This window comes from Thermobia domestica, chromosome 4, assembly GCF_964235325.1.
Source record: "Thermobia domestica chromosome 4, izTheDome1.hap1.1, whole genome shotgun sequence".
In the NCBI taxonomy this organism is placed as follows: Eukaryota; Metazoa; Arthropoda; class Insecta; order Zygentoma; family Lepismatidae; genus Thermobia; species Thermobia domestica.
This window is the reverse complement of record NC_137457.1, coordinates 325,184,268-325,310,258: the sequence shown is the minus strand read 5'-3', so window position 1 is coordinate 325,310,258 and position 125,991 is coordinate 325,184,268. Positions and strand designations below refer to the sequence as shown.

Sequence of the window (125,991 nt, the reverse complement as noted above, 5' to 3'; positions counted from 1 at the left end):
CAGAATAACGTTAATGATTGTGATGAATCAGATCAGTTACATTCGAACGAAAATTCAAATAACAGAGGTAATCGAAAAAGAAAAAAATTCCTTTCGTAGAAACAAAAAGAAAAAATGGAATAATAATAGTAGTTCTGATAGGCATGAAGAAAGTGTGTGTTTTTGCAATCATGGTTCAAATGTAAGTAATAGCAATGTTAATGTAAATCAAAATGAAGCCACTAGTGATGTGACTAATAGGCCAGCGAATGGTAATTCCCAAACAAGAAATTCACCTCAGACTGGTTACAGTAATGGAAATTTTGTAAATCCTTCGAATTTTGGTAATCCTACTGGCTTTAGGCCACCAAGACCGAATTTTACAAATGTCACTGCAGGCAATTTTGGGTTTCAAAATAGATTTCCTCCCCCAAACTAGAAGCACCCTGCCTGAAGAGTGCTCATAGCAGGGAATTAATTCAAACGTGTAGTAATGAGTTAAAAAATGCACTCCTTCCAAATGGTCAGACTGTTCTTGTAAAGCTTGATAAAAATCTAATAAACTTAGTACAGTGGGATGATGTTTTCTCGTCTGATGAAGAGGAAACTAAAGATTTTTGTAAAATTAATGTAAATTCATGTGCCACTGCTGAAATTCTTGTCAAAATCATGAATGAAAATCTGTATGCTCTGTGCGATTCAGGTGCTTCGGCTTGTTTGTTAAGCTACAATGCGTGGAAGAGAATATCTAAGATTGTGTCAAACGCTATATTACAACCCGCTCCTCAAATTGTTCTAGTAGATTATAGTGGAAAAAGAACAAAATCTGTTAAGGGCGAGGTTACCCTCTGTGTAGAAATTGGACCTGTAACTTGTGATGTTAGATTTATTGTTGTCAGTGACCTTAATTGTAATTGTCTGCTAGGCAGAGATTTCTTATCGCTAGCTAATGCGAAATTAGACTTTGGCGAGAACTCTGTTACTGTACGTTACGACCCTAACACTTGTAAGGTACCAATGAAAGAGTATGAGCACGGATTTGGTAGTGACCCTCTTCTGAGTAATGAAAGTAAAGGTAAAGTAAAAATACTTACTAGAGAGAGTGTTAATAAGGTTGGTTTTCATTTAAATAATGCGAATTGTGTTGACACTAATTCTGCTATTGAAAGCGAAAACGAAGATGTAGTCGAACCTGTGCTAGAGTGTCCGATAATTCAGAATTTAGAAATTCATAAGAAACAGCTGACGCAGGAATGGATGGATAGTTTGTTAGAAAACAGTAAAGCATTTGAACATGTAGAAAGGTGTAATATCAATAATGATTTAAATATAGAGCAAATAAAACAAGCACGTTTGAACGAAGCTGCTGAAGTAAATTTTTTGTATCATTTTTATGGGGAACAAATTCATAAATTGGATGAGGAAATTCAAGTCTCATAATAATGTAAAACTAATCAGGATGTTTGTAATACAAGTAAAATTACTCGTAATACCCAAAGTCACTTTCCTTCTGTTACTGAAATTAGAACAAAAGTCCTTGAAATTGAAAATTTATCTAATGTTCAAAAACAGCAACTATATGATTTATTGTTGAAACATAGATTGGTTTTTAGCGACTTGCCAGGTAAATGTAATAAATTTGAATACACCATCGAAGTTGAAACCGACCAACCGATTGTAAAACGTCAGTACCCATTACCCTTTAAGTACAAAGAAAATATTGAACAGCAAATAGCTGAATGGCTAGAATGTGGCGTAGTGGAAGAGTGTATTTCTGTGCATTGTCATCCTTTGTTGTGCGTAGCTAAGAAAAATACTAGTAAACTTCGTACTGTTGTAGATTTAACTCAATTGAATAAATTTGTGAAATTAAAGCAGTTAAAAGTCAATAAGATCGATGATCTTCTCATTAAATTTCAAGGAATTTAATTCGTTTCTTGTTTAGATTTTGTTGGAAGTTATTTACAAGTATGTTTGAGTGAAGAAAGTAAACAATACACAGCCTTTTGTTGGAACGGTAAAATGTATCAGTATACTCGAGTTCCGTTTGGTTACATAAATGGAGGAGCTGCTTTTATGTTGTGTTTGCAAACTGTCCTTGGGGCAGGTTTGTATGAAAAGGTAGTCTCATATATTGATGACGTCTCTGTAATTTCTATGACTTTTGAAGAACAGTTACAATTTTTGGATCAAATATTTCAGAAAGTCTACGAGGCGGGCATGACTTTAAATCTACAAAAGTGTACCTTTTGCAACACGAAATTTAGTTTTTTAGGGTTTGACATTAGTCCACAAGGCATTTCAAAAAATCCCTCTTATGTACAATGTATCAAAGACCTTCCAAGGCCTAGAAATTTGAAAGAATTACAAAGAGTTTTAGGTTTATTCCAGTGGTGTGCCAAATTTGTTGAAAATTTCGCTAAAAAATCTGAACCTTTATTTGGTTTGTTAAAGAAAAATAAAAAATGGATCTGGGATCAGTCTTGTGAAGATAGTTTCAATCAATTGAAAAGTGATTTAGTTCAAGAGGTAATGCTTGCACATCCTTTGTTAGATCATGATTTTTGTTTAATTACAGACTGTAGTTCAGTTGCTTTGGGAAACATTCTTTTTCAAGAAGTAGATGGTAAAAAACATATCTTAGGGTTTTATAGTAAAACGTTAAAACCTGCTGAGAAGAATTACACTGTGACTGAACGTGAGTGTCTTTCAATTGTAGTCGCGCTCAAACGTTGGTCTCAATTGTTGTATGGAAGACATGTAAAAATTTACACGGATCATAATTCATTGGTATATTTGCACAAAATGAGACAGTGGAATTCTAGATTAGCTCGTTGGAGTTTACAAATTCAGGGATTTGATGTACAAATTGTATATATTAAAGGTCAAGATAATCAAGCTAGCGATGCATTGTCACGTATCATTCTGTTTCCTGAGGTTGAAAAGCATGAAGTTAATAAGTACGAAGTGTTGCCATCTTGTTTTAAACATTTGTCTGTACAAGATTTGATCAGTAAACAAAGAGAACACCCAGAGTATGAAAATATCATGAAGTACTTAGAGAATCCCAATGATCCTTATGTTAAGGTTAAGAATCGAAATATTGGTGAATTTTACAAAATCGAAAATGGAATTTTGTTGAATCGTAGTTACCATTTTCCTAATCAATGGAAAATTTGTATTCCTCCTTCACTTGTGAATGATGTAATTCAAAATTATCATGAACAAGGTCATTTTGGTTTTGTAAAGGTTTTAGGCTTTGTAAGTGATTGTTGCTATTGGAAGTCCATGCGTAGAGATATCAGCAATTATTTGCGTGACTGTGTTGTCTGTAAACGTACGAAAGTTGAAACTTCGCCACCAGCTAGACCTTTACAAACTGTAGCTGTAAAGAACGTAAGAGACATGGTCTCGATCGATTTGTTAGGACCTTATCCACCTTCTCATAATGGAAATAAATTTGCATTGTCGATTTTGGATGTATTTAGTAGATATTACACGATGTTCCCAATTAGAAACGCAACAACCAAATGTGTTTTAAGATGTTTAGAATATTACTATTTTGTAACCATGGGAATTCCAAAATCCATATTGGTGGACAATGGTGGATGTTTTGTATTGGCAAAATTTAAATCTAAAATGGAAGAATATGGTATTAAAATTCAGTATGTAACTCCCTACCATCCGAAGAGCTCAATTGTAGAGAGAATCCATAGGGAGACGAATAGGTTGTTCAAATTGTTGTGTAGCGAAGAACATACTTCTTGGGAAAGATACATACCTCAAATTGTCATTTTGTTAAATTATTCTGTGTGTAGTAGTTTAGGTGTCAGCCCTGCTAGTCTTCATTTAAATGTGAAAGCAAATTATTCTGTGTTGAAGCATTTTGGCATTGTAACTAACGAAAGCTATGATGAAAGTGAACCTGTAAATTGGGAAAATAAACTCATAATGGCTGACTACCGCAGAAGTGAAAAAGTTAGAAAAAAAACGAGAAATATAATGCATCTCAAGAAAGAAAATACAAAATAAAAGAAAATGATTTGGTATTTTTGTTGCAATCTCATTTGAGTTCAGCAGTAGACAAAAAGATTCGCAAGTTTTTCATGCTTTACAAAGGTCCACTATTTTGTAAAAATAAAATTTCAGATACAGTCTTTGAACTTGTAGATTCTTTAACTGGAGAATCTTGTGGCATACATTCTATCGATCGTATGAGAGTGTGGAGACCCACTCAGAAAACTGGGAACATCTGGTTAGAATTAGCTAAGAAACATATACATGAGAAAGAATTTGATTCTGTAAAAGAAAATAGTGAAAAAACTGATTCTTGTGAACCGGAAACTTTGGTAAATGTGAATTCTTTGAACATAACGAAAGTTTGTCTGTATTCAACAAAAGCGAAAGTAATAAGTTCAATGTTCAGTTGTTGTTGAAGGAGCTATTGAAATGTGATACATATTTGCAATATTTAAACGATAAGCTAGATTGCCGGTATCATACTCTTATGTTAGCTTTAAATCATTTGCTGAATTCTAAGCTAAACAGACGTGACATGTAAAAAAAAAAAGTCACGGACATGATTATTTCTTAAATGCTAATATGTATGAAAATGTTGTTCATTAGTATTCATATGTAAAGGAAATATGAGTTAAAAGCACTCGTTTACATGAATTATTGTATTGTCTTGTTGATGCTTTACGATAAGTTATCAAGACTAACTGTAAGATTTTAAACCACCAATTGTACGAGTTGAGTTGTCTAGTATTCATGTATTACTACTAATGTAAACGATAATAAGCTCTGATTTTGTCAGAGTGAGAGTAAGTTTTTATGTGTCAGTGGAACAGTGTGACACAAGCATTGAATTATGAATGGCAACTCCCCCCCCTCATTTATTTTTAACCTTTGGGTTCATTTTTCTATGTTGTTTTATATTCCTACCTCACTAGAAGGTCTTGTTGTCATTCCAAAGGGGTGGGATGATAATATAAATGTAAAATGGGGAAGGGAGACTTAAAAGTTTAAGTGGATAGGCGCTTATTAGCGTAAAAGTGTGGCAGACTTATTTCTATCCGGCCTCACTCTTATTGTAACAGTACAAACGAGTGGTAATATATTTATTTCATGTAATTATTATGTTTTAGTGATGTGTAATCTTTGTGTTTGTGAATAACAATTTTCTTTTCGTAACTTCTTTGTCAGAATAGAGTGAGAAGTGCGAGTATGTTTTGTCATTTATGCAGTTTAAGTATAATGTGTGTAGAATAAGTTTGTTCATTTCCTTTTGTGGAATATTGAGATATATTATTCAAATAATGTTTATTTTATCTATTTGTTGAAAAGTTGAGTTACTCATAATAATTAATTGTTTATGTTTTGTAGTTTTTCGTATAATATCGTAAAGTAAGTAATGTGAACATTTTACCTATAAATAATGCCATGATTTCGTATAATGTTTGTGTTATTTTAACAATAAGAGCGCATATAGCAATATTGTAATTCAAACATCAAAAGTATATCATGAGAATTTTTTGTATATTAATTGTGAGTCATGCACTTATAAATGTTTAACTTAGTGACAGTGCCGAATGTAAAAAAAAAACTCTAAAGACTTTACATATAAAAGCCCCATGAAACTTTTATGTAAGCGTATAAATGCCCCACGCGTTTGTTGTTTTACTACGTTAAATGAAACTTTTCATCTGATGAAGTGTAACTCGGCGAAAGTTCTTATAAACTTCCTTGTGAACTAGTGTCAATCTTGACTTTGGAACACTGGTGATTATCGAAGTGAAACTATAGTCAGGGTTCTTGAACGTTTACCATTATTCAATGGTGCACGTACATTCCTTTCGACCGCCAATGTAACTGTACCAAAATTTTGTTTGAAATATTTTTCGTATAAACGCAAATTCTGCGTTAGTGCATTATGTGACGTTCATCTGAATTCGTACACTTTGTGTGGTATATGTTTCTCACTGATCATGCTGCCGCCTAGTGGTGCTAAAAGATAGGATAGAAGAAGAGGAAGAGGAAAGTAATGAGAGGCAACAGTTAGTTTCTTGGTGTAAATGTGTGTGTGAGCTGTTAATGACTCAGCTATTTTTGCTGATCATGCCTTGATCTTGTTACCAGACGTTATTTAAAAAGGAATATTAGTTACCATGTGATTTGGAAATCCATCGTTATCTTCGAATATGCATAAACTATTAGTGAAAATAGTATTGCTAATCTGAACATTCTGGTGATTTTTACGTAATTCATTATTAAAGTAAATCAGCCCCAAGTAATATTTTACAACGACAAGGGGGCGTGATCGAGATTACGAGTGAAACAAAGGACTTCGCAGGTTGCTCTTGAAGGTGACGGACACATAATTACAGACTAAACCAAAAATGTCTGAATAACTTGTTTCATCCAACGGTATTACATAATGCTGTTATTAAGTCGGCCAGGAGCGACTGTTACATAAACACTTGAAATCGGAAGAAAAGACAATTTTTATGTAAAGATTACTTCAGATTCAGTGAGTGAACAACAAAATGTGACTAAAGTGACTGGCGCCACGACGAACTAAACTATCATTGTGGACGATTTTAACGCGTTTTTACGAATTTACTACGTAAGCGGGGCTATATATCCAAAATAATCAGTGTATCACAGGTATGTTTATCTATTAAATAAATGGCACTGTAATGTTTAGATTTGTTCGTTTTCTCTTTTTCTAGATCGCATGACGAAGTAAGACTATGGTCATTGTGTCGCTTGTAAGTAATCTATGAGAGTAGGTGATGTTATCATCTGTTTTTCATAACCCGCCTTAGATCTTCGCCCAGGTGGTTCCGTCCGGATCTGGACCGTAACGGTGAGGTGTGTCGCGCCTTCCTTAAACGATAGTCGAGGGGACGAAGTTTCTGAACCCTCGAATAAAATAGTGCAAAACTATATTATTCGAGGGCGAAGAGTAGAGAGAGTTCTCTGCGGAGGCCGGTTGAGGATGGTGTGCACCGCGCAGCACTATGCTGCTCGAACCCAGAACCGTAATAACTTTTTGCAGGTTTGTAAAAAATTTTATTATTTTCTTCATTAATATTTAATATTGAATGAGAATAATGAATTTCAACATTAGCAACTTCCCACTTTTCACGGAATTCCATTCTTTGATGAAGTTTCGTAGTTATGATGTTAAGGTGTTGTCAAGAAAATATTCCATAGAACTATTACTGGGAAGCGTAACGTAAAAATCTCCATCAGGTTCCATTGTAATTCTCGATCTTCTTTACGGCTGATGCAGGTATCCAGGAATCGAAAGAAGAAGGATATCCTTTCCAATGAACAAGATATTTTTTTCTGGTGCCTTTTCTTCTTGTACGTATGATTTTATCTATGAAAAACGTCTTTGATAACTTCTCAGGTTGTAATTCCTCTCTATAAAATAATCCATCCAGTGGTTCCTTGCTTAAATCTTCAATTTCATAAACAAGTGGATCTCTGGGTATTATCTTCTTCACTTTAAATATTTCCCAAGTCCAGTTTTGCATGTATCCTTTATCAAATGTACGTTAATTTTACTAATTCGTACTATATCAGCAATCTTAAGATGTTTTGAGAAATTTGGATTTTTCTTCTTCTTCTTCTTTATTTTATTATTATACTGATTATGCCATACTTGTAATAGGTTATTTTGAGAAACATTTGCAGGTGACATCTTTATGGTTGAATGATAACCTTCATTGTATGATTTCACAAGATGTAATACATTTAAATAATTATACGTTTGATACCTTGTAAAATACTTCCACATTTTCTCTTTTAGAGTTCTGTTAAAACGTTCTACAATACTAGCTTTTATATCAGGATTTTTAGTTGTAATATGTTTTATTTTGTTGTGCTCTAAGTACTTCTGTATTGTTTTATTAGTAAACTCACTTCTTTTATCTGTTCGGAATGTAATTGGTTTTCTGTCTTTGAACACAACTTTCAATGCTTGTAAGACATCATTTGTACTTTTAGATTTTAATGGCACAGTCCAGGCATATCGACTGAACACATCTATCACTGTCAGAATATAACGATATCCATCATTAAATTTATGGAGAGATTGAAGATCATTAATATCACTTTCCCACTCATCATCAATGTTATTCACTACATAGAAATCTCTTTTAAAACGACGACGTACAGGTTTGTGCAACGTATATGTTTTTTGTTGCAGTAACCATTTTCTTATACAATGTATAGGAATTTTCTTCTTTGTATGTATCCACAATTTTTTAACAGTTGAAAACGGTGCAGGATGTAAAGGGTTGTAGTAAATTTTGCTTAACTGTTTGTTTATTGTTTCCATCTTGACCATACTGGACGTATACAGGCACGTTTCCTTTTCCTTATGGGAGATACTACTTTTTCCTTTTCTTCTTCTGCTTCTTCGTCGTCTTCTGGAAACGATTTCAGATATATTTTTTTTCCTTGACGATGATGCTGCCGGTGATGTTTAAGTTCGTCGTAAAATATATGACGAACGTTTTGGATTTCCAATAAGTTATTGACGTGTGTTATTAGAAGATAAATAATTACAAAATTTCTCCCATCCGGTGGATTTGTGTGTTTCCGGGGTCGCGACACATCAGAAATTAAATCTACAATGTGAGATCCTTCTAGTTTATCACCTCTGATGTAAACAGTTCCTTTATTATCTCACGTGATATTATCATCATGTTTCATTCTATGTAGTAGTAATTCAGCTCTTTTACGAAACATTTTGGGTATAGATAATAATATTTCTTCTTCTGCTTCAGGCTTCTCTGATTTAGTTGACCTGATCGAAAGTGTCACAGGTTCTTCTTGTTTTCGTGTTAAATGTAAATATTTTTGAAGAGTATTATTACATTGATTCCACTTTTCTTCATCACTAAGCGATGATAACTGTAAAATCTCTTGCATTTCTTGATCCAAATTAGAACCACGTTTCTCCAGGGCTGATGATGATGATGATGCTGGTGTTTGTATACGACTAAGAACTTCAAGTGGAACTAAAATCATCTTCTTTGCGTGTTCCATTACACTAACGGAATAGTAAACTTCATAATGCACCAGTTAAAATAGGAGCTAATAATGCCGGTAGGAATCCACCCTGCTGCTGCACTAATAAATGCTTCTTCTTTTGGATGGAGTTTCCTTTCTTCACAATATATCGAAGCGTTTTCTTGTATCGTTTTAATCTTGCTTTCTGTGTCTTTGTAAGTGGCACATTCCCTTTTAATACATAATAACAACATTCGCAAATACTTCGAATCACTGAAGAGTCTGCATTGGTCACTATAGCTTTACGTAATTTAGAATTTGCTTTGCTCAGCGTACGAAGATCTCCGTGTTTTTCTCTTGGAGACATATAGTCAGAATGCACAAACACACTTTAAAACTAACATTATAAACACATCTTCTTCCATTTTGTTGGGACATAAACGTAATGATAAATATCATCAGGAAAGATATTTGTTTGAAAACGAAGTTCACCTGGCGTATCCTGTTTTAAATCAATAAACAAATATCCATATGGTAACTTAGTTGTGTCGTTGAAACTTTCTTGAAGAAATTTTGGATTCTCAGGAACTAGTTGATAACTCAAATGTTTAATTTGCGATTTAACTCTTGGATTATTAAATAATACGAGATAAGAACAATTCAAGCTCATATCTCTGCTTCCTTTTCCCTGATGAAATATGTTTTGTGTAATAAATAGTACACTAAGATTTCTATGATGAGAACCCTTTGTAAAGAAATCAACTATATTGCGGTTCACTTCACACATTTGATCATCAATAATAATAAGATATGGTCCAGTTTCAGGTAAAAGATCTTTCGTTTGAGGTAATCCTTCAATAAATTGTACTTCTGTCGAAATTTCTGTGAATGCATTTTGTCATTCTGCATAGTACCAATAAATATGACGAAACGATGTATTAACCATATGTGATAAATTGGACAGGAATCGTATTACAAAGGAAGTTTTTCCGCATCCACTTGATCCGGCAACAATACATGAAAAGGGATGTTTCCACGTCGTGTCCATGTTAAAGAGTATGACCATTCTTTCTTCATACGTATATTTATAAAGGGCCTTATTACATTTTTCTTCTTTTGTTGGAAGTATTGTAGCCTTATGGAAGAGTATCATATGAATTTGGTATTCTACGTCGTTTTATATAATTTATCTTATAAATTTTTGCTTCGGGCATGCTGACGATAGTATGGTCTTTCCTGCGGCAATTTTTTTCTCATTGATAATTTTGACTTCAGTGGTACGAGATTCTTCTTCTTCTTCTTCCGCCTCCTCTTCATTATCTACTATCATTTTCTTCATTACATCAAAATTTAGGTTCAAAACAAAATTTGAAAGAATTTCGCCATTCCAAGGTTAATCGGGATGGAATTACACATGATTAATCCTGATTTCATTGGAATACTGAAGTATATCTCACTCGTCCCCATTCTACCCCATTTTACTATACCGCACCAAAATGCTTTTAGAAGCCACATTTGTACACATACTACATTGTACTAAGTTGCTATTGATCTGTTTAATAATTTTTCTACACAAACAAATAAAATAAATTGGTCGTAGTTACTGACATAAATAAAAAATGGTAACTTATACAATTACCTACATATAGTTGGAAACCCTGTACTTAGAATCCTAGTAGTAATAGAAAATAATAATATATGATGTCTTATGCTGCTTGTAGATGATCCAAGAAAGGTTGAACAAGGCCATTCAATACCTCAAATTTACACGTTCAAAGGAGTATTGTTCGAGGCACTTGAAAAAGTCTCTTGAACGGACTTGAAACCCCTTTTACACGATGATAGAGGTATTGATGTATTTTATATTCTTGTTAATAGATGGCAGTCCAAAACAAGAGACTGTAACATATGAAAACAAATGTAAGCGAAACTGCGTACTGATTTAGTTCAGACTTGCGTATGAATAGCTATAAATATTAGCATGTTTTTCGTAACTTTCTGCAGGCATTTGTAATTTAATAGATTATATTAAATAATTTAGCAAACAGGTCAATTGATTTTGCATCAATCCCATCGAATTTTCATGAAGTATTTTGTCCCTTTTACATTAAATGAGAGTAGGTTAGGTGACGTTAAAAAAGTAAAGTGCTGCTTAGGTATAAAATCGCTCCGTATACTAAGCTTTTTTTTTTTAAAAAAAAATGATTCTTCAAATGGCGTGCTGATGACAGAACCACACTCAAAAAGAAAAAAATAACTGTTTCCTAAAATTGTGTGTATCACGAAGCACTGACTGCCATTTGATGTTATTTATGCTTTAGAATCGAAGGCTGTTTAAAGAAAAGTTTGAAATCACAGAAAACCAAACGAAGCAATGATAATAATTTTCAGCTACAGGACTTACCGCTCATATCTGCATCAGACTTTCTTCACAAATCTATCCCTGTTTTGGTATTGGTTAAGAATAACCCGTCAAACGAATAGTAATTTTACTGTTAAAATGTGAGTGTGTATGAAGTAGAATTATCTGAGATATCGTAATAATTCCCACTGTCGAAACATGCCTGTATAATGTAGACTAGCTCAGGAGAGTAATACTCCCGGAAGTATGAACGATAAACACAGTTCTGATTGGTTGGCGTTATCCATCTCTTGCCACGTTGCATTCAAATAGCAGAAATCAAACGATTGTTGTTGTCTGTCTTCGTGGCCGAGTGGACTAGATCTATATACCAGTAACGAAAATCTCTTTTGGCGTGAGTTCAAACCCGGCCCGAGGAAAGTTTTTTTTACATTTTTAAAATTAAAATATAAAAATAATGCTCAAAAAAGTGATTTACTTACTTTTGTGTAGATAAGTAGTAATAGGAAAGGGTTAGAAGCCCCGCAGGGCTCGTTTTCTTCCCCTTGTACTCCATGATATAAATTTTGTGACCAACTTAAAACAACTGGCTAGGATAGCGCGCGAAAAAACGTACTTCCTCGAGCGGATCGTGTATAATGTAGGAAACCAATATTTTATGTTTAGAAGTTTAATGTTACCAGTATCAAATCATTACAAGAGCTATAGTTCAGTTCAAATGAGTGAATACGATGTCAAGAGTTTGTTACACTATTCTAATATATACATGATTCTTATTCTTGTATTATAACCTCCGTCTATGACGCGCCTGCTCCGTACGAACTATTCTTCCGTGGACCCCCTCAATGCTCCTGCCCCGAAACTGTTAAATAGCATCTCGATTTTATTTATTAGTATTATTATTTTTGCACAGTATTGTATGTAGCATATGTTAGGATGCACATTTGTACCTTACGGAAAAGCGCTAGTAAAATTAATCTGCAGGCGTGAAAGCAACCTCTACCTTAAGAAATAATTTCTCAAATACTACGTGTGGAATTTCTGATAAAATAATTAGATTACGATAGGATAACATGTAATCATTTCCAGGATACTTCAGCTTGCGAGCATATTATCAATCTGTACACAATTATTTGATATTATCAGAGATTAATAATAGTACAAAACGTTTTATTAAATCAAGAAGTCAGTTATATATATATATATATATATATATATATATATATATATATATATATATATATATATATATATATATTTAATGGACTCTTCTCTCTTAATCAACATCCGGTATTCTTGTATATTAAATTCTCAAATTAATACTTATACTTCTCATTGCCTCAAAATTTAACAAAAGTTATGGGCATGCAAGCATTATAACTATATAAATCGTGAATATTATCAACAAAAAATACTAACAATATCTTCCGGCGCAAATATTAGCTTTGTTTATTATAATACACACTTCGAATATCAGATAATTATGGAAAAGAGTAACGAAAAGATATTTATTCAACTGCAGCTAAGTCTCACGACGCCATCATACTTGTTTTGTATTTTCCTGCACTCAAACTCGAGCGCTGATTGGCTATTGAATGCTCTTGAATTTGATTGTTTAGATCGGGACCGAAACGAAATTTCTTGAACGAAACTATTGAATTCAAGAGAAAAATGACGTCAGTGCTGACGTGTTTTTCATCAAATAGTCTTGAATGGTCTTGAACAAGTGTCTTTAGACACCCCAAGTTCATATGAGACAACATAATTTATTTTCCGTGAGAAATGTGGCCCATTAATCTGTGGGCCTCAGAGGACCCCCGTTGGTGTTCCATGTAAACCAAAAATACCCTGGTGTTCCTAGGGTTAATGCTTGTATGACCAAGATACTCAAATTTGGCATCTTATCCAGGTGTTCCCTCCAAAAGGAAAAGGGGGTAATGGAAGTAATTTCGTCTTGAAGAATTAGACGATTGACGCACAATTCTTCCGAAAGTATATCCATATGAGAGAAACGTTTCAATTCTGTCGGTAGATCTTCTGCAAACATGTTTGGATTTGCGTGGGTACGATCAAGACACTGGATATATTTCCAAAATTTGGTAGCAACGTGATGTCCATTCGTATAACCTGCAAGATTTCTGCATTGCACGCCATAAGTTTCAAGAATTTCTTGAACTGATGAAAAAATAAGCCACACTTGACTTGCATCCACACTAAGAGCTTATAAAACTTATATCTGCTTACAGACGACATCTGTAATCTTATCTATGGTATTAAGCTGGAAGACATTGTTTTTCATCTCCAGTTAGTTCTTTGAGATTTGTCATAGAACTTCCTTCTTCATGTTCCTCTTCTGCAATTTGGTGTAATAAGCATTATAAAACTGTCCTGCTTGGAGCAAGTCCCCTAGCAGATAATCACTGGAACTGATAACCATTTCCGTTTCCCACAAGAGGTTCAACAGCTTTTCCTGTCTGGCTGGTGTTCTAGTCAAAGCTGATTTAAATGATGCGATAAAAGTATCAATTACTTTCAGACTATTTCTAATCTCTTCCGCACATAAGTGGAGGACATGTGCCCAGCAAGTAGAATGCATTAATCTAGGAGCAACTGCATAGCAGCGTAGTATATGGGGCATTATCATATATTAGAACTACAAATTGCCTTCTATTAACATCAATATCACCAAATGCATCAAGTACAGTGTCTACTATCACATCTGCGTTGTATCATTTCATTATTTTTGTTCTAACCAGAGGAAAACATTCAGAAGGTTCACCAAGTGGACCGACAAGAACATTTACAACTGTATGGTTTTTAAAGTCAGTAGTTTCCTCAACTACCACAGAAACTTCCTTTCCTTAACACTTCGATTTTTTTATTCAGATTATCATCAGCACAACTATGTATATATTTTCTTAATGTACTTTCACTAGGAACTATTATAATGTTAGTAGATGATTGAATGCAATTTTTGAACTCTTCATTCCTAAAATCATGAAGAGGGATACCAGTCGCTACAAATACTGTAAAAATATTCCTTATGTTCTCTTAATTGGTATTCATGCGCTGCAACAGTTAATGAAGAGTGGTGGCCCAACTATTGCCGCTGCTTCTTGCTCATTTTGTGCAGTTTTCCTAAGTGGTATTTCGAAGAAGAAATATGTAGTTGCACAGTAGACTTCTTCTCACATTTAATGAAATCAGAATGAAGAATACAGAATAGATTACCACCTTCTACTTTGAAATGGTCATTTGGGAATTCTCTTACTCTCGGAAATGCATATACTTTTGATTTTGGCATTTTGGAATAAGCACAACCAGCCTTGCTTGCCTTTTAACACAAACTGAGGAAACAAAAAATCCTTCTGAGCGGAAGTTGCGGAAAGAGAAGGAATTCGAACTATCGATTGTTACACGTAAATATAATTGACAATTGATTTCCATTGTTTGTAGTATTGATAACAGCCTTTGTTAAACATCCTTTTCTTTGGCACAAAATATATTAACATATTTTTCTTTTTTGTAACATACACAGGGTTCTGAAATAAAAAGCATTAAGCATTATGCTTTATTTCTGTAAATTATGCTTTATTATCCTTATAAGATTAGGAAATTTGGAATGTAAAGTGGTCAAAATCGCAGATCTGGTACCAACAATAGGTGGAAAATTCCATTATCCTTTTACTGATGTTTTATGGTTGCCTAATAATGACTTTTAAAATACCATATTTCAAATGTTTTAAAATTGAGGAGTCTATGGTTCAGAAAGCACAAGGGGACGCATGACCCCCTTCTGGCGTCATCACTGCTTAGTTGTATTAAAGTCAAGACAATTTTAGTTGAAATTTCCATTATTTTCTTTGCAATATATCATACAACAGAGTTATTGCAGGATTGCGTAGATTATTTAAACGCTATAAGCTGTCAAGCCGCCATGCTCTCGTAATTGCGAGTTCTAGCACTGCCAAATATCGTAGGTGATACCTAAAAACTTGGTCTGATCTAGTATTATTGCATTGTGACTGCTGTAATGTTATGGTGTTAGCGACGAGATTCAACGTATATGTAAGGGGCGCCTGCGTGTTCTCAGGTAGGAAAGTAGATGTTAATTATGGCAAGGATATTGTGTGCTATTGATTAATATTATTTGTTATTGAAATGTAGTTGACTTTGGTAGTAATAGATGTGTAGGTAAAAATGGAAATAATGTTGATAAAATTTTCTTCAGATTTTAATATAAAATTATGGGTAAATTACGTTAACATATCTAAAACGTTTTCATACACCTTCGGGCTGACTTTTTAATAGGTTTGAAACTATAAGTTTATTTCAGTTGAAAGTTAACGGTCTCTCTTTTGACTATACACTATATCGTCTGCATTTTAAGAACGAAAACAGTGTAAATTTAACGTTTAAAATTTCGGTAGAGCGACAATATATTTTGATTTTATATTAAAGCTAAGGCTCAAAAGCCCAATATTTATTTATACTCCAATTCAAAAAGTTATATGCAGTGCACATATGGTGCTAAAAGAATAGAGCACCTAAAGCACGAAGTTTACGAGACAAATGGTTGAAATTCTAAATTCGAATGCCAGAAGCTCTTTACAGAGAGCGATTTGTACGTACAACTCTAATTTCACATTATCCATGTCCCCAAGATGGACTATTTAATGGAATGGAAAATGGATGTAATATGTCATTTATAGTCAAGGTTTTGAATTTTCTAAAATAATAATTGTAAATGGTAATTATCCTCGATTTTTCTGTTATTAAAACGAAGTTAGCAAGTTTTCCACCGATTTGTAATAATAATAGTATCCTAACAGATTTAAATCATTTCAAGAAAAGCTATGGTTCTCAATGACCTCTGGTGGTACTTTTTGGAATGATAAATTTGTTCATGTGCAGCGCTACCTGGGATCGTCAGATCACAGGCTGCTATCAAATAGGAAGGAAAACGATTATCTTTGGTGTCAAAATTCAATATGTTTCAACCTAATTGGCTTCCAAATTAAATTAAGTGTTAGTAGTGTATTTGATAAATTGTGAATAAGTGAGTTTATTGCTGTGAAAGCTTTGGTTTATAATTGGAATACCTACTGTAAGTAAATTATTTTCTAGAATTTCTCTTGACAAGTTAGTACGCCATTTAACATTGTGGTTGTTTCTATGCTGTTATCGCTGGTCGATATTTGAATGATAATGAGTTTTATAGTTGAGTTCTCAATTCTGTGATCTAAATTAAATTCATTTTGTGTTATTTTTTTTGTATTCTCAAAATTTGGCAACTAATTGTATTGTTCGATTTTACAGATATAAAGTTGATAATATCCGATTTAACTATATTATTTGACTAATGTAGAGCTTAGTTTACCTGGCGTACTATGAGAGTATTTTTACTAGTGGCTATTGGATTTAATAAGTTCCCACTTTTGTTCAGTTACTTGAACTATACCAACATAGCCATAATTTATTTTTTAGTGGGGAAATTAAATTCTCCTTCCTTCCAGCGTGCACGTTTAAGTTGTCTTTGCGGAGGCAGGTGCGCGTGTAACGTGTTAATATCCTTTCAAAATAATTGTAGTGCTAATATAAATATATATTTAGAAACAGGATATACGTTACATGGACCAAACACTAGCAAGAACTTTAAAGTCACTCGGAAAAAAATTTTCTCACCTCTATGGAAACTTTAAAATGTTTTTGGAAAATCTTAACAGAGAATGGGGTGAAAACGTACATCATCTCAGAGTAAATGGTGATTTTGTAACGAAAAGGATTCGGTTTAAACAACGCTTTTTAATGAAAACTGCTGTGAAGAAAATTTGTCTTTGTAACAAGTCAAGTGGAAGAAGTTCCAAGTAGAAACCTTCTACAGAATTTGTAATACTGCTTTTACAAGTGTTGAGGAGAGGTTTATTCCAAGCAAACGTTTAATGAAGATTGTGCCTGTTTGGATCCAAAGAGATTATTTGAAGAATTAAAAAAAAAAAAATGAATTACCAGATGGAGCCCTAAAGGCATTAGCAGAAAATACAGGCGTGTGTAAAAAAAAGAAAAAAACTGTCATGCGAACTCAAGTTATTTGTTGCTCTTCCTTTAAGAATCTGAAGGGTACTTCTATTAGTGACTTTGATGTGGTTCAGTTCTCAGCTGATTCTGGAAATGAAGACGAATGAAGTGAAAACAGAACAGAAGATCATAATCAGCTGAATCCAGAGTTGTATACACCGCACCGAACTCGGTAATGAGAGTTTTTATTTTCTAAATTAAAGGTCATTAAATCAAAACTAAGATCTCCTTTGGGCAAAGTCTACTAGAAAATTTAATGCTCTTTAATGCTGAATATGTCAGAATTTTCACGTAGATTACGATGTTATTGGAAGCGAAGTAGGAATAAACTCAAAACATCTTAAACGATTATTCATGCTGTGAAATTTAATATAGTCATACAATTGTAACTAATGGTATTTTTTCCTTCTGTTTTTATTGGAGTAGGTAGATTATGCTAATTTGTCCATCCTGCACTTAAATCTCTGTTTGCTGTAATTATATTATTATTCAGTTCTATTGGAACATTTACAGTATTTCGTCCTAGACGTTTTGTGTGTAACTGTGTTTGCTTAATATTGTGAACAAATTAAAAAGTCATTTTAAAAGCCAAACAGTTTACATTAGTTTCTCCAAGATGCGCCCCTCTAAGTTTCATCACCGCCCAGATCTGACAGCTCCAGTCATACAGTGAAAACGACTCTGCATGAGGCCCTTAAGATTTATCTTAAGATTTGTTTATATATGTTTTAATGACTTGAGGTAGTTTACAGGTATTTAGCAAAACAAATCTGGTTCTATCGGTGGTAGAGAGGTAGATCGCTGTGGCCCAGTGCTAGAGCGATCACCTCTGGTGCTTGGAACCTTGGTTCCATCCCAGCTTGCACTAAGTTAGTTTTGTGGTGTACAAACACCGTGTGCGTGGGATTTCATAGGGTTCTCCCGTTTAGTCCCACTTCCCACACTCTCTCATTCCAACATTTCATTTATTTCTCATCATCACTGTCTCCTTTAGCTAACCGTCATAATGGTGGACGGAACACTTAAATATTTCATTTCAATCCTGGTTCGAATATTACATACCCAGCTGAACTTTCAAAGAGGACTGGAAGTACAAAATCTCCTCTGACAGAAACATTTGTTTTTGTTTAATTAATTTACCGTGTTATCTATACATATAGTTTAACAGAAAAACTCTCAGGGCCTTTTGCGGAGTCGTTCTGAAACAAAATTAGTGCCATACTAAAGAGTTCGAGTAACTTACGTTTCTTGTAGTGAGGCCTTTGGTATGACGCTAATCATACGTCAAAACGATTCTGTATAACACCCTCAAAATGCAGTTGAGAACTGAATTTTGTTCAAGGGATGAACAGACATAATTTCCATATAATTTTGACACTATACATACTAGCCATGAACCACTTATTGTTGTAATTGAAAAGTCTATAAATATATTTGCACTATGACTTCAAAATTCATTTGCTTGCACATAAGCAGTTTCATAGAAGAGATGCCCACCGCGAGCTGGATTATATTTTCTGTGGACAGAAATTAATCAAAAGAATGCTGTAACTTACTTAGCATTATTTGAAATTTTTCACTGAATTGTACATATACATGTTCTGCGAAATTTGATTTTCCTTATTCAAGATGACATGGGATATTTCTCGTAGGTAATTTGTAGCCCCTTCTTCCATAGAAAGGTTTTGTTACCTGAATACATAGCACAACATTTTGCTTAAGATATTACACTGAACATTTGAATATAATACTATCTTCTTTGTATGAGATCTTGGTAAGAAATAATTTGTCTGCCCAAATTAACTATCAATGGATATATAACTTGTTTTTTTTATTTTGAATCAGTGCGCTTATTGTTGAGCCTACGTATTGAAATATTTAAATAGTAATGGGAAATTTATATCTGATGGAAAGTAATTGAAAATAACATTCAAAACTTGTCATTGCTTTGATATTTACGATTTCACTTAAATAGAACTCTGAATAATATTTTGAGTTATGACTACCTCTTTTAAAGATGTGTGCTTAGTTGCCTGGTTAAAAGTTGATTAGGTTTGCGTAGTAAAAATTCTGTGATATGAAAATAAATGAGTAATTTATTACTTTGAAGAATGAGATATAAGTGGTTATTATTATTCATCAGAACTTTCATATTTAATACAATGATGATCGTACGAGAAAAAGATAGAATCTGATAAGTATTTGTGGGTGTAGTACAGGATTGCATTGATAATCTATTTTATTTTTATTTGAGGTTGAGTTCCCACGCAAATGCACTTATGATAAGGAGATGGTGATGACGAATTAGTGATAATTATGAAATAAAAAAGAAGGGAGGAAACAGGAAATCCCGGAGAAAATTCAAGAATACGGTATTTATAAACTACAAATATTACTTGTCGAGAGCTGGTAAAGTATTGGGAACTAACCTGCCAGGGTTGAGCGCTCTATCAGTGAACCATTGAGATTACCAATGTATTTATATTGACCAGTAAAATCCTAGTCTATACCATGACACCCATTACTCTTTTTAAAATAGCTGTTCATGTATTAAAATATTTTAAAAAAATGTAAATAACTTAATCGCTAGTTATGTATATATAAAGAAATGAATGAACTTCTAATATCTGAAATAATGGAACACTTTATAGGAGAAAATGTAGCAAAAAAGTGAATTAATCAGATGATAGAACAATAATTAATAAATTTATTTATTTTTTTATAAATTGTCGAAACAAATTGTCAACAAATTTCAAAAAATATTTTTTTCCAATAGTTATTTGGAAGATTGAATCGCAATATCCAAATCAATTACTTATCTTACGCTAAAATCCTGATAGTAATATTTTCCGTAAGTAGAAGCTTTGCTTTGTATATACTTAAACAAAAACAAAATATTTGCTGAGCAAAACAATATATTCAATTAAAAAACTACATACGTGTTACAGTTTCGCCAACTAACATTTTGGCTTCATCAAACACTATCACTGATAGTAAGAATATTTAATTAAAATATTTGTAATTAAAGACAAGCGAATATAAAAATATTTATCTTGGAAATTTATTAATGTGATATGCGATCAATCAGCGAACAGTTGCGTGAAATTAATTTAAAGAAAACGTGATGCTATTTATTTGTATGCAAGTATTACTGGTTTACATAGATAACGCTACATTGAAGTGGGGAGAGATTGAAATATATAATATTAATTCAACTCTTTTAACATTAAAAACAGTGTTACAATAGCTACTGATTTGTTCTTTAAAGAAGAACTACAATCGAAGCAGACACAATATTTGTTTGGGTTGAGTAATGTCTTTATTACTGCCTATCTGTTTGCCCATTATTCAATTTCCTGCAAATCAAAAAAATAATAACAAGAATATTTGAAATGTACTTTAACACCTTTGATGATTAACAACTGACTAATTACAAGTAATATTTAGAGCCATATTCGTATAAAAGTAAGTAATGTTTCAAAATGGTTACATCTTTCTCTGAGGGAAGTATATTGTGTACATGCTTCTTTTATTTTCTATATAGTAAATATATAGTAATGGTATATAGGAAAATAAATATCACTCAATACTCTTTCTAGACAATATGAAAGATATATTTTGAATTATGTTACATTGTTGGAAATTCATAAGTTTTCTTGATACACAATTCCGTGGCGTTCACGATATAATTTTAATAAAACCCATTATGGAACAGTGTGGTTCAAATCTTGCAACAACCGTAAGAAAATTCCCCCTTTTTTGTTTTGACTATATTTTCGTTTAAGTAACATTTTTGATGAAACGATGTTTTGTTTATTCTAGAAGCATGAAATTTAGAAGTTAAAAATTTAAATCTGCAGAGTATTCAGAGGATTTTCCATAGGAATGTTTTACAAGAACATTTACTGGTATCCAAACGAATATTTATTTTTACAAACTATCATTGGATTTTAATGTTTCAACATATGTTCACTCAGTCTGTATTTTCGACGAAAACGACGAGAACACTTAGTACAAGGGTATGGCTTTACATCGTAATGAATTAACATGTGCTCTTTTATAGTGTTTCTGTGCCGAAATGATCGGGTACATTTTGTGCAAGAATAAGGTTTCTCATCTCTGTGAGTTATCATGTGTCTTTTTAGTGTATCCTTATCCCGAAACATCTTACAACAATGCTCGCATGTAACGGTTTTCTCCTGGCGGTGCCAAAGTCTATGTATATTTAAACGTATTTTCTGGCGAAAACGTTTATTGCAAATATCACATTGGTATGGCTTTTCCTTTGAATGACATAAAAGGTGAAACTTCAAGTTACATTTTGCACGGAAAGTTTTATTGCATGTATCGCACGAAAAAGGCCTTTCATTTCTGTGTGTTACCATATGTTTTCTTAATCCACTCCTCAGATTAAAACGCATACCACATTGCTCACAAGAATATTTTCTTTCATATGAGTGGATTACCATGTGGATTTTTAAGTTATATTTTGTACGAAAATTCTTGCCACATTTTTCGCAAGAAAATGGCTTTATATCTGTATGAATTAAAATATGGCTCTTTAAGTCACATTTGTTGTTAAACATTTTTGAACAGTGCCCACATGATAAATGTCTTTGATAGCTGTGAGTTAGAACATGCTGATTGAAATGGCCCTTTTGCCTAAAGGATTTCTTACACTCCTGACATGTGTATGGTTTCTCACCTGTATGTAGTCGCATGTGTATCTTCAAATAACTTGAATTACGAAACGATGAGCCACACTCTATACAGTAATGTGTTTTTTCAACTGTATGTATTTTCATATGTCGATTTAAATAACTGACTTTACAGAAGCATTTACCACATTGTAAACATGTGTGAGGTTTTTCATCTGAATGAATTAATATGTGAGACTTAAGTTTATACTTTTGGTGAAAAGACTTCGCACATTCTGAACAAGAATATACCATTTTACCTGTGGTTATTGACGTGCAAGTTTGGAAATTAGGATTATGAGTCACTCCGCCTGTTTCGGTACCTCGGCTATAGGGGAGAGAAAATGGAAATCTATTATACAGAATGCTAAATTATAAGTAATGTCATATTTTAATATACTTTCAAACTGCTTTTTATTTTGATAGTTTCAACCTTGAACAATAATAATGACCCAGTGATCATTCCCAGAAGCAGTTACAAGAACAGTATATGTTAGATATTCATTAATGTAAGTCATTATGTATACTAAATATTAGTAAACTAAAAGAGTCCTCAATATAAAGAAAAGTCTGTACAGATTAGTATATAATGTAAGAACTGTGGAAATGTATTTGTAACAACCCGTTTACCGGTTGTTTACATTTCACTTTGAAGTTGGCCCCCGTATGGTACTACTGTACCCATTATATTGTTTTGTTATTAGTGTTATGTGTAGGTTTATATTCGTTCTAATGTTAATTTGTTTTCGTTGTTAGTAAAAGAAATGGCACAGAAGAAATAAATGTATTCAATTTTGATATGAGATACACACGCAAACACACACCAAGAATCTTAACATGAAAATTCGAACATTTCGTTAAAACCAGTTATTATAGATTTATTTCGAGTCACGCCCATAACTGAATTCCTATCATATACGTTGTTCTTAAAACCGAGCTTAATATAAATAATACTAAATTTGTTATTACCTGATATACCACAGTTGCTAATAATCATGATACTGTTGATGACTGTTGATGTTGCTCTTCTGTCAACAATATGGCGATCATTCTGACTATTCACGTAAGGGGGCATTTTAATCGCTATGCATAAAGCTGGTTTTGGAACATGGTGCCTAGCTAAATGTTGGACGAGCTAGGTTGCCAGGGGGATAGTTAAATAACGACATGGCAGGTGTAGGTGAGTTTAAAATTTCCATTATATATAAATTTTCCGTGATTAGAAATTTATAATTTATATATGAAATTACGATTCATGAGGTTAGGTTCTTATATTGCTATATAATTGTGATAAAACTGTGTTAATTATAGTCGAGAATAAAATATTTAAAAACGCGTTTATTAAAGTCTGGTTTCAAGAGGGGGAATGACGCAGTTAATCGCCATGTCTTAGTGTATATAGACGGTGGCCTGGGTCAGTGCTCTTAAAAATTTGGAAATTTCATAAACAAAACGTCAATTCGGATGTAAACCTTTTCAAAAGTGTTGGTTAGGTCAACCTAATTTATTGTTTGGAAAAGAGAACCGAGGAGCCTGACTAAAAATTCATTAATAACATTTTTCGGCCGAAGGCCACCGAATATCACCTCCGCCATTACCAGTAATATAATGTGATGGGGTGGGAGGTATAGTCGTCGAAGTTAATTTCGTCGGATTACGGGACCAGCGTCCTATAACCGTAGGACGTGGAGCTGGTACCCCGAGGACATCGATTTCGGCGTTTAAACAAACAGGTTTGACAACCTAGTCTACCCTGTGGATCCGAAGATTGAGCCTGCATAAGCTAGGGTTGAAGGGGCTATTCTGTGGAAACTTCTGGTGAACTGGCAATATCAACTCTTTCTTTTTTTCCGATTATAAACAGTATAATAATTTACCGAATGGAAGTCTTCAGGATTAATATGTGTAGCTAAGCCAGAAGGCGTTACGCGTCCCCATAGCTCATCACTTTTATCCACTCATAAAATACTGTATGTCATAAGCATATGTGATTAAATTACTAAATTTGATGTGTTTGATACGTGCACTTGAAAATTGTCTGTAAATGTTATGATGAACTTTTACTTTGAGCGTACCTCTCAATATTAATGTGCCTTTAATGTTATCCTGTAAGATATTTTGATTGTTTAGGTTAGGTAGGATTTTACTTTAAGCATACTTCTAAATTATGTCCCATAATATTGCCTTGTGATATATTTGTTGTAGGTTAGGTAAGATTTAACTTTGAACGTATGTCCCATAATATACCGTGTTTTGATTGTTTAGGTTAGGAAATTTACTTTGACCGTGCCTCTAGAGTCCAATGTGCATTTTCGTATTGCCTTGTGATATATTTTGTTTGTGTAGATTAGGGAAAACTTTACTTTGAACGTACCTCTAAATACTTTATCTGTGAATGTTATGGTTAAATTCTACTTTGAGCGGACCTCTAGATATCAATGTGCATTTAATATATTACTTAGAAATATATTTTGATTGTTTAGGTTAGGGTTTTAATATTGCTCCGTAATACATTTTTGTCTGTGAATGTTACGATGAAATTTTACTTTGAGTGTGCCTTTACGTATCAATGTGCCCTTTTAATATTGCTTCGTAATATATTTTATCTGTGTCGGTGACTTGTGTAGGTTAGGGAAAATTGTACTTTGAACGTGCTTTTCAATATTTTTTTAACGTGTGTCTTTTCATGTTGCCTCGTAATACATTTGTGTAGGTTAGGGAAATTCTCATTTTAAAACGTGTCGCTAAATCTCAACGTGCCCTTTTCATATTGCCTTGTACCATATATATTTCGTCTTGTAGGTTAGGGAAATTTTAAATTAATGTGTCTTTTGCTATTGATACTCCATCGTGATATAGGCGCATATACTCGGTCTGTGCAGATTCGGTAAAACTTTACTTTGGACGTACCTCTGGATTTCAATATTATTGTTTCTAAAAATACTACTTTGTGATATGTTTTATCTTTGTAGGTTAGGTAGAGGTTTAATTTAAACGTGCCATTAGTACGGTATGAGATTAGCTGTTCGTGCCTACGTAGTGAATGCATATTTGCCTCGTCGGAAGCAAATACAGTTGAAATGTCACTCAACTTGCCGTTCTTGAATAAAATATAATTTGTTATGTGTATCCATCACTCTCAAAAATTAACGAATTGTGAATTTAAAATGATAGTAAGCTAAAAATGATAGTACTTTCGATAATGACGTTCTAGTTTAAGATATGTAAACCCTGTCGTAGAGAGGTAGACATATAGTTTTTTTTTCCTTTTTCATAAACCATTTGTAAATATTTCATTTCACATTAACAGTAGTTTTTTTTTCGTTACTCTCATAGTAGATGTATTGTGTGCTGATGCATAAGCTAAAATAGTGTAATATATGCTACTTACTTACCTTTGAATTGGAATGAAAATGTAGTACCAATAATACAAGCTTATGTTGTTACTTTATTGAATGACAGGGGTTATAAGTAACGAACGTCCGAAATAATCATAATCTATAAATGAATGAGTAGAGAGGATGGACCACTACATCTTGAATGATCGTGAATTAAATATGTATTAACTAAGATATTGAAATTTGGGAATCTAGACAATGTTTTATGCTAGATGAATGTAACAACAGAATTCCATAAAATGTCTTTGACATACTGCGATGTAGGCAAATATTTAATGACAATATTATTTCTTTTCTGATATCTTATGTAATTGTTTGATGATTGGCACGAATAAAATAGTCACGAAAATTTGACTTTATGATTTCAAATAATGTTCATAAACTTAAGCTTACACAATTCTAACTGTATTTTTTTTTCAATGTACAATTTAAGTCTAAAGACGTTGAGTCTTCTTTCATTCTTGGTTGGCCGCTAAACAAGAATTTGAAATCTTCCGTTGCGCGAATGAATTAAAATCCTGTTGGGTTAGATTAGTCCTAATAAATAATAACATTTTTTTCTCTGAATATAAATGTATCATATTTTTTAGGTTAGAAAAAGTTAAGAAATCTAAAACTAATATAACCTGATTTTTTTTCTTTTACAATACCCTGAAATGGTGTTTATATATTGTAGATTTGGACATATTGTAAGCTTTACTCACAGTCATTCTACTTGTACTAACAACAGAATGATATTATTCGCAGAAAAACAAACCAGTACCAAATTGGGTGGACATCGAAGAAGGACGAAGGTTCGAATCCACTTTGACTTTAATTTTTCTCTGTAGTATATTTTGAATTAAGAAATAAGATACTCATGGTTGGTTTTAGAGACTCATACACGTCAGAAATGTTCGAGATGTCTGTCGATTTAGACGTTCGTGGCATCATATCGAGATATGTGTCTTATATTTTGGCGACGCTGCGTTATGTTGACTTAAATAATTAGTATGTTGAGTTCAATTGAGTCAGTTTTTTTTACTTGTGTAATTTTATTTTACCACGTATGCGTAATGGACGAAGATATTGACCAATTAATATGGGCAGAAAAACATATTTTTGACGGAAACATACCATCTCCGTTGATTCTATGCGTTTGTGTTTACAAGGAAAAACCAGGTTCATTTGCTGAAGTTAGCTTTTCTCAAATTTCAGATTGGTGAACGTCTTCTTGAATGTTCAAGCTATTACGCTGGTTAACCAGTTTTGTAAGCTATCTGACCTTATATGTAACAAATAAGATATTTTTTAGATTGCACATTGTTACCTCTTTCGCAGTTGAAAATTCTGATTTTCTGGGCGATTTCACCATTTTACACATTGCTTGTTCTAACAGGTATGTGATCTTGCCGAGTGCCATTCACGCTACACATTTAATGGTGATTTGATTTTAGATTTATTTTTTTTTAATAATCTGAGGCTGTAATAACAATTAAGTTTGTAGTAGGTTGTGGTATCTTTTCAATCGCTAATCTGGAAGTCAACTTTGAATCATGTCGGCAATTGTTCTTCTATAAATATTGTTTACGTCTAAAAACTACAACGAAAATGATTTTAAGATTTGGAAATTACGAGTTTCAAATGACAAATTTTAAGAAAATATACACGATACAAAATTTGAATTTGACATTTTTGAACATTAGAGCTTGCAACCAATAAACATAAACGTTTATTATGACAGAGTCGTTACACCCTATGACGTACTTATTAAAATGTAACTCAGACCTACAACTTTAAGCGGCCAATGTAAATGAAAATTTAATATATATATATATATATATTTCGGATTTATACATAGGATTACATGAAACTCCACTTTTCTTGCTAGTTTTTTATTTTTTTTATTTTTAGGACCATATATATTTTGGAATCTGTAAAAGAATTAGAAGTAGTATTACTGTGCAGAAATTAGTGTTGATGTGATACAAACTAAATAGATGATATTTCTAAACCTCCCGTAACTGACGTCCAAAATGTGAAAATATTCAAATTTAGGAACATATATTTAAAAGGGGAAAGAGAAAGAACAGTAGAGCCATTCTGATACAAAAGATATAAAACTTCATTGAAAACATTGTAAAATGACGATTTTACTGCTGTAACCTTACTTGTTACTCTAAGATTCAAAAATTAAATTTATTACAATCATAAATTTCGTAAATGATATATAGACAAAACATCATAACTGTAACTTTTAGCATAGATGAATTTAAAATATGGGAATAGTTACAAAGTTATGTACCTGCTTTTGCAATCCATTGGTATGAATTATTAATAACCATAGCTGTCAATTAACGTAAAATATTACTAATAACAGTACTGTTTTATTCACAACTTGTAATTATTAATTTATCACTTGACAAAAGCATAATCGAAACATACACTATGATTATTAAGTGCTACTATTAAATGACGATGGAGCAATTATTTTCACTTGTAAATTTACTGGGGGACAGATCAAGAGCAAATTCAAACATTGACATTGAAAGTAATCATAGAAATTTGATAATTGAAAATACAGGGTGAGTCAAAAGTCCTTGGACATCTGCATAAGTGAAAATCGACGGAAAAAGTAAAAAGTGATGATGGGAACAGAGGTTTGATGAGGAGCCGCAAGTTTTGGAGTGTCATATTCATGGGCGCCCTCTTGAAGTCCGCCATTTTGGATCCAAGCCAATTTTTTTAAAGGGGAAGGGGGTGTATGATACATCATGTAACATTAGCTTGAGCTCAGAAATTTAGTGGTGTAATTTGATTTTTTCTATTTTGTACACCTTAGAAGTTATTAATGTTCAAAACTGGGAAATTACCTTGATACTGAATGCTACAACACATGTTTTACGTGTTGTCCATCCCGTGCAATGCACAATTGTAGTCGCCGCAATCTGCACACGGAGGAGAATGTCTCCTGAAATTTGGTCACACGCATGTCGGATGCTTTCCTGCAGGTCTCTCAAATCACGGATTGTCTCAGCATACACTATCTGCTTAAGATGTCCCCATAGATAAAAATCAAGAGGCGTTAAGTCATGGGATGTGGGCGGCCACTTCACGGGACCACGGTGATCAATCCACTTCCCGGGCAGTTGTTCATCCAACCATTTACTGACACCAAGTCCATAATTTGGAGGGACTCCATCATGCTGAAAATAACTAACTAACTAACTCTATGGCCTATGGAACCCGGAGGTTCAGTGCCGCGTTCACAAAAGCTCTCCACTGACTTCTATCCTTAGCTAACTGGATCCAGTTTTTACTTTGTATTCCTATCTCTGCGAGATCCATCTTAATGTTATCCTCCCATCTGCGCCTAGGTCTTCCTAATGGTCGTTTTCCTATGGGTCTACCACTCAAGACTTTGAAAGCGTTTCTACTTTCTTCCATTCTAGCTACATGACCTGCCCACCTAAGCCTCCTAGACTTGACGACCCTAACAATGTTGGGTAAACCGTATAAACTATGTAGTTCCTCGTTATGAAGCTTCCGCCATTCCCCATTCTCGTTCCTTTTGGGTCCGAATATTCTTCCCAGGATCCTGTTTTCAAATACTTTCAGTCTATGTTCTTCCCTCAGAGTAAGCGACCATGTTTCGCACCCATACAGAACAACAGGAATGATTATCGTTTTATATATTTTAAGCTTCAAATTCCTCGACAGAATTCGCGACGACAAGAGATTTTGAACCGAATAGTAACACGAATTCCCTGCTTTTAGTCGACATTTAATTTCTTCGTGAATATGATTTTCGTCTGTTAATATTGATCCTAAATATTTGAAAGTATCCACTTTATCAAAAGTATTATTTAATATTTTAACGCCTCCACAATTTGCCGTATTACGGTCCCGACGCACTTCCATGTATTTAGTTTTCTCTGCATTTACTTCTAAACCCATGTACCTGCAAGCGTTTAATAATATATCTGCATTTATTTCTACTGTTCTCCTATCATCCCCTATTAAATTTACATCATCAGCATATGCCATAACCTGGTGAATGCCGTTCAACTCTAGGCCCTGGTTGCTATCTTTGATTTTCCTTATGGCGTATTCCAGCACAAAGTTAAATAATAATGGCGACAACGCATCTCCTTGTTTCAGGCCATTTTCGACGTGGAAGCTCGTGGACAAAAATTTTCCTACCCGGACTTTACTTTGGGATTCACTTAAACATATCTTAATTAATCTAATTAGCTTTCTCGGTATTCCAAGCTCTGTAAGAACGTTGTATAATGTTTCTCTCCTAACCGAGTCGTAAGCCTTTCTAAAATCAATAAATAGTTGATGTACCGGGGTATTGTATTCCCACTTCTTTTCGAGTATTTGGCAAATGGTAAATATTTGGTCGATAGTTGATCGATTTCGTCTAAATCCGCACTGATAATCTCCAATAATTTCATCTGCGTATGGGGTCAATCTTGCTAACAGAATATTTGAAAGGATTTTATAGGATGTTGACAGAAGAGAAATGCCTCGATAATTATTACAGTCAGTTTTGTCGCCTTTCTTGTGAATTGGAACAATGATTGACTCTTTCCACTCTTGTGGCAATTCTTCCTTGTTCCAGATAAGGAGAATGAGTTTGTGTATCTTGTTCCACAATTTTTCGCCTCCAGCTAAAATTAACTCAGCCGGACTTTCATCTACACCCGGAGATTTGTGTTTCTTTAATTTCTTTATAGCGGCTTCCACTTCTATTCGATTGGGTTCTGGAATATACGGTTCTGCGGTGTGTATCTCCTTTTCTCCACGCACATTAGTTTTTGGCTGCGTGTTCAGCAAATCGTCAAAGAAATCTTTCCATCTATTTAAGAGGCTATCCGTATCAGTGAGAACTGTTCCGTCAGATTTCTTTAATATATAAGCACGAGGTTGATAGCCTTTCTTAAATTCGCTGATCCCCTTATACATGTCTCGAATATTTTTATTTTTACTATTATCTTCAAGTTCCTTAATTTTAGCTTTCAAAAAATCCCGTTTCTTTGTTCTAAAAGTTTTGGAAGTTTCCCGCCTGATATCTGCGAAATTTTGTGTAGTTATTTCATTCGGATTTTGTAGCCAGCGTAATTTTGCCTGTTTTCTCTTCTCTACTAGTTTAATGCATTCTTGGTCGAACCATGGTTTGTTCCTACGTATTTCCGCGTGTCCCAGTTTTTCTATTGCTGAACTTTTAATGCTATCTCTAATTTCAATCCAAGTATCCTCAACACTAGTGCACTCCGAGTCTTCTAAAACCGAGAATCTATTCGAAACTTCAATCTGGTATTCCTCTCTTACCTGGCTCTCTTCTAATTTCTTTAAATTAAATCTCTCCGTTTTCGGACATTGAGTATTACCTTTATTCAACGATAATCTCTCCCGTATTATCGCTGCTACCAGGTAGTGATCAGTGTCACAATCAGCCCCTCTAAACGACCGGACGTCAATTATGCTAGATTGTCTTCTTCTATCTACTAAAACGTGATCAATTTGATTATGTGTTTTTCCGTCTGGTGATGTCCAAGTGTATTTATGAACGTCGCGATGTGGGAATTTTGTACTCTTCACGATTAGGTTTTTGGATGTTGCAAAGTTTACGAGTCTAACACCGTTGTCATTACTTTCCTTATGCAAACTTTCGTTCCCTATAATCGGTTTGAAAATATCCTCTCGTCCTACCTTCGCATTGAAATCTCCTAATAGAATCTTCATATGGTATCGCGGGAGTTGGTCAAATATCCGTTCCACTTCTTCGTAAAAACTATCTTTTATATCGTCACCCTTATCTTCAGTTGGAGCATGTACATTTAAAACAATAATATCACACCACCGTCCCTTAAGAGTAATAAAAGAAAGTCTGTCAGTAACAAATTCAACCCGTTTAATTGCTGGTAATATTCGTTTGTGAACAAAAAACCCTGTTCCTAACTGGTGATTTTTATTTCCTTCCCCGTAAAAGAACGTAAAATTTCCGGAATTCTCAGATCCATTTCCTTCCCACCTAACTTCCTGAACTCCTACTAAGTCCATCCTGTATTTCTCTAACTCACTCGTTACAGATTTTAACGCGCCTGCCCTATAAAGACTTCTAATATTCCATGTTCCAAATCTCATGTCCATTTTCTTTTGCTGATGTCGTGCCATGTTATCAGTCCTTGTCCGAGGCTTTTGTGAATGTTTCTGAACAAGTGCCTTTTTTTACAGGATGAGGGTGTTAGCCTTACCCAAACCCCCAAGCTGGAGGACCACTCCTAGTCGTCTGTCCGCGACTGCTTATTCAGTATATTCGCAGCTAACCTCTATATCTAGAGGCCTTCTCCTCGATCCGCAACCTGAGGACGCGCCATGCCGTGGTGACAGGAACCCTGTGGCAGGGAGCACAAGGTCCTGCAGCAGCATCAGATACTGTGGTGAGTTAAGGTATTGTAAATGAAAAATCGCCCAATGATGCGGGTGTCCCATATGCCACACCACACCATCACCTTCGCTGGACTATGTTCTCGACTCGGGTCAAACCATTTCGGATTTGCGTCACACCAGTATCGACAATTATGTCGATTAACCTCCCCATTCAAAGTGAAATACGCCTCGTCGCTGAACAGTATGCCCTTGGCAAAAGCAGGATCCAGTTCATGTTGTTCAGTAGCCCACATGCAGAACTCCAACCGGCGATCATGTCCATCCTCGTTCAGTTTATGTTAAATGTGCAGCTTGTAAGGATGCCACTGATTGGCGTGCAATATCCGGGCAACAGAGGATTGCCTTATTGCACATGCTAGGGACACACGACGGGTACTTCGTTCAGGACTTTTCACAAACGACGCAACAAACGCTGTTGCAGTTTCCTCATTGGTGGCAGTCTTTGGTCGCCCAACACGTTCCCTACCTTGAACAGAGCCTGTCTCCTGAAATTTGGTGATCACGTGAGCCACCGTGCTGTGCGATACCGGTTCTCTGTCTGGGTGCCGTCTGTTGTAGTCAGCTGCTATTGTTCGGTAGCTGCGTTCCCCTGATATAAGGATGATTTCGATCTTCTGTTCACGTGTCAGACCCATTTTAGATCACGTGCAACAAAGGGATAACTGAGTCAGTATCAAGGTAGTTTCCCATTTTTGAACATTAATAGCTTCTAAACTGTACAAGATAGAAAAGAAAATTACACCACTAAATTCCTGAGCTCAAACTAGTGTTATTTGACGTGTCATATGCCTCCTTCCCATTTAAAAAAAATTGACTTGAATCCAAAATGGCTCCTCATCTAACCTCTGTTCCCATCATCACTTTTTACTTTTCCCGTCGATTTTCAAAGTTATGCAGCTGTCCAAGGACTTTTGACTCACCCTACATTTCTAGTGCACATAAATAAAGGATTATTACTGAAATGGCTGTTTAGCGTAAATATACCCTACGTAGTTTCCTGATATATGGTTTTGATATTTCCAACATAACCTTCGCTCATTATTTCTGCGTTGTACATATCGTTAATGATAACTTACCCATGATTTTTTGACTCTTCTCCAGTACATGTGCCGTTTCTTGTTGTCTTCAAGGAATTGATATTTATGTGAAATGACTTTGCACTGAAGGACAGTTTAGGATTAGATAATGGTACGATTATACACACGGCTTTTGCATTTAGTTTCCAATCTTTTACTCCACTTTGTTCTTCGATTTTTATATTGGTTTTCAATTTGGGCATCACGTAACTTTGCATACATGTTTTGTCCTTATATTCTTCTGTTGCATTTTCCGGAGGTTTTTTGTATTTTAAATCCTCCATAGAACACATTGAAAGAGAATCGTTCTGTAGCAGTCCATCAGTGTTACTACTAGAATCTTCAGTAAAGTTAATGTCTGTTTTTATTTCATGCTTAATCATAGCATTTAAGAAATCGAATGCCATTCTCAATTTCAAATGAGAATGATTAGTATGACATTAAAATTTCAGCGATAAATATTGGAATGGAACCAAAAATTCTGGAATTAAAAAGAGAAAAGAACGCATTACATTTATTTATAAATATTCCTAAGAAGACACATAAAGAATGTACCAGAATTGCTTATTGAAAAAAAATGAACAGAAAATCTCCAGAAAATATCTCTCGGAATACAATGAGAAAGCGAAAGTTCTTATGACGATCTCAAACAGATTGATCGTAAAAGATATAATCACTTCTATATCTGTCTTAAGAATAGTGGCAATTTGTTTGGAACTAACGTTTTCTTATTACTTATAGTTGGATATATTACCTAAATAATTTTTCAATTTGGTTTCATCATTTAAAATGTTAATATTTCTAGCTATCTTTTTTTAATATTTTATACGAACTTTCAGGTCAAGATTTCGATTACAAAATTGCTGCGTTATTTCTTACATTCTGTGTTTTCTCCATAATAATATTAATTGTTTTTAATTGAGTTCCCTTATTCAAACTTTAACCTATTATCATGAGCTATGACTGTACACGAGAAGAATATAGAAAAACAGGAAAAAATAGTACGTGTGTTAGTTTTTAATGCTCATTGTCACTTGGTATGTACTACTTAACAATATTTTTTCTCCACAATTTAAGGTACATGAACATTATCTTTGTTGTCGAAACCACAGTTGTTGTTCATTTTTTGACCTGCTGCTGGTAGTACATCTTTCAATTATTATAAAAAAATTCTGCTGATTCGTGATGTTCAATGGTATATCTCAATATTAAAAAAATGTGTCGTGTCGTTTTTAGTGATGGGCGGTGGGAAGGAAAATAAAAAATGGGTACATTCGCGGATTTTTTCCATGGCATTTAAATTCCCGGGATGGAATTTATTTCCATTTTTTTAGATTATCTTCCAAATTATAAGAACCATGTGACTAAGTACTTTATTTTCATTTATTATTATTTACTTATATGTTTTAAATAATTTGGAGATTAAAAAATAAAATTCGTTGACTACTTTAATAATATGATATTTTAAGTTCTATTTCCATTTCCACTAAAAAGTAGCAAGGACTAATTTACAAATGATGAAAAGGAACCAGTTTGTAAAGTAACGTAGAAATTTTTAGAAATAAAGATGAAGTACTATTCAGACAGCCTGAACCAGCATTAGTAATAGATGTTGGTTGTCTCCGGTCTCCGACTCGAATTTCAAAAAAGGTCCTCGGACTTCTCTTATATGTGAATTAACGCATGAACTTTCGAGAAATAGGTAGGAAGAAATATCATGCGTGGCAATGTAACGAATAAATTATAAAACTAAGTCATCTCGCAAATATTGTAACATAAATATGTATGCAAAAATGTGTCTTCTGGCAGTTACCCAACCTAATTTGTTTATAACATTTAAAAAATTAATATGTTTATAATATGAGTTATAGAGTCAAGTTTAGGAAGTCCACTTATATATAATTGTAAACTGTTTAGCGGTGTAAAAGTCTGTGGACTTACTACACCGTTTTTACCACATATTTACTTGCATATAACATATTGTAAGTAAATATTTATTTATGTATACTCTCTAAATATACTAAAATATTAATAAAATCACATAATACGGTTCAGAATATACATTTTATAGAATCCTCTGGTCATAACAGTAATAATATACGGTGAAAAGAAACGAATTTACATTTGAAAAGATAATACAGAATTCAATTTTCTTTGTATTTATACATAAATTTCCGGAATATTCCCATTTTTGGGAATCTTCTCGGGAACTTTCCCAGGGAATATTCTCAAGAATTTACCCGTAAGTAATTAGTGATGGGCAGTGGGAATTTAAGGATGGGAATATTCCCGGGTTTTTTCCCGGGCATATAAATTCCGGGAATTCTTTACTTCATCTTCCAAATTATAAGAACCATATGACTAATTACTTTATTTTAATATATTGTGATTTAAATCTAGGTTTTAAAGAATTTGGAGGTTAAAAAATTTAAAATTCTTTGACTGTACTTTATATAACTCACAATATGATCTTTTAAGTTCCATTTCCATTTGCACAAAAAAGTAGGGTAATTGTATAGTATTGGGGGGGGGGGATTGCAAAAAGTAGGTTGGTTTACAGAAGAAATGAGTTGATAGTGGTTTTTAAGTAGTCAAGAAGGTATCGAACACAATTTTTTAGGGGAGTAAGGAATTTGTACAAACCGTAAAGGTAAGTGGAAGTGATTTATGTGAGAAAAGAAAGTGAACCCTTGGTAACGAAGATAGAAAACAACGTGCCCTGTGGGCTCTAACCCGCCTTCACTCGATTACGCTTGCTGGGTAATGCTGTTTGAATTTAATGATGGTAACGTAATTTAACGTATGAAACCATAAAACAACCGCATCGGAATAGAATATCGTAAAAAAGTAGGTGCAAAATCTGGCCCCTCGAAGCTAAACAATAGCCAAAATTAGCAAAGTACTAATTTACAAATGATGAAAAGAATCCATTTTGTGAAGTAATGCAGAGTTATGTAGAAATAGAGATGAACAACTATTATTAAACCCTGAACCACCGTTAGTAATAGACGTCAGTCTGTCTCCTCGTTCTGACTCGAATTTCTAAAGAGGTACTCGGACTACTTTTACATGTGAATTAACGCATGGCATTTCGGGAAATGGGCAGGAAGAAAGGTCATGTGTGGCAATGTTACATGCAAAATTTTAAAGATAGGAAAGTATCTTGCAAATATTGTGAACATACATATTTATGCGCAAATGTTGACAAAATGGTGGGACATGTGTCTTCTGGCAGTTACCAACCTAATTTGTTTGTAACATTTAAAAATTTAATATGTTTATAATAACAGTAGTGGAGTCAAGTTTAGAAAATCCACTTACATGTAAATTTAAACTGTTTAGCGGTTTAAAAGTATGTGGACTTACTGTACAATTTTTGAAACATTTACTTTCATGGAACATATTGTAAATAAATATCCATTTACGCGTACTCTCTAAGCGTAATAAAATATTAATAAAATAACATCGTTCAGAATATACATTTTAAAGACTCCTCTTGGGACAACAGCAATAATATACTGTGATTTAAAGATGAATTTAACTTTGAAATTATAGTAATAAAATGCAATTTTCTTTGAAATTGTACATAAATTCCCGGAAGATTCCCATTTTTGGGAATTTTCCCAGGGAATATTCTCGAAAACTATCCTCCCTGGAATTTACTCATCACTACCAATGCTGCTTTTACATATGTGGGGTCAAATCGACCCCAGTTGCTTTTACGGTTTTGTCTGCTTCATAGTTGGCTAAAATGCGTTGCTATCAACTGGCAACAGTGCGCACGTAGCTGTTCATTGCAGGCAGGGATGAATTCAGTGGTGGCCCGAAGGAACTTCCCCCCGGAGCTACGAAATTTTTCCCCTGGTGCTTGAGAACTCAGCGAAAATATCTGTAAAATACGTATTTCCAAGCAGTTTCACCTCTGTGTTCTGAAATGCCCCCGGAGAAAATACTCTGAATTCACCACTGGTTGCAGGCTGATTTCATATTTTTTTTTCTTTTGTGTGTTTTAATGTTTCATTTATTTCAGTGTTGGCTACAATGTCTGGCTATGATCTGGCAGCAGTGCGCATGTAGTTGTTAGTTGCAGGTGCGTTTTCATTGCGTAGATGGAAGATAACTCAGCAGGGCCGTGCCGTGGAAAATCAGCGCCCGGGGCGAGAGTATACGGCGACTCCCCCATACGTATATTCCAAGCAATTTTTCCTATCTTCTTTCATTTTTTCTCTCGAATTTCCGCCACCTTACTTCGGCGCACGGGGCCGTTGCCCCGCTCGCATCCTATGGCACGGCCCTCTACCTCAGTATTTTGTATAATTCATCATTATTACAATGATTCTGAAGGAGCACGCAATAATTGAAGCTCTAGATGAAGACGACGATTACATTTCTTTTGATAGTGAATTGTCAGATGAGGCAGATGAAGAACAAATGCAAATCCAACAGGAATCATCATGTAAGTTGTCTAATGATGAAGAAAATATAAGCGACAGTGTGTCAAGTGATGAAGATGATGGTACGAGTGCAGTAAATGTCATACAGCCAACACTGAAAGCAAAAAATGAAACCCAGTGGTACAAGGATCCCCCTCCAGTTGCCCGAACCCTTGTACATAATCTAGTAACAAAGCAGCCCGGTTCAAAGCAAGGTATTACAACACCGTCACAAAAGTGTGCGTTTGATTTATTCATTACTCGGGACATACTGGATGAAATAGTATTGTGCACAAATATTCAAGGTAGAAGAGTTATGCAAGAAAAGAGGAAAACGTGGAGGGAAGCTTCGAAAGAAGAACTTGAAGTTTTTATTGGATTACTATTGGTGGCGGGAGTGAATCTTGACTGGGATATTCCTACACATGAACTTTTTTTGAACAAGTTTGCTGATCCTAGGTATCGTGGAATATTTTCAGTGAATCGATTTGAAAATATACGAAGAATGCTTCGTTTTGATGATAAACGAACACGGCAAGTATGGCTCACTACTGACAAATTAGCTCCATTTTGTTATGGTTGGTCTTTATTTATAACAAACTGCACAGACGTATACTTTCCTGGACCTAACCTAACAACAGATGAGCAACTTGCAGGTTTTCGTGGAAGGTGTAACTTTAGCCAGTGCATGCCTAGCAAACCGGCCAAATACAGCATCAAAATATTTTTGTTATGCGGTAGTGACAGGTTATGCCAGGATGCTAATATATATTGGGCGACAGACAGGTGAACCTCCTCAAAGCAATTTATCTTTAAATATCATGAAAAAGTTATCTCGTACAGTTTTGAACTTTGGATTGAACATTACTACTGACCAGTTTTTCATTAATTATGATACTGCGAAATTTCTACTGACTAAACATACTACAACTGTTGGGACAACAAGAAAAAATAAACGTGAGATTTCACCTGAAAAGTTGAACGTAACAAAATGGACTGTTTATTCAAGTGTATTTTGCTTTGATAGGAATGTAACCTTCGTCAGCTACGTGCAAAAAGAAAAGAAAAATGTTATTGTTGTGAGCACCATGCATCACGATAAGAGCGTTGATAGTGTAAGAGCAAAGAAGAAGCCTGAAAACTGTTGAATTTTATAATGCTACTAAAGTGGCGTGGACAAGATGGACAAAATGGTGGTTACGTACACCTGCAAGCGGCAAACTAGGATATGGCAAATGGTTTTATTTTACAACATTCTAAATGTTGGTGCACTAAATGCGTATATTTTGTACATAAAAAACATCCTAATTATTATTCCAATTCAGTTCTTCAAAGAGGACGAACAGGCTATAGTGCACTCTTCAGTGCGACGTTGCAACATGCGGCAAGACATTATACAGTATAGAGCGGCCATCGGACTTTTCAACATATCGAAAACAAGATCAAAAACTACGTAAGAAAGGGAAGTGCTGTGTCATGTGCGGACAAAGATAACAAAAATGGGAAGTGTGCATTTATCAGTGCTACGCTTATATTGATACTTCTATTAGCCCAAGCAGTTGAACCGAACCCCGGACCTGCTACTGCAAACATCGAAGACCTCTTGAAAGAATTAAAAATTGGTCAAGACAACCTTATATCGGAAACAAGAGCACTGTGAACAGAAACGAAAAGTATGATAACTATAGTGAATTTGCTCGAACAACAGTTGCAAGAGGAACAGAAAACAGTACAAAGACTAATAAAGGAAAACCGAGATATCAAATACCAACTTCATTATCTCGAAGGACAATCCAAGCGAAACTATATTGTGCTATATGGCGTAAAAGAAAATGAAAACTACGAGGACTGGAATACAATAGAACAAAAGGTAATAGAACTTATTAAGAAGAACACGGACATAACTATAACAAGTGACATGATCGAAAGAGCACATCGGATGGGAAGCACAAGTGGGCAATGACCAATTGTTGTGAAAATAATTTCGTTCAAGAAAAAACAAGAAATTCTTACAAATGGGAGAAAACTACACATAGCGGGCGTAAGTATCAATTAGCAATATTCTCGTGGAGAGAAAGAAATTTGTAAACAATTAAAAGTGCATTACCAGAAACGATGGCTACAACGCGCATCTTAGATATAATAAAATAACTATCAACGGCACAAAATACAGCTTACAACAGTGTATAGACTACGAGAAAAGCATGTATTCTGAAGAACAAGCTCGCCAAACAAAAACCTCTGCCGATAGGAACACGTCATTGCAGCAAGCAGCAGGCGACGGCGACTATCAAAGAAGCATCAACGCGAGGGATTCTAGAGGAAAAGCCACCTACAACCAAAGAAGAGGAGCGGGGGGGGGGAAGTGAAATGTTAGTGAACAACAGTGACAAGTGAGGGGGGAGTGGAAGAACAGATGGAACAAATACAGAACAGACAGTGCAGGACATCGACCCACATATCCAGGTAAGGAGAAACACACAGAAACACATTGTGACATTAATGCACCAGAATATCCAAGGGCTGACATCAAAAACAACTGACCTTGAAGCACTCCTGCATACTATAGACAAAAAACCGCAAATCGTATGCATGACCGAATATTGGTTAACAAAAGACAATATTGAACAAGTAAAAATACAAAACTAGTTAGTCACTTCTGTAGGGAAATAAACAGCAGGGGAGGATCAGTAACCCTAGTCGTAGAAAACTTGATTCAAGATGTTAAAAAAATTGACATGCCAAGTACAGAGTTGGGTTACGAATGTGCAGTCATTACTATAGGAAAGTTAAATTTAATAATTGGTGTAGTATATCGTAGCCAACGGGATCTCTTGACACCTTTAATTCACTCAAATTGTTTTTAGAGGGCATACGGAATATACATAAGAAAAAAAAAATAGTATGCGGAGATTTCAACATAGATTTACTAAAAAACTGCCCAGAAAAAGAACGCGCAATTACACTTCTAAACACGTATAACATAACATATATCATAAACAAACCCACAAGAATAACCACGCACTCAAAAGCTGCTATTGACAATGTATTTACTAATATAAAAATGACATCAAATACGATATAATTGATGTTCCAATATGATATAATATAATTGATGATATAATATATATACATAGAAACACAACAAAAAATTGAAAATACACACGAAACACGCACAATCAGAAACTACAGCCTAAGATATAAAGAGAAGTTTATGAGATTAGTAACAAACGAAACATGGGTGGACGTGTATAACAAATCCACAATTGACCAAAAATATAACGCCATTTTTTGATCGTATTCACTATATTTTTTGACGCATCCTTCCCGAAAATAATAAAAAACACTAAAAAATGTTGGGTGACACCAGAAGTTAGGAAACTCAGTAAAATAGAAAGACGCAAACTGAAATCTCTCAACAAACAGAAAATAAAACACTAAATAAAGCATTTATAAATGAATACAAAAGAAAATTTCGTAATATTAGACAAGGTTACTACACAAACAAAATAATGACAACACATAACAAAACGGAAACATTGTGGAAGGTGGTAAATCAAAATACACGAAGGAAAAATAAGCGTACACAAAACAATATTAGGCTTTGTGTCAATCAGACACATATCACATCTGACCAAATATCAGAAATATTTAATGACTACTTTATTGATATTGCAGATAAATTAACGAATAAGACGCAAGATAGCGAAAAGGCTATTGAACTAGTAAGAAATTTTAAATCTAAAACATGCAGAACTATGTTCCTCACGCCGATAATAGAACACGAGGTATTTTATGAAATAAATAGACTAAACCCAAATAAAGCTAGAAGCGACGAAATTCCAATTGAAATAATCAAGCAGAACAGCCGGAATTTAGTATCAGTACTCTAATACATATTCAATGAAAGTCTCAATACAGGAAAATATCCAACAAAATTAAAAGAAGCTAAAATAAAACCAATCTTTAAACAGAAAGACAGAACATTGATACAAAATTACAGACCGATAATAAGAGCACTAGCTTTTTCAGCACTTATGGTTTCATATTCTACTAAAGCTTCTGCAAAGGCTTACACCCAATAAATAAAATATCTGAGAAACTAATTAAAAAGAGACTAATAAATTTCTTGAACAAACAACAGATACTATGCCATGAACAACACAGTTTTGTAACTGGAAAAAACATGACTACGGCAACATATTCGCTTATAAAAACATATTAAAATAGCTAAATGAAAAAAAAAAAAACTATTTTAGGCATTTTCTATAATTTAAGCAGAGCTTTCGATCCCGTAAATGACAAAATACTATTACGAAAACTTGAGCATTATGGCATAAGAGGGAAAATTTTACAGCTGAAGGGAACCTATTTACGGGGTAGGGCTCAAGCAGTTAAAGTTAGCAATATAAAAAATGGGAACATAAAACATCTTTATCTAATGTAAAAACATCTTTATCAAACCCAAGACAAGTTTGCAACGGCGTGCCTCAGGGCTTAAAATTAGGTCCAATTCTATTCCTATTGTGCAAAGTAAAACCATAAGTGAGCTAAGGAACAACAAATATAGAGTATTAGATCAAGCCAAAAAATGGTTCGAAAGTAACTGCTTATGCATAAACAACACAAAAACAAAATACCTACTTTTGCACACAAAACAAAATATAACAATAAAAGAAACAAAAAATAAATTGACTAATCTAAAATTAGATTTCAGCCATGACATTTAATTTTTAGGACTAAATATAATTGAAAATCTAAATTGGGAAACCCACTTAAAAGAAATAATAGTAAAATTAAATTCCAGACTATGCACTCAGGATTCTGAAAGAAACGTTAAACACTAAAGCTTTGATCCAACTATACTACGGGCTTATACATATTATACTAAATTACGGCATCATTTTTTGGGGCAAATCCTCACGCAGCAAAGCAGTTTTCATGAAACAGAAGCAAGCAATACGGATTATATTTGGTCTACACATGAGAACATTTTGCAAAGATAAATTTAAACAGCACCACATCCTTACCCTACCATCTACGTATGTGTACGAAAGTGCAATCTATACAGCAAAATTGAAAGACGGAACTCAAGCGAGTCACGTTTATAATACCAGACAGCAAAATGAAAGAAGACAATATTTTACAAAACTAATATTAGTACAGGAAGGCCCAAGCCATATGGGAGTACATATTTACAATAAGCTGCCCAGTGAAATAAAAAATGAAGAAAATTTAAATGGTTTTAAAAGAAACTCAAGAGATTTCTGGATAAGGTATATTGCAGCGCTGCAGATTATCTTTGCAATAATGTAACATGTTTCCTTTTTTAAAAAGTGTATTAGAAACAAGAAAGAGGACTGTCTGAACCCTCCAAATACCAAATGTATCTTGGTTTCAAATGGAGTAAATAAATACAATATATATAACCGCCGTGTTTTCTTGAAGGAACTAGTTCAGGAACAAATTACTTCATATATGGTGAAGCACATTCAGAATTCTGGATTGAAAAGACCAACAGTGGGAGCAATTAAATTGTGTGGAGTGATCCGTGAAGAAAAACATGTAAAACCAGCAACCTTCTCAGCAAAAGGAAAAAGATGTTCGTGTGACAGAAGCCAAGACAAGGAAACCTGTGTATTGTGAGAAATGCTCAGTTTCAGTCTGTGGTGTTCATAGTGCCGTTTATTGGGATAAATGCAAGGAATTTGTTTGCTCTTTAAATTTCATTTTTTTTTTTTTTTAAGGAACATGTAACAACCATCAAAATGTTCTTTTTCAGTCAATTACAAGTTTACACGCATCATATTAGACAGCACAGCATCCACTGGTATACTAATACATAATAAAAATCTTAAAATTCTTTTTTACATTGCTTGCAAAACATCTATGTAGTCAACGTTCACATTTCATTATTTGTATTAGTGCCTGTATCTTTATTAGTATAATACTGAATTACACAATACTAGTCTAAATAATACTTTATATAAATAAATCTTCGGTATAAAGGTAAAGAATTTGTAGATACTTGTGTTAGGAAATTCTATTTTGTCAAATGGACCCCACATATGTAAAACACGATTTAAAAAATGCACTTGCATCCAGGGGTTAACTATTAACACTACGTTCGCATAAGTGTAACTCTTTAGAGTGACATTCTTTTTCGTCTGTCTTTTTCAATTTAATCCCAGAAAATCTTCTCTATACCCCATAATTATTTCTCTAACAGCTCTATGATATGGCTAAAAGGAAGCTATAATACTGCAGGTATATTTAAGGTAGTGCAGGTATAACGAAGAGGAAGTTGCGAGTGCAGCCTAAGTTGTTATTATTAAGTTAGTGTGCTATCTACATTATCGCCACTTGTTTACACGCCACATTCAAATACACTTATATCAACGCAAACCGGATACGAAAATTAATTTTCCCAATACTGAGAAATTTAGATGCACTATTAAGTTCTACGTATGACTTGTACATTCGGATACAATTTAAAATTGGAATCTTTCATTTCACATACATAACAATGTTCCAAAAAGTAAACAGAGCACATGCTTGTACCCACACAACGCCGTATAAATAGTTTATCAATTTATGGGCTATGTGAAACAAATGTCGCAGTGCAAGACAACTTATAATTTTGATTTTTATGTGAGAGCCTTTAAAATGTACAGAATAATTGCGTAGAATGTTTTCTATATAACATTTTCGTTTACGCGCATAGTCACACTGCGCTAACGCTCCTGTGGCCACCACGTTGGTTCTCGCGGACCCAGCAGTTATTTTTTAGTAGCAACCTAGCACACATTGCTTTATATTTTTTGTGTTGAACTTTCCATATTATATGTTTTTATGCACACATTTTGAAAGAACTCGCAAAGCGAATCTGTACAGAGATATCCCACTTCTCTATTAAGAAACAGTTACTAAGGTGGTAGAAATGAAGGTACGGATTTACTATACGAAAGTCTAAATTTGTAAAATTTATGGAAGAAATTTGTAATATTTTAATACAGTAGAGTTCGGATAATGGCAATATAGTGTGCTTAGCTCTGAGATGCGCATTTACGTGGAAATATACAAATGAAAGCCTAAGGTGCTAACCACGTATTCTCGTATATGGTAATTGCAGACGAATGTGTAGTTTGTAAAATCTTTAAAATAAATTACACCTACTATTGTATTAGTTTTTAAGCAATTGAAGTGGTTTGTGCTTTTACGTACGACACGGATTAGTACGTAAAAAAATGAACACTAAGTGTAATATTTTAGGTGCAGTGTTACTATAGGGATCCATAGATTGTAAAATGTAGAAAAATTTTGGGAAAGTCTTTAATTTGCCCATCTCATGTCGAAAACAGACCCAACCAACCCCTGCGTTCTTCTAACGCGTTTGTACTAGTACTCCCACATGTACTACTGCTTGTACAGCTACTAGTATTTATACTATAGATCCATGTAATAAAACTGCACGAAATTTTACACAAACATTCAAGTACAGGCAGTGATTATGCACAGTGTATAAACTAATAAAGGGGTAATTAGGGCATAGGAAAGTCAAGAAATGGAACCATTGAAATCTTGGTGATATAGTACGTATAAACGGGAAGATTGTTAATTGAAACAATTTCCGGAATTGTGAAATGCCGGTGATAAGGGATGTAGTGCGTAAGTAGAGTGAATATTGAAGAGAAATTGGAAATCTTGATACTAGGAGAGATAAAACGTTGTCTAAATTGAGATAAAGGTAGGAAACAACTAACCCTTCGGGGCTTCTAACCCATTGATTTTGTGTAAAACGTAGTAAATTTGGGAACCAACGTGCTCTGAGCGGCTTGAAATCGGGTCGCGGACATAACCTCATCTTTGTTAATACGAGGATGTTAATATGAAGTAGATTTTGAATATTAAAATATAAATTGAAAACAGATTTGGACAAACAAAAATAGCAGTTTCTTTCACTGAAGTATCCTCCCTGTGCTGAAATTTTCGGTGCCGGAAATTTTGCAGCAAAGAAATATTGGTGAAAGGGTATCTACTTCTTATATTTTTTTTTTTCACTATGGCTGAAATCAACTTATATTTCATTTTCCTTTAGAAAAAATGAAATGAAATGAAATCTTTGAGCTTTACATCCCACGGTTATGCAGGTTAGGCTAAAGGAGAGAGTGACGATGAGTAATGAATGAAATAGTGGAATGAAGAAAATGGGAATAAACAGGAGACCCCGAGGGAATCCTTACAATTGGAATAAGTGAGGTTTGGTGTAGAGATTTGAGTTCCTTCGTTAGATGTGAACCTCGCGAAGGTCAATAAAAAAGAGGAAGCTGGGCCGTTGTATTGAGAATTATGCTGTGCTACTGTAACAATATGATCAGGACACAATTACAGTAGTGTAATCTTCAATACACACACACAGGACACAGTTACAATAATGTACAATGTTACAATAATGTAAGATAGCAGCTCCCTTTTTCGCTTAGGAAGTAGCCAAAGCCAAAAATTCAACTTTCGGTGAATTTTATTACAAGTCCCTCAAGGGAGCTTATGTTTGCAATCGGTGAGCTTTTGCCCGCCCCTGTTATATAAGACTGCCGGTGAGCTCATGTTCGGTGAACTTTTTCCGCATGAGCTTATGCCCGATACCCTTTAAATACCCCCTCGCTCACTTGTCTATTTTCTTAAAAAAACACTCGTACCCTTTAGTGCTCACCTAGCATACGTTGGTTAGTGTTATGCACACCTCTTAAAGTGAATATGCACTGGAAAATGCAAATGCACACCTCGAAAGAAAGAAGTAGGTCTTCGATTCATTTGATTGTATTCGATAGTAATTCTGAACGAAAATGAATGTTTTTAATGAAAAAACTGAAAGATTTATGCCAATACACAGGAACGTACCGGTATATGTTCGCAGTGTCTAGACCACGTCTACACTTGCAACTCATTGAAATTTAGTCTTATTTTAGGAACAATTTTACGAACTGTAATATAATGTATTCCCATGTCCCTGCGTAGGTGCTTCCAGATTTATTTAGCCAAAGTATGATAGTATTTTTCTAAATTTATGGTTTAAACGAACTATTACAGTTTATTTTCCGGTTATGCAAAAGTACAACTGGAAAGATGAACCTTATTTATTTTACGTAAAAAAGTCGTAGTCATAATGTACTTGACGCAATTATTGAGCAAGGTTCTAGAACACAGGTCCCCCTTCCCGTCTAGTTCTAATAAAGACAGAAAACAACATGCGCTGCGGGGCTCTGACCCGCCTTCACTCGCTGATGCTCGCTCGGCAATACTATATGATTTAAAAATTAAACTTTGGTACAAAAAGGAACCAACCTGCTACTAACCTACATGCGTGGACCTGTGTTCTCAACCTTCCCTGATTATTGCGACTGTTCTGTTTTCTAGAACCTCTAACTTTTATATAAATATGTGGATGACATACCTCATGTAGAAAATATATGTAAAGTTGTTTTATGTATACCTGGCGAAGGGAGATTTTGCGATTAGAAGTACATTGTCTTGTCTTTGTCTTTGTCGTATGACCATTATCAGTCAAATAGATAGGTGCACCAGGTTACTAGTTCTATGTGCTACCAATGCTAAATTGTCAAATGTGTACCTCAAACAGAGGATTTATGATTGAAAAACAAAATACAATAATATACAGGACACAATCGGGAAAAAGTGGCACAAGTCAGGAAAATAGTCAAAGTCAGGAAAAGGTCAAAATCGGGAAAGAAGTTCGGACAGGGAAAGAGGGCGAAAAGCCAAGATGAACAGGGCAAAAAATTAAGGGTAAGTGGGAAGTGTAAAATGAAAAAGGGAATCGTATAAAAAGGAAGGTAATGTAGGTACGTGTAGATGTAACAAAAAGTGTAAGTGTAGGGTAGGTGTGGAGCAAGTCCCACTTAGGCTTCTTGCTCACGGAGCACCACCAGACACGTGGCACCCACTACAACAGCCACTGCTGAACTCCCGTCCCGATCTTCCTTGTCTTGTTGTATGACTATTATCAGTCAAATAGGAAGGTGCACCAGCTTATCAGTCAAGTGTGCTACAACTGCTAAATTGTCAAATGTGTACCTCAAGCAGAGGATTTATGATTCAAAAACAAAATAGAATATAATACAGGACACTATCGGGAAAAAGGACACAAGTCAGGAAATTGGTCAAAGTCAGGAAAAGGTCAAAATCGGGAAAGAAGTTCAGGCAGGGAAAGAGGGCAAAAAGCCAAGATGAACAGGGCAAAAAATTAAGGGTAAGTGGGAAGTGTAAAATGAAAAGGAAAGCGTATAAAAAGGGAGGGAATGTATGTACGTGTAAATGTAACAGAAAGTTTGAGTGTAGTGTAGGTGTATAGCAAGTCCCACTTAGCATTCTTCCTCACGGAGCGCCACCAGAAACGAGGCAGCCACTACAACAGCCCTGCCGAACTTCTAGAAATACATTACACGCCCACGTTTGTATGTTTAGTATTGTCTTGTCGTATGACTATTATCAGTCAAATATTAGGTGCACCAGCTTACTAGTTCTATGTGCTACAAATGCTAAATTGTCAAAATTTACCTCAAACAGAGGATTTATGATTCAAAAGCAAAATAGAATATAATAAAGGACACTATCGGGAAAAAGGACACAAGTCAGCAAATTGGTCAAAGCCCGGAAAAGGTCAAAATCGGGAAAGAAGTTCAGACAAGGAAAGAGGGCAGAAATCCAAGATGAACAGGGCAAAAAATTAAGGGTAAGTGGGAAGTGTAAAATGAAAAGGAAAGCGTATAAAAAAAGAAGGCAATATATGTACGTGTAAATGTAACAGAAAGTGTGGGTGTAGTTTAGGTGTATAGCAAGTCCCATTTAGCCTTCTTCCTCATGGAGCACCACTAGACACGAGGCACCCATTACAAAAGCCATTGCCGAACTCCTACGGTTGGTCACAAAGTCGATTCGAAATTACTGATACGACCAGTGATGCTAGGTCTTCAAGTTAAAATTTCCCTCAGGAATGCTCAAAAATTCCCTTTTCAAGATAAAATTTCCCTTCCTTTAGTTATATATATATATAATCTTGAAAAGGGAATTTTGTCTTTAAAGAGAGTATTATTGCGTTGTATGGATTGTTATACTGTGCTCATATTTCCACAACATACATTTGTGCCTTTTATCTGTTATTACTGCAATGTTACCTTCCGTGAAAAACTGGGGGTGCGCATATTGACTTAAGGGGTTTACCCACTCCCTTGCAATAGGCTAACGACACCTCTCCTTACGGGGATTTGAATTCGCGACCTCTCGCAAGGAGCAAAGACTTCCGAATCCAAGGGATTCAGTATCCTTGAATAGTTTTGCTTAAAAAATATTTAGGAGCTATTTAAAAATTACAACACTAATGACAAGTTACTGAAATCAAATAGTTAAATCTAAGGAAGCTGAAACAGTTGAAAACGAGGAAGGAAACAGACTATAATAAAAATATAACTTACCAAAATGATGCTACTTCACCAATTGCCAGTGATTCCTCCAAATGTTGTTATTTTCTCCTGTGATCACCTTATGTACACTTACGATTACTTTTACACACGAACTATTAGTATAGAATTATCGATACATTGTGGAGTATGTAGTTTAACGCCCAAAACATGAGTTTTGATATTTCTTCTCTGGAAGTTCGTTTCGATTGATATACAGGTACACTACAACTAAACTATTTTAAAAGTAGGCCTACTAAACAAGTTAATACAGTTTTACGATAGCACAATTTAAATACGTATATACACTATTAAAAATTAAGTTAAAGTTCGTAGCGCATTGCATTGTTGCAAAAGAAAAAAGTAATATGCAATTCCGTTGTTTTTCCTCGTTGCTTACATTATTGATGTTTTCTGCAACATAATTCTGTCGGAATTGTTATACAAAACATTTGTTGCATGCAATTGCAAATGTGACTTCTTAACTCTGTAATTTCTGTAGTCTATGCCCTTGGATTTAAAATGTGACCTTGTTATTGAAATAGCACTTAAAGACGTATCACCTATCCGATTTCTTTTCTTATTTTTGACATCTGTCACTATTGAAAATATTCTTTCTGCCTCCGCATTTGAGTGTGACAAACTAAGTACAATTTTTGACAATGTTCCCAGATTGGGAAATTCTATCTCCCCGGTGAAATCCTTGGTCTTTGAAATTTTATGCCATATTTCGTCTATTTCCATTTTACTCATTCTGTTCTTCAGTGAAAGAGTTTGGTAAATTTCTCCACTCTATTGTTACTTGGTTTATATCAGAGGCCGCGGTGGCTCAGTGATAGAGCGTTCACCTCTGGTACTTGGGGTCCCGGGTTCGATCCCAGCCCTCGCCAAGTGAACTTTGTGGTGGACAAACATCGTGTGCGTGGGTTTTCTCGGGGTTCTCCCGTTTCCTCCCACTTTCTTCATTACACCATTTAATTCATTACTCATCATCACTGTCTCCTTTAGCCTAACCGGCATAACCGTGCAACGTAAGACTCAAAGATTTCGTTTTCATTTCATTTTGGTTTCTATCAACAACATCACTGAAGAATTTTCCTAGTTTTCTTAGCTCTGAAAGTTTTCTTCCTCCTTCAACAACAAGGGCAATGTTGGGATCCAGGAAAGCCATTTCTTTGAACAAAACATTTGTAGTGGGTACACGTTTTAAAAGTTCTTCAGCAACCACAATATAAAACTGCAAATATTTGTTCTTAAAGTCATGCACACCATCAGCAGAAAGTTTGCAAAGAATATATCCACATTCCGGCCCAACATATACTTTCAAAATAAACTCAGCACTCTTAAGATGATCTTCGAACACAGCAATCTGGAAATAATGAAGAAGCACGTCCCAGTTCTCGAGCAGACGAACCACGCATTGATGAAGAGCTAACCACCTTGTGGAACTTAATTTTAGTATTTTCTTTTTCTCTACATTGAAATATTCTTGTAACTCCTGTAATTGCAAGCATCGTTTAGAACTGCCCGACACGTAATTTGAAACCGCTCGAAGAAGATCTGGTGATCTCGGCAATTTTGAGCACGCGTTGCTCGCAGCTACGTCTGCAGAATGGCAAATACATTTCATTAACAAAACTTTTCGAACATCCTCTTGAAGCTTAGTGAAAAAAGAATTTTTTGTCCCTATCATTACACTAGCTCCATCACTTGCAACGCCTAATATATTATTCAGAGGAATGTCTTTGGATCTTAGGCATTCTTTGAAGGCTTTGTATAAAACTTCTGCGGAAAATTTTGCTACGCGTAAAGGAGTCAATTCTAAAAGTTCTGTTCTGACGCGTCCATTAAGGGGGGAAACGTATCTCACCAAAACACACAAATATTTCTCTGAACATACGTCCGTACTCTCGTCAACGAGAACAGAGAATTTCGTATTGTATTGTACAAGAATTTTTATTGTTTCGTTCACTTCTACCTTGGCAACAACATTGTTCAATAACGCGACACATTTCTGCCTCCCCATTTTTATCTCCTGAGCAATTTTACTGCCAGGAAATATTTCTCTCAGCACAGGAACAAGATGATCTACAGACTGAAATGGAACATTATTATGTTCACCAACGAACGCAGCTAACTTTAATTCAGCAGTTTTAATCTTATCTTTGAAATTTTGTTCATTAGAAGTTCCTCCTTGAGAAAACGAAGACACAGGTTTCACATCACTTATTGTTTTCACATTTTGAGTGTGCTTCTTCCCGGCTGCATGTTTTTCAATTTCTCTTTTCCCAGAACAAGTAACATTACAAGCAATGCATTTGTATTTTAATTCATTTTCTGGCGCTGGTATTAACCAATGTTTGAATCGTTCGTTTTCCATCCATTCCGTTTTGAATTTCTTAGCTCTATACGATTTCTCTTCTTTCGACAACTCTCCCCTTCTCTCCCTCACCTTTTTTGGTGTACCAGGCATTTTACCTTTACTTTGTTCCATTTTTTCAGAGAAGAAATTAATATAAAATCCAATAAATCAGCATTAATGAGTAAACACAAGACAATTCACCACACACACACACACACACACACACACACACACACACACACACACACCACAGCACACACACAAATCCAAATATCCACCGAATAACTTCACCGACAACGATTTCTTTTAATATTCCACACCGAATACTTTTGTTTTAAAACACCATCATTTAAAAAGTTAATAAACGTTATGGCAGAGGGGGGAATGTACAGAATACACAGCATTCGCGATTTTCATATGCCATAGTATGTTGTTACCGACCCGAACTCACAGTTCTTTGACAAAAACTGCAGATTCATAGGCGCACATTGCCACCAAATTTTGTCGCCATCCTGGTGGCCAGAATAAGTATCATGGTCAGCTGTGTATGGGAAAGAGTATTCTTTTGTTTTTACATTTTTGTTCTCAAGTTCTGGTTCTACGCGCCACAAACATTTATTTCAACTATTGAAAGATGGAATAAAAATAAAGAAAAAAAAACAATCAGTTGTTGACATTTCAAGCTAGAAATCCTATCTTTCTCTTTTCTCAGTATTCGCCCCTTCCCTGGACCAATGGACAAAATCTAGTCGCTTGAATCTTTCGACAGGGCGGAGCACCCTTGATCTATTTATGAGCTTGAAGATATTTCTTTCTAGTGTGGTAATGCCCCCAAAGCAATAGCATACATGCAGCGTTGGTCCATTCACAGACATTTGGTAATGACATCCCCAAGCCAGGCCGAGGAAGGCTTATGAAAAAAAAAAGTTTGTCACTTTGTGTGTGGGATTCTAGAAAGATTTCCACCGTCTTTCGTCATACTACCGCAATGTTTAGTATCATTTGTTAAAGAACTAAATTTCCCTACATTTGATCATATTCGTAAAATCTCCCTTTTTCCCTCCTAAAAAAAACTTTGCTAAATATCCCTACTCCGCGGCAAATTTCCCTCAAACTAGCATCACTGGGTACGACGACTGCTCTTGAACTACATAAATTAGTTGCCAACAGGTTTCGTCTGAAAGTGGCAAAATGGTATATAGAATAGTAGGCTGCACTTGTAAAACTATTTTTAAGAGAATATAATAATAAAGCAAGCAGAACATCTGGTAATATTACTTTATATACTTAAATAATAGTGTAATATTTTTTCAGACATTCCGAAATTAAACTCTTTTATCCTTGAATCACAATTAAGTTATTCAGGGAATTTTTTGTTTGTATTAGTGACGGGTAGTTCCGGAACAATTCTCTCCGACAGAACGAATCATTCAGTGTAATTGAAGAACCGAATCTCGAGAAGGAACCAGAGGCATATTTGCCAATCCCAAACAATACATTAGTCGCGTGCTCTACACTGTATTTTTTCGCGCCTCACCCTGGCCCACTATTATGTTGGTCATGTAAAGTGTATATAACAATTTGGGAAAGTCTTTAATTTGCCCTTTTAATGTCGAGAACAAATCACAACCAACCCCTGCGGGGCTTCTAACCCGTTCCTACTACTACTAATATCACTGCATATTACATACTGCTACTACTATTATTACAAGTACTACTAATATTATTACAAGTAATAGTATTAATACTATTACTATTATTACTACTTTTTCTACTACTACTACTACTACTACTACTACTACTACTAGGGATCCGTATAGTAAAATTGGGATTATTTTATAGAAAAAGTTTTATGAAAATTTAGAAAATAATCTGTAAATAACTTTTTTGAATATTATTATCAATCTTATTTTAATGAAAAAAGTGATATGGAAATTTAAAAAATATTAAAAAAGCTTTCATAGGGCGGGTTTGAACCCATTCTAACAACTATTTTCACTAGCATGTTGAGCTAGCACGCTTGGCTATGAGGGGCGACAGCATTTGTCGTAGGCCATGAATCTCGATGTCCTATCTGTATCGGCTAATAATATCAGAGGATACCTGAAACGTATGGGATCCGCAAATATGCGTTCAGACCACAGAGTTTTTAATATTAGTTTAGTTTTTAGACTAATAAACAACTGTGTTTAGAAAAGAACCTTATAGCACAAATATGATAGTCATGACTTGATAACTATAGGACCTAATGCTGTGTCGTTCTGAAACATGATTAGTGCCATAGTAAGGTGTGCAACTAGCATGTTTGCTGCAGTAGCCTTTAGTATCACGCTAATCATTCGTCAAAATGACTCTACATAAAGCCCATAATGTCTAGTGTTATAAATCTCATATGGGTGTGGTAAAGTTTGATATTAGACCTTCGTGGGAATAGTAGTAGGCCCCCAGTATGGCTCGCCGAGTCAGCAAAATTTTTCTCGATTTTGATTGGCTGATAGAGGTCCCGTAGCTTTAGGCCCCGCCCACGCGGGAAATTCAAATTTAGCCACGCCCACCAGGTCACGTGGTATGACGTCCTGAGTCACCCTGTGGGGAAAACCGTCACACTGGATTTTGAAATTAGTCCCCTTTTATGAGTAAGATGAGTGCTTTGATATCTTGATTTTGATTTCCTGATAGATGTCACGTGATCTTTGGTCGTGGGATAGTTGAAATTCGTTCTCTTTTCTGTGTATCCTCTCTGATGAGTACTTTGGTACTTCATTGTGATTGGCTAATAGAGGTCACATGATCTTAGACCCGCCACACGCCACACGGTGAACAAATCACATGGTATAATGTTATGAGTCACCATTGCGTGAAAATCCTTCACTCTTTTATGGTGAGGATTTTTTTAAAATTCGTTTCATTTTTAGGTTATTCTCTTGGATGAGTGCTTTGCTACTCCTAAAATCTTGAAAATTTAAACAAAGTTTAGGAAATCTAAAAAGAAAAATCCTAACAAATGTTTTCAGGAATCGAACTCAGGTCTTTCAAACCAAAGACGTGTATCAAACCGCTTAAATGAACTCGGTTTTAATCGTGCTTACTGGGTTTCGAACCATGATCTCTGAAAGGATTCACTTATCCTTTAAGATGTGTAAAAGAAAATAAATCTAACAAGTGTAACGCTTCCGTTCGTGGATTAAAATAAAATACTGAAAGACTTCTTTATGTGTTGACATAGAAGCACATATGATAGAAATACAAACGTCAGCGAATAATTTATCGCATAACTTCTGTTTTACTACGAACGTGTCAGCATGATTTATGAAAAGCTAATATTGGTATTCTCTTATTGAATGTGAGGTAATTAAAATAATGCATTGTTTTGTCGTCACAATTTACGAAAGGTAGTGACATGATCCAGGCAGAATGCATTTGGGGTGATGTCATGACCAGAATTGTGATTCTAGATGTTGTGATAAGAATTTCATAACTATTGAGAAACGTGAATGACGTCACGATCGATTGTTACGCATCGTTTTGGTGCGTGATTCATGACGATCGCAATATTGAAAGAAGTGTTTTGATTGGTTCGTTGTAATGTCATTTAGGAATTTCCTCGTCTCTGATTGGTTGATGACGGCGTTTCCATAGCGGCCCAATTAAAAATCTAAATTTCATTTTTCAAATCCTACACTACTCTTAGGTGCCAAGTGAAGAAGGTGTGCTTTTTATAAGTGTTTTTATTTCAAACTTTACTGCGGCGTTTTCTCGTTCTTTGAAATCGAGGTAAGTTCATTGAGATTTTATCCTCAGACAAGTTTATAGACGCGTTACTCAATATCCATGGAGTTATGAGAATCATAAACTACGCATGAAGATAACATTGTTATCACTAACACACTGCTTTACTTTTAGCATGAAATATCGTTCCCATTTGACTATGTGGGAAAATGAATGAACATAGAGGAATTAGGGAGTGGGAGGAAACAGAGGCACGATGTTGTTCATTATAAACTGGGAATCGCATTAACCTCACACTTTAGTGGATCGCGCCGTTTAAAATTATTTTTCCAAGTCAGTAGTGTGTACGCTAATCACTTAGCTTAGTTTTGAAAATAATTCATTACAAAATTTCAAAAACTAATCCTGAGAATAACATTGTTCGATTCCCTTTGAAACCACTGTTTTAGTTTAGTGTCCCTTCAGCTTAACGTGGTATTTGAGCAACCACCCGGATTGAACCAGGGCCAGAGGTGTGTACGCTAACAAATTAGCATCGTTTTAAAAAGGAATGCATGATAAATTTCGAAAATTACGCATCAGAATAATATTATTAAATTTCAGAAAAGGTGTGACAGCTTCCCTTTTTAACAACGAGACGTCAACCTACAGCTTAACTTAAAAATAAACGCACCTAGGATTCAACCAAGGTCTTCCACGTTAGAAGCACGAACACTAAACACGTAACTATGAGGGAAAAGAGTGAATGAATATTTGGTTAAAAGTCTTACACTATAAAAATTTACTTTTTACAATTACATATGTGTAACGTTAATGTTTGATGGTTCTCTTAAGCTTGCAAACACATCATTTTAAAGTTCGTTGTGAGTGGAAAAAATGCTTACGCGTACTCTTTCGCATCTAACCGCAGTTGGAAGACAATTTTTATTTATTCATGCATTTTTTGTATCACTACAGAATCGTAGGTAAGTTACATCCTAATGTAATGGTCTCGAGTTAGATTTCCAGTATATGACAGTAATAAAATGTTCATTTCTGCAAGGGAATTATTTAAAACACGGAGTTAGAAAACAACTTTTATTTCTAGTACGTGCGCTTCAATAATGGGACTCTGAACGTCCCCGCCGGGAATCAGTCTCGTGACCTTTACATGAATTACTTAGTTAAGAATTTAACGTGAACGTTATGATTTCCTGTTTATCACGAGACGAGTTGATTAAAATTTTCTTTCTTCTTTCTTTTGTAGAAACAAAATCCAATTAACGCTGCTCACTTTCCTTTTTCTCTTACATACTTCTCTTTACCGTAATTGTACATGTTTGTTTGTTTTTCCTTTTTACTATGGCCGAACCGGGTTTCACTGTTCTTAATGAAGTCACTTGTCATTATAGACGATTTAATATTGAGGGCAGAATGATGGAAATTCAATTTAACACACGACTTGCAGGAACTGATATCATTGAATATTTACATAAAAGTTTTCAAGCGATGCTGGATCATTTATTAGCCAATGTCGACGATGAGGCGATGGTTGGTATATCGATAATATCTTCACGAAACACCAATAAGTCGTTTTGGGTGAGTTTTCGAAAAGCCCGAATCCTGACCTGGAGATGATGTGGGTTTCTTTGAGAGGGTATTGCAGAGCAACAATTCATTTTTCCTTCATGAGCCATTAGTTGTTTATTTGCATCGTGTGGATATTCTACGTGGCTATGGTGGTCTGCGGCAAGGAGTACTTCAAAATGAGGAACTTTTACGAAGCAAGCGAGGGATTGTACGCGTAAAAAATCAAGATTCAAGATGTCTGGCGTACGCCCTTGTCATTGCTATTGGCCTGAAGACATACAAGAATGTAGATGTGAAACGACAAACTTTCAAACAAAAAAATTTACAAACAAAAATTTCAAAAAGTTTTAAAAATTTTGAAACAAAAATTTTTCAAAAAATTTAAAGCAAAAAAATTTTAAGCAAAATTTTGAAACAAAAAAATCAATTTTCAAACAAAAAAATTTCAAAACGAAATTTTCAACTATAATAATTTCACGGTTAACCGTCAAACTATCCGGTTTTTAACTATTCGACTAACAAATGAACGGTTTTGATCATATTTGTCAATGAGTGCAAAATATTGAACAAAAATGTTCCAACCAAGATTTTTAATGTTAACCGATAAATGTTAAACAAAACTTAAAACTGAATGCAGCAAAGATTTGAAAATCATCAACTAATCAGATTGCAGGAAAGACAGTGATCAACCAATGAAATTGCATCAACAATAACTTTGCCAGTGATCAGATTATATCTCCTTGTGACTAAATTTCAAAGTGTTGAAGCATATCAGATATGATGTTGCCATTAACTATGAGTCATAAGATTCAATAAGGTTACCTATCAGATTTCTAAAGCTCAAGGTAAAAATCAACTACCACCAATGATCTTAAGCTATGAGCTGTGACTAAAGTTCAAAGTATTGTTTCAGATTAATCCGGTATTGAACATTCAAACTTCGCGCCTCATACTAAAATTTTGTTTATCACAATTCCCAAATTTTAAAACTGGTCTTAGGTACCTCTCTCGATATATCTTTAGAATGAACCATATAATTATATATTCAATGAGGTCAATAACCTAGAAGGGAATAAAGAAACAAAACCAACTGTTGTATATGTGTTATTTAATAACTTCCAAACTTTGTAAGTACCACAACACATTGTGAAAAGGAAATTAGTCTTTATACACCACCTCATCAAGGTCAATCACGTGGTACAACGTATTGCTTAGGCTTATATTTTAGCCCATAGGCGGGAATATTTAAGACTAATGAATTAAGTTCATTTTGACAATTCTCAAATCTATATTATAAAAGAGAACGCACAAATCCTTTGTTCCCTCATCACGCTAATACGGCTGAACCAATTTCTTTCATTTTTGGGGGGTTATTAGGATTTGGACCCTAGATGGTTTTTATCATATCACTTTAATTTTTAATTACCAGTGTCTTGAGATAATTGACCATTCAAGTGTCCATAACGTACAAATCCTTTGTTAGTTCATCATAGGTAAAAATAAACGTATTTATATGCAACCCGCATGACCGTGTCACTCGGCGGGTTAACATAAATGACAGGCGATATAATGTTAACATTTACTGCAATCTACTATGGTTTTTATCATATCACTTGAAAGCGAAAAAGTAAAAATTATCTAAGTAACAAAGTTTATTGCGTTCCGGGGTGACCGCAGCGAAGCGGGGCGGGTTAACATAAATGACAGGCGATATAATGTTAACATTTACTGCAATCTTCTATGGTTTTTATCATATCACTTGAAAGCGAAAAAGTAACAATTATCTAAGTAACAAAGTTTATTGCGTTCCGGGGTGACCGCTGCGAAGCGGGGTGAACGCTGCTAGTTATCATATAAAGTATCAATGTACCAATGTCCTGGACTCCTAATTCCATCATAATTCCATCATAGGTGACCACGTGATCATACTAATATTTGACAATGATTTACCCAAAAATGGTATATCACCGAGTTTTAAGAACAATTACCAATTATTGATTTGACAATAAGAAACGTGCCGCTCCCAAAATTTAAGATTCGTGCACAAATGCACTTGTGTCTTATAAAAAAGTAATAAATCTTGTACTCATTCAATGATAAAGCCGTATCAAAGAAAATAAAATAGGTCAATAACCTTCGAATTTTGAATATTTGGCCATAAGAGGGACACCAACATTTTCAAAGAGTTCTAGAAAATGTTTACCGAATTTTGTTATTTGATAACTCCCAAATATAAGGAATGGTCTTATGTGCACCAAGCAAATTTTAAAATGTGAGTATCAACGTATAAGGGATCCCTGTATACATCCACCCTTATCAAAGGGGTTCAATTACTTCCAAATTTACATTTTTTGACAATGCTTGCCCATCAAAGGGAACGAAATTTGTAATGATATTTGTTAGGGCCCTGTACAATTATACGAAATTGGACAATTTCTAAACTTTATAGGGGTGGGTTAATGTATCTCTGCCAAATTTTAAGAAAAAAGCACCAATGTACTTATGCTTTATAAGAGAAAGTAGACTCCTGAACACAATCATATGTTCATATAAATGAATAAAGCCCTCATTAAAGAAAATAAATTCGATCAATAATCTCCGAAACTTAAATTTTTAACAAATTTTAAAACAACATAAACAACATAAACAACAACCGAATGGAAACCAATGAACCACCCAAATTTATGGTGATACACATTAGTGTCCTACATGTTTGACAGTTTTTTGCTTGAAGTTTTTTTATTTTTTTTCAAAACTTTGTTTGAAAATTTTTTCGTTTGAAAATTTTTTGTTTAGAAAATTTGGTTTGAAATTTTTTCGTTTGAAATATTTTGTTTGAAAATTTTTGTTTCGAAATTTGTTTGAAAATGTTTTATTAAAGTTTTTGTTTTAAAATTTTGGTTTGACTTTTTTTAAGTTTGTGCAGTCATTGGTAAAGAACCGTTTCGTAACTGTTTAGAACAAAAACATCTGACAACAATGTTTATTATGATGAAATAGTACACGTCAGAACATGTTCGTTGTACTTGAAATGAAAAACACAAATCATGGAAATTGGTCATTTTATTACACTGCACTGCTTAATCTCATACATCCATACCAGATAAAGGATCTGGATATTGTCGATACAATGCATTTTGAACTTCTTGCAATAGTTTGTCCTTAGCATATACTTTTAATTCCAAATTGAAGTCTTCTAAGGTCGATTGCACACAAATAAACTGTTTTTGTTTTAAATATATTTATTGGATAATAGCTTGCAAAGCAAAATTCTTTATCTTTAGAAGTACACATCTTTCGTCCTCAAATGCACTTGCTCGAATGATTTCAGGGGCTGACACGGGATTTGCTGACGTTTGCATTGATGATTTCATGGAACCATTGCTGCCTATTGCGAAAATATCAGTCCAACCCGAATTACATAACATCAACAACGCCTATCAAGCTGATATTGTTAAATTACTGAGCGTTACTATTAACGTTCTTTGGTTGACAAATAGTAGGGAAAACTTGCAAATAGGAATTTAGGGATTACGTTGCATGTTCCTATTGGATTTGTTTTCGACAAAAGCACGTCATACGTCCAAATAAGCTTATACAAGAAACTTATAAACCGTACCGAGAAACATGGCAGCGGAACTTTGGGGACTTAAACTGTAATGTCATTGTATTCCGTGGATCCTAGATTATTCTCAAAGGACGACCTATTGTGAGTGATAATGAAGATATTTTAGGTGGTTGCTTGAATCCAATATTCCATATGGTATTACAGTCCACGCAGGGGTAGGTCCAGGACGGACTTCTGGGGGTTCGGTGGGTTGTAATACTGCTACTTACAGCTAGTTCCAAGAGCTCCAAACTCTGTATTATTTACTAGGTATTATAAACTAATGTAGTTTTCTCTTCTGGGGGCGATCGCCCCTCCCGGGATCTGTCACTGAGTCCACGACGCAATTTTCTAACATGACAATGTGTCAATTCATACTGCTGGATCTGTTGATGCATAATTTCATAAAAATTCTCTTTTTACAAAACTTTACAGAGCTTTTCACATAGAAATTTATTAAAGCTGCACCTGCGAAATCTGCAAAAGAGGAACTGGTAAACAAGTGGTGCTCGACTGGATCTATCATAAACCAATGTAGAGTGGGAGTAAGTAATACGAATACCGAATAAAGTCGGTCGTGCGGTTTATGTGGCAGAGTCCGAAAGTCAAGTACGAGGTTAGTACAGTACGTAAGGGTATCAGGATCTACAGATTTTACATCGTGCATCAACTGAGGCCATAATACATGCAGTTTCGTCTCCAGTTCTTCCAGAGGACGTTATATATAAATGAAAGTGGATATCTTGATGTGAATTTGCTCTTTATAATCGACGCAAAAATATTTAAATCTTAGCTAGTGCGTAAATTCCCGCAACTGACAGTATTGTTTACAGTTAAATTCACAAAACTCAGGAGACACTTTGAACGACAAGAAGGTAGGAAAATGGTGTGCTGTTGAAGACAGGAAAATCACCACATGTTTCTCCCACACATCAATTAATTCATATCTATATGTGGACAGGGGTGTAGCCAGCAGGTTAGTGTAGGGGGGGGCGTCGTTTTTGAAGGGGGGCCAAGCCAAAAAAATATGTTGCAGCTAGTGTTTTTGAGTCCTGAAAAAACCGGAAAATTTTGGTTTCCTTCAGGAACACTAAAACCACTGCTCTTTAAGCTTATTATTATTATTATTATTATTTTACTTTTTCTCCATAAATTATATTCCAGATAGTTTTTATTATATTTAACCCAGAACTACTGTCCCGGACCAAATGTTATACCTTTGTGCGTAACTATTTCAGTTTAAGCTTCTGTACACAGAACCTATCTACATAAGATTGATTTTCTTTGAAATTGCACTTAATTTCTTTAAGATTTCCTAACAAAATTATTTATTTATTATTCGTGACTCAACAAACATAATTATTTTATTAACAGCTATATCTTACTTCCTGTTTTACACCAAGTAGCATTTTGGAAAAAACGAATGAAATCCAAACTGAGAAATTGAATAAAAACTTTGTTTTTCACCAAATTTTTATATGATAAAAAATGTTTTATAAAACACGAGGTAGAGCATATAAAAAATTAATGTACTTACATATTAATTTAGTACCAATGTTTTATGGTAGTATTTATAGTACCTTGTTAAAACGTGTCATCAAACTGTCAAATATAAATCGCAGTGAATTGTGTAATCTGCTGTCACAGAAAAAGTATACCATGCTAGCCTACTTTCCGATCGGTATAAGGAAGAGATACCATCAGCGGCGTAGCGATCATTACAAGATTGGGGCTATGAAACTTGACATTGCCAAGTCTTGATTTTAAAAAATTGCCAAGTCTTATTTTTAAAAAAATGAAAAATGTTTCGAAAATCTTAGTCTCACTTTTACCAACCCTGTGTAAATGTATTACAGCAACCTTATTTTCATATTCGTCTCATTCCATGCCTCGTCTGAGATACGAATACGAACAGCCCTTGTCCCACTTTCGAGTGCAATTTTACACCTCAACTCAGGATCATTATCACCATGCACGATCCACAACTGCTAATTTGACAACTTATGGCTAGGTTAGATATTCTGTGTCACCCAATCTTCACGAGGACCTCTAAAGCTATAATCTGTTGTAGAAATGCATTAAAAAACGTAGAACAAGGTAGGTTATATTTACTGCTTGTGATATAGGGACATATAATTTACATAAACATTCAATTGAGGGGCTTAGTGAGAGATCAGGCTAACCTACACACAAATACCTCCTTAGCTCATCTACTTCATATTTTAAGGACGTTTGGTAAAACGCCGGATCTTGTTGGGTAGGGCATGGAAAAAGGCTCTGGCAGAGAAGTGGGAGAAAGCTTGAGGGAATGTCTTTGTAGAATGATTTTCTACCAAAATGAATAATTTATGTAGTTAGAGAAGAGGAAAATGCACTATAATACATATTATGATATGAGATTTGATTCTACATTAAATTCATTATTTATTATCGAATTGAAATAGTGAAAAACAGGGTGCGAAATCCTTGGGAAACGGGAATTCCCCCCTGAATATTTTTGGACAAAATTCCCTCACTAAATCCTTGCTGGAGCAGATAATTCACTGGAATAATGTCAGAAGTTTCCAAAGTAATATCCGTAATTCATATGTAATCAACGTGTATTTCATATTTTATTATTAGACGAACTAGTGATCAGCGGTGTACTAGTAATATCTAACTTTGTATAGCTTACTACTTCTGGATGCCCAAATACGTGAACTTTCTATATTAAAACTTTGAAGCATAAGAGTGAGCAAAGTTTTTTTCTTTTTTTCCTTTTTTTAACTCTTCAGTCCTCGTCTCCTTCCACTTCAATTTCATGATTTCGCACTCTGATGAAATATATTAAATACCGGCAGGAAAAATACTAATATATAACCTCCCTTTTAGGCGCCCCTCCAACCACGCGCACGGGTCACGTGCCTCGCTTCCTCCCCCACAGTTGCCGTCCTGTGAGCTACATAAAAACATACAGCGGTATATGTAATGCTTTGACTTACAAATGCGGAAGAAGGAAGAATTGCAATTTTTGTTTAACTTTTGAAAGAAGCAATTACGGAATTAAAAAAAAAGGTAGGAAAGGCAACATATTTGTATGAAAATGAAGTGAAACACACACCGGTCTATGCTTTCACCCAGCAGACGTATTGTTTTGAATCCCAAAATGTGACTTTTGGCATCTTGCACTTAGGTTCACAGCGGAAGCGACGAAATGACTTGACTCCAGTGCCGTGCCGTGGTAACTCAGCGCCCGGGGGAAAAGTATACGACGGTTCCCCCGTACATATGGGTGAGATCGACATACCAGTTGCGAAGCGCCACCATGCTTGGCGCAAAGCGGTAGAAAATTTTCAAAATGAAACCCTGCTTTCTATTGATTTTGAGCACTTTTAATTACTTTTTTCCTTGCATTTTATACATGTGTACGCACATGCATTTTCCTCCCGAAGTTTGTGCCTCTTTACATCTGCACCCGGGGCGGTCGCCCCACCACAAAGCACGGCACTGCTTGACATTTATTGTAGCTTTTTTCCCCACCGAACAACACCCCAGAAGTCTACTGTGATACCATTCCCAAAACACGTTTTTTTTAATTCTCCCTACTCGAAAAGCCCTGTAAATAGAGTCTTACTGCAAAACAACTGAAATAATCTATTGCTTTCCTTTGTATTAATATGATCACTTTTTGTTCCAAGGGAAAGGTCTATTCACACACAAAGCAGATACAGTTACACATTATATTCACTCTGGTATCAAAATCTACTTCCCTTTGATATTTTACTATTACTATTGGGAAAAACTCTTAAATTTGTCAAATTTACATACTGGACATAGTAAATAGTTTATAGTAATCAGTCACTGCCTTGTTCTTATTTTATTAATAGGCCTATTAATTCTTATTATTTTCTTATTAATCTCCACAATCTGCGTATTGTCTTGTATACGCTCTTGTATCAAATTCTTTTGCGTCCAATGCTCTACCTGCAACCGAAACGCTTCTTCTGTCTGTCTTTGTTTTAATTTTGCACGCCACCTCTATTCAGCTTTTGTCAGTGGTACAATTTCCCGATTTTTCATTAAAGATTCTTCAAAACGTTTAGGAATATCAAATGAACAAAAGTGAAGTGTGATCACTTGCAGAGTCGGATTTAGGTTTAGTGGGGCCCTAAACTGTTGGAGGTAATGGGGCCCCTTACGTGTCCAGGTAAACGTAGGCACCCTATATACAGAAATGGATAAACTAGTGTTATTTTAGGAAGCAGGCTAGCAGAAGGGGCACCATTACTTACATCATAGTACCTACACAACAGGAAGCACTGTTGCTACGTCCTACATATATGTAAATTTTATTTTATTGATTGATTTTCTTATACATTGCAAATTGATATCCAGTTTTATTCAGGTTTTCGGGGCCCCAAATACGTAAATCCGGCACTGATCACTTGCAACAAGTAAAGAAGATTTCAACGAATATATCAATTTATTTCAAAATTGGAAACTACACAAAATTTATGCCAAGTCTATAAAAGAACTGATAATGATTTGCAGCACAAACAAAACGGCATTCTTCAAATTGCCAACTTTTTAAGATATTGAGAACTTGGGAGGGGGGCAAGCTCCACCTTACCCCCCTTAACTAAAATTATCAGTTAAACCGGACATTTTTTTTTAAAAGAAAATCTAGATATTAGCCTATCAAATAAGAAATGGATTGTTGCTGGCCCCGATTTCTCACATCAAGGTCAAATCGAAGGCCAAATATTTAAAATCTCTCAATTCAAATTTCGAGCTTGTGCTTCTACTTCCCGCTAAAGCTGTGCTCATCACGACTTTTTTCCTCCAAATATCGATTCCGTGATGGGCACAGGAAGTCAACACTTAAAAATTACTTTACTGTTAGGTTGAAGATGAGTTGATTCACTATGGGCTACGTTATTCAAATAAAGTAAAACATTACACTGAAGTTTTTCAGACAACATTAATTGCGTGGACAGCAAACTGTACAGCGAAAAGATGGAAAAATGAAGGGTTAACTTAAAAAAAAAAAAAACGCTTCAGTTCAAATGCTTATACAGACACGGACAATGACACGGAGAACCAGTCGTATTAACAAATGCTGAAACAAATCGTGAATTATTCGCTTATTCACCTAAAAATCACCTTCATTAACATGTCTGCTCACTAGGAGCGTATCCCCCAGCGTGTACGTTAACATATACTTACGAGAGAATACCTATATCTCAGATTTTGAGTACAGTTTCAAAAGTTCATTTCCGTAAACTGTAAAAGCAGTGATTACTATGCTAATTATTACAAATTAAATGCAACTTTTGAGTTGCATACACACAACCTACTAGGGAATGAAGACTATGTGCTAACAACGAGTACACTGGAAAATGAAATAACATGTTATAACAAAAATTAAAATAAGATGATAATCGATACAAATATAGAGGATGAATATGACATATCCGAACTTCGCCAAGTATGGTAGAAGAAGCTATTTGTTTACTTCTTCTTGGCCAACCGCTAATAACATTTATAAATCTATATGTGGCTTTGTTATACGCAATTAGTACATTCAAATTCACAAACGATGACGAACTGAAGGGTACGAAGGTACAGTTGCAAGTAACAACCGTAGTCATAATAATATAGTTCTACCAAACAACGTTGAAAATAGTGGGTAATTAGGTGGTATGTAGAAATGACCAAAACTGAACAGTTTACATCGATCATTTCGAAATACAGCCAGAAGATTAAATTTACAAGAAATAACAAAAATCAGTGAAATTTGGAGTTATACTAAGCATAGTTTGAGGGGGAAAGCGAGCATCCCCGGTGGGGATACTTCAGCTGACTTCTTTGGGGGGGAACAAAATGTGATTGAGGGGGAAAATCCCCGTCATCCCCCCGGAAATTCGCACCCTGAGTGTTACTACAAATTGAGTGCACGAACTTTACCAAATTCTATTCTTCAAGCTAATGATCTGTAGTAGAAGCAATATGTTCTCTTAATAATGACAAACTGAGAACACCAATTAGCCTCTCATGATCATCTCCTGTAATAATTATTGATCAACTGTTGAATCTCTCTGGCAGTCCAATTCGGCAATAGGTTTCCGTCCCATTGCACAACTAACGCACTTCATGCACTCCGAAATTATTTTGATGGTCCTGTGCAACTCCACTGCAGATTTTCCCTCAGCATCGGTGAAGGGAAGACCTATTTATTACTAGTTCCCCTACATTATGGCCTAATGCTTCTGCAGTCGCTGTCATAATATATATTGTTGCTCTATCAGTGGCCTTGTATTGATCAAGAGCAGCAACCTGTCTTGGAGTAGATCTAATAAAATTAGCTTTTCCCCTTTTACATATCTTGCAGGGACCGGATGCAAACAAGCATCCATATTTACATTTTCTCTAACATACTCAGCTGGATTTTCCTCTTCATTTCTTGAAATGCTTACCTCCAAGTCTTTTGGTGTTTAAAATTCTAACAAATAATTTTCAGAAGTGCATTTTTCTTTTGCGTTCCTCTTTCTTTCGAAATCGTGCATATCCCTTCAGTTCTTTTCGCGCCAAATTCATATCTTTACTTTTACTCGTGTATAAATTATTATCTGTAAAAAAGATAAATCTTTTCACAGGTGATAATTCTTAGACGACTAAAACTATCTTTAAAATAGTGCCAGATTTGTGCTTCTGTTGAAACGCTACCTCGAAAAGATCTGTCACGTGACTCTTCCTGTTTAAAAATTTGACCTGAATCCAAGATGGCCGCTGTGACAATACTATACATTAGGTGTGTTTTTCCCTCCAGTTCCATTATCCAGGATATCTTCGCATTCCCTTAAGCCGTTTCTAATTTACAAAAGTTTGTTCCAGACTTTTTCCATATACTATGTATTGTAACCGGCTTCAAAACTTTAGGTCTCTTGAGGCACCATTTAATATTATTCAGTGGAGCTAATTTTTCTCCTGGCTTAATTTGGTCCCATATGGAACCCTTTTTGGGGGTTCGTCCAAAGAAATTCAGAAATCAAAAATTAAGGACCACCGTAACATATATATATATATATAAGATTATCAGAAATTAAGGGTAATAAAACACGATGATCATGCCTTGTTCTGTATGGTTGCGAAACATGGTCGCTTAACTCTCGGGGAAGAACATAGACAGAAAGTATTTGAGAAAAAGATCCTGAACACAAGAAGAATGGGAATGGGGAATGGCGGAAACTTCATAACGAAGAATTACATAATTTATACGGTTTACCAAACATTGCTAGTGTCATCAAGTCTAGAAGGCTTAGGTGGGCCGGTCATGTAGTTAGGATTGAAGAAAGTACAGCCACTTTCAAAGTCTTAACTGAAAGTCTAGTCGGAAAATGACTATTAGGAAGACCTAGGCGCAGATGGGAGGACAATATTAAGATGTGTCTCGCAGATATAGGAATAAAAAGTAGAAACTGGATCCAGTTGGCTAAGGATAGAAGTCAGTGGAGAGCTTTTGTGAACGCGGCATTGAACCTTCGGGTTACATAGGCCATAGTTAGTTATAAAATAAATATTGGTGTTCTTGAGACGTAACCACGTGATGCGATAAAGACACACGTCAGTCGGATCCCATGTTAACCTGTAGGTTTCGTCATTAGAAAGTCATCAACATCTCATACGGTACTAGTCACGATAGGTTTTCCTTTCCCAGGGACCGTAAAATCAAAGACCTGTCTCCGGGCAGAACCCCACATCACTATCTCTCGCATAACATAACTACCCACGGGATTATTGATAGGAGTACAAATCAATGCCACGCGTCTCAAGTGGGACATAATTACAGCCTTTCTTTTATTGAAATTCAAGATCATCATTTGTCTTCCATATTATATTTACCATGCTTAACACTGAACAGAAACACAATAGGATCTGGAGGCGAGATTTGACACTAATCTTTTCCTTGAATTTTTTTGGGGAACTTGTAGTTTATGAGCAAAGGAAAGACTAAAATTTAACTTCGCTTTTGTAACATATCCAAGAATTTTAAAGGGACGCTTCAGCTCAAAAGCCCCCTCCCCATGTAAATCCGCCACTGACCACGGAGTATTAATAGCATTGGTAATCAATGCCACGAGACCCACATGAGAGATAATTACAATCTTTCTTATTTAGTATCAATAGTGTCGTTTTTTCTTTTACGCTGGACTTACTTGGTGTTGTAGAGCGCCACAATTACCTCTGGTGGAGAGAATTGGAACTAATTTTATTTTCTAAGCCAATCGCTTCTGCATGCTCCCAAATATATTCCTGCCAAATTTGGTTGCATTCTCTTAAGTGGTTATGTCTCCAGAGTTCTCTGAACAGCGATACTTATTGTAGGATAACCTGGTATATACAGGTTGCGGCACGTAAAACCGGCCCGTAAAGTGAACACATAAAATGAAATGTAATGTATTGAATATGATTAACTACAACACATAAATGAAATGTAATGTAGTGAATATGACTACTCACCTTCACAGCAGGTGCTGAAAGTGTCCTCCGCCCACTTCAACACACATGTGAGCACGATTGAGGAGATTCATATATACCCTTGTCAGTTCTTGAGTTGTAATGCTATTGGTGACATCCTGGACCCTGGTCTTGAGTTCTTCAATTGTGTGTGGATTTGTTTCGTATACTCTTCCCTTTAACAGTCCCCATAATTAAAAGTCACTCGTGGACAAGTCTGGTGACCGAGGAGCATTAGTGGATCCAAGAAACCACTGGCAGCATTGCTCAACAGCCATGAACAGAAATGCACCCTCTTCTGCAGGTCAGGCTCCTTCAGTTCTTGCACAACACTTATCCGGTACGGTTTTAACTTCAGTCCCCTTAAAACACGTCTGTAACTTGTCTCACTCGCATGAACGTGTTGACTCAATCTCCTGGTTGACTTTCGAGGACTTCTTGTCATTATCTCCTCCACCTGCATCTTTAATTTAGGTGTTTAGACAGATGGTCGTCTGTTCCTGGGAGCATTTTGAACCGATCCTGTACGCCACCATTTTTCAATCAATTCCTGAATGGTGCTTTTTGCTGGCACAGAACGTCCTGGAAATTTCTCCCGAAACAAATTCTTTGTTTTCACAAAAGATCCAGTGAGAATGAACCCTTCAACAATGGCAACACGCTCGGGTATCGAATACGGCATTATCACACACTGACACTCATCCGGCTTAACACAACGAGCCCTTTTTCTCAACTGGTTTCGACAAGTTTCACTGGCTGCGGCTGCACGTGACTGCTGCAGGTCACGTAAGTCGACCCGACCTCGACACGCCATCTCTTGATAGGAAGGTAGATTATTTAAGTGTTGCCAAAAACACAATATACCAGAATATTACGACGGGCCGGTTTTACGTGCCGCACCCTGTATACATATATACACTGTATATATATATGTGTGTGTGTGTTATTTATATGAATTGTATGTGTTATATAAATTTTATATTTTCCCACTGAAGGGTTGTTTCAAAGAAAATGCCTAGAAAAGGCAACATAAGGCACTAAAGCAATTATTTAGGCAGTAAGGGGGGAAATCTTCCAAAATAAAATTGGCTTAACTCGAAACTATAACCACCCATATATTTATAACGTTATTTATAATCATACCTTTAATATTAAAGAACATCTATTTTGCCTATCATCTGGTCCCTAATTATAACAGTTCGGTATTCTGTGAAAATAAACCTTTGTATAATTGTCAACCTAGGGTAGGCAACATGGAATAGGTGTTTATTCTTGGAGAGACACGTAAGGATAATTGCTGAAGTAATGTTTCCGTTCTTAAGTTTCCATTCATTATTTTATGAAGAAATTTCAAGTTAGAGTTATTTCTGTGTACTGCCGGAGTTTGAATATGAAGATGACGTAAGAGTTCCTTCTTAGGTAATATTCGAAGTGCTGGAACAAGAAAATGTACTATAGGGTTAAAGAAATTGAGAACAGATCAAGTCTAGAGAGATGTGTAGGTGTTGCCATGACCCATATGAGAAAGCAGCATTCGAACTTGGGCACTATTCGAGTTTTATAGAATGTTGCTAATGATGCCACAGTGCGTAGTTCATTGAATCGGTAAAGAAGCCCCAGCACATGCATTGATTTCTTGACTATTGAGGAGACGGTCAGAACACGAGAGTTTCGAATCAAAGATGGACACCAAGACTAGCAGACTGGCTAGCAGAATGTGTTATAAGGGAGTCCTTAATATGGTATTTAGAGAAACAGGATACTTTTTCATACTGATAGTAATATTGTCATATTTTTGGTGTTAATTACGGTTGTGGAATTTCGTAATGGTATTTACAAATGTAGTAAATTCAGTTTAATGTGTTAATATTACATTGATATGTCTTACATAATTGTAATATTTATTTATAAATATATTAATATTATAAACTGGAATTCTAATGTAAGTAATTTGCAAAATTTCCCTGCATATTTTCTTCTTACAAATAACTTCAATAAATAAATAAATAAATAAGTGAATAAATAGATTGTCTTAATCATAATCTATTTATTCCTAGTCATACTGCCGCATTAGGAATTTTATCGGTTATGTATGGTTGTGGAGGCAAGAGAAATAAAACAAACTACTGCGATACGCATAAGCGATAAAATTCATCTGAGATCGAAGAGGACAAGCCCTAAAACATACGGTGAGTCCTTGAGAACAGGTATAAATGCTTAAAAGTATTTAGCTGCACTTTAGAAGACTTACCCGTTTGTATGTTCATTGTGGAGCTGAGGAAATTACGTCTGAATTGAGTTTTTTTTTAAATTTAGAGTAATTTTTCATCGTAATGGTACATAAGACGCGAATCTACACGGCAAGTTGGAATCCATGTCCTAAATGTTTTAAATTTTAAGGCTGTGCCAGCAGGAATGGATATTGAACCCGGGGCACCGTGCACCAAAGGTACATGCGCTAGTAATACGAACAACAGAACGGGCTCTACATCTTAATTATTATAAGGTATATAAGAAAGAGAATTGTATATTTAGCTACATTATATAAACACGAAATGGCTGTATGGCGAATTTCTTCAGGAAACAAAATGGAAACTATTTCTCGTATGCAGTTCGAAACTTCCCCATGTTTTACTGATGTCAGTGTTTAATTTTTAAATTAGCTTTGCAGTTTTTCATTGTACAATTAATATTATTTCTGATAAAGAAATATTGCAGAGCTGGAAAGAACATATTGACATACATATCAGACAGCTTTTCCTTTCCTAGTCTGGGAGGAGCAGATAGAAGTTCTTGTCAGATATTGGCAAGGTGGACGGAACAGAGAGCAAAGAATTGTGCATCTGATAGCTTAAAGACAGTGTATGCTCGAGATTAAGGTAGTGAGGAACCGGTTATAACAAGAGTAGGAAAATGGTTTCCAAAGATAGAAGGGTTGGGGAAGGCATGACTGGTTGCTATCAGAAATCACACAATGTTATCTACCTATAAATATGTTTATTATAAGTCTTGTCAAACGGATTGTGCTTTCTTGCTTTAGGTCATTTTCCAATAAGATTTTACACTCTATGTAAAGAAACTATCAGAATTTGTGTAAATGAGTTCTTTGGAAAAAATCCAACATTCTTCCGTACCGATATGCATAGTCAGGTGTATCTTGAGGTAAATCTTTCTAAGTTATTGAAGTTAGTTCACTTCACACACTCACTTAATATGGGTGTTCTAAAACTGGTGCCCACGGACCACAGAGCACTCTTCTAAAGGTCAAAATAAAGCGAAAATATTATATGATGAAATGCCCTCCTTCAGCCGCTATGGGGAATCAAAATTTCACAATGCGGCAACGTCGCAGAGTAACTTGAAGCCACTAGCATTACTCTACGAATACAACAAAGCAGTTAAATCGATTGCTACCCTAATAAGTGATGCTAGTATCAATCAATATCGACTTTAGTTGCCATCGGGAAAGAATCGATATAACTATTTGATAGATTGGTACATCTAATCTATGGTTCTTTATTTGCGACGGCGCCACATAGCGCAATTTGTGTCTCCAGACGATGACTCGAAAGGTATACAAATATATATATTTTTTGCTTAAATTTTGACGTGTAGAATAATGCTCTGTAGTCCGTTGGCGCCATTTTTATAACACCCGAAATATATATATATACAAGTGTCTCGCGCGAACATAGTGCATTTACTTTCATGGGAATGGTAAACCTTGTTTTAATTTACTCAAAAGTTAGAAAATGTGGTATACCATTATGTTCACCCAAGCCGCTCATGTATTAATGAACAAACGGAAGAATATATATGTAAATTCGAATTCCCATTTTCCTTTCGTCAATGTACCCGACTTAAAGCATTTCTGGCTCAAGTTTATACCTTCGGACTGAAAAGGATTGTGCTCGTATATATTAATTTTTTTAGGGTGGAAAGATCGGGTTCATGCAATGAAAGGAACACAACACTGAAAGCATTATCATAAAGAATGGCTTGGCCGAACTAAATAATTTGTGATACAAACTTTTGGCCTTATGCAGAGTCGTTGTGACACGGATTAGTGTTATACTAAAGAGTTCGACTAACGTATGTTTCCTGCAATAGCCAGGCCTTTAGCATGACGATAATCATACATCAAAACGACTCTGCATAAGGCCTATAGAGTCTATCTCAGAAGTTTTACACATAGTCAATTATTGTAGAGTAGTTGTTTGAGGACCCTATTTGTCCACTTTCTGATCGCTACTAGGTACATAATGTCTATCCATAAGTTTAGTAAAATGCAATGATAATTTTATCTATTGATATTTTATTTTTAGTGTTGCAGCTGTATTTCTACTTCTATGCATTTTTAAAATCTTTGAAAGCGAGTAAATATGAAATTGTGAGATGACATGGCCAAGAAATTACAAAAATTGTAAGATTCTTCTATTCTTACGGACACTCTATTTGGGGCAATTTTTCAAAATCTTGAGTAGGAGGTAGATCCCTCTGCCTCTCCTCGATTTCGAACTCAAGATCTCCGTGTCGGTTATCCGTGGAATCATAGACTTTTCTGTATTGACCTAGTATCACGAAGCAACTGCGAAACTATATGAATAAAATATAGTAGATTCTTGTTCAGAAATGCATAAATAATGACGCAAGGGAATTATTGCGTTTGCCGTATATCATCAGTTCACCGTTCTCCAAGTGTCCAATTACAGCCTTCATGACTTATACCACCAGGAAGTTTAAGTTAGTATTGAGTTCATCTCCTTTTGATGTTTCGCTTACAGAGTGTTTGTAATTAAGCTTCATGCTTTATTTGTAGTTCGAACACTACACTTTGCAACTTTATCGAGGAAAAACATATTGACAATTAATATTACAAATAAAAACCATTATATTTGAAGTTCAATTATTCTAAATGAAATGCAGTAAAAGCGCTGGAAATAATTTAGAAATTTGATATAAAAAAAAAATACTGGTTCAAGAGAGTTGCTCTTGTGACGAGAAATAAGATTTCCTAGTCTTGTCTCGATTCTCGAAGAACTCTTTCTTATCTCATCTCGATTCTCGGAAAGGATTTTTTCGGCTCGTTTCGATTATTTTAGCTTTGTGTTGTAAATTTATGTACAAAATTTGTGCCTTGATTTTGTTCTTCATTTTAAGTAGATGTTCTCAGAACTCTACCGGGTTACGCGAGAGCCAGGAAGAGGGTGATATAACATTTAAAGCATATTTATTATTAGAGTGTGTTGTGTAATAACTTGGGTTCTTTAAATGCGATATGTACTCTTGATTATGTTAATACAAGTATTTTTTTTAATTAATAGCTTTTATCACAAAAATCACATAATACTTAAGTATGAGTCCTCCAATATTTGAAGAACTAAAGTGTTCTACGAAACTCGAGTAATTTCTTATCTTCTCTCGAAATGGAGACATGTCATGTTTGTCGTCTCATGTCGACTTTGAAAATGTATTTTGAGACGAGTCGGAAAATTTCTTTACTCGTGGGCAGCACTACCTCTGAAATATTCTATTCTGACAAGAAAAGTGCAAAATGTATATTAATTTCGGAGCACATCGCTAGGTCTCATTTTCTGGTTACTCATAACGTATGAGCAACTCTGTTAAAAGCACAAAGATGAAACGAATATTTAAAAGGACATTCAGAAAGAAAAACACCAGCAACATCAAATACACCTCAATAAAATTGATTTTAACTATTTTTACTATTACCTAATTTGTACTAGCAATAATGTGCAAGCGGATTATTGGGTTAATATATTTACAGAATATATTATTAGGTTAATATATTTGCTTTTGTTAATAGGTTAATATATTTTGAAATCTCGTTGAAATACCACAAAGTTACATTTTTCTCTCAGGGAGCGCATTCACTTTGGATCCGCCATTGACTGCGCCATCATGAATTTCAACTTATTTTCTCGACTAAATCTCATCAGTTCCAAAGTACGTATTTGTATAAAATAAATACATCAATTGGCAGTACCCTCTTTATAGCAAATAGTATACACACAGATTTTGTGAAACTTCTCTATGTTTTTACCTGCAATTTGCCTCAAAAAATACATATGGCTCTCTTCGCGGAGATATTTACACAATAGGGATAAGTTCTTTACAATTAATGCAGCTTAGAAGCAAGCTTTGTGCTTATCAGGAGTCAATCTGCATTTAGATGTATTCTTTGCCTTTGGCTACATTCCAAAGCCCAGGAGTTTTGACTAACAGGAGAAAGAATCAAAGAAGTCAGCTACACAATGAACCTGCAGCCGCTGTTGCCTAATAAAGGGCTTGTTTTAAACAACTCTCAAATGGAAGAAAATTAATTTTTAATTACCGCGTTCTGAAGTTATCCTGACAAGAAAAACTATCAGTCAACATACAATATTAACAATAACACAGATCTGGATGAATTTTTAACAGTGTAGACTACATAGTTCTAATATAAAACTTTCAAAGAAGTCATACTTTTATGTACAGAAGTTCTATCACTACCAAAATGTTAGACACGCCCTTAAGACTAAAATTGTTTTAAAATCGTTACGGGCTTCTTTTTCTTTGTTTGCCTTTCTATCTCAAGTCATTAAATCCTATTAATATATATTTTTTTTTTACAGATACCTACTTAATTATATGTTTTTCAACACTCTGAACTTCTTTATTTCAGTAATATTTCCACAATTTAAATAATATAACTTATAAGCAAAGTGTAACTTGAGTAGTGTGCGCTTCAACTTAGTCAATTTATATCAATAAAATCTTTACATGTGCGTTCAAAAATATTGCAATTGTTGCCTGTAAATATTCTCCAAATATTACCTATACCTGACAAATACGAATAACAAACTTGCATCTTAATTTCAAACTGTGTTACTAGGTTAGGATTTATAACAAAACATGTATTAATAAAACGCTACCTAATAGAAAATTTGTATACGAAGTACAAAGTCTGGTAATTTATACTAACTCGGTTGTTAATCGTTGCATTTGTTATATCATTTCATTTATATCACTGGGGCACGACAATTGGTCACATGTATATTTGCCACTAAAATGTTACAATAAATTCCCACCAGCTACTGAATTAAAGTAAAAATGTGCAGAAAGAGTACACTTCACACGAAAATTCCAAAACAAGTTTTGAACATAGACAGCATAAAGATAGGAATTATGAGTGGTGGCAACGTTTGAAACTCTGGAAGTATCAGGCAGCCAAAGAAGTAATCAAATGCTACGAACAGAAGGCGGTTAACAGAGTGTTAACAACAACTAATTAAAATATGTTTGGTTAAAGGGAACGGAATTTGAAAATATATATCTTCAATATCTATTACTTGGATTCTCGATTAGTGAGGTATAAGTTGCGTGAATATAATTTAAAAGAGATTGATGTTAGTTATTTCTATCGTTCCGTCTTCTTTAGCTTAGCCGACATAACCGCGGAACGTAAAATTTAAAGATTTCATTTTATTTCTATTGGAAATATCTTTGGCTTAAGTAGAGAACAATACATTAATGTGGTACCAGATTAAATATAATATTAACTTAATTGTTACTATTGCTATTAGTATTAATAAAACTATTGGAGTTTCTTTTAAAAATTACAAACGAAGTACGTTAAGTACTTGCTTGGGCTAAGTAATATTATTTTGTGGCCCTATGGGTGACCGATTTTCTTCCTACAAAACAAATATAAGTAAATAAATAAAAATGTGAATGTTATTAAGTACCTTCCACCATTTCGTCAAGTATAATTGAGCGCGCTTACAACAATACTGATAGCATATCTACGGGTTAGCAAGCAATGTTTCAAAATATTTATTTCTCTTTAAGGAAAGTAGTTTGCGTGGAATCTATTGCGTTTACTAAGCTTATGATTGCTGTAAATAATAAAGAGCAAAATTAAGTACTTCTTGATATGTTTTAAATGTATGTTTTACATGTATGTATGTTTACATGTTTACATGTATATATGTATGTATGTCTTACCTGTATGTTTTAAATTATAAATTTTGATAATATAAATTTCCTGACAATTGCGATATATTATTAACAAAATCCATTTTTGAATTGTACGATCTACTTTTTATTAATGGTGGTGAAAAATGAAATACTTTACTCATAATATATTAGTTTCCGTAACCTCTCGATGGGAGGGTATTGTATTTCATCTCAGAAGCATAAAATTCTGAACTTGGAAAATTTGTAATTATGTAGCGTATTTACAAATTCCAATGTTGTTTTAACATGTGTTCTTTCATCCTATTTTTTCGACGAAAGCGACGAAAACACTTATTACATGCGTATGGCTTTTCGTCATTATGCATTAGGATGTGTTCTTTTAAACTTCTTTGCCATCGAAATGATCTGGAACATTTGGTACAGTAATATGGTTTTTCACCTGTATGAATTATCATGTGACTTTTTATTGTAATCTTATTACGAAATGACCTACCACAATGTTCGCAAGTAATAGGTTTACCTTGATTATGCGTAAGCCTATGTCCTTTTAAAGATGCTTTCTCTTTAAAATTTTTGTTACAGATGTTACATTCGTACGGCCTTTCATTTGAATGAACTAACATGTGCTTCTGTAAGCCATCTTTCGCACGGAAACTTTTATTGCATGTATTGCAAGAGAAAGGCTTTTCATATCTATGCGTTAGAATATGTTTCTTTACATTTTGCTTAAAACGAAAGTGTTTACCACATTCCTCGCACGAATACTGTTTTTCATATGAATGAGTTAACATGTGCATTCGTACGTAAGACATTCTACAAAAATTCTTATGACATTTCTCACAAGAAAATGGTTTTTCATCTATATGAGAAAAAATGTGGCTTTTTAACCCACTCTTATCACTAAAAGTTTTTGAGCAATGACCACAGGATAAATGTTTTTGACCACTGTGAATTAGCTTATGTTGATTAAAATGGCCTTTTTGATTAAAGGATTTGTTGCAATATTCACACATATATGGCCTCTCACCTGTATGTATTCTCATGTGTAATTTTAAATAACCGGTCTTACGAAACGAAAGACCACATTCTGTACAAGAATAAGGTTTTTCAACTGTATGTATTTTCAAGTGCTGGGTTAAATAATTGACTATCGAAAAGCATTTTCCACATTCTTGACAAGTATGAGGTTTCTCATCTGAATGAGTTAAAATGTGAGATTTAAGTATTTCCTTTTTGTGAAAAGACATGGCACATTCCGCACACGAATATACTCTTTTACCTGTGGTTACTGACGTACAAATTTGGAATTTGGAATTATGAACCATTCTGCTTCTTCTGGTACCTCGGCTATAGAGGAGAGGAAATAGAAATATTATACATACACATTGTATATATATATATATATATATATATATATATATATATATATATATATATATATATATATATATAGGTAGATAGATATAGATATCGATAAAATATAAGAAACATATCTTTTAACTTACTCTAAAACCATTTGTTGTATCAACATGAAATATTTCGACATTAATTTTCAATTTTATACAAATATATGGTCAATTATGGTTTCTCCAACAGACACATACAGCAACTGTATATATTGCAAATATGTTAATGAATATAAGGGATTATGTATAGTAAATATTACTTATAGTAATTACATTCATTGATGTTTCTAGCGTGCCGTTCGACTAGAAGGAAGTTTATAATAAGGAAGAAACGTTTGTATAGATACGCATGTTTTGTAAGATCACTAAAAGTAATTCTTCTGAAATTTAATATTAGCATCAGCCAAAGGGGGATCATAATCTTCTAAATAAATTGTACTGAAATTTTCATTTTTAATTCAAGTTTTTCATCTTATAAACATAACTAAAGAATCAACCAGTGTAGAACAATGTAAATTTGGAATATTTTTAATTTATATTTGCAACATTTAATGGAATATATAGTTTTAAAAATATTTTTTTTAATTCCCTACATTGAGCTTTAAGTTTCCTTGGGAGCTCTTCTTGGATTACCATTGACAGTTGAGGCGCATTTAGTTGTGAGAACTCCAAAAAAGGTCAATTACAAATTTTTTATCAAGGACATTTACTTGTTCCTAGTTTCCATTCTAACATTGTGGTTATAATAGTAAGTCGTTAAATTTAGTTTGAAATGAAAATCTGAAATGCTAAAATTCTTGCGTAATAATGTTAATTTTTATGAGTTATTAATCTGTTAATCATTCCAAAATAACATTACTTTTTCTTCTAAAGGAAAACTCCCAGGCTTATATGATTTTCTTAATGTATATTTCTAAAACGTGCTGTTTATGTTGAATGAATAAATAATATTTGCTTACTAACTTACGGTAAAAAAAAAAAAATGCAATAGCATGATGTTATCATTGAAATACAGTAACAAATACGTTAAACTTGTAATTTTTGCCGTCTGCAAATGCTAACAACTTTTCCGAAGGATAAACCATAAATTTTCGAATACTGATCCCAGGTGGGGAAATTTCGGTTTCCAGATTAGGAACTTTGGCTTAAAATTACTTAGCAAAAGCCTTGTGATAAGTTAAAATATTTTTAAAACTTTCGCTTTATATACTTTATTTTCCTAAATTAATGTACATGAAAATGAATTTCTATTTCCTAGAGTAAATTTTAGTAGTAAGTAGGACCATATAACATTAAGTATGAAACTAAGTACCATGCAAATTTGATGTTTATCAAATGTTTATATAAGGAATTAGTTCCGTATCAACGTTTTCAAACTTACATCTCATTTGTCATTGGAAGTGCGTAATTCAAAACACAAGTTTACGCCTGTCTCCTGAACAACTCCCTAGAGAAATCAAAGTGCGCAAAAGCAATTTTTGAGGAAACAAAATTACAGACGATTGTGCTGGTAACTTACATGGAGTTAATACACAAAACACATATCAAGTAAATAAATGAGAATCTATTTAAAAAATGTAATGTGGTTCATGAAACGCAACAAAAATATGCCAAAAATACTTGGCTATATTAATAATAATAATAACTGGTATTGGATTACAGGCAGTGTATCACTTCATGTATCAAATACATAAGACAATATATTAAAATTGCTATATTCAGACTTTGCTGCTATATTTAAAGCTCCAATGATGTAATATATATATATATATATATATATATATATATATATATATATATATACAGATGGTGATCAGAAAGATGGAGACACCTGTAGTTGGCAACACGTCAGATGTATGGGTTGGCAGTGGTGTCGTGGCGCCCGCAGCGCCGGACCGCTGGTGGTGGTGTGTTAGGTCGGTCTCCATACTACGTTAGGCGCAGTGGAACAGCAGTGTCCAGTGGCTGCAGCAGACGGTGGTAGTGTAAAATGGAAGACCTCTCAGACTTTCAAAGAGGGCAAATTGTTGGTGCGCGGTTATGTGGAGTGAGTGTGACGGCAGTGGCTACTGTGTTAGATGTGTCGCGTGGGACAGTGTCGAAGGTGATGACGGCCTACACAACACACGGGAAAACCACATCGGGGAAGCGGAACAATGGGCGGAAGAAAATCATGAGTGACAGGTCACGCCGGGTATTAAAGCGCATTGTCACGCAGAACCGTCGTGCCACTGCGGAGCAAGTGACGGAGGAACTCAATCAGCACCTCCCCCACCCTGTTTCGACAATCACAGTCCGCCGCGAATTACATGACATGAACTTACGGGGTCGTGTTGCAAGGGCCAAACCGCTCATCAGGGGCCATAACGCTTTCGCACGCCGCAAATGGTGCCGCGACCATGCAACTTGGGCCGTTGAGGACTGGAAACGTGTGATATGGTCGGATGAGTCATCCTTCACCCTATTCTCAACCACGGGCTGTGTTTATGTGTGGAGAACGCCCAAAGAAGCTTATGATCTGCAGTGTCTCCGCCCAACTGTGAAACATGGCGGCGGCTCGGTGATCCTGTGGGCCGCAATATCATCATTTTCATTGGGTCCTATGGTCACACTTAGCGGACGATTTATTGCCAACGATTAGGTCGCAATTTTAGGAGACCACTTGAATCCTATGATCCGGATGTTGTTCCCGGACAATGACGCCATCTTCCAGGATGATAATGCACCCATTCACACAGCTGGCGTTGTTCCAGCGTGGTTTGAGAAACATCGGGATGAAGTTAAACATCTCCCCTGGCCCGCCCAATCCCCAGATCTCAACATAATTGAACATCTGTGGTCCGTCTCTAAAACACGACTCCGGCGACGATTTCCACCTCCATCCTCTCTCTCAGAACTGGCCAATGCCCTGCACGAGGAATGGTGTAACATTCCACTTGCTACCATTCACGACCTCTATGCCTCCATCCCACGTCTCATCAAGGCTGTCCTAAAGGCGAAAGGTGGCCCGACACCATATTAATTTGGTAAGTTGCAATTTCGTTCAGGTGTTTCCATTTTTCTGATCACCATCTGTATATATATATATATATAAACAGAGTTTGCTAAAGCGGGCTAAGCTCGAAAAAAACCAGCCGGGTTTTCTCGGGTTGGACCCACCTGACAAAACCCACTTGGTTTTTGAGCTTTTTGTTAGTATACTATGGGTACAATTAAGGTGATCCCATTGAAAGTAATTTTTATCAGATTTTGAACTTTCTTTGCACGAATTAGATGGTTTTATGTTAAAGTGTACAACAACGTTAAACGTTAAAGTATACAACAACATTTAACGTTAGACCTATATAAAGTTCTGAATACACTGAATGAATATAAAAGCTTGCCTTAGCTTGAGATAATTATAGAACAAATTAATGTATGATTTGTGTCTATAGCCTACTTGAAGTAAAATATGCGATTTTATATTTTAGAAAATACTTTCCGTGGATAGTGTGCTCACCTACTCGGCGACGCTGGGGGACGTTAGCCCTCATAAATTTGACGAATTTAAGGCCATAGGTGCCTGTCTCACCAGCAAATATATAAATACATTTGTAAATACATTAATGGTAGTAGTATTCTATACATTTTTTGGTAACTCAAGTAATGTTCAATAAAATTTGGTTTTCCAACAACAGTAGTTTACTTCAGTAATTAGTTGCTACTTCTCAGATAAGCATTTTATGGAAAGAACACAAACAATAGCTTAAAAATTCATGTCAAATTTAAGAAACTTAAGGCTTGGAGTTGTGAAGACTATGTAACACTACTATTTCAAGTGCTGAATTTAAACTTCCGTAATAGTGGAAATGTCGACGTACAATAAAGAAAGTTGCATTTTTGGGGAAAACCCGTCGTGAAAAAAGCGTTCGGGAAATTACCGAAATTGAACGCACAAAGCATCGGAAGTGAATACTTTAACAATAAAACTGTTTATTTTACTCTGGAAGATATATAATTTCATTTAAGACATTTTGAAACATTTACTTTATAAAATATGAATTATCTCTTTGTTAAATGTTTTAAATTTTATTTTTGGGAAAGAACCGTCTTGCTAGTGCTAGGGAAATTCCCGTAATTTAATGCACGAAGTATCGGAATTGAATACTTCAACAATAAAATTATTTATTTTAAGCTGGAAGATATATAATTTCATTAAAGACATTTTGAAACATTTACTTTATAAAATATGAATTATCTCTGTTAACTGTTTTAAATTTTATTTTTGGGAAAGAACCGTCTTACTAATGCTAGGGAAATTCCCGTAATTGAATGCGCAAAGTATCGGAAGTGAACTTCAAAAATTAAGTCATCTATTTTAACCTGGAACATATTTGCCATACAAGACATTTTGAAACGTTTACTTCCTAATACAGGAATTACATCATTTTTTTTTTAATTAATATATTTGATATTCATATTTGACAAAGGTTTCTAAGCCTCTTGGAATGACTCGATTTACATTTGTTCGTTTGTTTGTCTGCCTCTACCTCACACACATTGCAGGGTACAACTTTCGGTCTATTAAGTTTAAATTTTCAGGGTACAAGCACAAGACGCACTAAATTTCCTGTACAGATTTTGGCGGCATACCAACGTAAAACTTCTAAATGGAGACCTTTTTTAAAAAAAATAGCGTATATCCGCGCTACAAGCCGCAATTTTGGTGTTTTTGACAAAAATTTTTCATAGTAGAAAAAAAGAGATACTCTAAATTATATATATATATATATATATATATATATATATATATATATATATATATATATATATATATATTGGCGGCGATCAAACGTAAAATTTTAAAATTCGGCAATTTTTTAATTACTTTTCGGACTATTAAGTTGAAATTTTTAGGGACCAAGATAAATTTCAAATTTGCTGTATAAATTTTCTGGGCGATCCAATGTAAAATTTTAAAATGGACATTTTTTCAAAAGAGTAATGAACAGAAAATTGTTGCAAGTCACGACAATGACAATCTTGAAATGTAAATCACATTTTAACTCTTTTACCCCAAAGACACAGAAATATTTCGAAAAAACTGAATTAAACCAGAAAAAAACAATTAAGCCCGAAAATACTAGAAGAAACCCATATCAGCCCAGATCAGTTTTTTTTTTTTAAAAATACCGGGTTTTTCAAACCCTGTATATAATAGGATCTCTGGAGTATATCAAAAGGACTGTACTTCATTTCAAAGATTACCCACTAGTTTCAATTTTCGTCCAAAACCAACCTGTAAGGCATCGAATCTGAAATATACAGTATATTGGAACTGTGAATAATCATGAAATTGTAGTACTTAATTTTCGTGAAGAGTGAGCAATGGTTTACATTTTGTTTGGTGTTTCCCAAATTAGCATTCTCTGAGCATCGAGGCTAAATATTACGTGAAACTACTATAGAACTTGATATTCAAAATACATTAGTTGCAGTGAGAATAGAATTCCCTTCTGTCATAGTGCGACGGAAAGATTAAACATTTAGGCAGAAAGAAGCTAACTGTTAATTGTATAAATAAAACAATTGCATCACATAAACTTATATCAAGAAGTTCGGGTTACACGATAATCAGATGCCCACCGTTTTATATAGCCTCGATGCTGAATGGAACGTTAGAGTCAACTCATCCTGGACTTACAGTACCCACATACTGAAATATTCAATAAATAAGAAGCTAAGTAAAAAAAAAAATGTTTAAACATTAGAGTTGATACTGGCTATCTCCTTGTCTAGTACGTAGCGTGTGTGTGTGTTTGGCACATGTGGTTGAAGTTTGACTCCTGATGGGAGAGCATTGAACTTATTATGGTAATTGGATTCTAAGAGAGCTTTTTAACATTCTTCAATCCACAAGTTTCTTCATCAAATACTAATGGTTAAACAGTAATATTAAAGTATGAAAAGCGTTTTTTTTTTTTTTTTTTTTGAGGTTCTGGTTTTGCATTTATGACAGATGTTAAACAAAATGAGTAGTTCATACGGATATGATTTCCGATGTTCTCTGGAACAAAATAGGTCTCTTTCTTTAGCTTGAACAATTATGGTTCGTTTTCAATGTTTTGCAAATTAAAAACACTAACGGAATTGAAATATATTTTATAGGACATCGTTACTCAAGAAGCGCAAATATCAAAATTCATTACAGTAGTAAACAAATTCTTCGTTAATACATAAATTAGGCTGTGCTTTCTAATGGAAATTTGCGTATTATTAAACTGAGGTGGTGAACGCCTTCATATCGAACCTGCTACAACCACACCATCTTCACTGCAGTCTAGCAGAATTACATTTTTAACGACCAAACCCCGCGTAACTAGTACATTGGAAAATTTTAAATATTTTGAATCAAACTAAGAAGGTTTTAATATAGATTAATTTCGCGTGTGAATTTAAGTAGATTGTCTTCTGAAGTGGGAACCCCTAGCGGAAGCAAATCGCTATGACATATCAGGTAGATTCTGATTATAATGAATAACTCAATTCCAAGCTTTTGATTACTGTTTAACTCCAGACCAGATATAGTGTTGAGTGGCAACGAATGATTGTCTTGGAGACACCTAATGTACTGATTACTACTAATCCTTTAGTATTACTGTAAAGATTATGCCAAACACCTTCCGTTTCGACGCTGTTAAAACTTGAATATTGTTCAAATCGAAGTCTGGTAAACGAAGAGTATAGAATTTAAGTTATGTTCATGATACCAACGACTTGAGTCGATTTTGAGTTTGACGTTCCTTTTCAGCAGACGGGACCTACTGACTAACGTGGAATCCGAACCACATGAGCTCCTGCCGGGAATCGGACCCGGGTCTTGATAGCAATGAAAATAGATCTTGCATCGTTTCATTTCTGAGCACCACTGGACTCTACATCAAAATTACCTGTGACTTTATATGAGGATTTTTGCTGAAGTTGATAATGTAAAAGCACGTGGACGCAACGTAAGGCCACAAGCAGTGAAAAAACCATTCCCTGTCAGAGTTCCAGAAGTTCCAGAACAAATTTCGGAATTTAGGATGTATGTCTGAGCCACCTTTCCGTAATAAGTTTTAATTATGTAAGTAAAGCTGCATCAGTGCATATGACAAATTCATAGAAATTCTTGATAACAGTGATTACATCATGATTCAATTCTTTACACAAAATTCTTTAGAAATAAATTTATTTCTGTATTTTCTTATGTTTCGTATACTTCTACCACTAAAATGAAATCTATATTTAACTAGAAACAAAATCAAAGATTAAGACTAGCACAGTACTTTAATCCATACGTCATAATTCTTATCGGTTTTAAGAGCCCATATTCACATACTTTGAAGTACGTTTTGGATCGTCAGAAAAAAATATTTTCTGACTTAAAACCTTTTCATTGTCTACTAAATCTTTTTGCTTATGAACTGCATGAATCACCAATGATCAGAGATATCTGAGAATTTTTTTTATCATACGTCCATATGATCATGATATTAGAGCAGGATATTTTTAATTTTAACAGGACTTCTAACTGATAAGAAATGTGATCCTATAACATTCAATGTTATTGGGTGTGGACTAGTAATTACTTGAAACTAAGATGGTGCACGCTGGCTCTGGTGGGAGAGATCCCTGGAATGATCATCGACCAAGGAAGTTTATGATGGTCAATATCGTGCTCTGGATTGTCTCTGGATACTCCCGTTCTCTTCGACTGTCTTACTCCACCAATTTTTCCATCTTTATTCACTTGTTTCTACAATCGTTTCCTTTAACCTAAAGGGCATAAATGTTGGACATTAAGCTGAAAAATTTAATTTCATTATCATTGTTTTCCATTTTGAAACCACGATATATGTGACTTAAAGATAAATTCTACATATGATAAATTGCTCTTTCACTCACAGAAACATCAACCTAAAATTTGATATGAGTACTCTACTAAACTTTTAGAGAATCTGTTTTCTTATGGTACGTGATTAAATTATATCTCTGCATTCAAGCTTTGGATGAACTATTTATATTTTGAAAGACCCTGTACGGAATTTTGGAGTTGCGTCACCTTCAATTTGATAAAAGAGCACTCTAATATTGACATGATATTATTTTGTAACATTCTAAGTAACCTTTGATTTATTGACATTCGGTATTTCTCTGACGTAAATTTTGGTTGTCTCACTTGAAATTTACTTAATTAATTTTGGTAATTTCCTTTCTGGACAACGTGTTTTAAATGTAGTTTCTTCACTAAATTTGACTGTTGAACTTAAAATTTGATTCCCTTATATATAAATTTTATTTACTTCATTCAAATTCTGGTAAATTGTACACTGTTGGTGCCTAGTGAATATTAGTAATTCTTTTCTAGAATATGAATACATGGATATGAGTACCTGTTTCTCATTGGTTCATCTAATCCTTACTCCGTAAATATAGTTCGATGTGTGAAGTCTTTCCGCTTTACGTCCCACGCTTATGACGTGTAGGCTAAAGGGGACAGTGATGATGAGAAATAATGAAATGATGGAATGAAGAAATTGGGTGAAATAGAACCCAGAGAAAAAGCACGACACGGTATTTGTACACTACAAAGCTCCCTTGGGCGAGCTGGGATCGAACCAAGGAACCATGCACTAGAGGTGAACGCTCTATCACTGAGCCACCACGACGCTCAAAGTATATGTGAAAATAGAAGAAAGAAAAAAAAAACGGAAAAGAAAGCTGTGATATTGCTTTTGATATGGAAGCTAAACAGGATATAGATGATGATGGTGAATCAAGTCTAACTTATTAGTTAGTCATTAATTTTGTTATAAGTGCGTTAAAGATGAAGACATAACAAACTCTAATGTGTGCGGTAGACTTAAACATGTATTTGATGAGGAAAACAGTGTAGAATAATTTCTAATTTATGTAAGAATATATTGTCCATACATTACTAACATTGTCCGTATTGCACATAATAATAAGTGGTATGATAGCAACCTCATATTAAAAGTTATGTTTGGGAAATTTAATTGTAAACCAGATGGTTTTAAGAATGTTTGCAACATTTTATCTCTTAGAACAAATAAAGACTAAAACTTTTATCATAATGCCATTACCTAAGATAAGTAAACCATTTCATATTCCACCGTGTAGTTTTTTTTTTATTATTATTTTATTAGTACCAAGGAAAATCAAGTGTACGAAAGCCCACTTCCAAATTACGAGTTTCAAATTAAAAATCCTAACAAAATGAAGCAGGAATTGAAATTTTAATCTAATTTTGAGAACCTTAGAATTTGAAACCAACAAACGTATGTGCTTATTGGGGTAGAGTCATTACACCCTAGGATGGACTTACTAAAATTTAACTTAGACATACATCTTTAAAGAGTATATACAAATGAAATTATACATAAAAGTTTTTTGTATTTATATATAGGATTATATAAAAGTTCAGGTTTTTTTCGGGTATGAAGGGTAAAACGCCGTTTTTTAGCGTTGATGTGAAGGCAATGTTTCCGAGCTTGAACAGGGAGTATATATTGAAAGCAGTGACATTCGAGGAAATGGGAGGAAAGAAAATACATGGTTCGGGTGCAGAAAAGTTCAAAGAATCTTTGAAGACCATGTAGGAAAGAAAACACATGGTTGGGGTGCAGAAAAGCTCAAAGCCTTGAAGACCATGGAGGAACAGTTTCTGGGATAAAGGAGAGAAGTTAGCAAGGATCGAAGGGCCTGAGCATAGGATCGAGAATGAGTCTAGTATTTGCGGAGATAATGATGAACCAGTGGGAGAAGTAAGTCATAAGGAAATGAGGGGACAAACTTATATTTTTCAGCAGGTATGTCGATAATTGCTTCGGGAAATGGAAGAGTATTCGGAGGCAACTTACGAAATTTGAGAAGGAAATAGAAGATCAAGAGAAGGGTATAGAACTGGAACTGGAAATAGAAGAGGAAGAGAGCAAATGAAAATAAGCAGACAGGGAGATAAGTTGGTCTGAGAATTGTTCCAGGAGAAGTGTGCATCAAGGAACTTCTCGCATAAAAGGAGCGATCAATGAAAACAAATTTGATAGAAGATATGGAGGAGAGGATTATGTGGAATAGTAGTGAGAGAAGGAAGGAAGAGGAGGACAGAGAAATTTCACAACCAACTGGAGACCAAAGGATACGGTAAAAGAAAGCTAAAGAAAGAAAGGATAAGAAGGAAGGACCAGAATAGTAAAAAAGAAGAAAATGGAGGGGGAAAAGGAAGCAACGATGGGGAATAAAAGTATAGGAGAAGATACTGAGATAATCAAGAAAGGTCTGAAGAAAACAGGGAACGTTTCAAAGGGAGCAGGAGGATATTGAATGTGGTACACATGAGGAAATAAAAGAAAGAATAGAATGATGAAAATTGAGAGTAGCTGATGGAGAGAAGAAGAGTGGTTTACACGATACGGTGAAGCGATTGTAATAATTGTTATATTGGTGAAACGGGGATAAAACTAAAAGAACGGTCAAAACCACACGAAGATGATGTGAGATTAGAAAGAGAAAGAAATGCCATTTTTAAACACGAGAGGGACATGGAGCACAATACTAATTGGTGCGAGATTAAGGTGTTAGCACGGGTACAAAGGACGTTAATAAGAAAGCGGAAAGAGGGTAGGTTCACTGAAAAAGAGAAAAGCTGTGTTAGGAATTGGAATACAGGACTTAAAATTGAGGAACACTGGGACAAGTTATTAAATAAACTTAATTTGCACTTTAGTTTTCTACTGGACCGGCGAGGGAAATGGATCTACGGTGTTTAATTTTTGTTTTGTTGTGATTGGCTCAATTCGTTTTGATCAGCCAATCAGCGTTCAGAACCACTTTCTGGGATTCTGCTATATTCAGATGCAACTCTCTGTCTCCCTTCTTTTTACAGTGTATGATGAAGTCAATATTTCCAGTTAGTTGGCGAAACTGTCACACATTTATTATTTTATAAATAAACGTTCCTTTACATGACAATTTGTATTTTTAGTGTAAGTTATTCAATATAGCAAAGCTAGTATTCATCAATTACTAGCTTTTTAGCTAGGTGGTTTTTATCTTTAGGACGCTGTAAAAGATAAAAATTAAAGAACACCATTCTTTGCGGAAATGAGTGTTAATGTAATAGAATAGTAAGATAATATTTCTAAAGTTCCAGAAACTAAGGTCCAAATTCGAAAATGTTGAAAGTTAGGAATACATATTTAAAAGCAAGAAAAAAAAAAAAAAAAAAAGAGAGAGAGAACAGCAGAATCATTCTGATACAAAAGTTATGAAACATCACCCAAACATTGTAAAATAACAATTTTTGTATTATAACACTTTTTGTTCTCCTAAGACTCATAAATTTCTTAGATAATTAAAAGAGAAAACGTTATAATTATAATGGTTAGCATAGAGGAATTTAAAATTATGGGAATAATTACAAAGTTATGTAACTAATGTTGCAATCAATTGAGATCAGTTATTAATAACCAAAGCTGTCAATTACCGTAAAATGATATAAATAACAATATTGATCTTAAGTACAAAGTGCAATTTTTAGATTGTCACAAGTGTTTCTTCAAGACCTGTTTTTTTTTGGGGGGGGCATTGTCCTCCGGAGCAGACCAAAATAATACATTTATAATATTTTAATAAATATAATAATATCAGCAGTGCCCCCCGGAACATTATTTCTGAAAGAAACAGATTGTCACTTGGTAAAAACACCATCAAAAAGTTCCACTATGATTATTACGTGTTACTATTAAATGACGATGGGCACAAATCTTCATTTGTCCATCTGCTGAGTTACAAAACAGGAGCAAATAAGAACAAAGTATAAAAAGAGAATATTTTCAGTGCATATAAATAACAGTTTATTACTGAAATGACTGTTTAGTGAAAATATACCATACCTAGCTTCCTGATACTTGGATTTGATTATTTCACCTTAACCTTTACGCATTATATCTCCATTGTTCAAATCGCTAATGATGACTGGTACTTGATTTCTTGATTCGTCTCCAGCATATTTGTCATTTCTTTTTGAATTGAAGGAATCCATGCTTCTGCGAAATGGCTTTGCACTGAAGGATATTTTAGAATTTGATAAAGGTTTGATCACGCACACGGCTTTTGCATTTAGTTTCCAATCTTTTACTTCATCATGTTCGTCAACTTTTATATTGTTTTTCAATTTCGGAATCACACGATTTAGCTTACACGGTTTGTCCTTATATTCTTCCGTTCCATTTTCTGGAGGTTCTTTGTATTTTAAATGTGAAGTAGAACACACTGAAAGAGGATCGCTCTGTAGCAGTCCATCAGTATTAGTGCTACAATCTTCAATAGAGTTAATATCTGTTTTTATTTCAGACTTAATCATAGTATTAGAAAATTCGAGTGCCATTTTCAATTTCCAATGAGAATCATTGATATTACATTAAAGTTTTCAGTAATAAATATTGGAATGAAATGTACAATTCTGCAAATATAAAGAGAAAAGAATTTATTAGAATTATTTATAAATATTCTTGAGAAAACGCATCAAGAGGAATGAACCAGAATTGCATATATTAAAAAAATTATACAGAAAATATCCAGAAAAAAATATAAAAAAAACAATATTAAAAAATTTTAAATATCTCGAAACAATTAAATGGAGAAAGTTTCTCAGCATACAAACAAACACTATAATAATAGACACATGATGAGAGCGACAAACAGCAATAACGACTTTAAAGAGATTGATCATAAAATATACAATTTCTACTTATCTGTCTTAAGAATGGTGACAAATTGTTTGAAAGTAAGGTTTCTCTTATTACCTATAGTAGGATATATCACCTAAATATTTTTTTTTTCAATTGTCTTTAATCATTTAAGATGTTAATAACTCTTGCTTTGTCTTTCTAACTTTTATACTAACTTTTGGGTCAGGGTTTCGATTATAAAATTTCTGCGATATTTCTGCATACATTCTGCGTTTTAACTACAGACTTTTGCTCCATAATGATATTAATGGTCACATATTGATTTTTTTTTATTCAAAAAGATTAACCTATTATCATTGGCACAAGAATAAAAATAAGAAGTGAGAAGAAAGAAAACATTATGGGTGTTATTTTAAATTCTTGATTTTCACCTTCTGATATTATTCTTTAGCATTAGGCCTTCTCCACAGTTTAAACTATGTGAACATTATCTTTGTTGTCAAAGCCACACTTATTAAGGATTTGTTGATTTGCTTTAGGTAATTCATTGTTGCAAAATTTTATAGGGATTCGTGATTTTTAAAGGTAAACACTGATATTGAAGAAAAAACTGCTACAACCACCTCAAGTCTATATATGCACATTTTTGAATGAGCGATGCGAAAAACCGAGCAGCAAACTCTTTTTGTAACTCGCACTAAAAGTAGAACTTAAAATTTACAGTCCGCAGCAAAAATCGTTCAACATGAACATGTAAGTTTATTGTGAAACTACGCCTAACAGAATAGGGAATCGCCATAACGACTAAGAGGCACGAATCACGCCAGGAGGAACCTCAACGTCCTCCCGTCCACACTTATTTCGGAGCAAAAGACTTCGTCGTTTCACAATAAACTTAAATGCTCATTTTTTTTTTTTTTTTTTTGCGCACCATACAGTGAGAACTTTAAGTTTAATATGAGAAAGACATATATTTAATTTTGTTTCAATTTTATGGATTACATTCTTCTATTAGATTACAAAATGCGACGGGTTCTCATGTAAACATTACAATATTCAATAAAATATTCAAATATATTCAAGTAGCAAGAAAGTATACATAATATTGTACTTATGCACGTTTCTAAAATACAAATACATAAAATAAGGGATATCAAGTATATAAGCATGATCATTTATATCGTAATTAGGTAACCGTTCGTACTAAACCAGGATTGGACTCAGTATTTGAAATGAAAAGTGAGCTTTACGTCCCACGCGTAAGTCGGCTAAGCTAAAGGAGATGGTGACAATAGAAATGAATGAAATGGTGGAATGAAGAAAGTGGGAGGAAACGGGAGAACACGGAGGAACCCGACGCACACAATGTTTGTCCACAACAAAGTTCACGGTGTCTTCCTGTTTTGCCTATTCCTGTTTCGCCTACTAGCCTCCCAGCAACATTCATCAAGTTTTCTACGTTATCAAGATTGTAGGTGAATAATAAATTCCTGTTTTACCTATTCCTGTTTGGCCTATTTTTAAGACGAAGGGATATTTTTGAGTTTGGGATTATTCTTCGGAATTTTATTTTTAATGTGAATTCAGTTATATCGTAAAATAGTTTAATACTAACGAATATGTATCAATAAACAACTACAATACGAACAATCAAGTGGAAATAGATGTATGCATTTTCACTTTTACGAAAAATCATCCTAGCTAGTCGAAACAAATACTGCGCTCTGATTGGCGTTTCACTGGGGAAAAAACAAACCAGAATCTCAGAATGTGTGTAACTTTGAATCGAAACTTTTACTGAGCCAAAGGCAATATAACGTGTGTGTTAGTTTTGTGTTGAACTTTGTGTGTGTCATATAATTGGAATAAAATAGAATAGGATACTTTTTATTGTCATTAAACAACGCACGCTATAATAGACAGCGTCAATAATATACAAAAATGATATTACTTTTTATAGTTCATATTTTTCTTGTAATTCGTTAGTACTGCAAATAACATTATTTACAAGAAATGCTTTATATTGGGTTTAGAAATTAACATTACATATCCTTCAAATACATATTGGTATTTGGTAATACATTATACTGTTTCATGCCAGTATATTTATAGGTTCTTTGGGTTGTATTTAGCCTAACATTTGAGGTATTTAAATCATCTTTACGTCTTGTGTTATATGAGTGGACACTATTACGATAACCAATACCATCCTGATTTTCTCTAACGTGCATAATGCATCTAAAATGTACAAAGTAACTGCCATGCCCTTAAAACTGTCCTTGGAAGGGACTATCTACACGATACAGTATCTGGCAAACCTTTTACTTCTCTGATAGACAATTCCATTCGAAGACAATTTCAGCACCCGGTGAAATACCCCACAATAACATACTGTACTCTAAATGACATTGAAAGAAAGCGTAATATGCTGTAACAAGCACGGTTTGAGTAACTGTTGTCCTTAGTTTGCGAATTAAAAACAATATGCTAGATAGTCTTTTACACAGATTTTCTGTATATACATTCCAGTTTAGGTTTGGATCTAGATACGTTCCTTAAATTTTACAGAATGGCATGCACCTACACCAGTCACGTGCACTGAGAAAAAAAAAAATCCACAGCTTAGTCGTAGAAAATCCCGGTCTGAATCCAAGCTGCAAAGTGTGGAGCAATTTATTCATTTCTAGATAGTTTAATAATTGACTTTTAATACATTGCTGAAAAACTATGGATATAATTCGCACTAATGATATTGGACGATAGTTGTTAGGTTTACTTGTATGACTTTTCTTATGTATGGGTACTGTGATTGTCAATTTAAGACAGTCAGGGAAGATTCCCTCGAGAAGCATGCAGTTAAATAGCTAAACTAAAGGTTCAACTATAACATCAATTACTTTTTTTTACAATTTGTTAGAAAATCAATAGTAATCCTCACTGTTTGATGGTTTTACTTTACTAATGATTAATAACACTGTTCTGTTATTAATTGCAGTGCATGAAAATTAGACTCGATGTTACATTTTGCTGCAATAATAAACTTCTAAAGTCAAAATCTTGATTTTCGGAGAAACAGTCTGCATCTTTTGATTTATTACTTAAGTCTGTTATACTATTCTGAAAGTATTCATTGAACTAGTTTATGTATATTGATATGGAATCTTGAACAGCACATTTTCCTACTTCCTTATTAATTATATACCAAGCTCCTGCACGTTTGTTCTTTGAATTATTTATCAAATTTTCAATTACAGTAATTTTTGATGCTTATACTCTTTTTCTGTACCATAGGTATATGTTTTTATCAGTTTTATATTTTTCTTTATCATTCAGTAATCTTTTAGTGTTCGCAATATTATGCAACATGATTAGTCTATCACGCTGTGATTTAAGATGTGGCGTATTCCAATCAAAATCTCTTTCAATACATTTACTTCGACATATTGTAGTTCTCTTAATCTTTTCCGGACAGCATTTATTTAGATATGTAACCAAGGTACGCATAGAAGCTCAGAAATTTCGTAGGCTTTTTTCTGGGTCCGTGCCGTACATCTGCAAAATTATTGATAGAGTTGTCTTCTGAGTGTTTTGAGAATATTTTTGTAACAAGTGTCTTTATCCTCACAAGCGTGCAGGCAAACTTTAGTTTATTTATATCAGATTAAAAGACATAATGGTAGGAAGACTTATATGAAATGTACACTCGGAAGCAAAGCCACTGTTCTTATCGGAGATGATCCCATAAAATCGTCAGATATAAATTCGCACAAGTCGCTAGGAACATCAATTAATGCCAGACGTTTAGTAGATAAAATAACGAATAGGGTAATCGAGGATCCAATTCAACCACTTCCAAAGAATTACAGATATGTTCATTTCTTTGTTGTAAGGCACAACACACTGGCATTTAGATTTTCTTTTTCTTTAATCGAGGGATTATTGCTATCGTAGTGCAAGCCACAGACTTTCGTAGTATAATAAACACAGAGTTGGTTTGTCAGATTTCACCGAAGAAGTGTTATAGCCAAGTGGAAGAGTGAAGAAAATGTCATAGTCACCCTACTCACCCTTTTATTTTTATTGTATTGTATGACATATTAAGAAATGTGACAAACGGACAAGAACGACTAACAGTGTTGGGAGATGGCATTCAATACTGAATACTGAGCTCCTTCGTGGCTAAGCGGTTAGCGTATCCTCCTTTGGCGTGGGAGACCCGGGTTCGATTCCCGGTGGAAACTCATGTGGTTCGAATTCCACGTTAATTAGTAGGTCCACGTCTCATGATCATCCCAATATATTTACCCTGTTGGAGTTATTGAAGCAAGGACAGCAGGAGAATTTAAGTCTAATGTTGTTGCTGGAGGTAGGGATCCGGCCAAAATTGCAGAAACTGAAGTACAAACGCTTAGATCAGAGAATTAATATTTTGAAAGATACATTAAATGTATTGCTATATTGGGCTATAGGTTTAATGGAATAAATTGATACTGTATCTTATTGCATATATTTGGAAAACTGAGTATGAGTGTAGGACAGAAAAAAGAAGAGCATATATGTAACATGTACAATAACATAGCTCTTTCCTATGTTTCATCTCTTTTAATCCTTATTACAGTTTTATTTCATCCTAAAATGTTTTTACTTCCTCTAAAACGCTTTTGCTAAAATGCATTTGGTGACTTGCATTAAAACAATATCCTGGATTGAATTAAAGCTAAAATCCCCCAAAATACCCCAGCTCAAAAATTTCACTTTGTCTTAATAGTAAGCAAAACAGGAATTAATGTTTTGCCTACAATCTTGATAACGTAGAAATATTGATGAACATTGCTACGAAGCTAGTAGGCGAAACAGGAATAGGCAAAACAAGAGGGAATCAACGTTCACATGGCGAGAGCAGCGTTTCAACCTGGAACCCCATTCACCAGAGGTGAACGCTCTATCACTGAGCCACCGTGGCACTTGAGTAAGTATTTATTATGAACTCTTGATTTAATGACTCACTTAAATATTTCTGAATAGTATAATAGCATTTTACAGCAATTAGGCTATATAATTTCTTACGAAAGAGGTAAAAGTAGTTATAGTCCTCAATTACATAGGCAGTGTATTGTAAAACCATACAGAATTTATACACGCCGTTTTGTTCACACTGCATATTTTTGATGCATCACAAATATGTCAGTACCTTGTCTTGTATCATGGTTTTAAAATTTCTTGTTAAAGGTAAAAAGATGCCTGTTATTCGCCGTAAAAAGAACAGATTTGTAAATATAGAAACTATAAACTGGGAAGTATTGAAATCTTTGCTTCTATGAAAATCTTTTTAAATGTCGATTTTGTGAACAATCCGAAAATGACTACAGTTGCTATCTTTTGTTATCGGTAAGGTTTAAACTATGTTCAGTAGTTCCCCAAAGTATTATTCTGATGGCAATCAGTGAATCAAACGTGACGTAGTAGAAACCAAGACGAGCTTCCACTGAAACCATACTTTGAAGTTAGTATCGGACGAAACACTCACTACTTAACTTGTTTAAAGTGGAGATATGAGTATACCATGAAAGATCGTTTTCATGCAAGAATATTGAAGGTAATGGGAAGATACTTTTTTGTAAGCAAGAGAGACGGTTTCATTGAAAACGAAAATGAGTCGATTATCATGATTTATAAGAAATATTTTTAAGAAACGTTCATAATAACAAATGTTACATATAACATTGCTCTACAAAACATTCTTGCTCTAGTGAAAACGGAATTCACGTAAAAAAAAAAAAAAGAACGTTTAACGCAATACACTTGAGGAAGAAAAACCTCGAACTACCCAAACAAATGCTTTGCAATGAATATCTCAAATCAAAGATTTTACATTCAGTTTTCTTTTTCTTCCTTTTTTTTTTGTGTTCTGCTAATCCTGAGTGCATCATGCAATTTTGCGTATGATTCCATGTTTAATAATAAGAGATCAACGGATCTGATTTGCTATTAGAGTTACATTAGCCAGATCGCTTGAGGAAAAATTTATTTATCAATAAAAGGAGTTCATTCTGCACTATAAGATACCCTGTTGATGAAAAATGAGAACCTCTCTGTTCTGTGGATTTAATGCTGTTGTAGCATGCTAATTTTTTTCTTTCTTTTTTCTTTTTTAATTACAAATAAGATAATTACAAACAGGAGAAAAGTCTTGTGCGGAAATTTGGAGAAATATAAATTAGAAATTTCTTAATTTTATTGTAGGATTGGTAGGTTGGTTAGACACTAAGGTATCTTTTCAGAATCGTGGCTATATTAGAGATTGCACGACAGATTGTGATGGAATGGCAAAAACTTTAATACCCTCAAGGTTTTCCCACCAGGAACTCGGGGCCATATAAAACAAATTCGTTCGTTAATCACTAGGCCAGTCGCAAGGACTTGTATTGTGTAGATTATTTTTTATCTTCGCAGCCCCTACCCTCCTAGACGCTAGTCTTAAATTTTTCATAATAAAACAACAAAGCTCTGTTTACTACACGAGACCGCGGTGGCTAACTGGCAGGCGTTGACTTCTGGTGCATGGAGTCCTTCGTTCGATCCCGGTTCGCGCCAAATGATATTTGTAGTGCACAAACATTGTGTGCGTGTGTTTTGTCGGGGTTCTCCCGTTTGCCCCTACTTTGTTCATTCCACATTTCATTCATTTCTGATCATCACCGTCTTCTTTAGCCTAGCCGGCATAAACGTGGAACGTCCAACTTAAAGATTTCATTTTTTTTCCTTTTTACTACGCACATATTGATAAGTTAAATGTTTCTCCAAAGAGCAAACTATTGTTTAGGTCGCTGATTTGCATTTCGTTTCAAAATTTTTGGATTTTGTCATAAATAATTAATTTTAGGAGGGACTTCGAATTGGAAATTAACGCTTCTTTGAAGCACAGAGCTCATACATAAACTTACAGCTTCACTTTTCAAAACTGAATTCGAAGGACGGTTTCTGATAGTCGCAAAATAGAAAAAATCAAGCACAGCGGTTTTAGTTAGGTCTATTCTTCGCTATTCTATTCTTTGCTTTATAGCACGTGGATTTGTGTAAGAAAATAAAATATTTAGAGCGACTCCGTTCATGTTGCCGTACATATTTAACACCACAATCGCATAAATAGTTTTATGTTAAACAGTAGGCAAGGTGTAATTTACTCTTGAGAGTGTAATTTTTCTTGGTCTGTTTTTTCAATTACATGTCAGGAAAACTTGTTTGTACCCCATAAATACTTAAGTAACTATTTGACTAATAGCTCTATGATATGACTATAAAAAAACTAGCGTACTACAGATGTGGTAGTGCAGGTACACTTAAGACACTGCAGATATAATGTAAGTTACGTTAAGCAAGTGACATCTCTGTTGACGAGTTTCAAGAAGAGGGAATTCCAACTGTAGATTAAGTTTATATTATTAAATTATTGCGCTATATACATTATGTTGATTTGTTTGCACATTAGAAATAGGCTAATGTAATACACTTATATAAACGCAAACGACAATTCAAATTTAGTCTTTCAAATAGTGAGAAACCTAAGAGCATTTTAACTTCTACGTATGACTTTTGTATTCAGGTACAAGTGCGCTTGGTACTCAAATGGTATCCCAAATCTAGGATAGGTTAAACTAATTTAATCTGGGAAACTTAAATCGAAGCTGATCTTAACATATGTAAGTTACTCTAACCTGCGTAAACAAAAGAAAACTACGATAAAGCAACATATGTAATGTAGAGTCGTTTAAGAGAAGAAAATTAAGGGATTGAGCTTATATTAAAGTTTAGTACAGTTTTGCTAATTTCTAAAGTTACTAAATATTAGATAGCTTATGAAATACGATCTAATTGTTGGCATATGTTTGATACCATTATTCTTCGGAACTTACAGTCTTCATTTACCTAGATTATCATTCATTTTTCACCAATTATCTTCTAGTTGCCAATCACGTTTGTACCGGAGTTTTTTTCCCCACAAAATCTTAGAAATCAATTTCAAACCCCCCTCCCCCCACATACCATTCGTTATACCAACCTCTCAGCATTTGTACCTTTATTATCTACCATTTGAAAAGTTATTTTGAGAATTGTTGGGAAAAAATGATGAATCAAGAGATTCTTTGATAGACAAAATGAAGTAATTCCAGTTATTGTATTGAGAATATTGATGTATGCTAGGATATAGCTTAGCATTTACTGACGTGGCCATTGTAGTCCATGTTGAAGGATGGATGTAGCCCTGTTTTCGCATCTTCTGTGGCATCGGATTAAAAGGACTGTGTGAACACTGATCAGCATGGAGTATGACAAAATGATATATCATATTTTGAGTAACGAGTAATCTACTTCTGATTATTTATTCAGATCTTACGATTAATCGAATACGCAGGAGGCGTAAACGTGCAGGCACTGTTAGTTCTTTTCTTCTCGCGAGAGCGTTACTAGTGGTAGCATATTTCCACAATCTATACGCCTATTTACTACTTGCAGAGGATCAAGAAGGGCATTCAAAGTAGAATTGCTACTGTCAATTGACAGCATGTAAAATATTATTTATCAAACTTTGAAATTATTATCATTGTTGCTTTTTCGTATGCGCATTAACTATCTGGAAAATATGAAAGAAAACATATTAATTTAATAAGATTATATAAGTTACAGATGACAGACGTTATTATTGGTATGGCTTTTTACTACTGATGCGAGGCACCCAAGCCAGCGATTAATGAGCAGTGAGGCGAAGTAAATCTGAGTGTATTCAGATTTGAGGGACCTAATATCTAAATATGTACAATTCATTATATAGGAATAATAGGTATAGATTTTAATAGCTGCAGCAAGACGATGGATATCGTGACACACAACCCAGGTAGACTATTTTCTGCGTCTAATGATCTGAAGCCACGAAGAAACATTTAGAGTTATTAGTTCATTGGTACGGTCGGTGTATACCACACAAGAAATACTTATATCACTCAGAGAACATTAACTTGCTTTCCAGGATTTGGAACAACCACTATTCATATTATATCGCGGATCACTGTCAAGTGTAGTATATGGAAACAAGCAATGAGTGGATACAAATGTGATATAGACCTTTATGTAGTTAAGAGATATAGTATTTGCAAATAAATTTAAAATATAATGGAAGCTAGAAAATGATAATGAAAACTTGAGTATAATGGCAGAGATTATGAAGATATAGATTGATGTGTAACCAGATTAGTGTAATTGTGGAGAAAGATTGGTATGTTACAGAAAGGCACAGATATAGAGGAATTCAAGAATGCATCTTCGTGAGTTTGATTATTTTGTTAATTGGAGCAAAATACTTAATACAGGCGTATCGATTTCGAACAATCTTGTTTAACACAGGTATTATGACGAATATTTCGAGTTTGGAGCAAGATCAAAAACATGATGTATTTGTGACCAACTCAGACATCAAGTTCAATTTTTTCCTCTGTGTTGAAGTTGATAAAATGTATTATTAAAAGTAATAACTTATTTGTAGATACCCTAAATTAATACTCAAAACAACTTATTCAAAATTATTTTGGTTAAAACCTATATAAATATCTTGGGAAAAGCTTACCGTTCTGCAAAATTAAGCCTACCATAGTAATATCAGTTTAGGTCTGATTTTATTTTTGGTAAGTATAATTTCTAAAATTTACTGAAGAAATATGTAACGTTTGTTCATAAAAAAGAATTGGAAATATGTCTCTCACATGCATAACAATGTTCCAAAATGTAAACAAAGTATGCTTGTAACGACACCACTTCTATAAGGAAGTTATGATCAATTCAAGTGCTGTGTGAAAGGAATGTTTCAGTGCAAGACAACTTCTTTATTTCGTCTTCCATACTACAGTTATCCTTTAAAATGTAGACTAATTATGTAATATATTTCCTATATAACATTTTCGTTTACGCGTATTTTCACACCACGTTAACGCGCCGGTGGCTACCAGCTTGGTAACTACGGACTCAAATAGCAGTTGTTTCCTATTTTCAACCTAGCAAACATTGGTTTATATCAATAGTATATATCTTCATACAAAAAAGTGGACAGAACTCGTAAAGTGAATCTGCACGTATATATGCAACTCCTCTGTTAAGAAACAGTTTCTAACGTGGTAAAAATGAATCTCTAATGAAAGAACTGAACACATCTTTAATGGCAATATGCAAAAGCCTACGCAGGATATGTCCTTAGTGTCACGATCACTCCGCTACTCATTGAAATTTAGTCTGATTTTAGAGGTGATTTCACGAACTTTAGTATATATTTTTCGGGTTTACTCGATCAGGTGATTCTACCATAGAAAAATTATAGGAAAAATACGATGTGAAACGTTTTTCACGAAAGGATGAAAGTAGAAGTAATTACTGTCAGTGCACAACATAGGTTATATTTCACAGAAGGGGTCCAGAAGCACGTAAGAAAACATAAAATTAACAAGAGAAATGGATGAAGCAAATACTTAGACCTAACATAACGTAAACAAATCTAGCCTAACCTAAGGTATCCTGAACTAGCCTAATATTAGCAGAAATAAGCAAAATTCTATAATTTTTTGAATAATTATCCTGGACCCCATACACTAACGTAATGTAGCATAAACTAACCTAATGTGAACAAAAAGCAGCGAAGATGTGACATTTTCTTTTACAAAAACTATTGGGTCCCTCCTGCTAAACATTGGTCCACAACATAGTGAAATAAACTTTGAGTGAGAGTGAAAATATTATATATGTAAGTGTGCTCTACTACTATCCTCGTTTATGCGTACACTCTCTGTCGCTGAGGCACCTGATTCCTACAGACGTACCATGTTTCTTCCGCTCGGCTCCCCTACTGCGTTCTTCCCTGACTTAGTTAGATAACATTCATGCTATTTTGCTAGCAAGGTGGGTCGTTTTATGCACTGTAGTTTTTATGCTACACGTTGACAGTGTATTTATACTGAGATCTCCTAAAGTCAATCAGCAAGTAGTATTGAACATTTAGTGCATGCTCTGGTAACAGAAAACAAAGCTTTATCCTAACCTGAAATGGAAGAAGTCAAAGTTTGGTGGAACCGTCTGCTCGAGTAACGCCTATATTCCCATATCCCTGCTTATTGCTTCCCAATTTACTTAGCCAAAGTATAGTAAAATGTACTTTCTGTAAATTTATTGTGTAAATGAGCTGTAACAGTTTATTCCCCGATTATGCGAAAATTAACCTAGAAAGAACGAGCCTTATTTGACAAAAAAAACAAAGAAAAAAAAAAACAACTCCCAATTGTAATGTGCTTGACTTAATTATTGCAAATGTTCTCTTCTCCAAAACGTCTAACGTTTATAATATTATGTGACTCGGACATTTTTTCAATATACGCTTCAAATATAAAATGGTAATTGTTAAGAACAGCTACTTCTCATCTCCGATGCACGAGGATACTTCTTACTATTGCACTAGCTACAAGTGGTAATGCAACACATAAGAAACCCAAATCATGTTGTATTCACACTCCAATATGAAGTGAGAATACAACGTGATCTGGGTTTCTTATGTTATATTACCACTTGTACATCAAATGAAATCAATTTTATAACTAGTGCAACACTAAGAAGTATCCACGTGCACGAAATATGCGATATGCGTTCAATTGCCCCCACACATACTCATACATTAAGTACAAGGACGCTAGACAAACATATATATTAAGTACAAAGGCACTAGAAAAACAAATATAGTTAGTACAAGGGCAACATTTAACAATGCAACGAAAAGGAGAATAACGACCAGGAAGCATTCATTTTCACATACCTCAAATGATTAAAGGATTACAAGGGCACTACAGGGATACACATTAAAGTACAAGGGCCAAATTAAGAAATGCAACGAAAAAGAGCCAGAAAGCATTCATTTTCACATTCCTCAAATTGTTGAAGGATTACAAGGGCACTACAAGGATACACATTTAAGTACAAGGGTCAAATTAAGAAATGCAACGAAAAAGAGAAAAAGGGCAAAGAAGAATTCATTTTCACATACCTCAAATGCTTAAAGGATTATAAGGGCACTACAGGGATACACATTTAAGTACAAGGGCCAAATTAAGAATTACAACGAAAAAGAGAAAAAGGGCCACGAAGGATTCATTTTCACATATGTCAAATGATTCAAGGATACAACCGAGCGACTTCAAACTGTGTCTTCTTTCCCTAAGGTAATTCTTATTTCAACAACACCACACTCAATAATATTCCACAAGTCACACACTCACATAACTATAATTACTGGTAATCACTCCCCCCGACATTTTTTTATTAGCGTGTTCTCAACACATTCCACGTGCACCTCGTCGCCATATTGCTCTGCCTCCTCCTTCACTCAGCTGCTGCCTATATTAATCTGCGCAGACGCACTTCCATGATTCAATGACGTCACATAGAACATGTGAAAATCGCAAAACGCCTATGTAAATAAACAACATTGACAACACAACGAGAGCGGAGTACACATACGTCTTCTTTAATTTCAAATCACTCATTAACTAATTAAAATTGGGTATATTACCAACTTTTTAAGTCGGTAGATATTCAATGAATAATTCCTGAAAGTATGGCGTTTCTCGTCCTTCCCTAAATGGGAAGTACGTCTCCTTAACTATAACCTATAAAATTAATTTATGTATACCTTGATGAGGAAGACTTTGTAATTAAATATAAATTGCCCATGTACTACGAGTTTCCATTTGTCGTTGCAATAATAGTCGATTCGAAACTGCTACTGTCTTGTGTTTGTCTTTTCGTAGACCATTACCGGTCAAATAAGTAGGTGCACCAGCTCGCTAGTCCTGTGTGCTACGGTGGCAAAATTGTCATATGTTTACCTCACCCGGAGGATTTATGATTAAAAAACAAAATTGAATATAATACAGAACACAATTGAGAAGAAAGGACGCAATCGGGGAAAAGGTCAAATAGAGGAATGGGTCAAAATCGGGAAGGAAGTTTAGACAGTGAAAGAGGGCTGAGAGCCAAGTTGAACAGGGCAGTCTGTTAGAGGAAAGTGTAAAATGAAAAAAACAAAAAAGAAAGAGTAGAATAAAGAAGGGGATGTATGTACGTCTAAATGAAAAAAAGTGTAAGTGTAGCGTAAGTGTATAGGAGACCGCACAAACTCTTTCCTCATAGAGCACCACCACACACGAGGCACTCGCCGTAACACTAAAGTCATACTCAAACTTTTTTTACGATCATTCTTTTCTTATAGCAATCACTGTTGCCAAAATCGGTAAATAGACTGAACTTTTAAAATTATATTTAAAAGGGTATCATAATAAAGCAAGCTGAACATCTGGTAATTTTACTTTACATACTTAAAAATAGTGTAATATTCTTCCGGACCTCCCTAAATTAAACTCTTTTACTCTTTAATCACAATTAAGATATTTGCACAAAGCTTTCTTTGAATTGGTAATGGGTTGTTACGGAACAATTCGCTCCGACAGAACGAATCTTTCAGTGTAACGAAAGGATCGAATCTCGGGAAACTTAATTGACTTTGAGGGAATCGAAACACACATTCCTTCAGCGGACGGAAAAGACTGGTTCTTTCAGTGGACTTGGTGGATTGAAACAGTGAATTCGATTGATGAAATGTGAAGTTACAACCAAACAGCGTAAGTGTAGATCCCGGTGATGAATTCAGATGGATGGAATGGATCGAGAGCAATACTTTAAAACAGACAGAAAATCATGACACAAAAGAAAAAGAATGAATCTACTGCTCATATCTAGAAACAATTAAGTGTTACTTCGTGATTTTTGTTTCACTTCCTTGTAATATACTGATCATTGTTAATAGTCTAACAACGGAGGGAGCGAACATAGTGTCTGTTACTCTCATGAAAATGTTATTTTTTTTATTGTTCTACTTATGCTCAGGATTAGTAGGTATACTACTTTCTTATTGCAATTCAGAAACAAAGTTTTTGATATTATATACTCGATTTTCTTTAGTGAAAATCAGAGCAAGCGCTCTCCAAGTAATAATTCATTTAGGAGTTTATTGTCTTTAATCATTGGTGGCTTAAGTTGAGTGAAAGTTTAACCTCATACTAGCAGCAAACACTTGCGTAGGGGTGGGTGCGTATGGCTGTTTCCCTTGTAAGAGGCACGCTTCTATGCGTAAGTGCCTCACAGCAACCTATCACAATACGAAAATACCATAAAATTTGTGCAAATTGTTGAAACAAAAGTATATCCGAATATGTTGACATATTGTTCGTGTATTGCTATACAAGTTTTTCCCTCATATCTATTCCGTCTATCAATACAAAACCTGGTACAGTCATTTCATATCCCCTATAGTGTTCTTCGAGATATATTTGGATTGTGTAATTTTACCCGGGGCCACTCCAGAGGGGTCCAAAATTGAGGGAGGGAATTTTCAGATAATCTCCCAAATTTTTTCTGTTCAAGTTCGTTATGGGTCCCAATACATAGCACCTCTGGAAAAGTTGTTTAACACTAAAGAGAATGAACAATAAACCATAACTTTTCAATGAATAATGTTGATGCGATAGCTATTTTCCTGCGAGTCTACATTTTTTTAACAGGGTTAATGGGCCCTAAGGACTTACACCGTTGTCAATGGCACGTAATTTTTGTGCATGAACATCTTTGTTACGTTTATCGAATGGACTAGGTGTTATTTGGATGTTCAGATAACAGATTCATATCCGTTCCTTGTTAGTTTAGTTTCTAGACTATTAAACAACTGTGTTTAGAAAATAACCTCGTAACACAAATATGATAGTGAGGCTTTTAGAACCGTAATATCTTGTGGTATAGATTTTATTTGGGTGTGATGGTAAAGTTTGATATTAGACATTTATGGGAATCTACTGCTCTCTTTGCTTACAATACCGTATTTCAGTTTTCTAACATTGTCCTTATCATTAATTAGTATTATCACCATGCAATCTGTCGAATAATTCAATGCATTTCAGGATTTCAGGTTACTAATGCTAATTTGAAAATATTTAACATGTTTTTCTTTTAGAAGAATGTATAATTTCGCTTCATTTCATGTAGGAACAAGATGAAACGAAACACATTTCGGACAGAGAAACGAAATAAAGCTTCAAGCCCTGTTTTGACTTAGATATTGATCGTTAAGGTTTTTTGGACTAATATTATAAAGTTCCATATTTTAAAAAATGGGCACTTTTGTGGCAAGATTCGCCCATTCTAAGATTTTAAGCTTTCAATCTTTATTATAAAAATACATTATATATTATAAAGGTAGTATTCGAAACAGTGTATACATACTCACATGCTAACATTACAAAAGAAGTATACATCCTACATAAAATAAAATATATACGAAATACATTGCTACTCGAAAAGAATATCTATATTGGGTATAAATTTATTTTAATTATATAGGCTGTCACGTCTTTTAATCACTTGACTCTTCAGGTTGTCTCACTACGATGGGAAAACGCCAATAATTTTAGTACTCCAGCAGGGAATCAAATCAAGAACTACACAAACAGGAGTCAAACGCTCCAATGGCTAAACTATGGAACGCCTTAGCATGACTATATGCTTAAAATTCAAATGATCTTATCAAGAGTAATTATCAATGAAATATTTTACCACATTTCCAACATTAATAACATTTTTACTGTGTATACATTTGTATTGATTCTTATGTGGTTCAGATTTCCCGTTAATCAGTAGGTCCCGTCTTTAATAACCTCGCTGATTAAAGGGACGTTAAACTTAGACTCAACTAAACTCATTTGTATTAATTAAGTTATGGAAAGGTGTCTATATTAATAACTTTATCTTAAAAGTCAAGGGTCAGAAAGTCACACTCCTGTCTTTCCTTTCTCGAAGGAATCTTTCCGGAAAAAAGGTGAAAGATGGGAAACAATTTTATACTAAGAACATTTCCTTTGTCCTTAACAAGACACTTGTTTATAGTCATTTCGTTTTGTGTGACAAGTTGGACTTTCGAACACAAAATTGCCACACTCCAGGGGAGAGGGAATTTCCCCACATCGTCACGCGACTGGTAAATCAGTCTTCGAGTTCCTTCAAAGAATGCCATCTGCTGTGATGTTCGGAAATTATATTAATTGTATGAGTGATATTTCTTTCGGGATAACCGACAAAACTAAGGACAAAGCTACCCACAACAGGTTTTTGAAAAAAAACATAAGAAAATTAAGATGACCGGAACAGAGACAACATTGGTTTCTAGCCAGGGTGCTCACGTGTCGCGAAGACTATCTAATAACTGTCGCGAAGACTAGTAGAGGAAGGTTCGGAGGACTGTCAATTTCTAGAAACAGATCTCGCTATCCATGTTCTGTACGTTTCTAAGCGTAAACGGAAGTATATTATAATTGATCTAAACTAATCTGAACAACAAAATCAAAAATAGAGAATGTGAACTTACAGTTATTGCTATTGGAAAATATTATTAAAAATTTAGTCGGTAAGTGCGATATAATGTTAAATAAATAAGCGTACAGAGATATCTACGTGTTATCTCAAAGGGATTCTGAAACATTTGCAGGTGGGTTGATATCTCCTTAATGGAAAGCTATGTTTGTATTCAAGAGTATACAAGTTTCTTATATTGTGAAGAAACTCAACGCCGGTAGAAAGTAATGCCCTTTGAACTGCTCTTTTATTTAAGGTTTCTCGTTTCAAACTTAAAGTTACGATTTTTCAGATATCTTGTATAACTACCCATTTAGCCTTGAGAAGAGTGTTTCTTTTTTATTTGGAAATGATTTTTCATAAATGGGTCAAATGAATCAGTTCACACTTCAGAAATACATGTTTAACTACGGCTCACAGATGACGAAGAGACCCTAGCAGAAGTAGTGTGACGTAGGTATGGACTCGCCCACTTTTCGCACGGGAGTTTCAAATGACACCACGGAATAACACACAGATAACTGCCCGGAGTAGCAGACGACATCTAAGTATAGACCATACCTCAAAAACCGAAAATGAAGTTGACCGTGTCGTTGACCTTCTCGTTATATGTGAGCTGTACAAGCTTTATTATATGGGATCTCAATTTTGACGAAAAGAACTCATAAAAAGTAAGTTAGCATTGAGAGTAGACTTCTCCGAAGGATTATCTTAAATTCAACTGGGATAAGTTTGTTTATGAATATATAAAATTAACAACCCCTTAATGTGGAGTACGTCGTTAGTCAGAAATAAAAGGGATCACACTGTTTACCTTAGTGTTTTTAAATTCTTTATTGATTTTCAAAAGAAATGATAAAGCTATGTGGTTTATATTCATAAATAGTTCTACATTATGCTATAAGTACTCTAGAATGCTATTTTTGAGAGTGAATTCTTTTCCGAAAAGAATCTCAAAAACTGATTAGGCAATAAATTTATATGTCATTTACAACCCTACAATTTGGGGTATGTTTTTTCATGAAGAAATTAATAAGAGGTTGTTTACCCCTGAGAATGAGTTTCTTTTTGGAAGCAGTTTTCCAATACACTAGGTATAAGTTTGTCTATTGGCCATATGCATTGTTATCGCGCTTGAGAAGTTTTATATCCTGCCATAACCTAATCTCGTCTTCTCAACATGGTTTCCAGAAAAACAAATCAATCGATACAGCGTTGTTGAACTTTATTAAAGAGGTTTCTACAGTACTTGATAAGGGAAAATATGCAGTAGGTTTATTTGTTGATTTCTCCAAGGCATTCGACAGTGTTCAACATTCTCTTCTACTGGCAAAACTCCAGTAATATGGTAATTGGGGGTGTAGTATATGAACGGTTTCGCTCGTACCTGACAAACAGAAAACAAGTAGTAAAAATACAAAAAATAATTAACAATAAGCAAATCACATTTTCATCTAAAACTGCTACTATCTCTGCTGGGTTCCTCAAGGCTCAATTCTTGGGCCAATTCTTTTTTTATTTTACATAAATGATCTTGTTCAATATATGTATCCCCAACATATTGTACTATATGCTGACGATGTAGATGTTCTTGTAACAGCTTACAATACAGTTGAACTAGAAAGTAAATTAAAACAAACTGTGGAGCGTTTGATAGAATGGACATCTCAGAATCAACTGCTGATAAATGCCAAAAAAAGCACTAATTTTTCATTACTCTTGTACACCTCGAACAGTACCTCCCATTGTGATAAATTCAACTGATGTAGACTATTCAAAATCCACTAACTTTTTAGGTGTAACAATAAGCAATAAGCTTACATGGGATGTACATATTACTGAGCTAAACAGCAAATTAAGCCGTATCTGTTTTGTCATTTATAGACTACTTGGTTCAGTGTCAAAAGAAACTTTGCTGTTATTGTACTATGGTAAGTTTCAATCCTTGTTAAATTACGGAATAATTTTCTGGGGAGCCTCCTATTCCAGTGTTACTACTTTTCGTCTACAGAAAAAGACAATAAGGTCTATTTTTAATCTATCACCAAGGTCCTCATGCAAAAGGGTCTTTCAGTCAAATAAAATTTTAACTGTGCCTTGTCTGTACATATACAAAAGTATCATATATGTAAAGAGAAATGAAGGTAGTTTTCTTCATGTTGACGATGTACATTCATACAACACACGACAAAAGAATAACATATTCACAGCATACCAAAACTATGCGTGCACCAAAAGAAGTGTTCTTCCTATGTCTGCTAAGTTGTTTAATAAGCTCCGAAATTATTTGAAGGATATCAAAAACATACGAAATTTCAAAAATGAACTATTTAATTTTTTGTGTAACAAAATGTATTATCATATTAATGAACACTTGGGTGATAGTTTGTAAAATAATGTAATATCAATTATAATGAAATGTCTTCTTATTATTTGACAAGTCCTATGTACTGGTCTCTGACCAATAATGTACGACATGGATGAATAAAAAATGAATGAATATTCTGCGGGCTACTTAGGGGCTAGTACGGGACACGTGATAATTTGCATTGCAGTGTTTTCCCGCAGGGTCAAACAAGCCCGCAACCTCCTCGTAAGTCTAGGGGATGGCTAGGGGTTCTCCAACGCACCCATTGCTAGCCGGTAGCAGGCGTTTTTGTATAAAATGGATATGCTCCGTGCTAACAAAATATTTGTGTATGTTAATGAGTTTACCGGATTCGTTATGCTGATTAAGAGATAATAAATGACATATTTTGATGGCAACCAATTTTAAAATATATACAAATTCCTGAAAGAAAATTGCAGGATTATTTTGCTTTTGCAAGTACAAATATTGAAGATCTAAAAGTGGACTAACAACTTCTATCTGAAATAAAATAAGCGAGTAATACTTGGTGTTACCATATTGGTTGCAGATTTTAGATTAGATTGTAAATTAGCTTAAGAATTCATTTCAGGGGACTAGTGATGACTTGATGGATCAACCGAGGAGGATTTCTCACCGATAATCATAACATTCGCTCGGGACCACATAACCTATCGCGCTCAATGTGGATTCCCAGTATTTTCATTACTAATACATTTCATCCCCAGTATATTGAAATTCGCCACCACAAAAAAAAAAAAAAAAAAAAAAAAACCTTCTGGCATAATCACTGATGGGGAAAATGGATTCAATAATTATAACTATACATTTCATCGTGAATATGATATTCTAATGTCTTTTACATCCTTTTCCCTGTTGGTGTGTGCCTACATTTCCCAGTTAGCATAGGTAAAGTAGAGGAGCGCTACCATCCATTTTTCCATTTATGATCTAACGTTTTCTGCATTCTTGGTTTCTTACCTGTCCACCAGTCGCGTACAAATTTATAATATGCTTGCAAACTTATATGTTATAAATAAATACCGGTAAGTGCGAAAACCATGCACGAATGTGTGCTAAGTGCCCAACACAAGCAAACTTTGCATTTATTCCGATTCCAAGCAGAGCACAATAAGAGAAATCACCCGTGATTTTCCCCTCGGAAACAGGCACATTAGTGATAATGGTGTGGGCATAAGGAAAGACAAGTGGGAAAACAACAACATCCTGTTTTGTGCTGTAATTGCTTAAAGTAAGCGAGCAATGTGCTCTGTGATAATGGAAATAGTGTTAAGAAGTATGGTTCATAATTATGCAATTATAATGGAAAACTAGGTTCTAACGAACACCTATTACAGATTGATGCATATTTTTTGTACTCATTTGAGCGTTATTCGAATAGACACTTCTACCAAATTTTGACACATTTCTTACATTTTCAGATCAGGTTAGAGCTTTTCATTTCATTTAGCAGAGCGTGCACTAAATGAAGAGCTCCATTACTGCTTGCAGATTGAGTTCAGGATGGCTCAGTATAAATACAGTGTGGACGTATGGCATAAGAACTACATTTCATAAGACACGAATCAACTTGTGCTATACTTCCAAAAGCACGAATGCTACCTGAATTAGGGTAGGAGTGCATCAGGGTGAGCCCGAGAGTAGCGAGCGGGTGCGTCCATCTGGAGCAGATGCGTTAGCGATGGGGGTATACGTATATAGGAGGATAGTGGAAGAGCACACTTACACTACAATACGTTCATCATCCAGTGACGACGCCAGCTTTAAGTTCCTAGGGGGGCAAAGGAGGGGCAGATACATTTTCAGGGGGGCGGCTATTTGCCATACCAAAAATGACATATTTATTACGTTTGACTTGTTTTACATTACATTGTGTATTTCGTTGCTGTTTTCATATTAGACCTATATGATTATAAATTAAACTTATTTCAAGTAAAATTTGTAGCTAACAAATAAGTAATGTCTGCACATGAAATATTTTTTAATGAAACTTTTGAAGCCTAAACAGAAATTGAATTACTTTCGCGTATGCTACAAGTAACACATTCTAGTACTATATAATACGTCTCTCTCTCTCTCTCTCTCTCTCTCTCTACATATATATATATATATATATATATATATATATATATATATATATATATATATAGAGAGAGAGAGAGAGAGAGAGAATTTACGAGAAGCTGCTGAAAATGTCGTAGTCCAATACAAAAGGAGTGTAGGTAGTAGGTAGAAAAATGAAACCGTAGTTTAGAAAAACATCTCTCTGTATGTACAAATCCAAATTTTCATATTAATAATGAAATTCTTATTGTTTCTTAGGCCTCTGAAGTGATTATGTGTGCCCAAACAGATAATTTCACAAACATCCAGATCCTAACTATTATAACATTTTTGTTCCACCAAGGAAAGTCATCGAAGTAAATTAATTAGTAAATCAGTGAAACACCACCAGACTCTCCTCCGTTATACAGTGGTGAAGAAGTAAGTGGCTTAGTATAAACGTGACGATTTTTCAACAAATTATGCGTTACATCCAGGATGATTAAAAGCAATGACTCTGCCCGAAATCATGGATGCAATTTGTGACATTATTCTTGAAAATTACAGCATTTCAGCCAGTGGTGGATATAGCCCGGGGCCGGAGGACCTAGGCCACTCCAGTTTTTGAGTGACAAAAATAATATAAGCTATTATTTATATACTTTTTAAAGTGTAAAGTGCGATATACTTATTATAGTCTGAAGTCTGGCTGCACCCCGCTTTCTCAGTTTTTACCTTCTCAGCAAAACTTGTGTCAGAGGTTCTGGGCATTTCTTTGGAACTCGTCGGTAGCATAATTCAGAATGGCTTGGGTATGCGTAAGTTCTCGGCATAATGTGTTCCCAAAATATCTGTCAGGAGAATAAAAGATTGACGTCATTAAGAGAAGTCTTCTTCCAATTTGACCGTAATGCTTATCAATTTCGCTCACAAATAGTAACCATAGATTACATATGGTTGTACCACTATGATCCTGAATCGAAACAACAGTCAATGGAGTAGTAGAACTCATTTCTCCATCTCCCCAAGAAGTTCAAGAAACAGAAGTAGGTTAAGAAACTGTTTGCAACATTCTTCTGGGATAAGTATGGAGTCTTACTCATAGAATACCTCCGCAACGGTCAAATATTTAATCCAGAATCTCTATATTACTTACAAAACTGAAAGAAAAATTCAAAGTTCAACGCCGCGGAAAATGAAAAGAAAGGAATTTGTTCCTTCAGGAGAATACACCTGTTCATCAAGCCCCTGCGAACACAACTGACATTGCATAATCTAGGATTTCAATGTCTAGATCATCATTCTTATTCCACAGATTTAGCTCCGTCTAACTATTACGTGACTTATTTCCCAAACTTAAATAACAGGTGAAAGGATGCCATTTTAGATCTGATAGGGATAGTACTACGAACAGTGGTGCGAGGAAATCTTCAGATTTTTTAACTTTTCTGTAAAAACTGGAGCATTGCACAAGGTAGTATATTGACTCTCGGGGGAAGTGTAGAAGAAGTAAAACTTCACCATTCCACGTGCACTCCTTCTGGGTTGGGCTACGAATTTTTCAGCAGTTCCTAGTCAATATGGTAGACGTCACATCAGTACCTTCAAACAAAATTAGTAAGGGAGCACTAGTATAAACCGATTACTAACTAAAGATCAGCACTCTGACATTATGTTTTATTGGGAATCAATTTAATTCCATAAATTTATTATTATCATTTGCAGGAAGAGAAAACACAACTCTTTTTATCTTCTTCAAAAAATTAAGCCATGGTAGTTGCAAACTAAGCTGTTATAAGCACATCCTCTGAATACTGAAAGCCGAGAATAACGTTTCAGAAAAAAAGAAGTAGGGCCTATAGAACTTGAAATAAAACAAAATATGAAACTGAAAACTTCAAACCTGGATAAATGCAAACAAGTTACGTACTGGTTTTACCTTTCTTTTGTTTCCAATCGAAGTTGATCCAATAAGAAGAAAACAAATCGACCAAATCTACTATTGTTCGCTAGGCACAATAATTAAAAATCATAAGAAAGAAGTATAACTAAAATTTACCTCAAAAAGCGCTAAATTAGAAAACAGAAATATGCGTGCATACCCAGACGCTCAAAGGAGAAAGATTGAGGACTAATCTGCCGCAAAGTAAATGCGTGGAAAGTAGACTACAATCTGTCAATGAGATTGGTTATGATACTGATATAAAATGCTACATGTAGAATGTTTAAAGATTGTAGGAGTCTGGGAGGGGCAGTCTAGGTGGCAGTCAGGGGGGCAGAAGTAGCTACTAGGGGGGCGCTCGCCCCCCTTGCCCCCCCTCTAGCGTCGTCACTGTCATCATCACTTAAAATTCATTTCAATATGCTGTCATTGACTTATATTCACACTCTCATTCCGTCACGAAAAATGTAGGGCTTCACATCATTTTTTCTATTTCATAGAACCTTCTGCTCGAGTAAACCCTAATCGCTTACACGTATAACAACCATCGCAAATTATCCTCTTCCCTACGGACGCACCTCGACTATAGCCTTTCAGCTCACCTCGGTATAAACCGTAATAGATGCAAAAAGTGCTTGTAATGAGTAGCTTGCAAAACTTGGTGCGTGGTTTTAAGACATATGGCTTTCACTATATGTAGGCCTACTAGTTACGTATGTATGTGTCTTATACAATTGTACACAATTGGTTGATAACCCTCTAGGAATAAGTATATAACAAGTTTTACGCTATTTGCATGGAACTTTGTCCCCCAAATACTGCCTTTATAAACATAACCTTTATACCCTTGTATCCTTTAATAAAAAAAATGTGTCGGAACGGAAGCACAATCCAGTATCCACATTGTCGTATTCAAATGACATGCAAATCTCACAAGGAGCATACATGAACACATACAAAGGATATGTGCGTATTGTAGTCTGTGATACATGAATGTGTTGTCCGGACATCCGAATCAAACCTAGTCCATTTGATGAACATAACAAAAATATGCACATGCACTAAAAGTTAGGATTAATGGACAATGGAATAAGTCCCTGGAGCCCATTAATTGTGTTAGCATAAAAAAATTTAGACTCGCAGTGAAAAAGATATTGCATCAATACTGTTCGTTGGAAAGTCATGCTTTATAGTTCATTCTCTTCAGCATGAAACAAGTTCTCTGGAAACAGGTGGTATGTATTGGCGCCCATAACGTATTTTAGAACGGGGAATTGGAAAAATTTCCCTCCAAAAATATCTCCCATCAAATTTGGCCCCCTCTGGAGTAGTCCCAGAGGAAACCATGTAATATCAACATATCAGGAATACTTGTAGTTGCAGATGGAAAATAAAATAGTTTAAGCAACTTACGATATAAATAGATCACTCTCTATTAGCCCCATTAGGTTCAGGTCGATAACAGTTTCTGATTCTACATACGATTAAATACAGGTAAGACGCTAAAGATATATTTAAGGGATGCGTGACGTACAACTCACATTTACATTCGTCATCAGCCATCAAGTGCCTAAGGAGAATCATCATTTTACGTATACAATACACATAATTATCATAGCTTATTTCATATTTTTATTCATTGATCCACATCATCAAATATTTATATATATTACTAGCAGCGTTCACCCCGCTTCGCTGGGGTCACCCCGGAACGCAATAAACTTTGTTACTTAGATAATTTTTACTTTTTCGCTTTCAAGTGATATGATAAAAACCATAGAAGATTGCAGTAAATGTTAACATTATATCGCCTGTCATTTATGTTAACCCGCCGAGTGACACGGTCATGTGGGTTGCATATAAATACGGTTAGATTTAGCTATGATGAGCTAACAAAGGATTTGTACGTTATGGACACTTGAATGGTCAATTATCTCAAGACACTGGTAATTGAAAATTAAAGTGATATGATAAAAACCATCTAGGGTCCAAATCTTAATAACCCCCCAAAAATGAAAGAAATTGGTTCAGCCGTATTAGCGTGATGAGCTAACAAAGGATTTGTACGTTCTCTTTTATATATATAGATAATTAATCATCATCATCGCAGGATATATCATAAAGGATCTCCTCTAACAACATGAAACCCATCAAACATAAAATTACATTAATGGATCAAGTCAACGCATTATACAGAAGAATTAGCACCTGACAATCGATATTACAACTGTGACTGCTATCGCTATATGTTTGACCTAATACAAAATTAAACAGCAATTCCTGATATGATATACACCAAATGTGAGAGTAAGAGAAAGGAATATACTCCATTCACGGAATCCTTACGGATTCCGGATATTTAGATTTAGCTGGACATTATTTACAACACTACACTATGTCCAGAAAAAAAAATATAGGCCTATATAGTTACAACTTTACAAGAAAATGTGTGTATCACAAACACACTTCAATCACCCATTCTATATATGCCGAAAACTACATTTTTTAAAACATACAAAGATCAAACTTCAACTGTCAAACAAAGAAAAAGAATAAAAAAACAGGCATTAATTTAACTGTCAATTTCGCCAGCACTTCAATGGTGCAGATAAACTTTACGTCATCTTTTACTGTGAAGGTAAGATTGGTATAATTGATTACTCTAGTTCAGTATTAACAATAAGTAATAATATTTGGGACAGGTAAATATGAAGAATAAGGGCACAAACAGAAAAATAACATAAAATGCTGTAATGGGTCAAACCGGTCATAGAATGCTGTAATGGATCAAACTGGTCCATTACAGTTTGCCCCGTCTTCAAATAAAAAAAAATATATAATATATTTTTTCAAGCAATAAAATTAAACGAACTACCTATAGATTTAACACTCATAATACGTATTTGAGACGATCTTCAGTACGATAAAAGCGTACTATGGTAAAGTCACTCAACCGATTCTCAACTATTCAACTCAAAACTAATGTACCCTTTTCCTACTTACCCGTCGCATCGATATCATTAACAAGCAACAAATAAACAAAATTATATGATCACAACACATTAAACACATAATTATCAAATTTTATACATCAAAGCAAGTTGAACACATTATTCAGCTCCTCTCTTAACTACCAAGTTGATCACCTCTTCTCCGAAAGAGTAATATCACAAAATTTCTTCCGAAATTTCCAGTTCATTAGTTCTTTCACGTCAGTCCAGTTTTTCATCCATCCGAATTCACGTGCTTCTTTCTTTCTCTCTCTTTTGTATACATCTTGGCGCACGTAACGAACTTTCTTGCAGGTATTCACCCAACGTACTTTCTTCTTTATTTTCTCTTTCATTCTACTTCGTTTACGCCACAAAATTCTCCTCTTTTTTCTTCTTCTCTTAGGATTCATAATCATCATCATCACTTTGTTCCGTCCAGGCTTCTTCAGATACATGCAACTATCTTTTGCTTTCTCAAGTCCACAAAATTTCATTTTCTTCTTCTTTCGATGCTCTATTAGTTCTATTCTTTTTCTCCTTTTATTTGCTTTCCTATATATCTGTTTACTTCTTTTGGATATGCTCTTACAAGTATTTCATTTGTTTCTTTGCTGTCCAATTCTTCCACAAGTTTAGGAGCTTCATATATTTGTTTCAAAATAACATTACTATCTTCTGGTAATTTTTTGAGGTAACAATTTACTGTGTTTCTGAGTATCATCGAGTTCATCATCAGCAACACTATTACCAATACTTTCATGTTCATTCCTAGTAGCGTGTACACTTTCCGACGACAGAACCACTCTATCGTTTGGTTCTACTTTATACGATCCTGTTCGTACTTTGTGATACTGTAATAAATGCAACTGACTTGGCGCGGATCCATGTATCATCCCTACCATAGCTAATTCTCTTCCACTTTCTTCAACTTCTTTCTGTCTCTCATATGTACAACTAGGTTCATCACAATAATCCGTAGTGATTAGCTCATCGTCATGGATGTAATCAGTCGCTGAATGTTCTTTATCTAAAGAAGGATTGCATTTTATTCCTGACTCACTGTTTTAATCTCTAGTTGAGTCCTCTTGCTCTGAAGAGAGTGTTAAACAAATTGGTTCCTTTGTTCTGAAGGGTGATGCATTTGGTTGGTTCTGAAGGGTTAGTTTTTGTATTAGCTGACGCAGTACTCCTTCCGCTATCACTGGTATTTCCGTCCATCCTATTGGCCATTTTATAACAATTCTCTGATGAGATTTCATCTTTCAACTTGTCACCATTACGATCAACTACAGAAATGATTTTCACTTTTTCAGGAAGATTTCTTTTACATTTCTGACAATGATTCAAATATGTTGAAGTATAACCACAAATGGCAGACTACCAGCCAGGATCTTAAAGGTTGAAGAAAGGAGTGAATGTCGGCGGGAGGAAATTTCACTTGCAAAATTAAGCTACTAATATAATCTGGCGGGAAAAGAAAGAATGATTCAAAGGGACATTATTAATTAAAATATGACAATTGTAAAAAGGGTGAAAGTTAGTTATCATAATAAGGAAGGAACCTCGAATCATGATAAAATACAACAGAAGATATCGACCGATGATGCACAGACTGCTGACTCAAATGAAGAGAAATGTACTGATAAATGTGAAGGAATAAATAAAGAGCTATCTCATGAGGACGCATCGCCTCCTAGTTTAGATAAAGAAAAAGATGCTGAATTAACGAATAAGAGTGCTGACACTCAGGGAGAAAACAATTGTCACGATTTAAGTGTGTGCAAGGAGAATTGTAGTAGTGATTGTAAGCTTTCCAAACCGGACGAAGTAAATTTAGTGGAAACCAGAGGCGAAAGTTAATACTAAAAGTTCAAATGTTGAGACCATGAACAAGTCAATAGTTGATAAAATTGCAGAGGAGATAGAACAACCGGTGCAAGATATTATGAAGCGGTTGGATCGATTTGAGAAGAAGAATCAAACTGCTGACTTATTCAGTAATACTAATCTTATTGATGCGTTCTGTAGTTCGGAATTTAGATTGGTGGTTAAATAAGCGGTAGGGAGATTAAACATTTGTTTAACAAGTTTAAAGTTTAAACCAAAAATATTTCATATTTTTATTTTAGTGGCGGTCGTAGATGTAACGGCCCCAAAAGTACCGTTACATTTTGTTTCTTAATTTGCTTTTCTTTGTTCGTAATATTAATTTATTGATTAGTTATTTTCTATGTTCTTTGCTATTTTTCAAAATTGTTATATTAAAATATTATATATGGTAGAACTTATGAAAGCAAGAAGTCATGACATTTCCTTGAAATGTCACGTCGTAGGATAGAAAATTGGGAGTAGAAGAAAAGAAAGTTATGTTGAATATTGAATATACATTTTTCCTTAGTGATTCTTGGTTTGTAAAGTGTTAGTGTTGTTACATTATGAAGTTTTAAATTATTTCTGTCCTATGAATCATTCTTTACTTTTAAACTGCCATGAATAATTGAAATTACATCTGAAAGTAGCTTATATAGTCAAATGTTATGGAATATGTTATGTAGCAGTTTCTAAAACAATCTAAATTTTGTACAATAGGAGCTGGTAATGCCTTGTGTGTAAAATGTTAATCAAACATTTATCATAGCACACGTCTTAATGTAGTTTAAGCTGTTCCTCCATAATATATTTATATATTTTAATTCAACTACTACTGCAATGCGATGAATTGAAGGAAGAAATGCAAAAGAATAAGTAATTTTGCAAACATGAGATTTAATCGATATGAATGAATCAACGATGTAATTATGTATAATTTTTATAAAATATTGGATCATATGAAACGACGAATTATGAATTAAGAAGATTAATGTATGATATGGAAAGTATTCTTCGAGTTGATAGATTAATGTAGTTACTCTCGTCATTCTCTACCTTGTGATGTTATGCAGAATTTCAGAGGAATAGTTAGGAAACTACCGTGCTATTGATGTCACATATGCTATATACTTCGTATAGATATCTATTGTAAATGCAGGGTGAACTTTAGTTCCATTACCATACTGTATATTTGTGGATATTAAAGTATTATTACTGATGGGAGATTGTTGAACGTCGTTATTAATTGAAGATCTCTTTAGCTGAATTCCATAGCATTGACATATGAAGTTTTAGATAATAAGCGCTCGTCGATGGTCATCCGCTTCCCTTTAGCTCCTGTTCTTCGAAAACAAATCAGGTGTGTTATTCAGTTGTACTTTCTATTAAGATGGCGTCCCAAGAGCTTACCTTTTCAGAAGTGAAGGAGAACGAATTTAGTTGATTTCCACTTCTTGATACATACGAAGAAATGGTGGAGCATCACAACCACACAATCTAAATGTATCTTGAAAAAATACTAGAGCAGTTAAAAAATGAGTGTACCAAGTTTCATTTTGATAGACGGAACAGATATGAAGGAAAAGGCTGTATACCAATACAGTATATATACAAAACCGAACAGATGATTTGATCTATAAAGAGAACATAATAAAAAAAAGTATAAACGCAATACTATTTATTGAGATATCAAGAATTGTACAACGTTTGCTTTGGGAAAGGATGTGCATTGCGGGCCATGCATGCGCTGTTTTTGTCATAGGTGTCCAAACTCACGAGCTCGGGCTTTCGAGCCCACTCGTGCTCAGCTGGGCAAGGGCTAAGTAATTGAGAGCGAGCCCGATCCTCAATTATATAAGTGAGCGCGAGTCCGAGTGCGAGTGATGCCAGTCAAGAGAAGTAAGTGCGAATGCGAGCCCAGTTTGGGGAAGTGATTGTGAGCCCGAGTGAGCGCGAGTCCAGTTGAGAGAAGTGATCACTAGCGCGAGCTCAGACGAGAGAAGTGAACGCGAGCCCACTTAGAATTAGTGAGCGCAAACCAATTCGAGGGAATTGAGTGCAAGCCCGCGTGATCGCATGCCGAGTTTGGGGAAATGATTGCGAGTCCAGTTAAGAGACGTGATCGCGAACTCGCCTGGTTGAGGAAAGTGAGCGCGAGCCCAAATGAGTGTGAGCTTACTTGAGAGAAATGAGCACAAGTCTGAGTGAACGCGAGCCAACTTAGGATTGGTTAGCGCCAGCCCAAGTGAGCGTAAGTCCGAGTGAACGCGAGCTCACTCAGTATTAGTGAGCGCAAACCCACGCGAGTGGGAGACTACTCGAGAGAACTGAGTGCGAGCCCGTATGAGACCGAGTCCAGTTTAGGGAAGTGATTGCGAGCCCAGTTGAGAGAAGTGATCGCGAGCTCGAGCCCGGTTGAGGGAAGTGTGCGCAAGCTCGAGTGAGTGCGAGACCAATTGAGGTAAGTGATCACGAGCCCCAGTGATCTCAAGCCCAGTTGAAAAAGTGTGCTAGAGCGGAAGCGAGCCTAGTGCAAAATGTTCATCTATGATTTTTGTCCACGCTGTATTTGCATGCGCTATTTTTGTCCTTGCGCGGCTTTTGTCCATGCGCTGTTTCTTCCTTGCGTGGTTTTTGTCCATGGGCTGTTTTTGTCCTTATATATATTTAACTAACAAGAGTGCCTGCCAATTATGCATCCTGAAACAGTAAAGACATTTGGGTTGTCAATCTTAAGCTGACTTCTGGTTAACTTCTTTGACTTCTGCTGTAATTGTTCCTAACTCATCTTTCCTAAGGATGTCTATAAAAATTGTAAATAGTCTGTGGGAGTTTACTTGTAAGACTGAGTAAGTGTAGATAAAGTAATACTTGTATATATCATATTTTTTAAGAACAAAAGTACACTGAATGTCTCATCAGACGTGCTGCAAACAAGTATAACTGACCACTTTCTGAGTAGTATAAATGTTCTCATTACAATGCAAAAGACGAAAAATATATGACACAATTATAGATTATACTTTATTAAATTAAGAATTGAAAAAAAATAACTGGAATCAGGTAATACAGAGTAACTATGTTAATAGTACCACTTGGAATTTCATCTAAATGATGAAAAATTGTAGAAGTAATTCACGTATTAACAATAGAAACAAAGAGTTAAATAGTAAATATCTCAAAATAAAACCATGTATAACAAAAGGATTAGTCAACTCTATAGGAGAAAGAGATATATTAAGTCGTTAAGTAATAAAAAAAAACAAAATGATTTAAATTTAAGGAATATTACAGAAGGTATTCAAATAAACTTACACAATTAACAAAAGATGTTAAAAATGTCTACTCTAGAAAACAAATTACATTATGTAATAACAATGTTAGTAAGAATATGGAAGGTGATAACAGATATTATAGATAAAAATAACAAAAATATGTAGAAATAAATTAACTAAACACTAATAATGGTCTAGTAACGTTTGAACGTGATCCAATGTTAATAGTTGAAAGTTTTAATGACCATTTTTCAAGTACTTCCAAAAAATTGTTAAAGAGATTGGTGACCAAATAAATTTTAACTTGAATTCCCAAACTAAAGTAGTAAACTCTATATTTCTCACTCCAATCACTGAACAGGAAATTGGACGCTCGCTTCATAAATGAATTTTCACCAAAAACATCTCGTATAAATGTATTATCAGCAAGTATATTGAAACATACGAAATTAAATATATTAAAACCTTCGCATTATATCTTTAACCTAAATTTAGAAACAGGTGTATTTGCTAATGATTTTAAGACTGCTGTAATAAAACCTATATATAAAGAAGGCTCAAAGAGTGATCCTAATAGCTATAGACATATCTATCCTCAGTAACGGTGCTGACAGGTTAGAAAAATGTATAAAGAGAAGATTAGTTAATTTTCTTGAACAAAATAAATTCTTTTCTTCAAATCAATATGGACTTCAAAAAGATAAAAGTACATCACATGCGGTGTACAATTTAACAGAGATTGTTTGTAAAAATATTGATAAATCTGAAAAAGTAATTACAGTTTTCCTAGACCTAGGTAAAGTATTTGACACAATATCACAAAAGATTCTCTTAAATAAACTAGAAAGATGTGAAATTAGGGGCATATCGCTATCTTGGTTTAGCAGTAATCTGAAAGACACAAAACAGGCCGTCCAAAGAGGTAATTTTCAAAGCAATTATTCATATGTAAAACAAGCAGTCCCACAAGGGACTGTATTAGGTCCAATATTATTTTTAATTTATATAAATGATTTGTGTAATTTAAAAATGGACGGGCATATACAATCATTTGCTGATGAAACCTCTCTTATATTTACTGGTAAAACATGGACAGAGGTATTCAAGAAAACTAAAGCAGAAATGAAGAAAGTTAAACAATGGGCTGATAATCAGCAGTTAGCAGTACCTAGGTAAATGCTGAAAAAAACGGGTATATGACTGACTTCGCCAACTTTAACAGGACGGCCGCAAAACATGTCATTAAAAATCCATTATTGTCAAAATATTGAAAAATGTAACTGTAGTCCTCTTATTAGTAAAACTAAAGTAAAGCACTTAGGTATATTTATTGATAAGCATCTAAAATGGTCTTCTCACATTACACATATTGAAAAAATATTAAGAAAATTATTATATAAATTTGTTCAATTATGAAACGTTGTAAGCATAAAGATATTACGTACCGTATATTATGCTTTTATAAATAGTATGCTTATATGTTAATTTGGGGTGACACTTACCCTACTAATTTAAAACCGTTAATTGTTCAGCAAATTGTAAGAATATGTTTAAACTAGAATTTTAGGAATGATCAAAAACGGATCAAAAGATTGCGATCTTGGCCAAGAATTTTATGAATGATCAAGAAAATACATCAAAGGATTGCGATGTTGGCCAAGAGTAAGGGGCCACAAAAGTTTGGAAGTGCTCCTAAATCGAGTTTTCGTATTTTTTATGTAATACGCACATCATAATGAGTTAGCTGAAAGATTGGGTTAGGCTACACTATATGTAGTTCTCCACATATAAGGCGTAAAAGAAAATGTTTAATTCAATGTAATATATTGAATTTTGTAGATCAGGGGCCACAAAATTTTTGAACGGACCCTAAATCAAGTTACACATTTTTTACGGAATAAGCACATCATATTGAGTAAATTGTTAGTTTTGGTTTGGCGCACTACATGTAGTTTTCCACATATAAGGCGTACAAGAAAATGTTTGATTCAATTAAATATATTGAATTTGTGTATCAGGGCCACAAAGTTTTTGAACGGTCCCTAAATCTAATTTCATATTTTTTGCGGTATAAGCACATCATACTGAGTAAACTTTTAGTTTTGGTTTGGCTACACTATATGTAGTTCTCAAAATATGGGGTGTACAAGAAAATGTTTGATTTAATGAAATAAATTTAATTTTTTGTATCAGGGGCCACAAAATTTTCGAACGCTAAATCTTGTTTTCATACTTTTTTTTACGGAATAAGCACGTCATATTGAGTACATTGTTAGCTCTGATTTGGCTACACTGTACGTAGTTCTCAAAATATGGAGCATACAATAAAATATTTGACTGACTGAAACATATTGAATTTTTAGGATCAGATGCAACAAAATTTTTGAATGGTCCCTAAATCAAGTTCTCACATTTTTTGCGGAATAAGCACAGTCACATTGAGTAAATTATTAGTTTCGGTTTGGCTACACTACATGTAATTCTCCACATATAAGGCGTACAAGAAAATGTTTGATTGAAGGAAATATATTAATTTTTTTTATCAGGGGCCAAAAAAATTGAACGGCTTCTAAAGTGAGTTTTTTTTTTGCGGAATAAGCCCGTCATACTGAATAAGTTGTTAGTTTTGGTGTGGCTGCACTATATTTATTTCTCAAAATATGGGGCGTACAAGAAAATGTTTGATTAATGAAATATTTTTAAGTTTTGGCATCAGGGGTCAGAAAATTTTTGAACGGTCCCTAAATCTAGTTTTCGTATTTTTTGCGGAATAAGCACATCATACTGAGTTAAATGATAGTTTTCGTTTGGCTACACTATATATAGTTCTCGAGACCTAAGGCTTAAAGGAAAATTTTTGGCTTAAATATATAGGATCTTTTGATGCAGAAAGGGTCTTGAAAATAGACTAGATAGACTCTATGACCAATTTTCAGTGTCAACACTTTCAAAATTATATTTGCAGAATATATTAATGTATGTTAAAAAGAATAGTAAAAAAAATGAGACGCAATATAAAATAAGTATATAACCAGAAATGTGACAAATAAAAAGTTTGAAATTAAAGCACGATTTAATCTATAACTCAATATCAAACATATTACAGAGCTCAGGAGATCTATAACGAACTCCTACTCCAAATCAAAGAGGAAAGTAATTTCAAAGCATACAAAAAGTTAATTTTACAGTGGTGAAAAGAATCATAAAGTATTAAAAAAAAATGTTGGTAGCTAAAAGTCAGAATTATAAACCTCATTTTTTACGGTAAGAATATACATAAATAAAACATGAGAATCAGGCTCACACACAAGCATTTGCTTATGTGAGCCATTTTCTATCTTTTCTTTATTTTTTGCATAAGAAATACAAAGATTTCGGAATATAGAAAGAAGTACATTGAATTAATCTGTCCGACATTGGAAGTTAGACATGGCTTTTGAAAGTCCAGTCCTGTGATTTATAAATACCAGGTTCGTTAAACTCTATTAATAAAGGGAATGTAGAGTTCGAATTCCTTTGGAGAAGTAATAGCTCTTACAAGTAGAAAAATTAACTTGCTAATTTCAGTAGCAGTTATACTTTTATTTTATTCCATTAATATTTTGTAGATTGTTATTGTTTATAATTTAGTATGTTTATGTATTTTTATGTATATTCTTCAATATATTGATACATCCAATACATACATTTCCTTCTTTCTTTAAATAAATAAAATAAAAGTTGTCCTCAACCTAATTCTCATCTTGAGCCGCTTGTGAGTGCAAGCCCGAGTGACTACGAGCCCAACTGAGAGATGTGAGTGTGAGCCCAAATTACCGGGAGCGCGAGTGATTGCGAGAACAGTCGAGGGATGTGGTCGGAAGCGCGAGCCCAATTGAGGTAAGTGAGCGCGAGCCCAGTTGAAAGAAGTGGTCTCGAGCGCGAGTGAGCATAGTGCAAAACGTTCCTCTATGGTTTTTGTCCATAGGCTGTTTTCGCTCACACGGTATTTGAATACGCTGTTTTTGTCCTTGCGTGGTGTTTATTCATGTGCTGTTATTGTCCAAGCGGTATTTGCATGCGCTGTATTTGCATGCACTGTATTTGTCCAAGCGGTATTTGCATGCGCTGATTTTGTCATTGCGCGGTTTGTTGTACATGCGGTGTTTTT

At 34.6% G+C, this 125,991-nt stretch overlaps 3 protein-coding genes across 11 annotated transcripts; all 3 read right to left on the bottom strand.

Moving 5' to 3' along the window:
- Positions 1-21,033: 21,033 nt before the first annotated feature.
- LOC145684425 (uncharacterized) lies at positions 21,034-47,473 on the bottom strand. Of its 3 annotated transcripts, XM_081756792.1 has the most exons (4): positions 46,943-47,473; positions 33,056-33,536; positions 26,851-27,120; positions 22,336-22,471 (listed from the first exon to the last, which is right to left on the bottom strand). In XM_081756792.1, exons 2-3 carry the CDS (start codon positions 33,460-33,462, stop codon positions 27,114-27,116), a joined length of 414 nt encoding a protein of 137 aa, XP_081612918.1. In that variant the 5' UTR covers positions 33,463-33,536; positions 46,943-47,473; the 3' UTR covers positions 22,336-22,471; positions 26,851-27,113. The 3 variants fall into 3 exon arrangements, with proteins under 3 accessions (XP_081612916.1, XP_081612917.1, XP_081612918.1); XM_081756790.1 differs by lacking the exon at positions 26,851-27,120 and having other exon boundaries at positions 21,034-22,471; positions 46,943-47,472; XM_081756791.1 differs by lacking the exon at positions 26,851-27,120 and having other exon boundaries at positions 21,034-22,471; positions 46,982-47,472.
- On the bottom strand, positions 38,493-51,459 carry LOC145683220 (protein FAM200C-like). Its single transcript, XM_081754586.1, has 2 exons — positions 50,052-51,459; positions 38,493-38,533 (listed from the first exon to the last, which is right to left on the bottom strand). The coding sequence occupies exons 1-2, from the start codon at positions 51,457-51,459 to the stop codon at positions 38,493-38,495; spliced, it is 1,449 nt and encodes a 482-aa protein (XP_081610712.1).
- Positions 51,460-75,058: 23,599 nt separating this feature from the next.
- On the bottom strand, positions 75,059-117,033 carry LOC145684424 (uncharacterized). Of its 7 annotated transcripts, none has more exons than XM_081756787.1 (3): positions 116,851-117,033; positions 90,051-90,619; positions 75,059-78,055 (listed from the first exon to the last, which is right to left on the bottom strand). In XM_081756787.1, the coding sequence occupies exon 3, from the start codon at positions 78,031-78,033 to the stop codon at positions 76,969-76,971; it is 1,065 nt and encodes a 354-aa protein (XP_081612913.1). In that variant the 5' UTR covers positions 78,034-78,055; positions 90,051-90,619; positions 116,851-117,033; the 3' UTR covers positions 75,059-76,968. The 7 variants fall into 7 exon arrangements, with proteins under 7 accessions (XP_081612913.1, XP_081612909.1, XP_081612911.1 ...); XM_081756783.1 differs by lacking the exon at positions 116,851-117,033 and adding an exon at positions 103,564-103,692; XM_081756785.1 differs by lacking the exon at positions 116,851-117,033 and adding an exon at positions 103,151-103,286.
- Between the last annotated feature and the right edge of the window lie 8,958 nt (positions 117,034-125,991).

What these genes read in the sequence shown, in the direction of transcription:
- LOC145684425 (XM_081756790.1), bottom strand. Translation starts at nt 33,462, where the DNA reads ATGGCATTCGATTTCTTAAATGCTATGATTAAGCATGAAATAAAAACA. An exon ending in GAAGAGTCAAAAAATCATGG is followed by an intron (nt 22,472 to 33,055) that starts GTAAGTTATCAT and finishes TCTCCCCTATAG; the next exon opens with CCGAGGTACCGAAACAGGCG.
- LOC145684424 (XM_081756782.1), bottom strand. Translation starts at nt 103,604, where the DNA reads ATGGGCAATTTATATTTAATTACAAAGTCTTCCTCATCAAG. An exon ending in ACAAAGTCTTCCTCATCAAG is followed by an intron (nt 78,056 to 103,563) that starts GTATACATAAAT and finishes TCTCCTCTATAG; the next exon opens with CCGAGGTACCAGAAGAAGCA.
- LOC145683220 (XM_081754586.1), bottom strand. Translation starts at nt 51,459, where the DNA reads ATGGAACAAAGTAAAGGTAAAATGCCTGGTACACCAAAAAAGGTGAGG. An exon ending in AAAACTAGGAAAATTCTTCA is followed by an intron (nt 38,534 to 50,051) that starts GTGATGTTGTTG and finishes TTTTGCACGTAG; the next exon opens with CTGACGAAGGTTACATTCCT.